At 40.7% G+C, this 144,179-nt stretch overlaps 1 protein-coding gene and 2 long non-coding RNA genes across 4 annotated transcripts; 2 read left to right on the top strand and 1 right to left on the bottom strand.

The window, feature by feature from the left end:
- Positions 1–43,307: 43,307 nt before the first annotated feature.
- On the top strand, positions 43,308–47,488 carry LOC118496091. The gene is made up of 3 exons (XR_004898567.1): positions 43,308–43,559; positions 44,020–44,030; positions 47,477–47,488. It is a non-coding gene; the product is annotated as an uncharacterized LOC118496091 (long non-coding RNA).
- On the bottom strand, positions 45,770–61,296 carry sall3a (spalt-like transcription factor 3a). Its single transcript, XM_031278282.2, has 4 exons — positions 60,481–61,296; positions 48,573–51,731; positions 47,851–48,188; positions 45,770–47,417 (listed from the first exon to the last, which is right to left on the bottom strand). Exons 1-4 carry the CDS (start codon positions 60,560–60,562, stop codon positions 46,986–46,988), a joined length of 4,011 nt encoding a protein of 1,336 aa, XP_031134142.1. The 5' UTR covers positions 60,563–61,296; the 3' UTR covers positions 45,770–46,985.
- Positions 61,297–64,229: 2,933 nt separating this feature from the next.
- LOC116035279 lies at positions 64,230–142,433 on the top strand. 2 transcript variants are annotated; one of them, XR_004101316.2, is made up of 4 exons: positions 64,230–64,340; positions 64,463–64,536; positions 126,726–126,806; positions 140,890–142,433. It is a non-coding gene; the product is annotated as an uncharacterized LOC116035279 (long non-coding RNA). The 2 variants fall into 2 exon arrangements; XR_004101317.2 differs by lacking the exon at positions 140,890–142,433 and adding an exon at positions 127,679–128,357.
- Positions 142,434–144,179: the final 1,746 nt, after the last annotated feature.

Genomic DNA, 144,179 nt, shown 5'->3' with positions numbered 1-144,179 from the left:
GGCATCATGCGTGTACAGCTGTGGGAAGGGGAGGGTGAGGGTAGAAAAGACCAGGATAAAGACGAAGGAGAAAGTAAAGACAGATTAGGGGACAAAACGTGCTCCCTGTGTCGCAGGGTAAAACCACGTAAAAGGAAGCCTCAATTTTAAAATGCGAGAAGTCAAAAGAAGCTACAGGTGTTGCTTGGAGCAGCATAATGCACATCACACTGGCTGTTGTAAAATTGCATCCTACACGCCCTGTTGAGGACATGTGCCCTGCATGCCACGTTAGCTCTCAAAACCTGTGCACACAGTGTGTAAACTCTATAATGGGGATAAACGCTTGCATATAAATACAAATCGCATATGTAAAGCACAGCAGCAACAGTCACGGCCACTCAGGCAGACGTGAAAAAAAAAAACACACAACGTGGCAATCACGTTGAAGTCAATGGGGGGTGTAAGTCAGTGTAAGGGACATTAAGATTGTTGATATCATACTGAAGTCACAGATAACAGGATGTGGATTTGCTTTGCTTTCTGTGTGGAGTTTGTGTGTTTGCTAAGAGCTCTCAGAGCTTCCTCTACAGCTAGATTGACTCCAAATTTCCATAAATATGAAGCTGTGTTTGGTCTGTTTGTTAGCCTTGTGAGAGAAGGGGTGTCTCAATGAGTTTCCACCTAATGCTTCTGGGATAGAGCCAAGCCACAGGTAGGGAATATAAAGGAATTATATTGGAAAATTTAGTCACTTTTAAAGCCAAAACTTGTTCTTTGGTTTGCTGTTTTACATGACTCCAATACTCAGGATGAGTGATAGAATATCACAACACAAAATGTTGAATTCTACGTTTGAAGTTCAATTTAGCAGGGACACACTTGCTGAGCCTCACAAGCCACTTGTTGCCAAAAGGTTTAGCCTACATCTCCACTGCTCACACCTTAACTTTCTGTCACAACTGGTCAGCCCTCACAGCAGGAGGCACTAATGATCAAGATATCATCTACTGTCATATCAGAGGTAAGGTGCAAAAAGGAAAAAGTGCACCGTTCAATTCCACAGCAAACCCAGAATTAAACACAATCGAGCTGAATAAAATGACACCAAACTGGTTAAAATAATAATACTGCATAAAAAAATCTGACTGTTAAGTGTCTAACACCAAAACTGGATGTCTGTGTATCTCCGTGCATGGAACTGTACACTGAATAAAAAATGCGATACTGTGACTGTTCTTTCCATGGGATTAGGTGTCTCGTTAAATGCCACTCGAAAAAGCCCCATTAGTTCATTTCCCTCTTGGTTAATTAACATCTGCCCCTGACCTTTCCAACAGATAGGGGCAACTTTATCTTGAAAGTCAATGTTACGAAACTATGTATCAAAGCAGATTGATTACTGATCACTGGACTGAAGGAGAGAGGCTCTGGCTAACTGCTCTGACTCAGCCAGGTGAGGGTCAGTGGAATATGAGAGAACCAATAAGGAAAGATTTAAGAGAACAAATAAAAAGCAGTCTTGGCAGCCTGTTTGTACTTGATTCAATGAGTGAAATGGAAACGGGGTTGACATAATACTTGAAAAAAACTTTTCTATTTGGTTTTCTTTTTCAACATTTGACCATCATTTTAGTAAAATATTACTAAAGACTTTAGTTAAAGCGTTAACTCTCGCCATAATGCAACCAAAACGAGTCGATCTCCGAATGCAACGTAACAGGGAGGAGAGTAAAGATGGAAAGCTCCTAAAGCTTAGTTCCATATAAATGCACAGATAATTTGTTGTTTTGTCGTTGGTGAAAAACAATATTGACCTTGTAGTTGAAAAATGAGCCCCATTTAAGAAACAATACTAAAATCAATAGATGCGCTCATTCGCATTCGGAGATCGACACTTTTTGACTGGCAAGATGGCGGCGAGTGGAAAAACCAACTGGTAAAGTGAGTTGTTCAAAACCTTTCTTTTAGTTAACTCTGTGTACACAAACAATGTTCTCAATGCTCGAATTCATGTGTAGAGCCCCTGGTGATACTTTGAGCAAAGTTTAGCCTTCTTAGTGTTTTAAAAATAGCGATTTTGATGCGATCATAGTAGTGCCCCTAGCTCTCCCATTCAAAAGGCCATTTGACCGAAAACGAAAATACGATAAATCTTAAAAGTGGCGCTTCCGTCCTAAATATGCTTTTAAATAAAAGTTTGATTCGGGAACATTCGCAAAAAGACCTTAAGTTGCATTTTGGCGAGAGTTACGCTTTAAGAAAAAGAATGGTACAACTTAACCTACCTATCATTACTGTATGACTACTAGAGGTGTGAATCTTCACTGATCTCCCGATTCGATTACGATTATCATGTCAGCGATTCGATTCGCCATATAGGATATTTAATTCATAGCTTTTCAAGCTTCAAAAACAAAACATTCTGCAGTGCTCTAATACTAAATAAATTGGATACATAAAACTACAGCACTGAGCACATGGCACTTCCTGAATGTGCAAAACATAACAGAATATGTAAACAGAAAGGTTGTTAGGCATACATTAAATTGTAAACAGAAATAATCGATTATGGCCCGGCCGATTATCGATGCAGCATCGTCCATGTCCACGATTCGATGCATCGATTATTTGATTAATTTCAACACCTCTAATGACTACTAAGTGTTTCAAATTTCGATTATTTTTACTTATTTCATATATTCAAATGTTATATGAATACAATGCTGAACAGCTTAATACATTTTCAACTACATTAATACATTTTTGTTGATATGAAAATCAGACTTCTGGGAGCAAAGTTATACAAACATATTCAAAAGCAGTGCTTCACACTTGCAAATATCTGTCTAAGTACCACATTTGAATCATTTTTGCAGTGCAGGCCACAGTATATAAGGGCTTTATCATTTAGCAAAATGGGCACATCATAGGGAAACACTGGTTGCACCCTAGGGTGCTCTTGGTCCTGTAGAATGGACTTGTAATAATCCTCTGCCATTATACAGCCATTATGATGCAGAAGAGCACTCATCAGACCTAATGAACACCAGTAGATTATTAGATCACAGATCCACTTCTATGCTGAAGCGTTAGAGACAGAGACGTTGAGAGCTTTCTGTCTGCTGAGGCTGTTCACAATGCAGTTGTCCTAGCCAGTGCATAACATGTTGGCCTTTCTGTAGCTCTGTTAGTTGCTTAAAGGGGAACCGCCCTGATTTTATGCATGATGCTCCATCAGTTTACTTGTCGCAAGAAGTACTATTCAGCTTTGTGCCAACAGTTGTACAGTCAGTAGGGCTGCTCGATTATGGAAAAACTCATAATCACAATTTATTTTGGTCAATATTGAAATCACAATTATTCAACACAATTACCCATTGTCTTTTGGAAAGATGTTGCATTTATTGATCTTAAAAACAGTGAGAAGTTAAACAAATCAACGGTGAAAACACCTTCAAGTGTGAAATTTCCCTTAATACTTTTCCCGTTGAACTTTTTGAATTCCACTTCAAATTATTTAAACGTAACTACGCCAGTAGATGCCAGCAATAGTGGCTTTGCAGCCATTTTGCTACTGGTTTGTTGACACTTCCTGTAGTTCTTTTCACTAAGGTGGAAATATCGCCGCTGTCAGAAATTCGTGATATCTCAGACTCTGAATTACAGCTAGAAGGCTGACATTATGACATGAATGCATGTCATAAGAGGTAATGCATTATGGGAAATTGAGTGTTTTTTTTGGCTGACCTATACTGGGCATTAAAAGTCACATATCTCAGCCTTTGTTGCAGTGATTTTGTCCTTTTTTGCTTTTCATTTTTCTTTGGAAAATCCCCCTACTTCATGGAAGTGAAATACTATACTTGATGGATACTTGATTTAAAGTTGTTTGAAAAACGTGCATATCCCACCATCTAATAATGGCATATAAAGGTATTAGAAACACTTATATTAATAAGATCCACTTAGTAGCTTTTTCAAGAGCTTTCAACCAAATGTCATGGTCTTCATCAGTGGAGGAATTTTGCTCTATTGACATATTGATGTTGTGTTTTTTGTCATGTTTGTACTTCAAATGTACCTCTTCATCATGTGGTGTTTCCACTATTTTGTCCAGCACTTACACACTTCCTCTGGGAGCATCCCAACTCTTTACCCCCCCCCCCTCTCTCTCTGACCTGATGTAGCCCTCCTCTCCACACGCTCAACATAAGAATAAACAGTGATGTATGAAGCACGCCATGTCTCCATTATCCATACAAGTCACTTTTAAAGCAGGACTCTGATCCCTATTCATTACGTCAAAGTGTGTAAGAGACGTTTCTATTACCACACCAGATGTCGAAATCAACCATGTTGTTTCAGCGCTTACTGTGCCCGGCCTCCTCCGTCCCACCGTTTATTTACGTAGGGGAGCTCTGGCGGCCGCGGGGGAGTCCTGGCTAATTGTGAGCAGCTGTAATATCACAGGGCCATCATTAAGAGGGCAACGGCTCTGCACACAGATTCATAATCCAGCCTGAAATGGAATAGCAGCAACGTCCGCCGACCGCTACTGAATTACCAGATTGTTAGTGTGGCCTAATTTTTACACTTTGTTTATGAAAGACAAAACCACTCAACATGATTAGCACCCACAACTGTGTGATATTTCTCCAGAGAGGTGGTTGCAGGCCGGGGGGAGGGAGGCCCAAACTGCACCATCAGAGGGATGTTTAAGCTATGGACTGAAGTAGTAGGTGCTGTGTGTAGAGTCATTAGTTTTGATGCAGCCTCCAACAGGTGGTTGAAATCTGAATATATATATCCCAGGCAGTGTTAAGAAGCTAATTTAGTCATTTATTTTCCACCATCAAGAAATCATGCCCTAAAGCTGAACCAAAAGCAGTTATTTATGTAATTTACCAGTCAACTGATTTGATCAGTAAACCCCAACTCAATTGTAAAGTTAGAAGTTATTCAGAGATGGTGATGTACTCTGCAGGAACATGAAGAGCCTAGCATAACCTGGAAACCCACACCTTGGTTCACTCTCACTCACCCATCTGTTTATAGAACAAACCTGAAAATAGAATGATGAAATATAGACAAATAATGTCACAATAACCTTCAATTCATTAACTAATGGTGTTTACACGAGCATTGGCACAGTACTTTGGGTGCCCTTTTTCGTCATATCTCCTTGTTGACATTTGAATTTGTCAGTGCATGTCGGGACTCCAAAATGTTTTCATAATCTGGTTTTATTATAAGCAACACTGGCCAATGTTGAAAAATGAAGTCAAAAAGACAACAACGTGGCCACCGCGGCCATCCGCTCGGCAGACCGGACCGAAGTGGACCACACACAGTGTTTCAGTAAAGCTTTGCATACAGGAGATATTAGAATACAAGCAAACTGCAAACAAGGCCCCTCCAGCAGCTACTCAGTGTGCTTTCTCTGCGTGTTTCCATTTTTATAAACAACAGCGCCATTGCAATAGCGTGATAGCAAACGCTTCTTTTGAATATGGGCTTTTTGGAATTGCATGTAGACAAAAACAAGCTGAACATGAGGATTTTCACATCCTGTATTTCAAAGTGTGGTTTTTTTAATGCAGTCTGTGTTTGTGTGTGAGAGAGAAAAAAGGCGAAAAGAGGCAGAGGCATAAACGGTTTCAATGTCGTATCTTAAATGTTTAGAGAGACCTATTTTAAAATATTTTCTAACTGATAAATACTCTAAAAGAACATAATTGGTTGACTCTGATGCTTTAGTTTCAAATTCATGAGACTTTTATTTCACGTGTTGCTTCCTTGTCATTATTCTGGCTCCGACCCAACCCCTGAGTCAGGTTCGTATTGAGGAATCACCTCACTTTTCCAGTAACACTAAATATCCAGTAAATATCTGCCTCTTGTCTGTTTATGCTGAAAGTTTATGCACCCAGACAAACAGGGTTATTTCAAGAGGGCCCTTCTCCATTTTCATGAGCGAGCATATGCAGATTATCATCTCTATCAGCGTCCTGATCCCAAATCAGCCCATCATTACCGGAGCTTAGCTAAGAAGATACAGCATCAATATTAGATGACAGTGATGGGAAGAGGTGTAGGGCCACTCATAAGCTTATAGGCCCCCACCCTTCTGTCTTGTCACAGCATATTGTTCCCAGCAGGGCCAAGACATCAGCGCAACATGAGAAGGTATGAGTCAAGACAGATGACCTGTACAATCTATACATTTATGGTAGCAATTATGGTACTTTATTAAAATTAGGGAACAATTGCCGTAAAATTAGATGGCATGTGTGGACTAAAAATGTATCCAAACCTTTAATTGTTCTATGAGTGTTTTTGTAGTCTTAAGTTAACAACATGTGAGACACATAACCCATTCTCCAAATCCTATGTTAACCACCTCGATCTCTATGCAGTATAAAAATAACACACTTCCCAAATTTGGGGACATTTTTTTCCCCAATGAACAAGGCAGCAATTACAAAACGTTTTGTGCAAAACATATTGGGCAAAGAAAATTACTAGTGGATCCATATCAAACACATTTTATTGGAAATATTGTGTTGGATCTTTGCCTAATTTTTCTTTCTTGACACTACAGTCTGATAGCTTTCTCCACGTTTTTCAGAAAAAAATTGAAGATGTTTGCATGCTGAGCACTAGCCACCATGGCTGATAAAAACTCAAACTTCATAGACAGAAAATGTAACGTAAGAGTCTCCAACCAAGCGGGCAGCACTGTGAGGCTGTGCATAGGCGCGGCAGTGATTTTATCTAATTGCTAATACAAGCATGGCAACATGCTCACAATGACAATGATAACATGCAGATGTTTAGCAGGTAAAGGTTACTATATTCACCATCTCAAGCTAGCTTGTTAGCATGCTAACATTTGCTTATTAGCACTAACACAAAGCATTAGTTTTGCACCACAGTATGCGGTATTGGACAAATGAAATGTTTGACCTGACGATAATGATGCTTTCTGGGTGTATACTTTAACAACTGTTAATTTCTGTGGCTGTATGTCCATTAGCTGGAGGTCAGACAATAACCACCGTTCTGTGTCATCCTTACATCACCAGTTACAGTATACACCATACTGCAGACTGTTCAGTGGGAGTAAATCCAGGGATGATCTTCAGTATGACTTTGGAATGGAATTTGTCCCTCTTCTCTCTCTTGTTTCATCTGCATCGTTATGCTTCTGTCTGTGTATTCAGAATGCAACTACAAAGTGCTCCTGCTGGCTTCTCCAGAGGCAGATCAAGGTCAGGCCAGGAGTTGCAGGGGCAGTGGGACAGTATACTGTGTATGTGTGTGTGTGTGTGTTTGTTTGAGTGTGTGTGTGTGTGTGTGTGTGTGTGTGTGTGTGTGTGTGTTGGGACTGGGGGAGGTAGACGGTGAGAGGGATGCCTCAGGACCCTGACAGCTCCGGTTGCCTGAGCCATGACCGCCGGGTTGGAGGAGGCTAGCCGCAGATCGATCGTTGCGGAGCTGGATCCCTGCAATAGAGGGGCGATTGGATGCAGCGTGCTGGGACTGAATGACATAAGCCCAGACGTCTAAGTGTCCCATTAGCAAGACAGCCGCCCATGTCCTGGTGCTCTCCACCCCACCCACCCACCACCACCACCCCCCTTTTGCCGATGCTGGCATCATATGGAAAACGGCTCAGGTGTTCCCCTCAATTGCTCGAGGACGACTGCAACACAGAGGGCAGCAGCTGACACTGGGACAGCTACAACTCTCTGCATGTGGCACTTCTGATCCTCCATATGTAACCAAAGCAATTATATTTTTATGGCTTTCATAAATCAGTCGAGGAAGTGGCAACCCAGAGTGCATTTGCCTGTGTGTGTGTGTTTACATACATGTGTATCTTTGCATTTGCGCGTTTGCGTGTGTTTACAGCTAAACTGAGCAGGGGGGGACACCCAGGCCACATGCACTGCTTTCTCCACATTCAACTCACAAGACAGCACGCTGTGGTCAGATTGTTGCGGACCATTCCTAAACACATAAGAAATGATGACAAAACAAGGAGGCCACACACAGAGAGGCTGCTGTGACACACTGCCTGCTGAGCCCAAACACAGAGGCAGAGCCAAGCTTAACTAGGCTCTGGTGAAGGAACAGCCCGCATGTTTTATTACTCTTCCACCCTCTGCAAATGAGCATATTTACATGTCCTCAAAATGTGCTTCAGGGCTGGGATATCCTGCCCACAGTGTCCATCAAACTCTTTGGCATCCCCTGATTATAACATAGTCACCAATACTGCGTCAAACAAGGGATTTGGAACTAGTAATATAAGTGTCAACAACATAAAAGCTGTCTATCTTTATGGAAATAGATCTTTAGCTGAGAAGCCCATAAAAATAAGTCACAATAATTCTTTTAAAATTGCAAAGAAAGCGAACTCAAGGGGGCCTAAAAGTTGCTAAGATTTTGTGTGTCTCTTAAAAGCCATTGGGTCATCTTCTGAATTACCTCTTAAAAAAATCAACTTATATGATTAATGAATTTATCAATTTCCTTCAAAGTCCATTTTATTTTTTATTTGGCATCTTCATTGCTTTTTAATTGAATCTGATTAAAAACTGTTTATCAAAAGATGTACTCAACATGGCCAAGTTAACCAGGGTTAGTACGAAATATGCTGTACGGGCTACAATTGAGCCCCAACTTATAACCCATGGGTGCACTGTCACTTCCAAGTTCCCCTTGAGAACAGTGCAAATAGCAGACCACACATTCCATCTTCATCATATGCCCAGACACCCACAGATCAAACAGTACTTCCATGTTGGAATAATACTACCCAGCTGATGCTAAGAAGGTGCCGATCTACTTCCTGGCTGCCATGCTGACGACCATGATTACAGGGTTTTTCCAGGCTCTGAATGGGCCTTTGGAGGGACACATATAAAGCGGGGGGTCTGTGGGTCCTCTCCCTGGAAATTTTGAGCATCAAAAACTTAATTTCCTGCATTCTGATACATTTTCAGGCACTTATTTATAATTAAAAATTTTTAATTCATGCCAAGGAAAATGCTAAATTCTGGTGGCAGGTAACAATTCAAAATATAAAATATAATGCAGTAAGGGAAGGGGGCTTTTGCACCCGACTACACTTGACCACAAAGTCCGGTTTATCTGATTAGTATAAACAGGGCATATTTTGCTCCTAAGTTGAAAAATGTAGGAGCTAGTACTTACATAAGGTAACTGCTATTACTGTTGTAACTAATTTGTACAATAATACAATAGTGTTATTAATACAACATGTTATGAAGTATAATGTTTTCTATTTTGAAATATTGATAAATAAATTGTCAGTGATGTTGAATATACAGTAGTGTAAAGGACCGCCCCCACGGTTCGGCAGGCATGTGAACCGCAGATTTATTGCAAATTTGACCATCATAGTGTGAAATACAGTTTAACTGCCACTGTTACATGAACGGGGCTCAGCAAAGACACGGAGCAGGCCACCACCGCCTCTGCAGGGAGTGTCAATGCCGATAAAGTGCTCCAAACTGGCTCGCATCAGGCGTTAAAACCAACTGTACCAAAACACACGACTGAACTGCTATTTCACGCGACTACGAGACGTTTTCACAGTTTATGAAACTCAATTTAATACTAATAGACGGCGACGCAGCCCACTGCGGACAGACAGCAGTCGGAGCTCCGGCAGAAGGCGCTCCGCACCCATCAGTAGCGGCTTATCACGGCGCCGCCAGTCCCCCGGGGTCAGCGTGGTCACCGGGAGAGTCCAGTACAGCTTGACTCTGCATACGGAGATCCCATTAGAGCTAGCTTTACAGCGGAGCGTTCAGATCCAGTCAAATCCGCGCCAGCCACATGTGTATATAACCTACAGTAGTGCCTGTGGATGAGAGGAAGGCCGCTGCTGAACATTTGACGTTTTGGCGCTCATGATTTTCCTTTGGCGCTGGCTTAAACCTCTATGGGGGCTGCCAAAACATTCTCTATGCAGGAAAAACCCTGGATTAGAAGGGCACCCAGTTCAGCGCTCCAATCAAGAGGAAGCAATTTAGTCACGACATACTACATATACAGTACGCAGCCAAGTTTTCAGTAGGCGCTGCTGTGTTTTTAAAAGAGCACTGTGTCTATATTAGATAAGTCTTAATTCTCTGTATAGAATTAAGTTCAGTTTCATTGTGAAGTTCAACGCGTAACTACCTGGGCACTGTGTCAGGTTTAGTTTTCAGTAAAAATATAATATAAAAAATATATTTTATATTTAAAAAATACTAGAGGATGTTGCTTTAAAATCCATACCTTTGATAAAAGATAAAATGTTTGGTCCTATTTATTTCTTTGATTTAAGCAGCACCCAATAGGGCCCTTTCCCTTCCTTTATAGTTACCAAAACCAAATGACATGAAGTGTATCTACAGTATTATTACAGGCCTAAATAACGATTGGATCGCCCATGCTATTTCAATCAGCAAGAGATTGTTTTTGAAAACTAGTAAATTAACGTTAACTTGTTAATAGAAATCAGCTGTCAAATCATCATGGTACATTTCCGGGTATTTTGGGTTAGTTTTTGGATTTGGCACGAAATTTTGGACCAGTAAAGACCACTACCCTGGGGGGTCCCACGGCAGTTGGCTGCTTTAGTAGGTAATCCAGGCTGGCTGATCTGAATCTTGATTATATGTACTGTTATCTATTTGCAGCATGTGTCTTCGCCTTTAACTTTATGGTGATTCATAAAGTAAGTGGTGAGATAAAAAAAAAAAAAAAATTCATCACAGTAATCTGCAACTTGAGAATGTCAGTGAAAAATATTGCGCCCTTGCAACCACAGACGTGTTTGACTCCTTTTGTTAACAGAGATGTGAGTTACACAAATGATGGAGTGGAGAACGAATCAGTACAGGAAATGCTCTCTTGCTAAGCCCTGCGTGTGGCCAAGAGAGACGGCCATAAACAAAGCTCTTCTTTGTGACTCCTCTTCACTCTCTCTCTCTCTCTCTGTCTCTCCCTCTCCCTCTCTCTCTCTCTCTCTCTCTCTCTCTCTCTCTCTCTCTCTGATCCTAAGAGGTCACCTACTTTTCTTAAAAGTCTTACTAATTTAGCATTAAAATCACAAAGTTACTTTAAAAGTCCAGTGTCATCACGCAGTTACATTGAAGTGGGACGACGTGCCTGGACAGAAATGTTGGACATATGAGCGAACTAAGTGATAATAAATACTGTCTGCATCTGAATTATGTAAATAATAAATATGCCACGGAGCATGAACTCCAAACCTCTGAGCAACTGCAAACACCAAAATAGTCTCAGCGAGGTCTGATCTTGAGAGCAGATGTTCAGGAAGTTACTCTGTTAGTCTTTTGGAGGTCCACAGATGACTGTGAAGATACATTATTTTTGAAATGCATACAGCAGGATTGTGATTATTTTATGAAAAGAGATATTCATTAAGTTAACGAGCAATGATAAGCTAGTGATGTGTCCAACTGTCCGGTAACACAAACACAATCTTCAAAAATGACAGAGAAGATGAAATGTGACTCAGTTTTCTGCTGAATTCAGTTGAAAATTATAAAAACACATCCAATAGAAAAACTGAAAAAGCATGTTATTATTTGGAGTTCATACAAATATGTGATTTCACCTGAAGACAAAAACAGCAAATACACAAAATTCCACATGGAAAAGACAGACGTACATTATTTTCGAAAGGCGACTGGCATTTCTAAAGTTAAATTTCTAACTTTTCCCGTTGGATATCCATCCATGCATCAATATTCCCACACTAAAAAAATACAAACTAAGGGAATCTAAGGAATCCTGAGTTTATATTGGTGTTCCTTAAAATCAAAGACAGGAGGAAGACAGAGACATACTGTAGCATTGCCTGGAACCTCTTCCCACTGCGCTGTCCTAATGCATTCTCCCTCTCACTCACTGTAATTGCAATGCAATGATGTCAGCATGACAGGTGAGAATGAACGCGAGACAGCGTTGAATAAGCTGCCGCAACAGTATCAAGAGCACAAAAACGTATCTGAGACACTCTATGGGGTGTCAATTTAATCATGCCTAAAACAGGTATCACCTTCCTCCATGATTCCACCATTGACAAAGAATCCAGCATGCTGCGTTGCACTGAGCAGAGCTACGGCCTCCTGCTTAATAGGGGATCCGTGACTGACACGCTCACTGACACACACACACACACACACACACACACACACACACACACACACCCCTTAAGTAAGCATTTGACGGACAGTAACATAGAGGACATGGCAGGGTTCTACGTCACCCTTAACCAGCAAATAAAACCCCCGATTTATGAACACTTTTTGTACTGATATCAGAAAGAATCCAGATGTAACAAATAATTCAAATGAGGGATTACACATTTAAATAATTCAACACAGAGGAACTGCTATGACTCACAGAAGTAATCTTGGATGTGCTTTGTGCTCCAACCGCTCTACCTGTAAAGTCAGACTGAGTCAGATCATTGACACCCCCTCCCAGCCATCACTGGCCCCAAAGCCCCCATAGACAGTCTGCGGGCGAACAAGAAATAATTCATACGCCTTCCCACACGGGAGTGGGTGTCCTGTATCAGCCTGCGCGCTCTGCTGCCTGTCTGTTATCACCTGCAATTGAGGTAATCCACAGGACTATTATACTGCAGCTTATTGCACAGGAGAATAAAGCTGCCGTCTACACCAGCAGCACCTGCTCCACCACAACACCCCCCCCCCCACCTCTCCTCCGTCACAGCCAAAGTCATACCTCTGGAAAGTAAACACCTACCAGACCAACAAACTCTCAACACACATTTGCACATATACTGTATACATGTGTATAGGTGTAGTACTGGTAGTTCATTATTTAGCTGCATAGTTGAACAAAGTGTTACATTTGTGTTACATACGAGTCACATGCCCTATAATGACATTCCACAAAGAATTTTTTTTCTCTTTGAATATCAAGTATTAGATGCCAGCGGTGGAAGAAGTATCGCTGTCTTTTGCAAGCAGAGTGTAATCATTACTGTTGTAGTGTAAAAGCAACACTTTACTAGAGCTGGTTTAGGTGGAGCTAATTTTAACTATGTTATATGCTGTTGTGTAGTTTAAATTTAAGCTGCAACATAATGGAGTAAAATGTAGCCTATAGTTCTCTCTGAAATGGAGTAGACGAGTAAAATCACAACCTCACCCTTGACCTGTTACACAGCAGTGTCTGTCAGTGTGTTGTTGTCATGAGTTGTGAGCAATTGAATCAAATTGTGAAGTTTTAGAGGCCTGAAGTACACAGTATTTCAAAAGAAAAATAGAATTACAGAAAAGTCTGAAAAATAAACGTAACTGTGTGTAAGCAAATTCATATCACTACCCCCTTAGGTTCATCTTGCATCCCCTTGTAGGGGCCTGGACCCCAGGTTGGGAACCACTGCCGTATTGTAATAACACTCCATTACAAGTCAAAGTTCTGCATTCATAATTTTACTCAAATGGATGTACAAAGGTATAATAATAAAAAAGTTAATCAAAGTATTTCTCATCAGGCTATCTTCTTTTAGTGTTACTTTCAACCTGATCTCACAGAATTCCGTGAACACAGCCCCTTAACTCAAAATATGTGGCAGTTTCACGGAATTGCAAAAAATTCCGTGTTGGGCCCACGGAAGAATTCCATGAAATGAACACGGGCCCTTAAGTTAAGGAAAAGGTCGTGGGTGGGCTTACGTTTCCATGACACGCGGGACAACAACGGGACAGTTGGGATTAGGAAAAGAAGAATGGGATGGTTGGGTTTAGGAAAACAATAAACAGTTGGGTTTAGGAAAACAATAAATGGTTAACGGGACGCGGGACACGGGACACGATCCCCTGGTCTCCTGGGTGAAAGTCCTGTGTTGTTTGACCCATTCACCATCCCAGCCAACCTCACAACGCAGATTTTCGAGCTTTCATACTACTCGCTACCGTAGTCGCTCTTAATGCTACATCATCTTCTCATTGACTTTACATTGGCATCGTTTTCCGTGGTGGCCACACAGAATTTTCGCACATTCCGTGCCACCACCACGTAATGCGGTGTTAACGGTTTGTAATCATTTCACGGAATTCTGTGAGACCAGGCTGGTTATTTTATATTATTATGATTCTTTAATGTCTAACCAGCATTTTAATGTTGCTGCCAGTATTATGGTTTAATCTATCACAACAAATCATATGCTATAAAATGGTTCTGTGTTTTTTGTGTTAAATATTAATGTGAAAAGTAGTCTCTAGTTGTTAAATACATGTGGTGGAGTAAAAACTACAACATGTGAAATCTGAGGTCGATATATGAAGTTATTTAAAATGAAATGTTCATAACATGTCTTTATTGTGTATCTAATTTTCACCTGACAATATTACAAAACGGTGAGTTTGTAAATGTATTTTGAGCCTGGAGAGAGAATACAGTTGGCATGCTCTCACTCTGCAATATTACAGCATTGGGGGGGGGGGGGTTAATAATTCAACATACTAAGTTGGAAACTCACACAAATATCCATGCTCCCACAGCCTCTCATGTTGCCACGGAGCCAGAGAGTGCCATTGTACAGGGAATAGTCAACATTCCCATGATGAGCCTGCAGGCCCTGTGGTCCGAGGAGGTGTCGAGATGAGGTGGGGGCCAAAATTGATTGTAAATGCTGAATTATTCAACTTAGCCCTTCGCCACTTGAGTGAGTTTCTTCGGTTACGTTGAGAAGAGCTTTCATAGCAAAACAGGAGAAGATTATCTTCCACAGGCCCCCGTGGAGGCCCTGAACGCCTCTCATTAATGAGACAAAGCGTCTACAGCCCAGTCACACACGCACAGACACATTAACACAAATACACACACACACACACACACATTCTGACACACAGACACGCATGCCAAAAGTGTTTCTGACATTGATATCTCATAGCTGTACACACACGCTGGCCAAGTTCCAAATAATACATGCCCACTACACAGGATTTAAAAAAGAGGCAAAGAAATAAATGAGCGTGAAACTGCTAAATTATCCAATTTTTAACTTGTTTTTTTTAGCATTACAAGTCCCTCAACACTAATCCCTTGAAATGCATAAAAAGCCCATCAAAGTGTTGCTACTTTGATATGCTCCATTCACTCAAGTGTAACTGAGAAGCTCGTCGCTCACTTGAACAGCAGATACATGTTCAAAGAACAAAAAAAGAAAGAAAGGAAAGCGAGCTAATCCTTGGCCCTAAGCTGTTAAAAAATGTCCTTGTAGTGTCTGTATTTACATATTTACAAGATTCCCAGAGCGCTCTCTGCGTCTTTATGGATAAAAAGACATAAAAAGAGATATCATGAAACCAACCTTGTCAGTTCAAGGGCAACATTTGTTCTTCTTATTTAAATATGGTTCCAATCTGCCGCCAATCACAGCATGGCCTTCATTACAAATAAAATGAGCTGGAGCTCAATAAAAGTACTTAAATGTAAATGCTTCTGCTTTAACAATGTCGTGGACCTGTTAAATACAATTCAGCCTGACTCCAATTACAGAAAACCCCAATGACCTCATGGCCCATGATAAATCTATGTGATCACATTAAACACGGATACAGAGCGAGTGAGGCATTCACTGTAATGTACTCAGCATGGACAAAATGAGAGAGGGCTCGGGATGCCAGAGATATGACTGCAGAAGTGCAGGAAACTCTAGCTCGGCATTGCAGTTCCCTTTGGCCCGGGCTATCATTAAATGACTTGTTGAAATTTTAATTCTCTGATCACATTAAGTGCTGCGGGAAGACAACAAACTCTGCGGAGCAGATCTTGGCGGTGTCATCTCTTCGTTAAGAGAGATAGGCCTATAAAGGTATAAGGACGTTCGTTCCCTTTTCAGTGCTGGTGTCTTATGAAGGCTTAGGTTACACCTTTGCATAAGATGATAGGTGTGTGCGTGTGTGTGTGTGTGTGTGTGTGTGTGGGTGTGGGTGTGTGTTTGTGACAGCTCGTTTGACTACCCGGACATCCTCACTGTCCCGCACATCCCTTAGCAGCATTAAATCAAACAGGTGACAGGCGACAGGTGACAACAGGGAGCACACACTGTCCTCCAACCTGAGCCGTGAATCAAACCCTCAGAACTACATGCCTTAATGCTTATCCTGATAAAATTCTTAAACTAACACCAAACCCAAGTCTTTAACTTGAAGCCTTTTCTCGCCTAAAGTCTGTTTCCTAGCATGGCTTATAAACAAGGTGACCTATCTACTTTTATTCAAAAGGATAAATGCATAAAGCAATGTGGGAAGAGAAATAATCTATCATTACACTATTTTTGTTGTTGTTGAATTCAAGGTCTAGTTTAACAGTTCTTTAGACATGCCTTGAATTAGACACTTGTCACTCATTGTTTCCGTTTTATGGCCCACAAATGAACTTTCTTTGCTGATCACTTTCACAGTGCATAGCATCTTCAGGCCCAGCAGGCAGCTGTTTTCAGCAAAAAGCTCTGATAAACCCACTGTACATTACCTACTCAGCAGTACACGGCAGACAGACAAAGTTAGTGACTAGCTGCGGAACATAGTGGAGCATTACGCAGCTAAAGAGCCAGATATTTCCTAGAGACTAAAACATTGCTTAAAGGAGATCCCCAACAAATGGATTCTAATATTATATACAGGGTCTGATGGATGTGTAAGTAAATGTTTTCCAACACGTAGTCAGTTTGGAGTGCTTTAATTCGTCAAATAAATGTAATGATATTAATCCTTAAAAATGACATCAAGTTCCAAAGTGCTAACATAGCTCCGTAAAAGGAATTACAAACATAGCAATATCCTTAGTTCAGAAGTGTTTCCTCATCTGTCTGTCCCTGTGATGACATGTAGTCCTACTAAACATAGCTATTCAAGAACAAACACACACACACACACACACACACACACACACACACACCTGCTCAGAAGATTTGATTACAATCAATCAATCAATCAATCAATCATTCAATCAATCAATCAATCAACAATAACTATGTAAAATACTATGCAAGTGAGAGGCAGTCATATTTTAGGAGCAATAATTAGGCTAGTGCCTTTTCTTAACATATTTGTGATCAATTTCGATCAAACAGCATACTTTGAACAAGAAATCAAACAGCTCTTCTTATTCACACTCTAATTTGCAATACTTGGGATTACTAGTCCAGGTCATGCAGATACACAGCCCCTTTAACATCCACTCTGACCTCATCAGTAATTACAGGTCATGCATTATGGAAATTGGTTTTGTGTGTGTTTGACAGGGTCAATTTTCTGTCAATATTTTTGATTTTCTCTATCTCGATATATCGTTCAAGGCTTGCTGTATGTCTCTATACGCATAGCATGACGGGAAGCTGAACTCACTGCAACAAACTAGTTTAAAAAGGGAAGGTAAACCCCTTAATGTCCCCATATTCTGCTGACGACAAATGATGCTTAGTGACGGTTGCCAAATCAAACATAAACAAATGAAGACCTCTTAACCCTCTGGCAACCTGATGAAAGGGAGGTCTCTAGTTTTGGATGAATCGTTTGTAGGAAGAGTTTTTTTCTCGGCCTAATTGATACTAGTTTTATCCTGTTTCAACCCTCTGGGAAGCCAAAGGTGATGTTTTTATAAGAGGATCATGTAAATAAAGACTACAAAAGGAGAGGACCCCTACCAGCAGAGCATCATGGGAAGGGGCTACAGGCAGAGCCCACACAAGACGCTGATCATGACACCAAAAGGTTAATCATGGACATCATGCTTGTGTTAGATTTCCCTCTGACTGCAGTTTGATTAGAGAAAGTATGCTTTCAAAATGTGCACCGCTGGTTCCTTGAAATAACATGTTGTGGCTTTTGAGGGAAATTAAAAGAGTGAAATTATTTGGAGCGCAGATTTTGTGTTGGGAACATCAAGAATTATGTACAAAGGAACACAGGTCTTTTACCCAGGAGAGGGTTTGTGTCCTGTTTGAAAATTAAAGTAAACAGCAAGTTTTTTTTAACTTTACGGAACTATATTATGTTTTGTGTTATATGCGTAACGAGAAGTGAAGTAACGTAATGAATGTACTGATTTCTACCGAAACCATGATCCTATGCTAAATCTAAAACCTAACCAAGTAGTTTTTATTTAATTTTTTTTTAAGATAATCTTTTGGCCATTTATTAGACCGGAAAGGGGGAGAGAGAGGGGCAGCAAAGGGCTGCAGGTTGGAATCGTACCACCGGCCGCTGCAGCAAGAACTGAGCCTCTGTACATGGGGCGCATGCTCAACCAGGTGAGCTACCCAGGCGCCCAAACAAAAAATTATTTTTCTGCTTAAACATAACCAAACTTCAACCGTTTCAAACGTTAACGTTGTTAATACTGCAACCGTCACATTATCTAGTTTAGATCACAAACTTACCTTCCAACTAAACTATCAGTACGTTTATATGCACACCAATATTCCACTATTATTCCGAATATGACAATATTCTGAATTTGATACAGGTCATGTAAACAGCATATTCCGGTTGGATATTCCGAAAAAGGCCGAATATAGTATTTTCCAATTAAGACGTGGGATATCTCGGTATTATTTGGGTTTTAGAAGCATTCTTTGGACATGTATACAGCGCATTCGCATCTCAATCGGGGTTGTTACCGCAGTTAATGGCCTCTTGCCTGTTTACGGCTTATGGTCAGCTCTGTGCGTTGCTATGGTTGCTGTAAACAAACCAACCAGCCAACAGTTTGCAAGGCTGCAGACCTGATAAGAAGAGAAACACAGCTACTTTTAAACATTATCAAAGACTTGGATATCAACAGGTTTTTGGATATGCGCACACATCGCTACGACGACCTTTTCAAGAAGCTGGTTGAAGGAATGAAAGAGGGATGCTGTGTTCACACGGTCCAACAAGTCCGCCACCGCTGGTAAACTTTGAAATAATCGTATTTTGCACGGCTATATTAGCCTGACAAGCCAGACCCACATCAAGATGTTGGGTCTGGGAACTCACCAATGAAAGGGCTCAATCCGAGGGGCGGGATAAACGGTTGTCTTTCAAATTCCCTCTGCACGCAATAGGATAGCGCTACAACCAGGCAGAGCAAGGAAGAAGGTAGTGAAGCTAGTTGATAGATTAAACTTTTGCCGTATCCGGTCGGCAAAACTCCGAACACATCTTCCTTTCTTAAGATGATTTCTTTGTTCTTTTCTCAAAGAAAAGCTTAACTCCACGTCTTCCAGAAGACCGCTGTTCCCAGCAGCAGCCATAAGCCTGCCCACCGACTCTATACACGATGTGATTGGCCTGACTAGAGTTTGGTTTTTCCAGCTCGCAAGCCAACGGAGAGTGCCTAGACCCCCCTGGCTGCAAATTAAATTTGCTGCCGCCCTGGTGCATCTAGATTTCTAGGCTACGGCTATATTGTAAACAGGAGTATTTAGTGGAATATTCACTTTCATTAGCCATGTAAACAGCTTAGTTGGAATACCGTCTTTTTCGGAATTAGGACAAAAACCAGAATATTATGTGCATGTAAACGTAGTCAGTGATACTATCCGTTGTAAGTGTCAGCAGTGCCTCTTTTTTACTGAGGAAACTCCGCAGACTTCAGTTTCACCAGTCAGTCCTGAAAGTTTAATTGAATTAGTACTAACCTTCATTAGATTAGCCTGGTTGGGTCACTATCCAACATCCATCGCAACCCACTAAACAAAATCATATCAACGAGCAGTAAAAAAATCTGACTGGAGTAGGAACCACTGATCAGTATTTACAAAAGGACTAAACTACTAGGAACACAAATAGCCTCAGACACCACTCACACATTGCACAGCCAATACAGTCTTCTACCACTTAGGCCAGACATACAGGCCACTCACATCCATATACAACAATATTGTAAATCCTTCCAAAGGTTGTTGGGATATTCCAGTCTGGACCAAAGTGGTGGATCGACCGACACACCGACATTGCAATTACCATTGCCATCTATAGAGCCATGATCTTGTAAGTGAAAAATGCATGTTCCAGGATTTGGTTACAGTAAGAAATTATAGGCTACAGTAACTGTGAGGTTGACACATTAAGATACATCCATGAATCACCTTCAATATCTCCAAATTGCTTTTAGCAAGCATCGTTCTGTTTGTTAAGCCTGCATGATTCTGGGCCTTTCCAACTGCCCTCTATGTTTCCAATGAGGGCTTATGTGTGAACCTAGGACTTCAAGAAGCTTTGTTATCTGGCCTGGAACTACCATGCCTTTTCAGAGACTTTGCACAATAATTCCAAAATAATGAATCCACAAATGAACTGTTATATAGTCATCTTTTTGTATGAATAGGTATTCACTGTTAGTACCATGGATGTGTTGTAAGAGTTAGCACAGGCCATCCTCACTTCCTGAATTCAGTGGGCTGGCTGTGTCGACCAATCAGAGGCTGTCTTTCTGACTATCTTCTTCTTCTTTGGCATTTTTACGGCAGCGGCAACCACAAAGGTGTAGATGCTGCCACTTTCCTGACTGTGTTACTTTGCGGCTACATATTACAAACATAAAACTAATGAGCCAAAATATTGATATAATAGCGTAAATGTAATAAATAATTGCATAGATTCTCATTTGTGCATTTGGATAGTATTTTAAGCTGTGCGCCCAGGGCACAATGAGCATGGACAAATAGTTTTTATTGGGTTTTTACTTATTTTATGTAACTTATTTACAGGGAAATGGACATGAAGTGATGTCAGGAGAAAGGCAGCTTGCTCAGCCAACCTGATACAAGCAAGAAGGCCTAATATGTAATGTGTGTGTGTGTGTGTGTGTGTGTGTGTGTGTTTGTGTGTGTAGAAGAGCTTCAGGACATCCAGGCAACCCTGGATGTGGAAATGGGTGTGATTTGGATGTCATAGCAGACAGGGAATGCTTTGGAGATGGCACAACAAATTTTTTGGATAAAAGCGTATGGACTTTTCTGGGAAAAAAAGTTGTGTTCTTTATTGCTCTCTGTGTGATTTTAACACATACCGTATATGTGAGATTCAATTTACGTTTAGTAGTTTTCTTTTGTCTCTATAGCCATATAACAATTTATACATTCACATGACATCCTGGCAGCATATATATCCTGATTGCCTTCTATAACTTGATTGTGCTTTACAGGATTGAGATAAACAAGCATTATTACTCAAGGAAACCAGGCGAACCGAAGACTGGAAACAAATTGATTGACCCCATTAATGTGCAAAGAAGAGCTATTTTTCAAAGTTACAAAACAGCTTCAAAGCTCACTTCTTTGTACCTACAGCTGGATACAGATACCTTTTGAAACAGTTCTTTTGGTTGTTTTTGTTAAAGGTGACAGAAATCTGAAGCTAAATCTTGCAGTGCTTTTGACCTCTCAGTAGTATTATCTGATTACACTGCTGGCAGCTAAACAATACTACAGCACAGAGGAGCCAGGATGGGAGCTAGACAGACTGTACGCACATTCACTAAGCTCAGCTGGTCAATGCCTTTCTTCTTAGTGAAATGTAGCATGTGCAGTGGAACACACACACTGAAAAACCCTGCCCTGTGTGGAAATAGGCATGAAAAGAACATTTACAAGGCTGGCTATAACAACTATTCTTTCTTTCCCCATATGCTTTAATGAGATGTTTTATATAAAAATTAAATAAAAAAAAAGGGATCAAAATAGTTACATCAAAAAGACTGCTTCCATATGTGCCATGCTATAGCTGTTCACAGTTTGGAACATGACTAAAATGATCTGTCGTGCACGGACATTTTCAGTCCATGGGCCATTTGAACAGATTTTATGGTCCGCTCTTCCACAGTTAATAAAACTACAACCAAACACACTTAAAGCTTTCTTCATGTATTTCACTTTGCACTTAAAACCAAATTCCCTCATGCGTAAAACAAGAGCTTACTGGCTGTTTAACCGTTAGTAGCTCTTGCTTCAAACATAGTGTGGGTCTGGAATATTTGGCAAATATCATACGTCATTTGTTTGTCATAATATCGGGAATTTGTCATTGCATTTTTAATGTATCGTTCGTCTACATTGTTGTTCTATAAAGATATTAAATGTTAAGATCAATTCTTTATGCTTTTTTCTCATTTAGTTAGATTTTACCAACACTAATAATGCCCATAATTTAACTTGTTCGATATTAAAAGTAGTGGCCTCATAATTGTTACATTAACTCAATGCTCCACTACACCTGTATACAATATATGAGGTTAGTTTAGACTAACTGGACTAAAGTTATTACTTTTCTGAAAATATCATTATTTTTGTTCAATGGTTGTTGTTTTTTTTTGCTTCATGTAGATCATTAACTGAAGCTTTTACCACAGTGTAATTTCCCACTACATCACCTTTCATAACTGTAATAATAATAGAGATGGCATGCCCCTATTAAAAAGAAAACGTGTTTTTTGTCTTTTTGCATTAAGAGAATGGGCTAATTGTCACAAAGTTGGCAGCTGAATAGAGCCAGTGAGTTTAATCTGACTACAATGACATGTTTGATTGGTCAGAGCCGGGGTGGGCGGGTGGGTGGGGATGGAAACCCTCTCCTGTGGCAGTGGAGAACAAACATAAATCTTCTTCAACAATCTATTTTCCATCATACTTATTCACAGGGGACATCTCAAAGTGGTCTTTACCCTTTCTGTCAATGGCTGCCCTCATCCATCAAATTCATAGAGAATTATACCCCAGATCGATGTAGTTCACGACCGCTGAGCATTTGTCGAGGGTTGGTGGAGGTGGTGGTGGGCTGGGGGGGGGGGGGGGTTGGGTGTATGCGCCGCTGCTGCATGTTCTCAAAAACCTCAGAGCTACTTTTGGTTGGCCACCCGCTGCACCTTGCAGCTGAGAATGAGAAGCAAACACAGAAAGACTCACAGATAAATGGATTGAATGAATGAATGGATGGAGCCATTCTCACAAAAATGTTTCAATTGTGCTCTGATCCAGTGTTTGCAGGAATTTATTTTTCATTAGATTGACACACTTTGGTTGCCATTATTTCACTATGAGCAAATTAAAACGCTATGTGAAATGGATCACTGAAATTATGCATACTCAATACAGCCCAGGCAAAGGCCACATCAAGCAAGGCTTTTAGTTTGGCAAAATTGCATATTTGTTCTTAACATGAAACAAAAGATCATGAACATGAAACAAAAGATGAGAAACAAAACATACACGTCCAAGTCCTTGAGTGCACAGCCTCTTAAACGTCCCTCGTGTCCTTGTTATCTGCTGTTGTCAAAAGCTATTACTCAAAAAAAGTAGTTCAATTTAAGGAGACGGACACACTAATAATGGGTGTGAGGGACAAGGCCCTGTCTAGCCATTATGGAATATGTAGCAATACCATTACACACCCTCTGACAAAGATATTCCGGCTGGATAATGGAGCTATGAAGAGCTGTAGCACAATGCATAATTGCTCCTTCTGAAACATTGATGAATTAAATTAGGGGGTGGGTGGGATCAAATTCATGAATCAAATTACAGTACCTTTGCTTCTGCATGCTTAACCCTTGTGTTGTCTTCCTTTCAACCTTGATAAAAACACTTTTTTTCCTGACGTTTTTGATGCCTTTTTTTCACAGTTTGTTTTTGCTTTTTCCAACATTTACATTTTTAATTTTTTTTCTACACATTTTCAGCGCTTATTGCTACGTCCCATATTTTCTGATATAAAACAAAAATTTAAAACGGGCCAATGTGACCTGAAGTCAACACAAGGGTTAAACAGTCGATGACTCTTTAGAAGTCGCTTTTAAATTTCAGGGGGGCTAAAGTAAATGAAGTAGACATAATTATGTGTATCTTCTCACTCCTGCATTGTCTTCAATGAATTTTTAACAAAGGCGACCATTAGCTACAAACAAATACCAGTTAAGCCTCAGCAAAACTGAATTATTAAATCTGTCAGCCAATATCCTCTTACAGCCTACTTATGAATAGTTGATTTTATTTTGTATAATTGACAAGGCTTATCGTACAGTGGGACCTTCCGTGGCAGCTTGGGTTTTGAGATGCGGCGATACGTATAGCCCTGGGGTACAAAAGGTTGCCTCACGTCAGGTTCATTTAATGCGGTCGGTTGGTTTCCTCACAAGTGGGATCCTGTGACCTGTCATAACCGCCTCATGGTGCGGTGGTATATCAGGCAGCATGCGGGTATAACCTGCTTATACCTGCTGACAGCTTCAGTCAAGAAAGGCCATTTCATCATGATCTACATAGCACAGAAGGAAAACTAAAGACAGCATTACATGTTAAACATTTTAATTTAGTCTTGTATTATAGCCTCACAAATGTAATGTTGGCAGAAAATAACTATAAAGTAAAATAATCAAAATAAAGCGAATAAGTATGCACTTCTTCCTTTCTTCCTTGCATTACACACACACACACACACACACACACACACACACACACACACACACACACACACACACTTAAGACATTAAGTCCTCAACCTGGACCGGGCTTGTGAGGGATATTGGCATGTACACGAGATTGATGAAAATTACTTGCAGAGCATTTATTTCTTCTAATACCACTGAAAGAAGAGTGTGCACTCAGGAGATATTTGATCTGAATTAGGGAAACTGATGAAGCAATTGATTAATTGGAATTTAAGCCATCAGTCACCGGAGCCATCAGCAGCATCATTTACATTCCAAACAATCCGCTGAAGACCCAATAGGACACTAAGTATTAATACGCAGGAGTCAATGTGATACTGCCACGTCGCCACCAACCCTTATTGACAAGCACAATGACATTTTTAATCCCCACATGATCAAATTGCATATATTTTTGGATTTCCACACCAATTCAATATGTCTTATGAATTTTTAATCTGGTAGGAGGAGCAGAGGGCTTTAAGCAATAGAGATTTATCTTTTTCTTTCTTTAAGGTGAAACACACTTAGGACAGGAGGGGAAGAAGAGATCCATTATTAATTACTAACCACCATCCTTTGTTTTGTTGTTGCCAAGTATATTGTGAGATGAATTGTTTTCATGTATATGTTCTATGCTATGCCCCTTTACTGACACCACCCGTCATGTTCACAATGTGTTCATTTAAATTGATCTTAAACTGGTTATTTGTCACTATTAATTATATAAACCAATAATGATTTGATGCAACTAATGGTGAGGTCAGTTTGGTCATGATTGCATTTGTACTACAACTATCACATGCACTTTTTATATTGGCACAGGCCTATGATGTCATCAGTAAGAGACCTTTTCCCAGCAAGCATTTGATGCACTGCCAGTGACATACAGGTGGTGGTTGATTTTAAACATCTACTCTAACAAGCTCAAAAAGTTCCCAATATAACATTATGATACTGTAAATACACATTGGAAGCGGATACTTCCCGGGGTTGGCCTGCAACAAAATATTTGACAATAAAACAACAAAGTCTTGTAACAGGAAATTCTTTGCATAAAAATAGACTCTATAAAGAAAAACAAGAACAAAAAAAAAAATTGTTAGTATCTTCTATGAGTCAGACTATAAGCCCTGATGCTGCGACTCATAAAAGGACATGCGTACCCTTTAGCTTAGACTACAAATAGTTTTTGTTCTCATGCTCTGGCACAAATTCAAAAGACGCAAACATGAATTACATGCCGGGCTATATGATTCACAGAAGGCACTGATTGTTCTTTCAAAGTGCCCATTACAGAGGCCTATCATTGCGACATCAAGCCCTCCTTCCCATTGACAGTGCTGACGTTTTCCCACTTGGCCTGAGCCCCCTACTGACAGCAACGCCAGTAATGCTCCCTCCCTCCTTCCCCCTCTCTCTCTCTGCTGCTGCTCCCACAAATGTTAGATTTTGCTGAAGAAGTTAGTCATTAGTTGAAACAGCACAGTGTTGTAATGAAATCTGCCGGCCACATCAATAGTGTTTACTGTTGCCAGTTTGCTTTGCTCCATGCTTTTTTTTTATTTGTTTGGTGTGCAGCAGTACAGCATCACTGTAATGGTGTTTGCCCCCGCTGTAGAGTGAGGGTGAGCGACTCAGCCCCATGTAATATCTGCCTGCACGTGGATCACATCAGGGGTGTCAGACTGGGGGTGGAAATGGGACTGAGTACCCAGGGCCCTCATGTGAGAAGGGCCCAAAAATATGCTAGAATGAATAGCTGTGGATGTAGGGAGGGGCCCAAAGAGAATGCCTTTCTACAGGGCCCAGGATTTTGTGCTATGCCCCTGGATCACATATCTGTAGGATGTAATAAGCTGTTTATCGTGTACTCTGTAGCTTAATCATCAACACCTTATCAGATCTCACTGATGGATACATTTCAATAAAAACACCTTCCTCTGGTTGGTTAGCCACATGGCTGCCTTACTGGGAAAAGTGCTCTCCTTCAACTGGGTTCTTTTCCACCCAAACTTAAAGCTCTAATTAAGTAGCCAGGGCGCTAAGTAACATAGAAACAGCCAGTGAGAAGCAGAGGAGACAGGCTTGAACGCCACAGCAGCAGCAGCAGCAGGCCCACTCACTGCAATCGTTTCCTCAGACGGGTGTCAAAACACCCCCAGTCTGCCTCCCATCAAGTCCCTTGCGCAGAAATAGGAAGTGAGCCTCTGAAAGGAAAGATTAAAGTTTTCTGGAAGTACTGTTGGCAGCTGCACATGCCCTAAAGATAAACTTTATTCGGCCGCATGTGCAAAACTTAGCTGGAGCCATTTGTCATCTTCGAAAGTAATACATTTCCAAGTGGCTTGGTTTTTAGACAAGAACATGAGACCGGCCACCGCAATGTGGTCTGCTAGTGGTCCAGTGTTTTGATGCAGAGAGAGTAATCTAAATTATACCAAACTTGTCCAAAAAAAAGTGCACTTAAATGAATTTGCTGTGTTCCTTTTTTCAAAGCATTCTCTTTTAAAAAATTTGATATATGATACTATTAAATTAAATTGTCAACGTATATGCAAGTGGAGCTACATCAGCAACATGACCTATTATGGCCAAACTAACACAGGCAACACTTTGTAGCCCGTGCACACAACTGATTATCAATTAACCAACCTGATCTCACAGAATTCCGTGAAATGAACACGGCCCCTTAACTCAAAATCTGTGGCAGTTTCACGGAATCGCAAAACATTCCATGATGTGCCCACGGAAGAATTCCGTGAAATGAACACGGATCGCCGAAAATTCCGTGATGGGCCCACGGAAGAATTCTGTTAAATAAACACGGCCCCTTAAGTTAAGGAAAAGGTCATGGGTGGGCTTACGGTTCTGTGACACGCAGGAAGAACGGGACAGAAAAGAAGAAAGTGACTTTAGGAAACTTGACATGCGGGACACGAACCCCGGTCTCCTGGGTGAAAGTTCTGTGTTTGACCCATCCACCACCCCAACCAACCTCCTTACGCGGAATTTCGGCCTTACATAGTACTCGCTACCGTAGTTGCTCTTAATGCTACGTCATCTTCTCATTGACTTTACATTGGCATTGTTTTCCGTGGTGGCCACATGGATTTTTCACACATTCCCTGCCACCACCACGTAATGCGCTGTTAACAATTTGTGATCATTTCACAGAATTCTGTGCGACCAGACTGTAACCATTAACCGCCATCCTCAGTGTAGGTTCACTAGAGTTAACCACAAAAGAAACAAAACTCAGACAATTAAACAAAAATGACAATAAATAAAATGTCTGTGGACACCGCGGCAGGTGCAACCAGCATTAATTATTAAGCCACATGAATTAAAGGTCCCATTGCATGAAAATTTCACTTTATGAGGTTTTTTAACATTAATATGAGTTCCCCCAGCCTGCCTATAGTCCCCCAGCGACTAGAAATGGTGAGTCCTGGGTATCCTGCTCTGCCTTTGAGAAAATGAAAGCTCAGGTGGGCCGATCTGGAATCTGCTCCTTATAAGGTCATAAGGAGCAAGGTTACCTCCCCTTTCTCTGCTTTGCCCGCCCAGAGAATTTGGCCTGCCCATGAGAAATAGAGAGACATCATGGCTTGCAAACAAGCAAAGTGGCAGTTGGTCAAGGCCACACCCCCACCCTCCACCTTGCCCCCCATCTCTCCTCCTTAATAGCATTTAAAGCTACAGACACAGAAATGGCACACACTAAGGAAAGCTCATTGTGGGACTGGCTCTAGTGGCTGTAATTCTGCACTGCAAACTACTTCTCTGCATGTTCATTTTCGAAGCATAATCCCACTCTCTGTCCCTCTGTTACCAGTCTACTCAGCCTCTCTGTTCCACTGGCATCCTCAAATTCAATAAGAATCTGCAGTCACATCAGGAAATATTTTCAAAAACAGCAGAAAATCCTTACTCACCGTCACACACGTCCACCATCAGCATGTGGCATTTAGAATGTTAGCCTACAGACCTACTATGCACCTGTTGATGACAAAGCATCCTGGTTGTTTTTGATTTGGGTCACTTAGCTCACCATGTGCTGCATTAAAAGCAGCAGCTTCTTCTTTGCAGCTTTCTTTTGTTCCATTCTAACACAGTCCATCAGGCCTTTTTTACTCTGTAATGGATGTGACTTGAAAGTACAGTAAAGTACAATCCTTGACCAGTGATGAAAAGTAAGTAAGTTACAGTAACAAGAGTGAATGTATTTTTTTACTTCCACCACTGGGGGAGAGAGACTAGATGTTGTCATACCAAAATATAGCAAAAAATCATAAAAGCCAACACAGACACACACACACACACACACACACACACACACACACACACAGACACACATCCTGCCGCATGGTGACAGAAGGCACCCAAAATGACACATACGACCATTTTATTTACTGCCGCGCAGTAGTGGTTTAGTCATGCGACCGCTCTATTTAAGGTAACGGGCGCACTTCAAAACACTTAGTAAACGTTAAACGGAACTACTTAAGTTTGGTTTGAATGGGTACTGTAAAACTCATGACGTCACAGACTAAGGTCCGCAAAACTTGGTTCATTTCAAAACAATTTGGTCACTTTTGGTTTCACGTGGGACACAAACCCTGGATCTCTTGAGCAGTGTTGGGTGTAACGTGTTACAAAGTAACAAAGTAACGCGTTACAGTAACGTAACTACTTTTTTTCGGGTAAAAAGTAGTGTAACGCTCTACTACCGAAAATTTGGTAACGAAACATAGTTCCTTTTTCAATTCGGCGCAACGTTACTTTTCCCAGGGACAGATTTGACAGCGACACTGCCTTCTTAGCTGCGCGCTCACAAGCTCCACACAGGACGTGACAGAGGCTGGTAGCAGAGTAATCATGGCAAGGGAGAAGCAGACAAAGCTAACTTTTGAGAGCGTGTTAAGCTTCGTGGCTTTTTGCTGGACGGCGCTCTGAGCCAGGCAGACACAAAGCTGACAACTTCACAGATGGATGCGGTGGAGATGGGCTCATACATAGGCTACACGCAGCGGACTGCTGTGGACTTGTGTCGGTTGCACGGACACGCAAGGATTTCCAGAAAAGAGGCTGCATGTGTCTACGACAATGCACGGACCATCGTGGTTGCGCGACCGGTACAAGTCGATACAGACATTACATAGTATACACTAACACCGTGTAACGCCGATGACCTGCTGATGTGCATTCAACCCGCGCTGGACTCGTTCATAATGAATCAGCCGTCACTCTGTGAGTAGAGAATCCAGAGTCGTTCAGACACTTCACTGATAAACCAGAGATTGGCTTTATGGTCAAAGATAGTTTTTGTATAATTAACTTCAGTCTCTGCCAGAGACACCTGCTTTTATAAGTAACGTAAAAGTAACGAGTAAAGTAAAAAGTTACTTTCCATAAAGTACTTTCCCGAAGTAACGAGTAATGAGCAAACACTACTTTTTAAAAGTAACTTCCCCAACACTGCTCTTGAGTGAAAGTCCTGTGTTTGTTTGAAACATCCATCACCCCAACCTACCTCCTTACCGGTAATTTGGCACTCTCATATTTTGTTACCTTCATCTTCATTATTTGCTCTTGCAATAATTACTACAGCCACAAGTGGTTGAAACGTAATGGAAATGTAATTGGCTGCACATGCACATGCATAATAGACCGATACGATCGCTTTTTGGTTGGGGATGGGCCCTTGTGGTGACAAAGAGTCGTACAACAGGCTCATACATTTCGAGAAGCATGAGAAAAACAATGAATGCCACGAATTCTCTTAAATCAAGGCCCATGGCATGAGGCCTATACTCTCTGTGTGTATATGCATAGAGTTTCAATATATGTTTCTAAATGAGCAGTCACAATAAATTGCTATTCATACCCACTTAACCTTCTCTAGCACACACACGCACACACACACACACACACACACACACACACACACACACACACACACGCGCACACACACACACACACACATGCAAACATAAATATACACACCCTGCCAATCCAAGCCCTTTTGCCAGCTAGCCATCTGGTCAGAACATGATCATCATATGCAATCTGCCCACCCAGGCTGGCACTGATTCACCAGACCAACACTCCAATTACCCTCATCATGCCAACAGTACAGCAGAAAAGCAAACAGCACACACACCCCACAATGGGACCCACCTGTGCAGGGGTGGAACGATTGCCAGATAGGCTTGTAAAGAGAGGTCAGTGTGTCATAGAAATTGAAATACTCAGCTCTACAATTAGACGCATTTACAAACATAGTACAAGGCTCGATTAGCCTTATTGTGAAGAGGAAAACTCTGATTATGCTTTGCAAGGTTGGATTCATCTCACTCAGAATCATCTGTCTACATCATCACAATGGATGAGGGCCATAAGGTTGTGACCTTTGAATGATCAATAAGCAAACCTAGTCAATGCCCACCCAGGATGCATTTGTGGTTGCTGATGCAAACATAAATAAAGAGAAAGAACATTCATTTATATCTAGTTGTTTAAAGTAGCTGATGCTGAAGTTTGGTGTTAAATTAATAGCAGAACTTTCTAAATGATGTATTTTGCCTCATCAGTGAAACCTGACCACTACGTCTGTGGCCCCTATCAGCTGATAAGCCCACTGGCTCAACACTGATCTATCTGTAAGCCCATCTCCCTTTTCTTAATTTTAATTTTCCCATTCCTAACCCATGCTAATTCATCCCCTCTGCTGTATGATCCATGGACCAGAGGCCTCGGCAGCGCAGAGTGCCAGGAAGGGTCACTGTTAATTATATCCATTTAATACCCACTTATGTCTCCAGCGACGTCTTCCTCCTGGGGTCACGCAGACTTCGCCCTGCACTTTATCCAATAATCTCACAGAATATAGGCTGGGATATTCCAAAAGATCAATGTCATTAACAAGAAAGCACAGAACGCATTTGATTATGGATGTAATTAGTACAGGCTTGAGGGGACTTGCTCCTTTGCACAAAGAGGTAAAATCCATTTAGTATCAAAATTGCCTTAAAAATGGACACCACTTTGAGATCATTTTTGCAACTGATGACCACCATCATGCAATTAGTATCACTAATGACAGAATTAGGGCTCATATACATAATACTGATGTCCAACTTTGACAGATAGAAAAGAGCATTAAGTGTGGCTGAAAGTGAGCCATGTTCCAAGTTGTGGTGAGAGGGTTCAATTTACCGTCATCGGTCGCAGTCGGCGATGTTGGACTGGGTGCTCATCTGTTCTATGGCAATTTACCTGTGGAAAAAAAAGGCAATCTATTGGGCAAGTGTCTCTGAGAACCTGTGAAAGGTGACACTGTGGATGCTGCATTAAGAGGATGAGCTTTTAATAATTCTGTCACAGGGCTGGGGAATATCAGGCCGGGATCACTTTACAGCCAAGCTGAACTGAACATCCAGCCATCTCTCCAATGAGAGGCCAGCCTCATTAAAACTTTGTCCCCTGCTGACTTTATCTCTGCGTCATCAGATCGCTCTTCCCTCCTCCAATTCTTTCTTCTTTTTTTATTTGTCTCCAGCATGGTCTCAGTCAACGTTTTGACATCACAGACACACCTAGAGGCGTTGCTGTCCATCAGCGATGCACTGGTGTCAAGCAACTAGGTCAGCCACATCTCACAAGTGAACAATAACGTAGTGCTAATATATAACATAGGAACCTCCAAATTCAGTTGGATTTGCCCATCATGCAACAGCGGGCCTTTGAAATACCTGTTGTAGACATCAAGTTAAAGATTTCAGTTACTTTTAGTCACAATAAGCTCTGCGGTTTTCTGCTAATGTAGGTAGAGCAGCAATGCATACCTCTTCACTGAGAACAATCTTGGCCTCCAGTGGAAACCTGTTGCGAGGGATGTGAAAGGGAACAGACAAAATGACAGGACTGAGGAGAGTTTCTGTGGCTTGTATTGGATTGCATTGCCCTGAAACTCAAGCCTGTGTGGTAACAGGGTACAGCCACTTAAGATGGCAAGATAGGCGCGATGATGGACAGTTTCATTTCTTATATAATATTTTCTAAGGGTTATAGGTTGCAGCAGGGAGAGAGGGGAGACTTTAGAGTTTAAGTTTCCAAGTGTAAAAAAAATCGTATAAAAAATAGTCCCTTGGGGTGATATAAAATTTTTGTCCTACTTTAATTTAATTCTAGGGGCTAAGGTAACTAATAATCGCTCACTGGCACACATGGTTCAAATGTCTGAACGTATAAATTTATAGGCACCAACAACTGATAACATGTAGGCAGTGTACATGTGTACTTTGCATGTTAACAAAGCCTCCCATACACCATCAACCACCTCATGATACTCAATTATAGGTCTGTATACGTCTTGTAGATTAGAAGACTGTAACAAATGATGGAAAATAAGAGGGGGACGCCTGCTGCATAACGTCTAGCTGATTTCACTTTATAGTAGACTACTAAACCGCCGTAAATGCACACATGCTAAAATCCCTCTCTGTTTTCCATCAAGCTGCTGTGTAGTGGCTATGTTAAATGTAGGTGGTAAGCTCATATATCTAATTATACAATAGCCAAACATTTTTTGTTAATGAAATGGAAGGAGTGTAATTGAAAACTTCAGCATAATTATTGCTTGGTGAGTGGCTGGAAAATTGCATGTGTAGGAAGAGGTCTCAGCAGGGGTACCATGACTTATGAATCAAGCTATTTCAAAAATCCTTACAGAGCGGCACGTGTACACGTCCTCACACATTATTATCATTATTATCTTTATAAAACGGGCAGCCACTTGAAAGAGCAAAGTGATTATACAAAATGCATGCTTTCCTTCTGGATAAACTGCTTTTGTGCCTCACATACTTGAAAAGGCAAAACATTGTCATGATTGAAGTTAAAATCTTCTCTTGAAGCTAACCCTAGCATTTTTTTTCTTCTAAATGCAGAGTACGTAATTTAAAAAGAAAAAAAGAAAAAAGGTAAGGATATGGATAACTTGGGACATCACCTCATAGGTCTTTGCGCAGAGAAACCAGAGCAGCCAAGACACATAAAGCCAGGTTAGAATGGCTTGGCAGCCGCACTAACAATGTTTGTCACAACTGCCCTCTTTCCATCCCAAGCTCAAATGAGAGAAGTCAGAGAAATATGGGATTACCATGAGTTATTTATGACGCTGAAACCCAAGAGCCCTCTTTATGAAATCATCTCCGCTGATTGGGTTGCTCTTTCGCCACGCAGCATCTGATATGATTTCAAATGGTTTGACATCAAAGTTGCTTGTGTAAAGTATGAGTAGTTTTGCACACGTTCAATCAAAATACAGATCTTTATCGGCATCATGCTGATTGACACGAGCGGACTGTTGTGAAACAGATACTGCGGCTGTCATAGTCATTATGGATTTTTCTGTTTAAAGACACAGCTAGGAGGGAAAAAAAACATGTGGCCTTTACACTGAAATGTTCTTTAGCCAGCAAAACTACAGTAGATTCAGAAACCTGGCTCAAGTTGACTTGGACGGGGAAAAGGACAACCTTTTCAACTGTTACCTTTAAAACTTCTGAAATCAAAGTGTAAGTAATAAAACCAGATTTTACGGATAAAGAAGTGTATTACATTTACAGCAAACATAAAACATGTGTTGACTTCCATAGCTGTAGCAATACAATGGCAGTAATACTCAATAACCAGGTTAGGAAACCTACCCCAAGCAGAGAATTACACAAGGATACAATCAATGGCAGTCCATAGTTAATGAACTTTCTGACCTTTAGGAAAATGTACACTGATTAACCAGATTCTGCTTATTTAATAATTCAGTTAGAGAGTAAGAGAGCTGAATAGAGGTGCATCTCTCACCCAATATAGTCGGGGATATCATTTTGTACCGAGACAACGGTTGACATCATATTGCTGTGGCCAACAGAAGAAAAAAAAAACTCATTATGGAGACATCCATTTGTGGGGGCTTTAATAAAAAAGACAGAATGAATCTTAAGCACTGGACTGATGGGAAAATCTATGCGGAAAACTAAACTCCCAAATGAGGGTCGTGGACATTTGAGGTCATTAGTGTGGAGATTGTGGTCAGTGAAGTGAATTTACATATATGGACATTGCTTTAAAGAAAGTATCTGGAAGATGTCGAGGCGGAGAGTGGAGAGGAGATACTACAGTAGCTTGATCTGCCATTGAGATCTTCTGAATGGGAGATCATAGGTGCATTATTGATGAGTCTCAGTTTGAGTTTCAGCTCCAGAGGAAATGATAAGGTGTAATGCAATGGTCTACTGTGATCATGAACAGCTTTGTCCTACATACTGTACTGCAGGCTGCTAAGGTGGCACCCTGCTTCCACACCATATCTCTTTGTATCACCTTTTACATTATGCACTTATTTACACTATGGTGAGAATAGTCAGTACATGGTTGGTTATATGGTGCCTAATAACAACAATCAGTTAAAGACAATTTCAGGCCCTCAACTTGTTGCATGTGAGTATTTCACAAAGATGGAGATGAGCTATTTTCTAGTAGACTTAAAGCTTTAGTGCGTAACTTTTTGATATTAATAAACGTCCATTCAAGTTCCATTCAAGCTATTGCCAAATTAGTTGCTACAAAGCTAATTAAGACAGCTCTACACAACTTTCTCTGTATTTCTCAGTATGACTATGTTCAGAAGATTGTGTCATCCGGTGACTTTCCCGCGCAGAAGCTCAAGTAAAGATAACTGCCTCTTGTGAAGAGTCCATCATGTTTTTTTAAAGTGCCCCTATTATGAAAAAATCACTTTTTCTGGAATTTCGGGTGTTATTTTGTGTCTCTGGTGCTTCCACACACATACAAACTTTGAAAAAAATCCATCCATGCTGTTTAGAGTGAGATACGGTTTCTGAATGTGTCCTGCCTTCAGTCTCCGGGTGAGCTGTTCAAAAAACAGCTTGTGACGTCACAAGCCGAAACGAGCAGGCTAAACGCAACCATTAGCTCGTAGTTAGCGTTAGCGTTAGCATGTTAAGCTAAAATAGAGACCAGCTGAAAAGAGGAGCTGCAGCAGTGAGAGAGAGCGGTGCAGTACAACAAAAATATGGTGTTTTTTGAAAATTAAACCATGTAAACCTATTCTGGTACAACCTTAAAATACAATTATGAACCTGAAAATGAGCATAATATGGCTGCTTTAATCCTCCGTGTCCTCCTTGGCTACTACAAAATGCGAATTAGGCAAGTTTCCATCAACTGGTTTAGAGCAACAAACTAGGCTACAGCATGGTACTGTCTATATGGTAGCCTATGCATGGCTTGTAATCCACCACTAAACAGAGTAGAAAAAGTAGTGGTTGCTAAAAGAAACAACAACAGTTGCCTTGGCCATCTAACCCATCTACGAGATAAATACGGAAATAGTTCTAAAGGAATTTTGTTTAATTGGGTACGTTTTCTTTTATTTTCTTTTATGTCAGCTATTGTCCATGGTTCATACTGTCTCGAGACAAAGACATGTTATGGGAATATTCAGAGAGACGCCGGCAGTGTCAACAGCTGATCATTAATATAAGTTAAATGTTCGTTACATCAAAACCTTTTTGCAAAGGCGTTTCCATATCCCATTTAGCGCATCAACTCTTTGTCGACAAAGGCAAAAACTAACTCAAGCAAGCGTAAATTGAGTAAGTTTTATAGAATTTAACCGTTTCCATACAGCTTTTCTAATGCGATACTTCAACATGCACATACTGTAAAGATGTGTGAATGGAAACACGGCTATAGTCAACATATATTCTTCATCAGCTTGTCTCAGGCATTCTGCATGCTGAAGTGTTAGCATGGACACACTTAAGGTTTCTGAGACAATCTCTCACAAACTGGTCAAGGTAACCATCCAACCCCTGTGGTTTGAGTGAAAATCTTTTAATGCACAGTGCATATGAAATTAAGAGAACGAGCAATGCCGAAGAGGAAAAGAGGTAAAAATCTGCCTCCTTAGCCAACTTGATTGTTATTGCACAGTGCTTACGGTGTTTTCTGGGCCTGCACATGTAATCAATACCCCCAGGCAATTTTAAGCGTGATCAGTTTGGATGGATTATTGCTTGGCAGGAAGGCTTTTACATTGATCCTTTCATCATGTCAATCACTGACAGTGACAACTCTGAACTCTTCAAATTCCATACATCAGCAAGTACTGTTCACAATCTGGCTGCATCAAAAACAGTGTGTCAAGAGGGTGATGCGGGATCTGCTGAGGCTGGGCTTCCTATATTTTAATGCACACTGTAATGTATTTCAAGGCCCAGTGCGATTTCAGTGCTGTGCATCATCCATTCTTCTGTATAGTTCTCTATTGCTTTTATTAGCCATAACTAGGGCCAATAGACTTTTTTTCCAGAGGAAATTTTGCTAAAATGGGGTAAAAAGAAACAGATGCAACACTGTATTACCAGAAGTGCATCGTGATCACTTACGTAAGGTTTATATAACAAACTTTATTTACTCTTTTCATCTGTAATGAAATGGTCAATATAGGGACCTGTGTCACAGTTGTGAAAAAATGTAAAGAGAACATCTGAACAGGCAACATGTGGTGATGGGATCTCTAAAATTTGAAACCAGAGCTTAGCATTAAATTGAGATGTTAAAATAATAATAGCTGCATGTTAAGCTGCAAATGTTAGCATTTGATTTCAGTGGAAACAGTGCTACTGCTGAAGTAGTTTTGCAAACCCTGCCTTTATTCGTTCCTGCAGCTAGTAGCGGAGCTGACATCTCATCTAATGAAGAGCAGATAGCAGACTGGTTCAAATCAGTGTTGGGAAACTGGGGCTGGCTGGTGAAACACAGAGTGAGTTGTAATATCCTCAATTTCTCCCAGCTGGAGCAGGCTAGAAGCATGTAACTGATAGTGTCCGCATGCATATTTTACACTACAGCCCTGGTGTAAAGTTTCAGCACTTGCAAGGAGCTGAACAGATTTGAAGTTAGACTGTACGACACATAGGAAATGAGCAGACTGAAACTGCAAATAGTTTATAGCCGAAATCTGCCTGATGTGGCATATTGTAAAATATTTTTTGCTACAGGCATCTTCTTCATTATATGGATGTTGCCTGTATACCAGTTCTTCTCTTTACTCCACAGAAACTGAAAATAACTGTCCATATGTCTAAATGTCCAGAGCAGCAGAGAATATGTATGGCAAGGGATAAAAGCACCTCATTTCCATTTACAGTAGTTTGGATTAACTGAAGTACATTTCTAGGATAATTGCCTGACATCTCGCATGTGGCTCACATGCCGGATGTCCCTCACCTTCCTTTCTCTATGTGTTGCTGTTCTCAAACTCTGTTCGCTTCAGGAAACAACAAACTTCAATCTAGCAAGCTACACAGTTTTGACGAAGATTTGATGGTGTAGCAAGGCAGGCCTGCTTGGTCCTTTCGGGGAATGCGCCACTTTTTAAGATTTACCGTATTTTCGTTTTCGGTCAAATGGCCTTTTGAATGGGAGTGCTAGGGGCACTACTATGATCGCATCAAAATCGCTATTTGAACAACTCACTTAGCAGTTGGTTTTTCTGCTCGCAGCCATCTTGCCAGTCAAAAAGTGTCCATCTCCGAATGCAACGTAACAGGGAGGAGAGTAAAGATGGAAAGATCCTAAAGCTTAGTTCCATATAAATGCACAGATAATTTGTTGTTTTGTCGTTAGTGAAAAACAATATTGACCTTGTAGTTGAAAAACGAGCCTCATATAAGAATGACATTTCCTCCTATGGAGTCCGTTCATTCGCATTCGGAGATTGACACTTTTTGAAAGTGAGTTGTTCAAAACCTTTCTTTTTAGTAAACTCTGTGTACACAAACAATGTTCTCAATGCTGGAGTTCATGTGTAGAGCCCCTGGTGATACTTCGAGCAAAGTTTCATGTTTTGTTGAGCCTTCTTAGTGTTTTAAAAATAACGATTTTGATGCGATCATATAGTGCCCCTAGCTCTCCCATTCAAAAGGCCATTTGACCGAAAATGAAAACACGGTAAATCTTAAAAAGTGGCCCTTCTGTCCTAATTATGCTCTTAAACGGAAGTTTGACTTGGGTACATTCACAAAAAGACCCTTGGTTGCATTTTGCCGAGAGTTATGCTTTAATATTTTATGTAGTTTTTTATTTTGGGGGGTGTAAATGTTCCACCAAAACAAGCACCTTCCTGAGACTATTTTGCAGAGCCACCGTCCCTGTGTCCGGAGCTTAATGCCGCCCAAGACGATTGTGATTGGTTTAAAGAAATGCAAGCCACCCAGAGCGTTTTTTTCCTCCTATACTGCAATGCATGTATGGTGTAGCCAGACCTTACTCCACAGCGCTTTGGAGACAGGTCTGGCAATGTAAGACTAGACTTATAATAATAACTTTCTCCACCAACACTTTCTTCATGTTTTTTGGTCGCTTCCTGTCTACATGTCAGTGTGATTGGTTGGACTGAGATAATTGCTCATAAAATAACACTTCATGTCAGTTGGTGCTTTTCCAAAATGTGAACCTGATCCACACTGCCAAAAAAACATTAAGATGGAGGGGTTAGAGGGACCTTCAGTTGTGCACCTTGCAGTCACTTTCCATTTCTCTTATATGGAAAAGTTACTGGAAATTCTGAACAAATCGCTACATGGATATGCGAACACAGCTTCAATCAGGTCTGCCCAAAGACACATTGCATAATCAAGTCTTTTTCAACATCTTCTGTTTTCTATATTTCAGAAATGAGACATTGCGTCAAAGTTGGTGTGCGTCTGAAAAAAAAGAAGGGTTGAAACAAAGTCAAACGGGTGGATCATGATGCACATAACAACACTGCAATTACTGGCAACTCTATAGGCCCATACACCAATAACACAGTTAAAGCAGCCAATTAAAGCTGAAATAAGTCAATATTTACCATTGCATAACTCAATTGCAAAACTCCATTTTCTCATAATGGCCTCTGATAATGAGGAAGCTCTCCATAGTCATGTGACTGAAGTGGAGCCTAATCATTGGACTGTTACAGTAAGTCATGACAGTTTATTGGCATGGAATTCCATAATGGCCCAGATCAATCAACCCAGGAGGCTTTCCTCTCAGCCAGATTTGACACATTTGAATAAGTGCCGCTGAGGGGGAGCAGGCTTATGTTGAGAGGACTCAATCCCTCACTGAGCAACAACATGTTATCCAGAGCGATATTCATCTGCCGAGGAATAATCCCAAGACAAAACAAACTGCAACGTCATGGCAGGTACGAAACCTAATAAGAACCGTCAAACTTTCCAGCTTTAGGACAGGGATGGTCATCAAAAGCCATGAAAACAATCTGAACAAATGATGCCCATACGTTCTGAGAATAAGAGATACGATCAGGCTTGTGCCCTTCTCACCCCTCCTCTTTCTCCTCCTTTGCGATCCCTGTGTTGGGAATAGAATAATATAAAGCTTGAGGGAGCAGGTTGTGAGATAAAAGGCCACATCACAATGATGATCTCTATTGATCGGCAACCTTGGGCACACAGAGGAGGTCCGGCATTTGTCACGTCAAAGCTAAACCCAATAGCTGATCCACGCCGCTCTCTGATGAATTGGCCCCGTTCGCCAAGTTTATTTAATTGATGACGTGTTCCCTTTCAGGTGGACCACCACTATGTTCCGCGCATTCATTGATTTTCCAACCCCCCCCCCTTTCTCCAAACTTCTTTTTCCCGCTTTCTTCAAGCACCCAATTGCAAAAGACAAACCCGCCCCCACCTCAACTAGACCTCGGCGACATGGCAAGAAGAGTGTCCTTGAGCCTGCTTCTGACCAGCCAGTTAGACTTCCAGAGATGGATATACAGTGCCTCTTTGTTAGTAAAGAGGCCTTCTAGGCGTATCAACTTAAAAGTATTATGAGAAGTGAGCAAAAGTCAAGTCTCTGCTCACATTCCTCAAAGAAGAGATGAAGCAGTTAGCTGAAAGTTGTACTAAAATACACGTTTACACACACACACACACACACACACACACACACACACACCACCATTTTCATCTCAGATGTACATGAATGTCAAAACTGTCACAGCACTAATGCCCATTATAACTGTGGCTTTGTGACTTAAATTAATAGTGATGTTTTCCCTAACTCTCTTAATCTGTGCCGCTTTCTTAGTCCTCTGTGGTGAGTGGCGTCAAACGTAGGTTATAATAAACACTGACTACTGTTGAATGCATCGAGTAGAGTGCATTAAAAAGATTTCTTGATGTGAACTAGTAACCACAGGCATCTTCTGTGGTGAGCAATACCAAATAGTTGATCCCTCTCTGTACCAAACTGTTAAAGTTTTAAAATGCTCACCGGGCTAATAGTGCACCATGCTTCAGCAACTCCCAACAATCCATACAGGAAAGAATTTGAATGTGTAAAGCACACAATCCTATTCCAGGGGATCTGGAGTGCGTAACTTTGTCATCTTGAGAGCCTGCATGAAAACTAACACTTGCCGGTGCAGCCAAGCAACCAGTCAAGCGCTAGGTAGGCAGCTTTTGGCCATCAAAGGGAAATTCCAGCCTAATGGGGTTTCAGAGTTTCCAGTGTATGCCTCTACCATCCGCAGACAACACGATTACCTGAGGAGTGTTATCACACACACACACACACACACACACACACACACACACACACACACACACACACGCACCCGCACACATACCTTTCACACTCTCTTAACTTTGGAGTTTGTACTTCAGGTGGATGCACATGCATCAGACAGGCAAATGCAAGTGTGGGAGTGAATTTGACTGTGGAATAAGCATGAGGCTCATTATGGGACTTTGATTTTAAACAAATATAAGGATAGCAAGCGAAGCACCCCAGCAAGCTATGGATTGACTCAAGAGCTGAGGCATGGAAGTAAATAAAAACAAAGGAGAGGAGCAGCACCAACAAAGGCAGAGGAATTGTGCAAAAAGGCATACTTTTGGATTTAAAGCACCTATCTCAGATCACAGAGCCTTGAGAATGGGATTGGATTACTGTCGGTTAGATTTACTCCTGTGGCTCTTCGCCACTGCATCATCGTAGGGCCCCCTGCCTCTGGATCAATGGGGATATTTACTGCGCCTGTTTCAGGGAGACTTTCACAGTAGGCAGGGCATTAAACAAACAGCCGACAGCCCCGTCCCAATGATGGCCTGTCTGTTCACACTGTGCCATGCCCAAATGTCACACATATTCACTTCAAACAGGTAGTGCACACAAACACAAGTGAAGTGCAGATAAAACAAAAAAAGGCAAAGCAATTTGCTCGGTGTGATGAACAAAGAGGAACACTGCCACATTTCAAGAAAAAAAAAATAAAAATAAATAAATAAATATATATATATATATATATATATATATATATCCAAGAGAGATGGAAAGACATGTTATGTTTACTTTTAGATAATTAGCCTTGTAACCCACTCTAAAATTATACTCGTTAAAATCCTCTTAAATGGACACACCTCAAATAATTCCTTGTCTGCGTTCCCCTGGTTGCTCGTAAACATTCAGTTTTGAACAGTAAAATTAAATTGCACTTCACGTGTGAGACATTCCATTGTAATGTATCGCTTAATGGAAGAAAAAAAATTAACATAACAACAGTAAATCTGGATAACATGTTGAAGCTTTGTGATGGAAAATAACAATCAACCGCAGCGTCATAATAGTAACCTCATTTAACCCCAATGTTGAGCTGGAAGGGCATCATGACTGAAATCACTTGAGGTAAAACAACAACTCCTTCACAGAGTATGTCTATGAAGCTGCAGGAACAGCCTATTGAATTCTATTATACATTTGAGAGTAGAATCGCCATTATGGTGTCAAACAACAGTCTTTACATGCATGTATACTGGCTGGCTGCAAAATAATTTGCTAAATGCGAGCGCATGAGTCGAAGAATGAGTGGAATGTATTGTGTTCCCACTCAAATATGAGCAAAATAAGTGCCTTCATAGAGAAAAACAGTCAGTATGAAATTTCTTCATTACTTGACAATTCCACTGACAAAGCCTGCGCTATCAGCTGACAGCGCAGTGTCAAACAATGGGCTTACAAACGGCAGCACGCATTACCGAATCAGCCCGAAGAGCTCCCGAGGGCAGACTTAACTTTATCAACATGAAAAGTAATATGTGTGTGAAGACGTATGGCTCAGTGGTGGAAGCTGATGTAAGCTGGACTTTGATGGACCAATCATGGCTTCAGCTGCAGTGGATAATATGCCAGTTGGCCTACTGGCTTTGCAATAGGAGTCATGCTGTACATCGTTGCCCTGATAATTCATCTTTGTCCTAATATATATGATACCATTTTCGCTGCTTTAAGGTTTCCAGAGTGGCTCAGGTAATTATCATGTCTAATAGCTGTAGCCGGAACAAATCAGCTGCCTTAAGGTTCAGACACACGGACCAGACGGCAGAAAAGGCAGGTGGACTGATCAGTCTCCCCAAATTGGTCAAAAAAGTGCCTCGGAACACGAAATGTAATACGTCTCCATAACAGCAGGTGGCGCTAATCTGTATTGTCGCCCAAAAATGAAAACCGGCAGCTGATTGGACGAATGCGTCCCGTGGGTCTGGTTTCTCCAGAAATTCTGACTGTCATGGCGGCTTGTTCAGAATTTCGATCTCATATTGTACTAAAATAGTTCACCGAAACGTGTTTCTGAAAACATTTTAAGCGAGAAATAGGCCATGCAGTTGCTGAATCTTCATTTCAGATCAACAAAGGTTAGTTTGAAAGATTTTCGTCAGATTTTGAGAGACTCTAGTCACGCTCATCCCGCTCCTCGTTTCCAGGTTAGCACTCTACCAATGAGATGGGTCATTTGAGTACGACTGCCGGCAGTGCCCACCTTCCGATTATACATGTGAAATCGGCCAAAATGAAGGCCAACGGACCCTCGGACGGACGACGGCACGGAACACACCGAACAGACTTGAGTCACTGACCTCGCCAGACTGTCCGACGGCCGATTATCGGCTTAGTGTGTCTCGGGCTTTAGAAACATTGTAGAAACCATGCAGACGTTAATTTAGGTTGACGGGATGGGTGAACACTGAGGAATAGGGCAATTTAAGATTATTTTCATTGTCGACTGATACGTCTATTATTTTCTCAATTAATCGATTAGTTAAAAATGTTGATCAGTGTGTTCCAAAGCCTAAGTTGATGTCATATGTTTGTTTTTTCCCCCCAAGTCAAATATATTCAGTTTACTGTCACAGAGGAGTGAAGAAACTATTCAAATTCAAGCTGGAATCAGATCTTTTTTTCATAAAAAATGACTTGATGAATGATAGTTGCAATTAATTTAACAGTTGGCAACTAATCCATTTCTCTTTGCAACTCTACTGAGGAATATTGAAATCAGATTTTTAGATTTGTCCACTTGGAGTGGCTTTGACTATTTTCATTTTTGCCTTCAGGAATGATTTATTGCCGTGTTCTACAGACTGACATGAAAATGAGTTTAAGTCATGGTAATCTTACTTTATATAGTGAGGAATTGGCTATAGTCAAGTGACTCACATCTGCCAGTCCAGTTGCAACAGATAAGCACTGGAAAACTCTTTTGTTCCCAGTGATTAAAGTTAACATTAACTTTCATCTTGCACCTGTTGTGACTGCAGCCTGTTCCCAGCAGGGGTATTTATTTTCCCCATCTCTACGAATATTTGTTGCAATTCTGTGTTGTCTTTTATTTTACGTTCAAGAAAGTGAGAACATGGGTATTTGTGTGGGAGTGTGAGAATGTGTGTGTTTCCGCACACATGTGGACCATGTGTCAAGCACACTGCACCGGGAGGGCTGAAGAAGGGAGGAGGCCACCATCACACACACACACACACGAAGATTTCACTGACACCCACACAGCATACGGCACTAGCCAGACACAGCACTGTCTCACACGTCAATGCTGCCACTGCATTACAGGAAGGCATCTTAGTTATGAAGGGAAATGCCTTGGCACACTGCTGGACAAACACAGATTGTCTCACACACTAACATGTGAGTTCTTAATCTACTATTCTATTACACAACAGCCATGCCGGGTTATTATGGTGTTGGTTCAACAGGGATATTACATGAGCTCAGTTGAACACTAATTCCTGCTGTATAGTCAGTAATTTGTATTTGTGGTATTATGATATGATAAGTCATGATCGACATTATGATTCTCTTCACATCAAATAAACAAAATATAAGTAGTTTTAGTTTTTTATGATTGCTATAGATTTATTAAACACAGTTCATTAAGGACGCCAGCTTTTACCTGGATTAAGCTCATCGGTGTATTTCAGGAAATTCGTTTTCATAATGCAGTATTTTGTACATTCATCACGTTTTGTTTGAAATCTCGCAGTACTTTTTGTGTGACTGATGAATATATTGGTATGGTTCTGATATGTTTAATTACATGTAGAGGATGTAAGACAAGAATGAGGATCAGCTGCAAGTGTGTGTTTTTTTTACTGATGCATAGACTGATCTGTACAGAAGGACACACACACACACACACACACACACACACACACACACAGAAATAATACAAGGTAAATACAAAAATCTATTTTTGCAAATAAAAGAAAACAACAATAAAATAGATTTAACAAAGGTAGAAAATGAAATGATTTTTGATGAGTATTTGAAATGGAATTTTTCCCAAGCCACTATAGAATATCTGGGAAAAAGCAATGTGTTGCAAAAGAGAAGGCATATTATTTTCTGAAAATAAATAGGCCATTATTTTGGAGCATCTAGGAAGCAAAGCAAGTTGATTTTTAAAGTCAACTGCAAATGTCTAATGATTAATCTATTGTATTACTAGTGAAATGTCAACTACGAAAGTTGTTGTCTGCATTCATTTATGTAAATAGGACTGAAATAATGTACATAATACTTTTTTATAATAATTGTTTTTTTTACCAAAGTCAGTTAAGACGCTCTGGTTGTCAATTAGGCCCACACTACAATAAAATACATCCTGTATGGACCTTTTCTTCTGCCGTCATCTTTTCAGCTCCACAACATTGAAAAAGTATTATGCATTAATGTAAAAAAGGATTTAAAGACATTTAAATAACAAGAACGATAATTACGACACATTGTCATTGATTTGATCATATGTATCTGGTATTTCAGTTTTATTTAATGGAAATAAAAGGGTGACGGAGAAAGGGAAGACATGATGCAGATAAGGAAACCAGTCAGACACACACCTGTTCTCTTTTTTTTATTTAAGAAGGTTTTGATTGAGTGATGAGTTTGCACTCTGAAGAGTAGCACAGATGCAATAACAGAGAACCGACTCTGCAAATTGTAGGAGTGGTACGCTGAAAACAATGAAAACAGCACGTGATAGATAGCTCATGTCAAAAGGTTAACGGTAACTCACAGACAAAACGTCTTGTTTTTAAAAAGTGCATTCACAAACATGACAAATACTTTCAACTCATGATGTCTATTTTTATGTGATACAAAATATGCATACCTGTTTTAGATTTGTCTGTATTTATATACATAGATATTTCTTCAAAAGGATCACTTCTTTTGTCTTTTTACAAAGGTTAAAAGCAGGGTTGTGGTCGTAGCAGCTTCGGATATCTCTAGCCTCTTTACCATGTAACGAGATACACATAGTCTCAACAGATATCCAAATAAAACCTACCATTTTCTCTGTTGTTAAACTCAAACGACATAATGTCTTTATTGAAAGAGATATTCATCAGTGAAGCCTGCAGTTTAGAAAAGAAATGGATCAATAAAATGCTTGGGCAATTAAATATATTTTTGTATACCCGCTTTTTTGTCAATATCATAAATACTAAAGACACAGGACAATATTAGAAGACAATGCTGGGAGACTAAATGTAAAGATTAAAATAGTTCAAACATTATTTTTTTCAAGTTTTCTAGTTCATGAGAAAAAGAAAAAAAATCAGGCGAGCACAGAAACACTATACTTCAGGCTTTTCTTCAGTCTTATTCACTGCCCTTTTATATTTAAAAGAGCAATCATGAACAAGGTTGCCAGACAAAGGCCGGACTGTCCATAAACTTTTCTGTTTTAGTCCTGTCCAGATAAGATGCTTGCCCATCATGAATGAGGCAGGATCCTGGTTTTCAAAGGAATTCATAAAAGCAGTCAAACATACTGATAAAAACCAATAAGTACCATGCAAATCTTGCAAGACGACATATTCTCAAACAAGAGACAAAGTATTCTTCGTATAGGCGAAATATCAAGTGAGGAGGGAATGGGTGAAAGGCAAAGACCTCTAATCAATACTAAATACTATATTTCCAAAACCAAACAAAAAATATTTAATCTGTACATAATATAGTACGCATGAGTTCAGACTGGATCAGCAGTTTCTTTCCTTTTTGTTAGTCTTTGCCAAATGCCTACCTTGGAATAATACAGAAAAGTATTTTTAATTGATCCCAATCTCTTTGTTCTCCTCCATAAATCTGGAGAAGGGGCGGCTGGCCCCGACATCCAGACCAGCCTTCTCCATACCCGTCATGGGAGGGCTGCCGCCTGTGTGAACACGCTCCATTCCTCCCGGCATGGCTCTCAATGAAGTGATTCCTGCACCGCCGAGGCTGACGGGCAGCTGGGTGATGCCTCCGTTTTGGATCACAGAGATCTCATTGTTCTTCATGGCAAGCCCGTTGGTGATGGCGGCCGCGTACTGGTTCCAGAAGCCCGGGTCGACGTTCATGGCCCGAGCAGCTAGATCTTTCTGGAACATTTCGCTGAACTTCATGGCGTCCCCGCCCAGCAGGGCCATGGGATTCTCCACAGACAGTCGCCGACCCCTTCGGGCTGGAGCATTGTTCCACATGTGTGTTCCCATGTGAACCTAAAATTAGCAAGAAAATAATGAGTATATTATAATAATAATCCAACATTGAAGGCAAGTATGTGATACAAACAAACATTTTATGGATGGGAAAGGAAGGGAGAAGGCCAAAATTCAATGTAAAAAATAACAAGCATACATTTTTTTTTTTTTTATATATATATTTTGTGGTACATACAATTTTAAAATAGGAGCGCATTTGGAAATTATTGTAAATTTATATAAAATTCACATATATCACAAAGCCAGTTAGGCAGCAGATACATTTCAACCTGGAGATCATAACCAGGAAAGATGAGGGGTTGGACATACAGTACTCCAAAGGCCTTTAGCCAGAATGGATCCCAGAGTGTTACATGGCATGCTTCTCTGCAACCACAATGCCCCCATTTATGTAAAATTCTAATTGATGCTGTATTAAACTGGCTCATACCTTCAGATTGCCCTTTGTGGTGAAAGCCCTTCCACAAATAGAGCAGGCGAAAGGTTTTTCCCCAGTGTGTGTGCGCTCGTGGATTTGCAGAGCACTAGCAGAGGAAAAATTCTTCCCACACGAGTGGCAGTTGTGCTGCTTAGGAGTGCGTCGTGGAGGCGGGGGAGCCAACATGGGGTTGATGCTGGGGCTCATGGTGCTCTGGGGCGCTGCAGCAGGAACCTGGATGCCCATCGGCAGGTGAGAGTTGTCGCTCAAAGACACTGACTTGCCGTGTCCATTCATTTCCATTTTGATCATGTTTGATGCAGTGCTGGCCAAATTAGGAGTGCTTAGCCCTGAAAAAGAAGAATTCGAATGAATATTAGAATGCTGAATCATTAAAACTTCATAGGGTAACTAAGTAAATTAGGAGACCCATATGGCTGCAAGGTAGCTTCTTGAATTTTGAAAACATTCAAATTACACGTCCCTGCTGAAACCCTACTACATTAATTAGGCTAATATTACTTTGTTTATTTATTGATTTATAAAATGTGTAAATTCTATTTTCAACTCTTTGTTCCTTCTCTCGCTATCAATATATCATATCACATTGTGTTGAGCAGATAATGTCATTATGAGTACATTATTTTCAGTAAAAATTGCACATTAAATCTGTATAGATATTTAATTTACTTTATATTATTACAAAGAATGATGTTGATTGTGCACATACACACCTCGGTCTCTATTTAGAAACAGCATGCTGAAGTGGCTCTCCTCCTTGATATACTGCCTGCCAGGTTGAGTGGCAGTCAGGTCAAGGGCCCCGGTGCCTTCAGTTGCAGAAAGCGGCGATGGGGTCTCTGATTTTTCCGACTTCACAGTTGCCAAGCCAGATGTATTGTTTTCCTGGATCTCGTCTACTAGCATGGCACTGCTGTTGTTATTAATGTTGAATGTAGCTGGGGACTTGGATCGCTGGCTCTCAGAATGGCTATGAGCTGGGGACAAGTGCTGCATAGAGCCAGAGGACTCAGACAAAGCAGGGCTCCCCAAGCTTTGACGTTCAGCATCCCCCACTGCAGACAGGGAATCAGTGGCAAAGCAATCAGTCTCTCCACCAAAGCTGATGCCGTTCTGCGTAGGCTTGAGACCAAATGAACGGTTCATGTTGGCAGTGGAGTCGATCATCTTCATCTGGTTCTCCATCGCAGCGATGCTGGAGATGATGGAAGTTGGTGGGGAGCTCCCAGGTGAATAAGGTTTACATGGGTCTACTTCTCCCTCTTTTAAGTCAGCTTCATCTTCCATAGCTTGCTCCATTTCATCCAGAAGGTCATCATCATACTCATTACTCATCGCATCTAAGCTCTTCTCGTCAAAGGAGAGGTCAGTGTCCATCTCCTGCAGGCTTTCAGGGACGAGGGTGTTGGGGATCTGCCCTCCCATGTGCATACGAATGTGTTGCTGCAGCACAACGGCATTGGTGAACTTCTTCTGACATATAGGGCAGGAGTGCTGGACCCGAAGTGGTGGTTTGGATCTATGGACACCAAAGTGTGTTTTCAGGTTTCCCTTGGTGGTAAATGCCCGCCCACATACCTTGCATTTGAAAGGTCTCTCGCCAGTGTGGATACGGTAGTGCATCTTGAGAGCACTCTGGCAGCTCAGAACGCGATGACAGATGACACACTGGTTTGGGTCAGTCATCTTCTTGTCAATGTTTTCAACAAGCTGCTGCAACTTTGATGTCTCTGAGGTTTGCATAGAGTCTAGGAGGCCTCCAAAAGGAAACTTGGCCTTAAACTGCTCTGAGAGCATGGGAAGGACAGGATGGGAGACAGGGTTAGAAACGGAGTCTGGGCTAGTGAGGGGTTCAGTGACCTGGCCACTCCTGGACAATGTGGTGGAAGTGACGGCAGATGAAAGGACAACTTGAGTTAGTGTAGTTGTGGTGGTGGTGTTCTCTCCTGGCCTAGTAGAACAGCTTGGGGGAAGGAGAACACCTTCAGGTTTTAAGAGAGGAGGTGCATCAACCCCTAGAATGGGTTTTGGGGAGGGTGATGTAGTGGTCAAGCCAGAGTCAATAATGATATTTGGGGACAAAGATGCACACTCGCTTAATGGTGGAGATGGCCTCTGAGGGGACCTGTTGAGCGGTGTAAGGCTTGGAGAATCACCAAAACCTCCCATCATACTCGGCAGCGTGGATGGCAGCTGGAGCCCGACTGAGGTTGGAACCGTGGGGAGGACAGGTTTGCTGTCTAGCCATGTGGTTACAGGTTTTTCTGGGGGCAAAGACATTCCATATGGGATGCCTGAGCTTGTGGGCACATTGTCCAGGTACTCTGGCACAGGGTAGGGGTTCATCTGAATATGTGGGTATTTTTCTTTGTGCCTCTGGAAGTGGACCTTCAGATTTCCCTTGGTGGAGAAACGGTTGCCACATATGTTGCATTTGAAGGGCCTCTCTCCAGTGTGTGAACGCAGGTGGATCTGTAGGGCGCTGTCACTGCCAAACACCTTGGCACAGAACCGACACTTATGCTTGAAGAAGGGGTCCTCAGAGCTAGACTTAGTGTCAAACACAGACACATTTGGGGGCTTCCCCTTACGGTGCTTCATCAGAGCAGAGAGGGGGTCGAGCGCATTGGCTGTGGCTGCTATGCTGGCCAACGGGTTAGGGAAGATAACGCTGCTGGATGAGCTGTGAGGTATCAGCGGTAGACTGGAGGCAGAGCTCAGGAGGCTGCTGTGGCTGAGTGAGGGAGGGGTGTTGGAGTTCCTGGGAAGAGCTGAGCTGCTGCTGATGCCACCACCTCCTGTTGCACTACTACTAGTGCTTATGTTGTTTGTGACTGAGGATGAGCAGGAGGGAAGTAGAGATGACAATCCAGTACCACTAGGCGAGGAAAACACCGAGTTATTTGAGCATGTGATAGGTATCGTAGAGTTAGACTGCTGACTGCTAGTTTGTGGTGTTTGAGAGAGATGTCCTTCTATCGCTGAGGTCAGGGGTGAAGGACCTTGACCACTGAGAGTGGCCGGCAACCTAACAGGCAGCTGATGGACAGGGGGAGAGATAAAGTTGTGTAGTTGAAGCTGACTTGCGACAGGAGGAGCACAGGAAGATACAGGCCCCTGGTTTACAGTAGCATTGCTCTGATGGTGATTTAGAGCAGGCTGTGAGGCAGACTGTCTGTTCATCAGTGCCACCTGACTGCGTATTTGTTCTATCAGCTGCAGCTGGTGGATCTGTTGCTGCTGGAGGGCCATCAGCTGGTCCAGGATCATGGGAATAGCCATGGTGGAAACCCCACTGCCCACTGCTGCCCTTACACTTTGTGAAAACTGGGCAACTGCAACACGGGTGCCATGCAGGGTCTCCAAGGTAACATTGGTGCTTGGCATGGCGTAGCTTGTAAGAGTTGAGGGGACGACAACATCATTGAGCTGAGGTAGGGAGCCGTCTGGCTCAGGGGATGTCACATCTGTGTCTTCAGGATCCATATTTTTTTCCGGTGAAAGATCTAGTTCCATCTGCTCGTCCTCCTTTTCTAGGAGATTGACCCCATTTAAGGTTGCTGTCTCTGGGATGTCATCCACCTCACCAGCAGGACTGTGGTTGCTCTCCCTGGGGTCCTCGCTGTCAGCCTGCTCGCTAGAGCAGCTGGGTACAGGGGAGAGCTCGGTAGGGTACTCTTGGGAGGCGTTAGGTGTGTCCTCATTGTCATTCACGATGAGCACCAGGGGGTTTTTGGTGCAACTCTTTGAATGTTCACAGAAGTCTGACCACTTGAAGAACTCAGCGCAACACTTCTCACATACATGCGTCTCCTCACTGCCGCTGCGGCTCTCATTCCCGCTGTCGGCATCATCCAGCACCTCACCTCGGGCTGAAGGGAGGGGAAAGAAGGGGGTCAGGGGAGTGGAGGGGGATAGGAAAATAGGGAGCAAAAAAAAAAGAATTAATGAATAAATAATCAATAGAAGAATCCACACATATTTTGCAGTGCCGTGCTGCAAAGATTTAACCTCTGATTTTTTTTTCTCTCTTTTAACATAACCAAAATCAATATTCTTTTTATTTTTTTACTCTGAACAAATTGCCCTAGTTCACCAATTCTCAAGATCCTGGTTTGTGCATTCACACCCTCTCCATAGAGCCAGCTAATAATTTTCTTTGTGCAATCCATCAAATTATGAGGGCCTATCAATTGTGGATACTGCCGCTTAATGAAATTCCATAGAACCTATTGATTTCCAATATTTCATACAATTCACAGCTGCCTCATCTGTTGGGTACAAACCAGGACTTTGATGGCCCCATTAGGATTCCCCTCTGCTATCAAGCCCAACCATTTCCACCTGAATTACAAATGGCTAGGCCTTTTCATTTAGCATTGCAAAGGTAATACTTTAGCCCTGCATCTCAGCAAGGGACTCTATACTGGAATACTCTCTTGTTGTGACGTCAGGAAAATTGTGTTGTCAGAATCAAAAGCAAAGATCTGCTAAATCTATAGCACTTATACATTTCCTGAACTATAATTCAAAATTATGCAAACTTTGAAATTACCTTTGAAATGTTTTGAAATACAAAACATTAACTTTCAGTTAAGAAATACCCAGTATTACTTTATCTCCCTCTCTCTGTCTCTGTCTCTCTCTGTCTCTCTCTCTCTCTCTCTCTCTCTGCCTCCCTCCTTCTCCCATGCTCTCTGAAATAAGACTCAACAAATTACATGCTAGTACCATGGCAGCAAAGTCTCTGATTAGTTACACATGTTTAATCACAGTTGTAGGAAGCCACTTCCTCTTCCACATGCAACCATCAAGAGTCAAACAAGCCGACGCAAGCTCCGAGAAAGGACCCAATTCACACCTGATCAAAACCATGTAAAAATGGCCTCCCTTGTATATTTTTTGTTTTTGTTTTCAAACATAGTTATATTCTATATTTGTGAGTGTGTGTGTGTGTGTGTGTGTGTGTGTGTGTGTGTGTGTGTGTGTGTGTGTGTGTTTTTCGTGGCCGACTACACATTTCCCTTTCATAAGGAGTGGGAAGTGTGCTCAATCACTGCCACAGCACCCTGCACATACTTTAACTCACACTCTCCTGTTCAGTTTATTCTCAAGGACCCAGCATAGATCTGGTAATGTAAGTTTTTATCTACAAATTAAACTACTGTTTATACACTTTACACTATAAAAAATATTAGGACAATTTCATAGGCATTATTGCAAATAAAAGTGATTTATTACACAAAAAGATGGTCGCTAAAAAAACTGCTTTAAAACAAGGTGGAGTTGATAGTTCTTAGGTGACTTAATAATTCATGCACGCACGCACGCACGCACACACGCACACACGCACACACACACACACACACACACACACACACACAGAGATTTGCTTCCACTAATCATAGGAGTGCAACTCCCCCAATAAGCCAACAGGCCTGAGCTATAAATGTAAGCGATAAAAAGACATGTCGAGAGTGACCTTACCTCAAAAAAACTGCCAGAAAATACTGCACATTACAGACTGCACATGTTTACTCAACACCAAAGGTCTTTGCAAGTGCGTAATCATGAGATCCATTCAGTGCTCACGCTCATTTCAGAGGTTAGAATGGAGCGAGCCATGGTGAGGCAGACATGAAGCATTTGTGCCAATTACAGTGACTCATTAGTAAAGAAATTCATCACTCCTCCTGTAATTTCTGGCCAAAGGGGGCGTGAGCTATCAAGGTCTGGTGTCTGTAATGTAATTAATTATCAAAAGAAAGGCTTTGGACAGGCTCGGTGTTCTTATCCTCACTGGGGCCAGAGCTGAAAACAAAACAAGATAATATTTTACTTAATCATGGGTGCCAGGTTAATTTATAAAAAAAAAAAAAACTGATTAAGCAACTAAAGGAAAATAAAATTTAAAATCCTCCACACTTTTATTTTGGGTTGTACATTAGTTCTACTTTGCAATATCAATGTCACTTCCCTCCTTGATTTTCCAGTCACAAGTCAGCAAATTTTGGATAGAAATTCTATTGAAATAGAAAAAAATATTTTTCAGAATTCCTATTATTATTTACCACAAGTGAGAAGAAGCCAGTCTGGAAACTGAAAATGTCAGGGACATGTGTCAGCAGGCTAAAAATCTCCTTAGCCCAGCAGCGGACAGCAGAACTCATTTCCATAATTGAGGGTTGAAAGGTCAACACAAATGAGTAGGCATTGTGTTGGGCTGATTAGTTATTAGAATGGTATAACTGTCAATCTCTTTTATTCATTCATACAATTACAAGCGGGGGCCTTTGTATGCCTCTGACCTGACACACACACACACACACACACACACACACACACACACACACACACACACACACACACACACAATGACACGTTTCTTCACTGACATATGTAGAAAGACAAAGAGCTTAGACAAATTACCTGTATATATGTATAGAGATAAACACCTAAAAAACATCACATATATACACACACACACAAAAATGCTTTTTGCTGTCACTGGAAAATAACTAACTGCAGTGCGTATACGCATGCTTGCACAGGCCGACATTGTCAAATGTACCCTGTGAAGGGCTATATTTTTCTAATTTGAAAATAAAAGACTTACGACTTTGAATTATATTTTCCATTTTGAAATTCCTGTTTTTTTTCTTTCCTCTTGGCATTTCCAGTTTTTTCAGTGTGCAACACTCATTGTAAGCACAATCAAAGGAATATTGTGACAAATGTTATGCCCTTTATAGCTCAATCAAAAATCTGCACACTGACACTTTAAAAAGATTTAAGAAACCATTCAGTGATTCAGTTGTGGGATTTTGCTGTGGTTTAACATAGCTACAATTACTCAATATTACAATACAGGTCACTGCAGTGATAATTCTGTATGCTTTTGTTGGAAATATTATAACACTGTACATGCGAATGAGCTCAAAATAATACCATTTGCATTCACAATCACCATTCACTCCTGAAACAGTGGGGTGCCATTGTGTTGCGCAGCTGTGTAAAGGCGACATTTTGTGTTTTCTTATACGTTTGCAAGACAGTAAAAAAGTGTGTGTGTGTGTGTGTGTGTGTGTGTGTGTGTTGTGGGGGGTATTGATTTTCCTATAGCATGAGAAAGGAAAGGATGACAAAAAATCCAATCCGTTTTTCATTCCTTTAAGAGTCTTCATTTACTCAGATGCAAATATTAAGCTGAACCTAGTCAATAGAGCGATTGTAGACATTGAATCTCTATCTTCGCTATCTTGTTCAGCAATCTTTGGCATGCTAACTGAAACCGCTAATCAGACATATTATATCAGATGAGGTATTCATGCTTTTCCCTGATTCTGTGAAAGCCACAGAGCCAAGCATTGAGCGAAGCATCGAGCAATTACAAATTCTCCCATTCTTAACAATTTCCAGATTCACTTAATGAGCGTGCATGCACACACACACACACACACACACACACACACACACACACACACATTCTTATTTTATGTTAAGATAAAGTCATTGGTATCTTATTTAAAAAAAAAAAAAAAAGTCATTTAAAGTGTATTGTATCCTAAATTTTAACAATTTTCATCCTAAAACTTCTTCGTCAAACTGTAAGATTTTTAATTTCATTTACATTATTACTGACCGTAAGAAGAGTAATCTCCTGCACTTACAGTCTTCCTAGAACCGCCCCTCCTTCTGGCCCTTTAAAATGCATTCTTTTCAAGCATCTGGGGATAGCTTAGGAACCTTAAAGAGAGATACATCACTGTAGGTCCTGCCCATGTTGGGGAGGGGAGGGCATAATAAGGAGGCCTGCTGGGTTCAACGATGCTGGAATTCTTTGACCACACATCCACCACTCTATTCTCAAAGACATGAATTATTTAAGTAATGTTTGTTTTTTTTATTATTGAAGTTGATTTGAGAGACAGATATTTTGACTGATGTATTGTGTGCCCGTTGCTGCATTTTAATCTGGTAATTTATCTCTCAGCACAGGCATCATTCAGACCATCAATCATGCTGATTTTACATTGATTGTGCACTTTTGTGAAGTGTTAATTCCCTTTAAAAAAATACTAACTCTGTCACACTGTTTAAGCATTGCATTAGTTCCACTAATTTCAATGCATGCATGCCTTTTTTAAACTAACAGATCCTTCAAAAAAAGATTTTCCTGCACAAATTCCTGGACACTAATGTGTCTGTGGCCATACACACGTAAAACATCTCCTCGAATGATGAGGCTCGAGCGTCCTCAGCACAGCTCTGTGTGTGTGTGTGTGTGTGTGTGTGTGTGTGTGTGTGTGTGTGTGTGTGTGTGTGTGTCATCGGCCTGGTCAGCCCTACTGCAGAGTGGTACAGTCATATCTGCACTAACAGAGAGGCCTTTGTCATCGCCTGCAGATGTGGAGCAGCCAAAACATTAACGATTTGTTTGTGTAAGCATTTGCAATACAGTATTCAATGACGGCACTCTGTCCCGATGACTGTGTCACCCGTCAAGATGGCTCTCTGTGTACGCATGTGGATTTACAAAAGGAAGAGGAGGCTTTATAGGATCTAATGGACGCTCATCCTCAGCAGGCCTAAGACATATTTGCTACATGGTGATCTTTGCTTCAGCTAAATTTAGATCCTTAGATTTGTATTTTAAAGTAAAAAATAACTGCAACATCTCAGCTATCAAAGCGTTCGTCCATGACTTTACTTTCTGAACAAATCAGTGATGAAAATGAACCGAAACAAACAGAAAAAAAAACTAATCTTAAGTAAAAACACCAATGACCAAATGTACCTCTTCACTTGATGGATTGTTAGCTTGCTCTTAAATCCGCCCCAAATCTGCTGTTAAGTCTAACATTAAGGAGTCCTGTCAAGTTCTTCCTCTCAATCAGGATATTGCTTGCTTGTGTGTGTTTTCAGTGCTGAGAAGTAATTAGGACGCAGCCATATTTGAGTGCCTTCTTGAAGACATCTTTGGCACAACTATGTGGGTGGTCCAGAGGCCTGCACCCAATGGTGAGAGGGGATTAAAACAAAAGCCAAACAAAGCCCCACTGCAGGGGAACCATGTTGTCACTGTCAGCGGGGATTTCCTCACTGTATTATATATTTTTTTTTGCACCTCATAACTACGTACATTCCTGCCTCAAACTGCTTGTTGTAGAAAAAAAGGAAAACCTTCTACTTAAACAGTGTGACTATGTTTGAGAATTAAATAAAGAATTTGACAGTAAATGTGAATATTTCTGTGAAGAAAGCATCAAAAGTGAAAACTGAAACCACACTTGTGGCCGTCCACCTGTTCAGTGAATGCAAGACCAACGTGTCTTTCCTGAGGAGTCTCTTAAGATGTAGAAAACATAATTTTTACAACTAATAATATTTGTGAAAATGTACCTTTCTTGGTTGAAATTGATTGTGTACGTATTCGTCCATAGGTGGGGAAATTTACCTTTGGCAATTCCTCTAAGTAGTAGTAAGCACAAGTGTGCTCGTATGCGATATGTACGCCACCGCCCTCCCACACATTCCACGTGCACACCTTCAAAGACTCTGGATGCAGAGGAGGCGGTGGCCAGATGAAAAGCCCGCCGTTGTTCACACTTCCTAGGACACGAGGAAGCTGTGCTGCCAAGGCCAATGGCACACATGCTCTAATTGTACAAGGAGCTTGACATCAAGCGGCAGGACCTGGCTGGCCGGGGCTAGACAAAGGTTAAGTCAGCAAGCTTTATAAAAGCACTCCTAAGTAGACCCCCGCCTACTCTCACCACCCTAACACACACACACACACACACACACACACACACACACGCCCCCAGGGGGCAAGTGTCTGGAAGGCCTGAGGGGGAGATGATATGCCAGACAAGGGCTTGTTGGCACTTGATTTTAGTTTTTTATCTTTTCAGGGATGCAGCACATTAAAGAGTCTCACTGAGCTACAGCGGACACCAGATTAAGAGAAACTCACACAAAAAGGTCAGACCAAATTGAAGATTTGGAAAAAGGAATAACAGACAAAGAGAAGTTCATACCCGAGCTCCCTGATCTTGCAGTTATTTTCTCGTGCGATGGCCATTTTCATGAAATGTGCCGCGGAGAGAGTGTGTGTCCTTGAGCCCAATTTGAACACCACTCCAATGCTCGACTTTTCTCTTTACCACCAGCCCAACATCTATGGATTTTAAGTCTAAATCAAGCAGCGAGTGACGGTTGGAACTTTGGAATTCCTTCGACATTATATGCAATGATTTGTCAAGGCCGGCGATCAATAGTGTCGTCAGGAGCTGCACCACGGCGATAGGCAGCGGAGAATCCGATCACGCTGCAATGATACACCGGCAGACTGACATTTGTAGCTTGTCTATAAGGAAGCTTTGGATGAGACATGGTATTATTAGGTTTATTTAAGTGTGTATGGGCTTCACTGTGCTCTGCTAAAGGCTTGGCATTGTTTCACTGCAATGTCTGTCCTGAAAACAAGCGAGCCAGTATAGTGCTCCAATAAGGACAAGAACATTCCACGGACCGCTTCCAGTCTTAAGCACAATGGCGTATATGCTATAGATTACCCACAACACCGTGTGCATTTTGATTTTAAAGCCACACATCCATGTAGGAAGGTGTGTTTTAAAAATGAGAACAGAGTGTATGGATGTGTTTCTTATTCCGGATCCGTCTGTAGACGGTTTTCTGTGTCACAAATTGTAATAATGATTTTTACATTAAATTCTACCTGCATGTAAATCATCCCAATTTCACGACAGGAAAAGGGAAAAAGGAAATTCCCTTTTCATTCCATGATCCTACAGGAAGGCAACCTGATGGACGTTTCTTATTGTACCAAAATCTATGAAAGGTTATCTCAACATTAAAACAGACACAAAGCGCCCTGCAATGACTGAAATCCACAGAGTAATTTGGAACAAAAGAGCCAAGAGTCATCAGTGTGATTCCCCGGCCCTCGCACCAACATATCCCCATGCAAAGAGAACTGCTCCCCAGAGATTACATCACGCATTTCTATTGTAAGGAAGCCCTGCAAAGTCTGTGTGTGTGTGTGTGTGTGTGTGTGTGTGTGTGTGTGTGTGTGTGTGTGTGTGTGAGAGTGTGGCTGGGTGTGTGTGTGTGTTGGCCAACATGAGCCTACGAGGTATAAATAATAGCAGGGATTTGTTGGGAGCACCCAGCTTTATGGATACCAAAAATAATATACTTCACAGTAAACACCCAGAAAAATTATGATCTTAATAGTAAAATAAAAAAAAGACTGCATTGTTATTGGTTTTGATTCAAGTTATATAAAATGATGAAATTAATTGATCTTACTCCTCATAGATAAATCCGATTTTTCTTCTACATGTATTGTTTTTATAAAATACAGCAATTAAAAATACTGTCATTTTAAATAATTTAAAATTGAAAAACAATATTTTTTTTGCACCATGCAGTTAGAATTCTATTCCTCGTGTTGTTCCTATAATCCTGCAGCATTGCGCCTTGCTGAAGATGTGACTTTAGCTTCATAATGGTCGTTTTATTGCGCAAAAGGCTGAGTGCAGAATACAAGATGAATGAGGCTTTTTTTCCCCCCCACATGACGAGGACGAGCCCTGTCAAGCGATCTTGTCGACATTGTGAGCAAAAGGGAACAAATCAAGTGTGCGAAATTTATGTGAGGGGGGTAAACAAAAACATTTCCATAACAAAACAAGGCTTCGACCTGCAACTGAATCCGCATTTTGCTCCTCGGAGAGCCAGACTGGCGCTGAGGGACCAAAGGCACTAATACAAAAAAAAAAAAAAAAAATACTACTACTACTACTACTACTACTACTACTACTAATAATAATAATAATAATAATAATAATAATAATAATAATAATAATAATAATTTAACAGGTTAATTTTTTTATAATGCAAAATATACCTTGTTGCATGATTAACTTCTATATGCGCGGAGTTAAGAATTGTACAGCTGTAAGAGAGAATGTAAACATTTGTGTGTATGCGTTTGTGCGTGTGTATTAGTGCGCGCGCATGCACATCCAAAGTCAACTGTTTAAGATTCCAAAGACATATTTTAAAGAAAACAGCCCCGATATTTGACATCTAGCTGAGTATTAAACCAACTCTATTTTGAAACAGGTCTCTGAAAAAAGGCCTCCAGCACATCATGTATAAATGCTGTGAAGTGTTGCAAATGAATATATGCATTAGTTACATTCGTGTTAAAAGTCAGCAGCCGATGGTGTGATGCAGCCTGGGCGAGGTGCAGGTTACACTGATGTTTGGGCATAAAACAAACACACAACTTCATAATCGAGAATCGCACACTTCCCTGTCGATTTAGGAGAGCCTTCTGACTTAAACTGTGATGGATTTATTACAAATTATTCCATCTATGTTTGAAAAAAAAAAAATCCAAATAAACCCAAACGAGTTTTCAAGTCAGGTAGAACTTATAGAAAAGAGTTTAAAAAGCTGCTAAAAAGAGAGAGTGAAGTGGAGAAACAACATGAGTGTAAAGCAGAGCTGTGAGAAGGGAGGGAGGGGGGGGGGGGGGGAAAGTTGTCTGTTTGGAAGAAGAGACCGCAGCGGATCAAATCCACTCACCGTGCTCGGAAATCACCCCGGCTATTGCGGGCTCGTCGTCCGACTTGAGGTGCTGCGGCTTGGCTTGCTTGCGTCGGGACATGCTGCTGGCGTCGGTGCTGGCGATGCTGCTGCTGCTGCTGCTGCTGCTGTTTTTGCGCTCCGTGATGCCTCTGCGTTTTGCAGATACATCAGCGGAGAGCGAATGAATCAACACACACACAAAAAGTTCGCAAATAGTCTGGTATAGCGGAGAGAGGGGGGGGAGGGAAAAAAAAAATAATTCTGAAATTAGCCGGTGTTGCTGCTGCTGCCGCTGCTGTTGCTGTGCGTTGGATTGCGCATGTCGGTATAATAATTACGATAGTGAATAATGCCTCGCGATTAATGGCACCGTGTGAAGGTGGGGAGGGTTGGCTGGAGTCCAGCGGACGCGCATTGGATATGGTAATGAGGGACGGACTAAGCAATTAGCCGCTTCACTCTCAGACTTCATCCGTCTCTTTTCTCTTTACTATCCAGCCTCTCCCCCAACTACACAACACACCAAAGCTCTTGTTATGCCCGGTTTACAGGGGGTGTGTGGGGGGGGGTCTTCAACAGGGAACGTCAGTCTCCTTTTCCCCCCCTTCCTTTCACGAGGCGCACTGACTCACAAGTGCCGAGGATTCACCGCCGCGTTTCTTCTCCAAGTATCTCTCATCTTCATCACTCTGACCTTTACGATCCCACTTTTACCTCCCAACTTCAGAGAGCGTCTTCTCATAAAGTCTATCTCGAGAGCTTTGGCTCAGTTCTCGCACTTTTTCTCTCTCAGTAACTTTTGTGTGTGTGTTTTGTGTGTGTGTGTGTGTGTGTGTGTGTGTGTGTGTGTGTGTGTGTGTGTGTGCCGAGGCTGCACACGCACCTCCTTCTGAATTGGACTGAAACGAAGCGATGTTTACAGTCTCTGAGATGTTTCAAGGCTTTAAAGTTTTCTCTTGATGATGGTGCTTCCGGTAAAGTAGCTGCGGTTTCTACACGGACATCGAAAACCGGAAAAGAGGACGGGACGTGTAAAGTTCTTGACAATAGCCATAAATTGTTACCAGGGTTCTTTTTTTTTTTTTTTTCTAATGGCGCAGCTCCGCTCTCCAAACTTTGACGCGCGTCTTCAGAGAAATCGGTGCCACGATTAGTCTAACAGCAGTCCTCCTCTCAGGCACGGCAACACTGTCAGTGTGATCAGAAAGTCATTTGTCCCGCAAAAAAAAAGAGAAGTCGCTTCAACGTTTCTGATCGCGATGAAGTTGCCCTCGTCCTCCTCTTCCTCTCGCTGTGTATTAGCTCCCGGCTGCGCCTTCGCCTCGGTGCGCTCTCCAAAAGTGGCTTTTCTGGATATCTGGTGGCCAAACACCGCTTGTTTTCCAAAATTAAAGCATCATTCAGTGTCTTCCCTTCTGTCGGCTCGTGGGCTCATATCGAAGCCAACTTTGAAGTTCTCTTCTGCCAGAGCACTCGCACTCTCAGTGTCTCGGTGCTGGGCATGGCTCCGTGTGTGTAGGGGACTGCGCTGTGTGTGAGAGTTAACCCCCAAGCAGAGGTTCAGCCCATTGCTTTTAGCCACCACTAGGATGTACCACCACGTTACTGTTCAATAGATCATCCTCACACTCCAGTGTGAACACCCAGATTTGACCTCCCATCATATAATATCCCACTTCTCTCACCAGCCGCCGCCTGTAACCGATAGCCCCTCATATTCATCTCACAGAGTATTTGATTTTTTAATGAGAGCGGCGATTTTGTGGCTCAACGGTAGGCTTTTTTTTCATCACAACTTCCTACCTCTATGTTGACTGTATTTCTAGTTTATGGACATTTTACGCACGGTGGCAATCACTGGGAATGTAATTTATTTGCCAGTAATTATTTGTAGAAGTAATTTGACAGTAATCACACAATATATATATATACGATTATCTCATAGCGTTCTAGCTGTATGGCCTATAATATCATATTCACATTTGTTATACTTTGTAGGATTGCTTTTTCCTCTCTTTTCTTCATGCTTAAAATAAAAAGACTTGAAAGGGAGACAGGATGTTGTGAACACTGATGTCAGCTCATTGTGGTGCTGAATACACACAGCAACCCTTTACTTTGCAAATTTCTATTTGCATTAAGATCTCCGGAAGGGGTCACATTAATGGGGGAAAAGGATTGAAAGGATTAGGATGTGCGAGGCCGTCTGGCATGGAAAAAAAGACGGAAAACACGTGAATCTGTGCTATTGATAAACATGATTTATGAACAACGTATGACAAAAAAGTTCTGGAATTATTTCTTTGTATAACAAACGTCATAATTTGTCATAAAACAGGTCTCTTTACATCACATAATTATCGGTTGTGTTATTGTAAGTTATTAACGATGATGCTGGCCATATGATCCCATGGTTCTCATGTTGGTTTCGTTGTTCCAACGCACGCATTTCGAAATAAATTAGAAACCATTTTAATGTAAAGATGGATCCTGAGCTTTTTTCAGTTTGGGGGGGGGGGGCGCTCAGTGAGCCTCCCCTCCCCCTCCCCCTCCCTCTCTCTCTTGTCTGTTTGACTTGTCCATTCCCCTGTGTGCAGCTCATATGAGAGACGAATCTGTTGACAACAAGGTCGTCCTGTGAACAAACTTTCTTTTTTTCACCCCTCTCCTTCTTCTCCTTCCTCTCTTTCTCCTTCCATCATCCCCTTAGAAGTTATGTCCAAAAGGCTGTTATTATCTGGTATTAATAGATGCAGCCCCAGGAAGACAAAATCAGCTATTGATAATTGCACGGAGTATACGGCAGCTACTGTATCGATCGGCGTGTCCTCCACTCCCCTGGCACTGAGAGATAAGGAGACACACTCTTTAGAGCAATATAATTTCTTTTGACCTATCTGCTTGCTACAGACTTATGATGAATAGCCAGAGTGGCTGAACTCCTTTATCACCAAAGTTAGCCGCTTGATATAATATTGATTCTTTATAACTAGCTCGCCACACAAAAATCAAACTGTCCACTTGGCCATCATCATCATCAATATCATCACAAAGGCGGTGGAATGAAGATCCCCTGCACCTCTAAAGGCGAGCCTTTACAATCTCCTCTGTAGGCCTAATCTTTATTTTGCTGATGATGAAAGGAGAGGGGAAACGAGGCTAGGTGCCATTTAAGACGAGGTGCCATTTAATCCGGTATACACAGAGAGAGAGAGAGAGAGAGAGAGAGAGAGAGAGAGAGAGAGAGAGAGAGAGAGAGAGAGAGAGAGAGAAAGATCCACTGGGATCAGGTTTGCCAAACAGCTTGGACCTCTGGGAAAGTAATCAATTTGCAGTGATTTTTTTTTTTTTGATTGACAGAACGGTTTTGTCTGATTTTAAACTACACAACCTGCAATTTGGCCTCTATACCGATCCCATACTTGTTTATAACCGATATGACAGTGGATTAATTTGATTGATTAAATGACCGATTTGGAAAATCCACAAAGCATACAATACCAAAAAGAATAGCTCTTTAATTGACTGTGAAGTGGAAAAGTAAAAAAAAAAAAATGCATTGTTTGTTTTGTGATGCAGCTGACACCGGATGCGCCCCAGAGGTATCCTTTAACCTTAAAGAGCAGGCTGTTTTGCTGCATAGCTGGAGCCAGATAGAGGCTATACCAACGGGGCCACTCTCTCTATTCACCGAGAGAGGGGAGAGCGCTGCTGGTGGAAGAGTAGTGGGGTGGTGGGGGCCGGAGGGGATGGAGGAAGAAGGAAGGAGAGAGGGAGGGAGGGAGGGAGAGGAGAAACGTGTATCACCCAAACAACCATTTTTACCCATTTCACCCCCTCTGGATCTGTGTCGCAAGGTAAGAAAAGGGCTACTTGGCTTCTATACTGGGCCTCTCTGCATTACAAACTGCACCGACTGACTTCTGTGAGAACTCCTCTCCTTTTCTCTCTCTCTCTCTCTCGCTCTCTCTCTCTGCAGTCTGCCGGGAGCTTATCTGTCTTTCACTGCGGATACCGTGAAGGGAGGCCGGGCCGTGAGGAAGACACCAAGAGGTAAATGACGCTCGCGGTTTGAATTTCATATTATTATATTTTTTGTCGCTGTGCGTTTTTGTAATCTAAGCATAGTGTCTCAGGTTTAAAGTTATCCATCACGTATCTTTAGATATAATATGCGGATCTAAGCACATTTTATATATGTTGTTTAGATTGTAAAGCATGTGATTAGACCGCTAAAGTAACGCAGTGTGAAAAACTGCGTACCGTGCGTCTGCGTCAGTGTCCAATCAGACGCCTTTGCGCCGCCGCAACTGGTGCCAACACGAATAGCAGACACACCGCAGGCTAATGTAGGAGCCTATGGCAGCCTATGGCATACTGCTGATGTTTCATCTGCACCAATCAGAGGTGACTACTAACTCCTTTCTGCTATTGGATGATCGTAATAACTGTATCTCTGAAGACACTATATATTCCTAAAATATTCCTGTTGTAACTCATTATTGGCTTTATAGTGACTCTATTATTACATATATTGGCATTTGCTGTATCTCTTGTGACTTTATAATACCCACATACTGTATTGTGTCTGTGGCAATCAATATTACATTTAGTGAAGTTGATACTTTCAGTGGTTTCATTGTGGAAATCCTTTAGATTAATGGGCCAAATTAATTGATTTATAGTGACGTTATTATGCATTTTATGCCTCAAGCATGACTTTGTAATATAATAAATTCCTACAGATATTGTATCAACAAGACTTGCTAGTGAGTGTAAAATCATCACATATATTTTATTCTGTGCTAATCCATCATTGTAATATTCCTATAATTATAAAATATTGTTTTATTGAATTTGAGGCTTTGTCCTGTATTACACAGCATTATTTTATGATTATGGTGACACGTGCTTGTTAGGGTCTTCAGTAAAGTGTTGGTCAGTTCAGATACATTTGTTTTTTTTATTATCTTGTAGTAGTTTATTACTATAATACTCCTATGATATTCTTAAAGTGACTTTGGGGGTTTATCCTAATAAGAAAAGCATATTATACAGATTAAAGTGGCGTTGGTTACCTCTTAGTGTAAAGCATCTTATTATTCAATTATTGGTAAAACTATTCAGGAGGGAGCCACTCTAAGTGTGTGTGTGTGTGTGTGTGTGTGTGTGTGTGTGTGTGTGTGTGTGTGTGTGTGTGTGTGTATTATTAAAAACTGAGTGAAACTACAGCAGATGAATGTCAGAATGACATCATATAAGAGTGTGTTTTTCTTTCCTGACATGTTTTCGAGCTTTGCTCTGCGCTACACATCTATTAGTTGGCTATGTTTAACACACACACACACACACACACACACACACACACACACAATTTGATACATAATTGTAGACATCATGCATAAGTAATGACTATTGTAGCCGGGGCTCTACTAAGTGGCAACTGGCTGTGATCCTGCTCTGGAAGTGGAGTGTTTTACTCTCACATTTATCACAGAGTCTGAGATTAGGAGGAATTTGAATCTGTGTGATCCGTGAACTGTTTTTACATCAGACGTCAGTGAACTAGACCATACATTTTCAGTTATCATATCGTGAGCTGCTTATCTTGTGTCAAATGAGGCAAGCTGAGATCAAATGTGACAGGCAGCTCGTACCTGAGATGAGTAAAATGTGATCTGACTGGTCCAATCTGGTTTAATTGAAATTAATTGAATCAACTCATTTCTTCTGCTACTGTAATTAAATTAGTAAGTAATTGGACATCGAGTTGGCACTCGAGAGGAGATGACAAAATGCTCATTGCTGCCACCAAAGGACTATGTGTCAAATTCAGAGTGAAAGGCAGCGCACTAAATGTTGGCTGACACGTTGACAAGGCTGGTGCTTCATGAGAAGAGTCCACAAACAAAACCCTGTGATGATCTGCCGGACTGAAACACTGCCCAATATAGAGGCAAATATGCAATGATCTGCCATCATGTGATTAAAGCAACCATGATATGGAGTTAGTGTGGAAGTAGGCATATTTAGTGAAAACTTTGTATGTCTAAAACGGTTTGTTTTTTTAGGAAATGAAAAAAAAGCTAATTTGAAAACATTTTATTTAGCTATTTACCTTAGACGAAGTCAGAAGAAATTGCCTCGTTACTGGTTAAATAGTTGTGAAACCCACAAACGGACATAAAAGGTGACCAATTGCAATTTTTTATGAAAAAAATTTAAATGATAAAATATGGAGATACAAGGTTTCTGACCGACAGCGATGATTCACTGCATCGTGGATCAACATCCAATTATTGCTCTTATAGTCCAGAATACTGTTTTTTTCTAAAACTCCTAAATTGTTATGTTAGCAGCTCCTAAATAAAGAATGACCCTCTTAATTTATGGCAGAGAAAAACAGAATGTAGTAAATAAAAAATTAACAGATTTTAGTGAATTACACTGTCTACGGATATCAGATATTTAATGAAACCTCTGATACTTGCAGACCAAATGTCTTGGCCTAACCCTCCTAGATACAGGTAACAACATTGTTACATTTTCATGTTTGAATTGGAGGCCCTGTATCAAATATCTCACATATCAATTTGGCCCTCGCAGGAAGGGAAGAGGTTTTTACTGCTCCAAGGCCTCGCTCATCTGTGGCTGTAATGCCATTTCCAAGAACAATGAGCAGAACCGGGCTAAAGTTGCACTGATGACACTTCATCTCATTGGAATTCCTTGTCAGGTTTCACCTTGGAAAGATATTAGCCACTCGACAAGTGACTCTGTGTGTGTGTGTGTGTGTGTGTGTGTGTGTGTGTGTGTGGGAGGAGACTCGCCTCTTTCGGCAGTTACGTGATTGCAAGTTGTGGATGTATGTATTTCTGTGTGTTGGCGTTTAGGAAGTAAGCACAGGTGAAATGTGCTTTCGAGCAATTTTAGATTTAAAACTGTACTGTTGGTGGACGCATGATGATCGCTTCTGTCTGTAGCTGCGAGTCAGAGAACCTCCCCTGCATTTGCAAGATGGTCTTGCACTCCTGATGTGTTTCTGAAAGGGGTGCATGGGGGCAGCCAGCAGCCAGACCAGTGGGCTGCAGGGATCTGTGGCCCAGTGACATGTGTGCCACATTGTCTGTTCAATAGAGGCCTTTGAATTTTTAAACAGCATCAGTTACTTCATACTGTCATTGTTTTGGCACTATTGGCCTTGCTTAATCCTGTTAGGTGCAGATCTACACTGTCTCACTGACAGTGTAGAGGTGTGTGTGTGTGTGTGTGTGTTTGTGTGTGTATGTTTATGTGTGTGTCAAAGAGAGGGGGTATGGATAGATATTGTATGTTGCATCATGATTCAAAGCTAGTGAAAGTTAGCATGCTTATAAATGTACTTTAAACAACTACCGTTGCATGTCCTTTACACTGCCGTTGGAAGTGTGAGAGACTGTGTGTGTGTGCGTGTGCGTGCATGCATGTGTGTGTGTGTGTGTGTGTGTGTGTGTGTGTAAGCAGGGGGGCATGTGTGTGCATGTATGAGCATGTGAGTGTGCTTGATGTCATCTTAAATGAGAGAGAAGACAGGAAATAAAAAAACACCAGAACAATAATGTTCAGTGTTCACACGGTTCCTCAGATATTTAAAGCCTGTTTTACCAAATGCAACATCTCGCTAAGGTCTAAAATGTGTGTCTCTGCATTTAAAATGACTGCTTCCTTTCAGTCAACACTATCTCCTAGAGCATCAGTTTAATCCTGCTGTTCCCACTACAAAGATGCACAAAACCAACAAGGTGAGGTCGATTGCAAAAGGCCTGCGAGCTTTAAGAGCAGCATTTAAGAGTTAAACTGCTACCTTCAGTCGGGTTCCTGCAGCTCAGATGGTGTAAGTAAAAACTGTATTGCTTTGCCCCTAAATGAAACAAAAAAATGGACATTTGTTATGAAATCAATGATAACATGTGTGACCAGGTTGTGCATGATCATGTTTTGTAGGCCTGGAATTACTGTGTTTGGCTTAATAATCAAAACTAAATGAAAAAGAAAGTGCTAGTAAAATTTGAGTGTAGCATATGAAATATAATCATATAATATTAAATGCTGAGAAAATAAAACGCACAGATTTAAAAAGAATCTGAAATGAAAGAATCATGGACCACAGGACAATTTTCAGATTGTAATAGATACCTGCATGCACTCAAAAACACAGAAAAGACTCAAAAAGATCATTTAGTGTGCTTGTGTGTGAAACAACTTATTGTTAGAAGAATTTTGGTTATATGAGTAACAAAGCTTTCAAAGATGGAGTAACAAAGGTCTTTATTGCTGTTAGTTAGCTTTGGCTTTTACACAGATTTTACATTCCTCCATTTACAGTCCTGGATGCACCGGTGTGTCTACAGTCCTTCAGTCTCTCTTTCTGTCTCTGTCTCCACGGTGAAATATTTGCACAGTGAACCCTTCTCTGTATAGTTTCTATGCTCTTCCTTCTTTGTCCCTACACTGACTTATTTATGGTAACCCGCTAATGAGCTATACGGTCTTTTGTAGTGAGAGACAGCATGTGTAAACATTTGGATTTTTTTTCCTCAAGTACACGGCAAGATCCGCCAAATTAAAAGGCACAAAGTGAAATGAAATCACGGAGCAACCCAACACCTGATCAAATACAAGGTTACCCATGCAGTGTTTTGTGTTTTGCCGTGTTAATGCCCTATGTTGCTATCAGTCTGGCGTGTGTTTTGGAGGACTGCCAGCCAGCAGAGGAAGAGCACCTATTTTGTGGAGAGGTAATTGCTACACAGTAGCCTCTGATTGCCAGGATCTTTCACTGGGAACGGCCCTGGCTCCCTTTTCACTTGCACCGACAGCCTGATTACAAATCATCTTATTGATTTGATGAGTGCAAGATGTTTGCTAATAACTGTTCTCATACCATCTGTTAATCTTTGTTGTGATTAAAGAGGTAATCCCAATACCCATTATTCCCAATGACAAGAGCGGGGATCGTTCTCTTACACAAGCTTTAGCCCCGAAGGGGGCTCGAGGGGGTGCAGTACCAAGGATATCAGAGATCTCCGAATGCAATTGAGAAATCTGCTCCACCTTCTACATAACAAACGCGATACAAAAAAAAAAGAATTACACCCCTCGCTAAAAATCCATTACCTCGTATAATCACGCAAAATGATTTTTCTTAAATATGATAATAAATCACAGACTGGATCAATAGCCTGCAGACCAACTGCTATGCCCTGATAACGTATCAATCAATATTTAGTATTTAGATTTTAATTAATACCTCGGTGGGGCTTGGAGCCTGTTAACACTGAGAGAAATATAATCTGTGATAAAAAGGGGCTGAAGTAAAGAAAAACGGATAAAAGCGAATGCAGTCCTGTTTGCATTCTACAGTTGTTCCTCATATCTGTCATTGATCAGTCAGTTGCTTAGTTGTGATTAAGGGCCCTTCAAAATCAAGCTTGGTCTCTGTGTGTGTGTGTGTGTGTGTGTGTGTGTGTGTGTGTGTGTATTGCATAGGGGAGGTATGGATGTGTGTGTTTACATGGCAACGTGCTCATCGATCATGCTCTCTGGGGATGAGCTTAGCTTCAGAAGCACCTGCTGCAAACCGTGTGTACGGACGATCACAGACTTACATCATGTGTTGGATTACAAGTAAGAAATATTACAGCAAACAAAGCTCGTATTGATTTTGGAATAGGTCAATCATTTAAAAATGCGTTAGGTTTGCTTTACAGTGTAACACAATATGCTGTGCAGGCTGTTTTTCTTCATCGCGAACGTAATAATCCTAATCTTTACACTCCTGCATGGTTACAGGTTTTTACACTGTTGCTTGGCTTCGGGGGCTTTATGGCTGATTCTCTGAACTACTCCGCAGCATACAGTGAAGACCTGCAATTAATTGGCTGCTTTGCAACTCTGACAGAAACACTTAGGCAAATAGTTTCAGAGTGATGCATTTAAGTCATTGCATCTCGAATATGCACACGATGGCCCCCTCTGTAATCCTTTCTTAGGGTTTTACGTGCAACACAGGACTGCCAACTGTTTTTCAATTGGATTGACTCTTGTGGCATTTGTAATTGGAATCCTTTTAATATATAAAGAGATTAAAATAGATAAATATAGAAACAGACAGGCACAGTACAAAAACTAACCGTATCTGGGACAAAATACGTTTTCTTGAAACATGATTGAGAATGCGGTTTTATGGTATGGGAATGTAACTTTTAGGAGACAGGGTTGTCCAGTCAAAGGTTTGACCACAAGGTATGTTAAACTGTAAGTAACCATAGTTAAGTAAGTATATATAACCTGAAGTAGAGCCCCCTAAATTGAGTCACTTTCCAATTATTTTTGCATCTCAGGAAACCTCAACCTGTACTTTTGCTTTTCTACATTAGTATTATGTTGCACCATACGCACAATTTGAAGAGGAGAATGAGTGGACTGTGCAGGCTTTTGGCTGAAAGCCACAGAGGGTTCCTGGTTAGTAAAACAGTTAAGCTGTGATGTGAGCTAAAAGGACATGTGTGTTGCTCAGGGTTATGGCTGGATTTAAGTGTCCCAAGGCTGTCAAAACCGGGTCAACAGGATATAAGGCCACATCCAGTGCTGTGGTTGGTGTTTCCACACACACACACACACACACACACACACACACACACACACACACACACACACACAGTTATCACATTATCCAAATAAAAACACAGTTTTAGTGATTAGTCAGTTGATGTTCCAGCCACCAACGATACAGTGCAGATGTAATTATGTTAAAGAAGTAAATTGCAGTGTAAATCCTCTGAAATCCCTCAACTAACATCATAATCTCAATCTAAGAATAAGATGGTGAAAAGACAATGGATGGAACATGTCCCCACTCACTACAGCACACAGCCATCCAATTGCAGTTATCATTGTTGCTGGCATATCATCTTAGCTGTGTGGTAACGCTCACACACCATGAGACTGGACTGGATTGGCCAATCCCTATTAATCCCTTCTTACTGTTATGTGGAAAAGGTGCCAAGAGGGGGCCCGGTGCAGGGCTGGCATGGAGTGTGTGTTAGCAGAGGGAGTCAGCTGCTACCGGCATTACTGTAATTGAATTAGTGTTTGTGTGGTCCGACACACTTCTAACAGTGCAGGTGAAGTCATGTTTTGTATGTATTGCAGTGCTTTAGCTCTGATAATCTTTCAACTTGTCTTATGGGCCAGCCAGTCCTCACCCAGAAAACGACCATATGGGTCGATTATGCAAGCAGCTCTAAATGACCGGCATGACGTTTTCTTGTTAGGTGGCGACCTCTTGCGGCTGTAGTAATTATTGCCAGGCCAGGATGAGGGAATAGGTTAGGGTGGTGGATGGGTCAGAAAAACACACGACTTTTACTCAAAGAGGGTTTGACGCCTATGTGAAACCAAAAGTCAACTGTCATCCAGTTTAACGGACCTAAGTCTGTGACGCAATGACGTCCGTCATGTTGCGTCCTGCTGTTAGTAGTTTTACGTGACTCACTTTAAGCCAATCCCAAAGTATTTTGTTGCCTAAACGTTCGTACTTCCGTTTCACAACATCACTTACGTTGAGTAAAAATGCGCCCGTTAACGTTAAATAGAATTGTCACATGATTACGATCACATGATTAAACTGCTACCGTGTGGCAGTAAATAGAATGGTTGTATGTGTCATTTTGGGAGTCTTTGTGAATCGACCTATTCTGTTCTTTAGGTATGAGGAACTGTTGTCTGGGCAGCATGTAAAAGTGTTTTAACATTCACAAATTACTTAATATATATTATACAATCACCAATTATTTTCGTAAAACTGCCGATATCTGAAATTACGCACCGAGGCAACTCTGCTGCTCGGACCTACGGTATCTTCAGACCTAAGGGAACAAAATTGTGAGCTGCCGTGGCTGAGCGGCTCTCCTCCTGGACCTGTCGTTCAAGTTCCAGGACCAGTTCATAGTGCCGGTTAGCATCGCAGCTAGGCTAACATTAGCGTCAAGCAGACGCCTGGAACGGTATAGCCCATCAGAGGTTTAGCATGGTGAGAAATTCATTGCAGTTATCTACAGAAAAGAAAAAAAAAAACACCCAGATTTTCCTCATTTGCTCAATGCATTTCAACTATGAAAACTAGAAAAATAATGAACCATTTTAGTTTATATCAATATTATACAACTGAAAAATAAAAACAAGAAACATTCATGGCATGGAAAAACAATGAAACGGAAAGGTTGAAATAAAGTTAAAGGAGAGAATAAAGATGGTGGGTGGAGGAGGATGACGGACAGTTGTGGAGACAGGGTTGTTAGTTTATGTAGGCTGTGGGCTGAGTCGACTGGAAAATTTTGATCACTTTAATTTACTATATCCAGCGTTGCTTCTCTCCCTGTCCAGCACTTTTATCAAGCCCTGTGAGCCCGTATTGATTTTTTTATTTTCTGCCCAGGATAAGAAGACAGAGAGTTAGGGAGCTCTGGTGAATGGAGAACTTTCCTCAGATTGCTGCTATTCTCCAGCTTATTGCATCCTGTCGTTTGTAGTTTCAGATGATGTCCAGTACGCCACGGCTGCTCCAGCCAATAAACAAGGTGACTAACAATGGAAGAAGGCCAGGAATGAAGATAGGGAGACAGGCTAACCACCACACCACACACAGATAGAAACAAGGGCGGTGGGGGGGGGAAGTTGCCTTTGTTTTACGGCAACGTTGACACTTTTTTTTGAAAAAGTATACACTTTAGTGTGGGTTAAGAGCTGTTTGTTCTTGTTTGTATTTAATAAGTATAACATTGCATGTAAATAGTTTTAACCATATCAATGGATTAAGGCATAAATCCCACTAAACATTTTCTTTTCATTTATCGAATAAAGTTGATGTCAATTTAATCATCATACTAAATATGAGAAAAAGATCCTCTGAAGGAAATTATTATGAGTTCTAATGCTTTTTTAAAATATATTTATAGTTCGTGTTTCTGAAGATTTGGAGGTAAAAACTATAATCTTCCAACTTTTAATTTACAAATAAATTCACTAGAACTTTGGCATTTCCTCTCCCTTTTTTATGGCGTTGAATTTTAAATCATGACGTCTACTGAGATAAAAAAAAACATCAAACAGGTAGCCTATTTGTCCCTTAACAATGCAGCTGAGTGAAATGTATCATTTCCTTTCATACTGTCCCACAATATGCTTTTATATAGTTAGCGTGTTGGAATTTAGATTCTGGGACTGAAGGCAAGAATACTATTTACCATTTTTTGTATATTCTTGTTACTGGTCCATGTGCGTCTCCCTGAGCAAAATTAATTATCACCTTTGCCCCAAAGAAAATGCAATTAAAAAGTAGAGGTAATGGTTTTTTTCTTCAGCATGAAATGGGGCGACGGTTTTGTCCCCCAATTCATTGCTTTTTGATAATGTGTGCATCAGACAAATTGTTGTACTATTCCATAAATCTTTTTATTTCTTCATTTTTTTATTTTTTTTATTTCTTGTGGCTGTGTATTTGCATTTCCGAATGTTGGGATAAGAGGATGAGTATGTGTTTGTGTGTGTTTGCGAGAGGGGGTTGGGGGGTGAGAGAGAGACAGAGAGAGAGAGAGAGAGAGAGAGAGAGAGATTAGTGACAGTCTGATAAAAGATGTCTCCAAAACCCTAATTAAAATTGAATACCCCTGCAAATGCAAAGCAACATGCAATCTCCAGGTATTTCATTTAGAGCCACTATCTCAGTGCGAGGCAGTTTTTTATGTCTTTCTTCATTGCACACAAATAGCTATCCCCCTTTCATTTTATTTTGCACACTTTCACATCTGCCACTGTCTTCGTCAAACCTCATGTTTGCCCTTCTCTCCCTCCCTTGATGTCAGACACATGACAAAATAAAAAATTGAGTCACTGGTAGTTTGTCCCTTTTTTTTTTCTCTCCAAAACATTTCCAAGGTTCAGCTCATTAAACTGCAGAAGAAAAAAAATAGGGTCAAGCTCTTAGTATTTTTATAACAAACATTTTCAACAATTAGGAACAACTTAACTTTATTTGTTGACATTAGCTATATTTATGTTGTGTTCTTTCAAATTAAAATTATAAACATTAATTATTTTGTTTTAGAAAAACATATTTTCATGTCTCCATCTTATCACTAAAATTATGCCCAATTGATAAAATGCAGTGTTTAAACAGTTAAATAGATATATTATTATATAATGAATATTTGCTTATGTATTTATATCCCATCTTCTCTTATTGTAACTGGTGGTTATTCTAGGAAACTGCTCTTGCTTCTTGTCATTCCACATGCCGGATCTTGAACTAAAAGTGCATGCTCACAGTTTCTAATTCCTTGTCGTCTTGTTACATCATTAAAACCGGGGCTCATCCTCTGTCCTTGGTCTTCAAATATCTCTTGCTGCTTTGCGAGTGAAACGAGAAGAGTGATTGCACTGTACAGCGGAATACCATGCACTTTCACTTCCTACTGTCTGGACTGAGACTGCCGGCCATGTGATCACACGCGCACACACATACGCACACGCACACACACCTACACGGTGGCCAATGGTTTAACTGCAAGTTGATCAGTTTACTCTCTTAGGTTTAAAACATACTGGGCTGATAATCTGATATCAGTCATTTCACTCACAGAAGCCTACCTTAAATTTGATATTTTTGCACATTTTTCATTTAACAGTTTAATTTCCTGTTCCTGGTTCCAGTTGAGAGTTTCAGTGAAGGTTTAAAAGAGGCCTTTTCTTTTACATAAGGGGGAATTCTTTTATATATTTTTCATGCTTTGGCATGCTAGGGGTTTTCCAGTTCACACCTGATAGACCGGTTCATATAGGAAAATTAAATCCTGTGAAAGAAAAATGTTGTATCTGAGTTTATTACAGATACACTATTTTGGTCATGGACGTTCGTCAGGCATTAAACTCTCAATATATACAGTAAAAACAGCAATAAGCTTTACACTACAGTCACAGGCTGCAACAATCAATCGAAAAAGGAGAGCCAAGCCTAAAAAAACTAGGACAATTAACACATTAGCAATGAATAAAAATATTTCAAAATCCATAGAATACAAATTAAAGTAAACAATGAAAAATGTGCATGTTTTATCAACAAGAAGTTCAAATGGGATAGAAGAGGCAAGTCTAACAATAATTAATCCAGGGCATAGCCCATATTTTGTCATGAAAAAAAAGCTCAAAAATTGTAAAAACAAAATAGCTGTTGGCAGCATCAGTGCAAATAAAATTAAATAAAAGCCAGTATCCACTAGCTTTGGCTGTTGAAAACCCATAGCCTACTGCCTAAACGTTACTCAAAGCTCACACCTATAATCATTTTTACATGCCTGCCTGCAGAAAATACAGAGGAAATTGCTCTGGCTTAAGCTACCGTTTAGTCATAAGGATATGGTCAATTTGATCCACTGCCAAAACCATGCCCCTGAGTCATTTTACTGTATGTATTTTTTGTCATCCATTCCCAGAACACCAGTTGAATCATACAGCAAATAAATATAATCCCCAGCGCAGAGAGTTTAAGGAAGGTGAGCAACAAACATGCGTCTCAAGCATGTGTTTCCTTTCCTTTAACTACACACTAGTGCCTTTTTTAACCGCACCATTTTCCATCCGGACAGTTATTAAGTTTGCAGGTGATATCTTGTCATGTTAACTATCGATTCCCGTCATCGTCAGTGTGTAATACCGAGGACCGTGGCTTGACAATTTTGTTATATCTGCGAGGAGTGACAGGCCCATGTGTTAAAGACATGTTTATTTCACTCTGGGATCAATAAATGCTGTGAGCCAGCATGTGAAAGCATAGGCCCTTACCGGCGTTATCGATGCACAATGTATGACATTATGAAATATATGTAGGAGGATGCTGCCCACAAGATTAAGGAGTCCTCACAGATCAATGAAGAACATGAGCATTAATATAGTGTCTGCTACTTCCCTACCCCTGGACACCCCAGGTTATTTTCGCTCTCAGGCTGAACACTGATGCACATAGACGTGCTTTCGCGTGAACTGGGAGAATTAGATTTGCCTGTTGGCGTTACAATCCAATATCTATCGCTGAAAGGATTCTTTTCACTCCTATAGCCAAAGGTCTCTCATTTTTGGAGATTTTAAACATATTAACATGTTAGAAAAATCTACTTCTCATGCACAGGGACGGTGTGACAGCAATCTTGACCTTGCAGAATGCTTCATGTTGTCAGGAAACGTTCCTTCTTCAAGGGATTTCCCCGTTTCATCCCATGCTGAAGTTTAGCTGCCTTCATTTAGCGCCTTATATCAAGCCTTAATTGTTTCATTTGGCTCAGACTGTAGAGACCCAAAAGCTGTGGTGGAATGTAACTAATACATGTTTACTCAAGTAACTGTACTTAAGTAAACATTTGAGGTACTTGTACTTTACTTGTGTCTTTTCCTTTCATGCCACTTTCTACTTCTCCGTTACATTTAAGTGAGAAATATTGTCCTTTTAGCTCCACTACATTAATCTGACATCTTTTGTTACTTTACAAATTAAGATTTTTGCACACAAAACACATGTACTTTATAAAATAAGATGTTTTATTATGAATTAAACTAGCCAACAATGTATAGGCCTACAAGTACAGCTGAAATGATTAGTGGACTGACAGAACTGTTTAGATTGTTTCCAGTTTCTAAAATGTGAGGATTTTTCTGCATTGAGTACTTTCACTTTTAATACTTGAAGTACATTTTCGTGATGATACTTACATACTTTTACTTAAAGTGGTGGTTCGGAGTAATTTCACCCTAGGCTGCTTTGCACCTTGACCTCGAGCCAAACAATCCCCCATAAGCTTTTTTCCCTTGTTATAACGTTGGTCGAGTTAGCGTTATCAGCTGCTTAGCTTAGTGCAGGCGCTAATGGATCGACGTTTGTATCTCGTAAATTACCCCACTAATAATGCCCGGAATGATACCAAATTTCTACAGTAGTACAAATAGTTTCTGTACTTATTAAACAAGGCATTAGAAAGTTTGTAACTACACCAGAAGTATGTAGTAGTAGTATGCAAGTACTGCGCGATAGTGCCGATAGCGCGATAGCAGCCGAGAGGGGTATCCATCAGGCAAGTGTTATTTAAATATACTTCTGGTGTAGTTACAAACTTTCTAATGCCTCGCTTTATTAGTACAGAAACTATTTGTACTACTGTAGAAGTTTGGTATCATTCCGGGCATTATTAGTGGGGTAATTTACGAAATACAAATGTGGATCCATTAGCGCCTGCACTAAGCTAACCAGCTGATAACGCTAACTCGACTAACGTTATAACAAGGGAAAAAAGCTTATGGGGGGTTGTTTGGCTCGAGCTCAATGTGCAAAGCAGCCTAGTGTGAAATTACTCCGAACCATCACTTTAAGTAACATTTTCAATGCACAGGACTTTTAAGGTCAATTAATGCTTCTGCGTTAAATCGACGCCGTGGGTACGTACGTTCGTACGTGGAGATACTGACCCTATGCCGTAGCCTAGCGAGCACCTCTTAAAAAATTTAACTACACGTCGCGGCCACAGCAGGCCGTAACAACTGTGATTGATCCGCCTGGCCGTGGCTTGGCGGCATCGCTTTTCCCCCCGCCCCCGACTCATTTCCTGGTTCTCCTTCTCCATAAACAACATGAAATCAAGGAGAGGGTTAACTTTCCCTGTTACAGATTTCCCACCGTGGTCAGAAAGCACAGGGGAGATACTTTGTTTCTCCCACTATGCCTCTAGAGTCGGTACTCGCTCCGCAGCTAATGGACGTCACTCTCTCACTCGCTCTACCACACACTCCCCACGGGGACACACACATGCCGGTCCTGCTATTCTCTTAAAGAGATCGACGCACATACAAGTAGAAACTTCAGGCCACTTACATAAGTGTAGCAGGTCTCGCTGCCACCGTGGGTTACCCTCAGCACAAATCCACCACCGAAACAGACAATTCAAAAGAAACAGAATTCATTCTTACTGCTCACACACTTTTAACAAGACTTCACAACCACAAACCGTGCGCCTCTGTCTGCCCGGCTACTGTCAGGTACACAGCCCATTGCTCTCAACTTTTTTAACAAAGAACAAACAAAACAATATCTCACAGTCCTGTGTCCTTTCTCTGTGGTGTGTGGCAGTCATCAGAAGAGCCAGCATGCTACTGCAAATAAAGGGAGAGAGTAATTAGTCCAACAAGATTCAGCTGAGACAATTAACTCACCTGGCACTAATCTCATGAGCTGTCCCCACACCTGTCTCCACTGCGGCTGATTGCAGACCACGCCCACCTCCACAGTAGGCTACTGTGTGTAGCCTCCGCAGAAGCATAAATCCTGCTTTATTGGTAACAGAGTATTTTTACAGTGTGGCATTAGTACTTTTTCTCAAAGGAATAGTAAGGGATGTTAATCCAACACACTTTTTGTCAAATTCAGCGAATATCTCCTCACTGCCACCTAGCTCTCTATTTTCTGTGTGCACTGAAAAAAAACCCAGTGTAAATACACAGCCCTGGTTGTGTAAATGTAAAACAAACAGAAAGGAGCGCACGAGCCACAAAACACTATTTCACCCAATCGGGCGGAGCTTCTGAAGGGGGGGGCTGTATTTGTATGGCAGTTGAGTTCAAATATCAACAATCTTTGCCCAGCATCGCTTACTGCACCTTTAAGTAAAGGATCTGAATACTTCTTCCACCACTGCCTAAAAGACATGACATACCTCTTTTTTTCCCGGTATTTCCAAAAAAAAATTGTTATTTTGTTTGCTCTGCATCATAAGCACGCCATTGTACGACCGGTAATCATTTTGACCACATCCAGTTGACCTCATATATAAACTGAACTCCTAAACCTTGTTTCCCACAATACATGTCAGGCCTATATGAGCTTCTCATCTGAATATATCCCCACTGTGGAGGACGACAGAGGCATGTTGTCATCCAGCTGACCCTTGAAGCGGCCAGATGAAGGCCAGGGAGGAGGCGGAGGAGGAGGAGGAGGAGGGGTGAGGGCTGGAAGGGAAACTTGGGCCAAGGTCAAGAAAGCTAATTTGTTTCCTGCGTCCCCTGCCGTTCCCCGAGAGGCAGACCACACACTGCCCATGCAAGAGGGGCTTTAATGTGGTTAAGGTTGCATAGCATGGTGTTGAGCTCATCAGCTACTGGGTCCTATGTCCCGTTGGAAGCAAACAATCTGTGCGTTTTTGTGTCTGACTGTCTTCTTGTTGTGAATATTAAGGAAACAAATCTATTGTAACACATTTATGCAAAAAGAACATTATTATATCAGAGCTTTTTTTTTTAAGAAAAGTAGAACCACATAATAGTTTTGTTTGTTTGTTGTTTTAAATTGACGTATTTTAAGAAATATGATATGATAAAAGATATGATATTAAATCAAAAAATTCGGACAACTTGCATCAATGTTTAAAACATGTTTAAATATACAGTGGTAGAAGACGTATTCAGATGCTTCACTTATTAAAAGCAAAAATATTGCAATGTAAAAAATACTGCATTACAAGTAAAAGTCCTGGATTCAAAATACAAAATTATTTCACTCTAATATTAAATATTCATGACTACATAAGAAACTGTCAAAGTCTAGTTTTATCTTTAAAAAAAACATCTTCAAGTATTATTTATTACAGTAAGACCCTGAAAAGCAGGTACTCTGCTTTATCGGGAGGGACTGTGTGGGCGTGGTTTGATCACATTTGATTGACAGCTGACCAAACTATCAAACACTTTCGTCAGATTCTGATTCAAGAGTTGTTCAATCCTGATTGGTACACAGAAGTACACAACATTACATTTTTCTGACAGAAAACGGCAAAATTCAGACTAGTGTGAAGGCCGGTGACAACAATACAGAGATTTGTGATGTAAAATAACCAAAATCAATGGCCATAAAATTGTGTTCCAATCACTCATAGTATGAAGCTAATTGAGAAAGTAAGTGTTCAGGGCCTTTACAGTAAGTACACACAGAAGTATCCATGCACATTATTATATTGTATTATTATTATTTCTGACACATTAATATGTAAGCAGAATTTCAATGTTGTTTTGGGTCAGGGCAGACCTATATGCTTTTCTAACTATTTTATAGAATAGTTATAGAAATATGAATCTATTTAAAGGCATTATGTTTTATAACATTATTAGTAATATTGTAGTCTATTAAAAATCTTTATCTGCAAAGTAACTAGTTCTACATCTGTCAGATAAATGTAAAGTGGAGTACAAACTACAGCTTTTAACTCTAAAACAGAAGATTATAGACGTACTTTAAGTGTGTGTGTGTGTGTGTGTGTGTTTGTGAACGTACACATTCAAACGTTTTCTTTAAAACTTTCAGTTGACAACAGTTTAGAAAGCAGTTTTAGAATGAACATTTTCTAACATTTAACCTGATATTTGTAGCATAGCATTATATAACTTTGTGCCATTTTTATGATTTATAGTCGATATTAAAGTTGGCCACCTCCTGCTGTCCATCAAATGCTTGCTGGATTATGACATGAAACACTGTTTTGGCAGCTCAGTGCCGGCTTCTTTTAACAGTCAAAGTGAAAGAGGAAATGAATGTATTAGGCACCTCAAGGGCACACATGGTACCTCTGTGAAAACCTGTAAAGCAGTGGTTAATCACTGTCTGTCTTCACAAAGCTGTAGCCTTCAGTGGGGAAACGCCATCAGCCATGGAGAGAAAGAGCTTATATTACCAAGCTCCCCGGTTTGACAAAGGCCAGACCCTGTAATGCATAGCTCACAATAACCGTATGTTTATATAACATGTATTCCTATTGAGTAGCCTAATATTGGCAAACATGAGATTTTATAATATTCGGGTTATTATTTGGCTTTAAAAAATAGCGGACATATAATCAGAGATAAGTTTGCTAAGTTTGTGATGGATGAATATATAGATTAATGGACTCAAAGTTACCAAAGAGATCAGGTTTTTTTTTCCTTCCTTTTTAATTAGCACCTGTGAGCTGCTTCCCATTAACACTGTTCACATTAAAAATCCCTCTGCTTTTTTCTAATTAAGTAAAGTGGAAACAGATTAGATGGCTTCTTTGAACAAAGGTCAGTGATTGCACTTTGTCTCGCTCCACTGTTTGTTTGTTTGGCCGGCACCAGGAGACAGCCCGCCACTTCTTCCCACAATGTCACTTCACAATCACTGTTTGTTTTTCCTTACCCTCCGTCTTCATCTCCTCTCAATCTTTTTTCTATATATATATATTTTTCAGAATGTGATCAATAGATAAAGACGTGCCTCTCACTACTGTCAGCTTTGTTCGTTTTTTTTCTTCTTTCAAAGTATATTCTGCTCCACAGGTGGGGGAACAGGGAAACAGAGGCTGATGTGATATAGATTTTCTGCTGATATGATTATAAAGCACGTGGAATGTCAGATTAAAGCTTGGACTGATGAAAGATAGGCATCAATCAGCGATGTCTCTGGAGAGGCTGCGAGGCATGACATGGTTGTCAAGAAGAAGGAATATGGTGACTCATCCCTAATCTCCCTTTCCTGGCCACTTTGATTGGTCTTTCATATCCATTAGCCTGGCTTACATAGCTGCTGTAATGAATGGCCAGACTGAAGGCATACTTCCAGACCAAACTTGTCTCTTAGACAGAAAACAAAGAAAACAAAGAAAGAAAAGAAAGACGGCAGAGCAGCTGTGATATTGTCATTTAATTCACTACATATGATTCCACTGTCTCTTAACATACATTCTTACACAAAACCTTGGTGATCTTTGTTCTAATATGTGTCTTTTTTGAAGCTATCATATGAAAATGTTTGAGATTCAACATTGTTACCTAAGAAATACATTTACATTCTAGTAATTTCTTTTCTCAAATAAGTTTTGACAGAAATGTAATTGAAGCCGGGATTATGTTAAATGCCGACGTTTTTCTTCCAGCCTGTTCTCATGAACCATACGTTCAAAAAGCTACTTCCTGTGGAGAAAGTGCTACGTTTTTTGTACATCGAGCAATATACATACAATATGTACAAAGAGGTGGTGAGGGTAGATGCTGTGACACTGGGTAGCGGGATTCACTTATCACTAAATCCTACATGTGTAGGTTTAGGAACTTTGGTAAGATGAAGAAGATACATGTTTCAAACTTCAAGTCACTTTTTTTAATATATATAAATAACCCAGGGTTTTTTCATAACTTCAACTAAGTGCCCTCAGTGATTAAACATAAGTTAAAAAAAAAAAACGCTTGCAGTAGCTTGCTGCTAAAGCATTAATAAAAACTAGTTTTTGACTTTTTTTGTGACTCAACACGTTTATTTAAAAAGTTTCCTACTTATTCACAATGCAGTCTGCATGGAGTGCTGCTCGGCTGTGTAGGAAGTGTTGAAAGAGGTTTAAATGTTTGGTATGTACTTTTTTTTTCTTTCCTTGTTTATTGCTATTTTGTCTTTATATTGTTTGACTATTGCTGATTGATTTACTGCTGAATATGGTCTGTCATGTGACTACCTGTCCACCACAATCATGTGACTCTTCTCCTACTGTCCATGTGACTACTGGCCAATAGGCTATAAGACACAGTTCAAATGCAAACGTTTAATACTTGCCTTGATGAAGGCCGAAATGGCCGAAACGCTTTGCCTTGTTTTAATGATTTAGCCAAGAAATATAATAAAGGCTTTTTAAACTGTAACCTCGAGTGCCTCAGTGTCCTTGAACCCATGTTTCTTACTTATATTGATAAATTAATTCAGGGGGCACTAAATTCCTCCCAAAACTTAATTGTTCTTGTAAATAAGTATATAAATAAAATGTACTAGGGACTGTACTCGATATTCAGAGCATGTGAGTGCCTTGTGGAGGCAATCCAAGTCCACTTCCAAGTGCGCTTGAGTGCAGCACCTTTAAAGGAGACAGGATCGTTAAGATTCCCTGTCCTGTATACAGTGCCAGGATGTGACCTTTTTGACATTTTGTTGTGGAAGTGTCTTGAAGTGCATTTATTCATGTCACATTTCTTCAACTCTTACCTGTGGCATTCAGGGAAAACATCTACTTTTTTCTACACATCTTTAAGTATTTTTAGTCCACTTTGAAATTAGTGTAATGACATCATATGTGTGTTGTTGTGTTGGACACCAATTTGATATTTTTTAGAGTTAGTCAGCTAACTAAATTGGAAGGAGTCTCTGTCTGTGTGTGTGTCAGTCATTCGTTTTTCTCAACAACGGTTCATCCGATCGGCTTCACGCGTGGCGAGTGTATGGCTGAGCGCCCGAGGAAGTGTAGAGTCGAGTGTGAGGTCTTGAGATCTGCGGGACATATTTATTAGTTGTCTGTTCTGTACACACTGCGTAGTGTATTTAGACGGGATGCCTATAAACTGTTACATCGCCAACGGGATGCTAGGTACAGCTCGCTCTCCGTCGCTCGCTACAGTACATTCAAGAATGAAGAAAGAGAGACTTTGTTTTTATTTTGATACAGTCCCAATTTGATCAAAATGTGACTCCATATAGCTGAGATATGATGAAAACAGGTAGAAGAGGAACATTTGTTTTCAATATGATTGTGGCCACTGTTGTGAATTCACATTGGCATCAGGTGCAGTACGAACATGCACTCCTAATATTCAATATGAGTGGAAATTCAGATTCCAGCATGTTGACCTGCAGTGTGAACACAGCCCTTGGCACATTTTTAGGACATAGAAACCCTCACTAACTCAGACATTTTGTAAAAAATAAGCAGTCGACTTTTAAACTCCCCACTCTATATTTTTGACAATGATTCATCTCAGTGGGATTCTTATTGGTACACTGTTGTATGATTATCACCGACACATTCTTTCAGCCTGAATGACCTCCACAACACCTCTGTAAAAAAAAAAAAAAAAAAAAAAAAAAAAAGAGTTACGCATGAGAAGAAGCTGACAAAGGGAGCCAGACGGGAAGGAGAGAACGACAGAATTTAATAAAGTTCAACAAGGCAGAAAGGATTGCACAAGCAGTGAATAGCGATTCTGCTTTTTTCTCCTTTACAACTTGTGCCTACTTAAACACTTTTACACCCCCTCCTTTTATCTGTGTCTGCATTCACTGAGAGAGAAATAGCTGGACACAGAGGGAGACGCTCATTTCGTTTTTTATTTGAATGTTGACCAAGGATGGCCACCATCTGTGCAAACTGTCTGACTCCATGACTCTCCTGCATCTCCAGCCATAAATATCAGACGGCGCTTCACTTCTCAGATAATACACACATGGTAATTCATCGTCTCTGCTCTGTTTTGCCACTCTTTAGGCTTTTATCGCTGTTCTCTTCTAAGTTGACGCAAACAGAAGTAGTCTGTCATTTGCAGCCAACGGAGATTTCTGTCTAACGTCATCTCACACCCTACCGCCCCATTTACTGAGGCATCTGGTGCTTTTGTTTTTCTTATTCCTCGTCATAAAGAAAACCTCTCCAGTCTTTCCAGAAACCCAGCCTTCACTTATCTCTTGCTGGGCACTTTTTTTTTTTTTTTCTCCCCCAGTTACTGAAAAGCCTTGCACTAAGCTCAAACACACAAGGGGAGTGGTGGAAATGGGGTAGATGACATTGTTTTCAGTGATATGGATGTACGGCTCAAAGACAAAAGTGTTGGTTGAATGTTGTCATGTCAATAAGCCATCAGTCACGCCGCTAACAATAAGTTAATGATTTCCCGGCAGTAATACATTTATGAATAGAGTGTCTTCTTCAGCCCAGCGGGTGTGCCCATTAAAACAGAGCATGAACAAAATAATTGTGATTTGCAGATAAAATCCACTTTAGAATGGGATTCCGACTGAGGAATTGTTGAAAGAGCTGTAATTTTCCACTAAAACGTGACACACACTCACAGGAGCCCTGCTAATCAACTTGAGTGTGTGTGTGTGTGTGTGTGTGTGTGTGTGTGTGTGTGTGTGTGTGTGTGTGCGTGTGCGTGTGTGTCTGTTTCTGTCTGGAAGTCTATGTCTTTGTATATACAAATTAAATGATAGCAAATGCATTTAGTGAGGCAGTTTCTCTGTTTAAAGCAAACACTTTGACTTTTTTCTTGAATTAATGTCTTTTTTCAAGCCCTTAGGTGTAACATAACACTGATATACAACTTATAGTTTGAATACTTTTGCTGTATCTAATTATTGATAACTCCCTAAGAAGTGTTTTGTTTTCTGTTAATAACACTGTTTTCTGAAGCAACAACAGCAAATTGTATACAATACATAAATGTGTATAGTTCTTATTCTGGACTTAAAGGTGCCATATCAGGCTCATTTTCAGGTTCATACTTGTATTTTGGGTTTCTACTAGAACATGTTTAGATGCTTTAATGTCCAAAAAAAAATTCAAGTCCAAATTTGTTTCTCATACTGTGTGTCTGAATAGACCTGTAGTTACCCTATGTGTGAAATGCCATGTTTAAGCGGCTGTCTCTTTAAACCCTCCCCCCTTAACTAAACAGTCCACTCTGCTCTGATTAGTCAGTGTTTCTGGCAGCTGCACTCTCAGAGTCTCTGCACCGTCATTGCAGCCAGGGAATGACGGTGTTACGGCACTGTAGTGGCACTTTCTACACATATATAGTATAGTTGTGACATCACAACCATACAGAAGTCCTGACGGCTTGTTTTAAGGCATTGTTTCCGAATACGGCCTGTGTGCGTTTCTCTGTGGATAGAGCGTTTCGATACTTTTACAGTATTCATATAGCACCACGACCTGCTTCATAATCAAAAAAAGGAAATTTCACTTTTCACAATATGGGACCTTTAATGACTTCTTTACTGCTGTTTGTTGGTGCAGGAGTTGCACTAATCTCCAATATAGTAATTACACCTTTTGCCAATCTTTTAAATAATTAAATAAAATACATACCTTTTCCTAGTGAAAGCCTTAGAAAACTGTTTGTAAAAAGACTTATGTTGACATAGGTCACTGGTTCGTAAAATGTCGCGGTGATTACATTACATTACATACATACATGCCATTTTTTTTTTGTTTTCTTTCCATTTTCTTTTGACATACTGTGTATCTGTAACCTTTGAAGCCTGTGAACTTTCACACCTTGATTGAACTGGTCACAAGTCATAGACATGCACCCTGTGACAAAGGGTCACAAGTAGACATTGCTTTATATTATGAAAGTTTGCACACAAAAAAAGTTGGGAGCCAGTGCAGTAGATGATGGGTGAAAAAGTGAATGTATTGGTAAGAACCAAATGGAACAAAGTACAATGGAAACAGACTAAATAATGACGTACACGAAGCATGTGATGACTTATTTGTTATGCAAGCTTCCACAGGAGACATGGAAAATAGCGGCAGACGAAAACAGATCTGGTGTTGGTATCATACCGGTAAAAACATTTTTTTTAGGGACTTTGCCTTCATTTTATCAGTATATAAATTGATGGATACCTCTGATTATCAATTAAGACAAACTGACCTAATCCAGAAATAAGGCTGGTGTGATTGAAAGAGGTCAGTGTGCCAGAACTTTCATGGCTCTAAGTACTAAGCTGAGTCTTTGAAATTGGGAGATAACCATTCCTTGGTGCTTTGGCTAAGTAGCCTAATAAAATGTCTAGACACCAACTAACATGAATTTCCCTGAAGAATTAGTGTCATCGGTGTGAGGGCCCTGCCCTGTACTCTGGGGTGCAGTTTGAAATACTGTCTTTTAAATCAATGATCACCTCTCCACTCTTCCTTTCATTGAACTTTGTGGCCTCCTGTCAAGACCCTTTGTCTAAGAAAACAGCCAAGCCCTAGCCTGTATTTGAGGTATATCAAACTTTTCAAACTTATTTCTGTCATGGCAAATTTCAGTCTATTTAATTGTGACTGGGTATGTTGGCATCTGCAAGATTTGACTTATGAATGACTGGCTTTTCCTTTGTCCCGTTCCTGCCTAACTTATCATTAGCGAAGAAACTTGTAGATTTAGCACTTTAAAGCTCAAGTTTTAAGATTGATCTTCGATTTGATTGTGTTTTGCCCAAACCACAGAATTATGCAGGTACAAAACAAACAAAATAAACAGCATTTACATTCACCCTTGATTGTGGTGACTAATTACTTGAGGAGAATATTGATGCCTCATAAATAGAAAAGAGCTCAAAGTGAACACCAGCTCCCAAAATAATGAGAAAAAAACAGTTGTTATGAAGCAGAAAAGACATGCAAGGTGATTTAGAAATGGTACTTTTTATTAACTTTATTTTGTTCCCCTTTTCTACTTTCAAGAATTGACACTTTGGAAGGATGTCCATGTAAAATGTCTCCATCTATCATGCTGGTTGGGTTTCCACAGCACTGTTATTGACATAGTAAATTAAAGGAGGCACACATCAGGTAGCTGACAGAACCGAGACATCAACAGCAGACTTATGATTGCAGCTCTGCCACAGTAAGTGAGTTCCTTTCCCCTATTTACGTCCATACTTGTCATTTACTTCTGCCTCTACACTCTGTAATTCCATTCTCCATTCTATTTTATGTACGTCTAAAATACGTACGCCCTACTTTATTGGGTGTATATGTCCTCCTATTTACCTGAAAGCATGCATTTGTTAGGCATAAATATTCAATTTTATTGGGTGTATAAAAGAAAATAATTATACTGCTCTTACTTTTTTTGAATTCACCACAAAGAATTTCATTGATTCATTGGTATTTTTAAGAAAGTTTATTACCAGTTAACACTATCTATTGATTATTTTTTATAGGCACTGTACGTCTTTGCCATATTTCTCCAAGTTGTTCCCTGCTACATAACTAAAAACAGCTGATTAAAAGTTTTGAAAGAAAAGATGAAACATTACTGAGCCCCATGGGAAAATTAGGTAAAAACATTGGGACATTTTGCCCCTCTGCATGTCAACATTTGACCTGCCTATGTCTTACAATAGCAGTTCCCTGCAGTGAAAAAGCTTCTTGATCTTTCCCCCTAAAACCTCAGCTCAGGATTGCCTTATGAGGACATCTTAATCTTTGGTCTTTATGTTTCTGTATGTGATCATCAAGAAGAATTAGCGGTGTCAAATCCAATACTGATGTCCTTCTCTTACAAGAGCTTAGGATTCATTTGTTGTGGCTGCAGTGTGACACAAGACCTTCATTGTGATTGCGCTCTGAAAATATTAGTAAAAAGTATGCAAGGACCGAGAGATGAGTGTGTTCTGCGTATAACAGAGTAGGTATGAAAAGCTGAATCAATGTAAAGATGTTTGCTGTTTATGAAATGATCACGTTACAACTTAAGCAGAATCTTGTTTTGTGTCCTGCTTGAAACAAGAGCGGAGACTGAAAACTCTTCAAGACTCCAACTGTTTTGAACAAAGGAGATGCATCAGTGAGAGACTTGGAAAAAAATGCTACTCTTATGTCAGCGCCTGGATCTTCTAAATGGCATGGCAAACTGCCCCGGTTACCATGGCTATGAGAGGGTTCGAGAGCACATTAATCATGAGGATTTAGGTTTCTTTCTCTCCCTTTTTTCTTCAAAAAGACAGAATCTCTCAGACGTCCTTTATGAAGCTGATTTATGATGTTCAATATCTGTGTGTTGAGATCATGGGAAGTGACGCTGAAAGGTGACAGTTTATACGCGAGGGGAGATAGGAGTGTGTAGTCTCAGTCAGCAGCCTGTTGTTGTTGAATGTGTGTGTTAGGAAAAAATACCAAGTTAGCAGGTGGAGTTGATCTACAGCAGGGAAACATCATTTGATTTCATTCAATATTGTCAAATCTCACAGCATTTGGATTATTAGACATTGGCAGAATTCTGCCTACATCGCTTTACATTGAAAGTGTATGCTATGAGTGAATATTAATGTTTGAAAGGGGCTACGGGGCTGCAGATTTGATAGCTTAATGGAGATTAAATGTTTTGGAAAAGCTTTGGCATCAAAAGGTGTATTCATTTGCTACAATGGCCGTATTTGGCACTCAACCAGCCCCTTGTTAATTGTCCAATCTGGAACTAGTAGATGATGTCGGATGTGGCTGTAGCCAGACCGTTGAGTAAATGATCTCTTTTTGTTAACACATTTTACCTATGACAGACAGGGAGCTGATAAAAATGAGATCATGCATTAAGAAGTATCACTCTGTGCTACTTTTCAGCGGTGATCCCCCCCCCTCTTCGTCTTTGGTCAGAGACAGCAGATTGATGACGGCGGGACAGAGTGACATTGCATTCTGGGAAACCCAGGACTATGGCTATAAATCCATGGCGAAACAGCTTTACAATGGCCTACTGTGTAGCCATCAGAGGGTAGGAGGTTGTTACTGCATCACCCTAGTGAGCTGCTAGGGTACAGCCATTGTGCTTTTCTTGAGGGGGGGTAAAGGGAAAATTAAGACACCAGGGGAAATAGTCTGGATGGTAATGAATTATGAAAAACTAATAGAATAAAAAAAAGAGGAAGGGGAGAGAAAAATGTCGTTGGTGAGTGGAAATTTCCCACGCTTTCTAGACGTTATGATTCTTTTCAAGTAGATCTGTCAAATCAGAGCCTCGGCTGTATTAGAAAGCAAATAAAACACATGAACAAATAAACACTCCAAGTTTCTTACTGACCTTGGAAAACCAGCTGTGTTGTGAGTGCAGAGAACTTGGCTGCCCCCCTCACCCGATTCTGGTGTGTGTGTGTGTGTGTGTGTGTGAGAGAGAATAGAAATAGAGAAAATAGAGGTCTTGAGCATAAGTGTGTGTTTTTGTTCAAACTGCATGCCTTTGTGTCTGTGTACAATAAATGGCTGCAGCTACGTCATTTGATTGGTTAAAAACAAACTTCAAACCTATTAATAATTCCCATAATTCCCAGCTGGCCATTTGCAGTCTTAGGATACAAGGTTGAGAGGGCAGATGTGTTATAGCTGTAGTCTCCATGGGCTAAATGTAGAAACATAGTCACAATGTCCTAGAATAATAAACTACCATTTTGATAACATCAGATATTTAGTGAGGCATAAGAACATTTTTAAAGTGAAAATGTTATGGATACTGTATGGATAATAACTTACAAAAGTGGGTTGAGGTGCATGTATAAAGAGAGAATATGTATATAGAGAGTTTGCTAAGACTTGCATGTGACAATAAAATAATATTAGTGTTTACAGTGTTACAGTAACTGTAATATAAAAGTAGGTTTAAGAGTTACTTTTAGCCCTGTGTGATTTAAATATTCATGACAGTGATAATGAGTGTGGAAAGAAGCTGTCCTTACATCTGGTTGTTTTCACACTAATTAACATTAATCTGATATTTAGAAAAAGCAATAACCACATTTCAAAGGTCAGTTTACATAAACTTTAAAAAATGACTTATTTTCTCACTCACCTGTAGCGCAGTGGTTCCCAAGAGGTCACACAATAAATGTAAAGCAGATAATATTATTGCCTTTAAAATTGACAGAAATTATTTCTTTTACTTTTTCCTCAACTTGCTCATAACCCGCAGACATGCAACTAGTAGCTCAGTCTGTAGGGAGTTGGGTTGGGAACCGGAGGGTTGCTGGTTCAATACGGACCAAAGCATGGTGGTGGACTGGTAGCTGGAGAGGTGCCAGTTCACCTCCTGGGCACTGCCAAGGTGCTCTTGAGCAAGGCACCGAACCCCCAACTGCTCGGGGTGCCTTTCCATGTGCAGCTCCCTCACTCTGACATCTCTCCATTAGTGCACGTATAGGTACTGTGTGTAATAACAACAGAGTGAAAACATTGAAATTTCCCTTTGTGGGATTAATAAAGTATACATTATTATTATTAATATTATTATCATTATTATTATTAATAAAGATGGCTTGCGAGTAGAAATTGTGTCATTTTAAAGGGTCACCAGTCAAAAGAGTTAAGCGTGACTGTTAGTTGGACCTACTGTAGCCATGGAGATCATGTTGATTTAATTTGCTCCGATACAATGAAGCTGAATGGAATTTTAAGTTATTGTGCTCACAGCATTGAAAATATTTAGGAGGAACAAAGTAGTTTAGTAATTTAGCAAATAATAACCATCAATAATAAATAAATTGATAGTTATTAAACTTGCGTTAGTTATTTTACTGTTAACAGACAATGAAATGATGATTTATAATGTTTACTAATGTATTAGTAATGCTATAATTTATGTTACTTTATCATTAGTTTAGTCTAATATGAAACAATTAGTTTAAAAATATGGATAGTATTTTGTCAATGGTTTATAATTGTTTTGTAAACCATCGATAAACAGCATTTGGATGGCTAATATAAAGTTGCAATTAATGCTTATAACAAATAGTTAGTGATTAATAAGTGGTTTATAAAGCATCAAGTAACATTCATTTGGCCCCAATAAATCTTTTTCGGTGATCTATAAAATCGATCAGCTTTGATTATTTGTGCACTGACAATAGTGTTCATCAATGCTTTCCAAAGAATTTATAAACCATTAAAAAGCTATTGTAATCATCAGTTGCAACTGTATAATATCATCAAAATAATGTTTATTAATGGATTTCAAATGATTTCGTAAAGGTTTACAAATCTGTTAGTAATCATTAACAAATACTTAATTTAATGTATAAGATGTTAAAATGTGTGCTACAATAAAATTGAATTGACTTTGAAATGACATAAATTATAGCATTACGAATAAATGAGTGAACATGTTTGTTGACAGTAAAATAACTTCTAATGTAGCATGTATTAGTGATGGTGATTATAAAGGGTTAGCCATACCTCTCCCCTGGAAGCAGCTCTACAATATGTCTTCCTCCTGTGTGATCAGGCCTGCAGCACCTGTCATCTCCCTGGTGGCAGCTTAGATTCTCCAATTTTTAGGTTAATTAATCAAAAATGATTTCTTTTCTCATTAGCCATGCAGTTGGTTTGCAATCTGCAAAATCAATGTTTTACAGATGTTTCCTTGGGTTTTGTTTTTCGAGACGGCGCTGATTTTTATTGGGTATAGATTTAAGAGGGTGCTGAGGGATTGTGAGTTAACTCAGCCACACACAATCACACACACACACACGCACGCAGGCATGCACGCACACCGCCACAGACACCCTGAATGCATATTATACATACTTAGTCACATGCTCAAACACACACCAACAGAAATACATACTGTACAAAACAGACACAAGCACACAAACTTGGCTCCTTCTAACTTAACTTTCAGTCCCTGGAATCTTAGCGAGAATGCTGCGTCGAAAGCAATCTGTTCATCTAAGTGATATGGCCAGCAGTTCTGCTCTCGTTCTCCATTTTGGTATGCCTATATCGAGTTGATCGTTGCCAAACCCAGGGGGTTGAACCACACACACACTCTCTCAGGGTAGCACTCTTTAATCACATAACAGCTTCTGGTTCTAGTTCCTGTTGGTTGTAAACAAATGTAATGTTGCATTTCCTGCAGTCTAGACATAACAACAAACCTGGCAGAACCAGAGAGGAGAGCGACGGCGGTTGCTAAGGAGTGGCTGGCACAAGTCGGCACCAAACCAGGACCCAGAGGTGTAGAGGAAGGAACGTTCAAATAGATACAGCTGAAGCGTCGGGCATCTTCTTTAGTGTTATTTTGAGCGTTGCATCACTGAGGAGGGTCCCAAATCAGTTAGGTGTGTTATTTTCTTGAAAATAATTTGTCCTGCGTGTTTTAACTGTACTTCTCTTGTGTTAAACAAATCTTTCATGTCATACCTTTATTAATCAAAAATGTTCACAAGCTGTTTTTATCGATGGTTTTTAGCATTTTGCCATTTGATATGACCTATTCTGATTGATGAATTCCATCATGTCAACTTTTTGGGCCCTGGAATGTGCCCTTAATGTCATCTGCTGCACAGTTGTTCCACTGTGTGTAGTTGTCTGTAGGTGTCTGTGTGTGTGTGTGTGTGTGTGTGTGTGTGTGTGTGTGTGTGTGTGTGTGTGTGTGTGTGATTTGTGCCTGCATTTGTATTTGTGTACACTAGTCCCCACCCACCGTTCCGCTCAACTACACAGGAAAAAGAAGATGAAGCAGAGGAGCAAAGGAGTCCAAACAGAAATTATTATTGATTTAATCACATAATCAGCCGCAAACACTTCAGGCCAAGATAGCAAATCCATAATAGCCTCCCCACATAACCACCCTTACAAATTTACCATCAAAGCCCTCCGCGCACACACTGCAAACACAAGAACCAGGGGTCACCTTCAGTCGCTGGCAAAATATTGATGTTCCTAATGCTTCTATATGTTTTTGAGTTAAGCGTTATCAATCACCGATAAGGGCCTGATGTCTCTAAAACATAACTCCTATGGCAGAGGGATTACAGCATCGCTTTTCTTGTCATAATCTAAGCATATCTTTCAGACAAAAGGACAGGATGGCGAAATCAATGTTGTCAGAGGCAGACATTTCCCACTGTGGCTGCTCCAGTCAGTCTTTAGATGAGATACAGAGACACTGTTCTAACCTTTGAGACATCAAGATCTGTCTTTGTGAAAGTGCTTCTGTTCCTGGATAATCATTTTAATTAACAATGTAAAAAACATACATATTTTTTTTCTTTATTCTCTTAAAACGTCACACTTACCACAACTTTACAACAACTTTAATACATTTTCCCTCATGTTCACCAACATTATTGTAATACTGAAACTTAACAATAAATCCCACAAGAATAATTTGGGTCTTGTCGAATGAATGAATTTCATTGCTGATTCATTCAAATAAAAAGGTATATGTTTGAATCAATAACACACAACGAATGGATTCGACATTTAATAGCATGAACTCTTTTCATGAAATACTGATAGAAACACTTCAAAATCCCTCCTTTTCACTGTCATTTCCTTAAAGTCATTCACAGCACCTGAAGAGTGTGCGCTCTGTGACGCTGAGAGCAGCTGCAAGGCCTCCGTGTCTAAGAATCTGGGCTGGAAGCATGGAATCCCTTCTTTTAAACCTGTGTAGCAGTCAATTTTCCATTACCTTTGAATGGATTATGTCGATTGTTGTGTGAACAGATTCGAATAAAGGGCTTTTACCAATACAAATATTTCTATAACTAGGCTGCTGATATATTGTATTTATCTTTCTTACCAACACTTAAACTCCCCCATCCAAAGCCAGACCAAATAAATTCCTCTAAAGCTACAAGCCTTAAGATTTTCCCTGTTTTTAACTAAATGTACAGTCGGCATTTGTTCAGCAATAGCCATTCGATGTATTTACATTCTAATTACCTCTCTCTTTTAGTTTTTATTGTTAGCGGCGGAGTCCGCCATTCCTGCGTTGGAATCAAATTGTCTACCTATGCACGGGGGAGTCACAAGAAAATGTTCAGTATTCCTAATGTTTTTAATATTATGTCATAAAATCAGCCTCACTGTTTATTGTTTACTTACAATTGTATGCTAAGCATCTCTTTAAGAATGATCCACTTCTGTTCAGTAATACATTTTCTGTTGTTGCATAGTAACATTTCTTAAAAGAGAAGTAGAAGGAACATTTTAATGTCATATTCTCAATATTTTTTTAAATATACAGTAGGTTATGTAGCTGTAGTCAAGAATGAAACTGCATCATAGCATATCAATACTCACTGGTACTGGCTGATATCTGATATTTAATAAAAGCCCAATATCAACCTCAAATATTTGCCTAACTCTACTGTTCAGCACAAGAAAGATGATTTACCTAATTCTGCTGTAGAACAATTCATTGGAATCAGACTTTTAACACTCCCTTAACATCCATCTTTCCAGCGATCTATCCATTCAGTTGCCTATCCTTGTCCATCCAGCCTGGGGCTATGGAAGCCTAATTGTTTACCAAAGGGTTGCGGCTCATTTGCTCCTGGAGATTGGGCCTAATTAACACTAACTTGTCTGAACACCGAGGAGCGCTGTCCACTCCACTTTAATCTAATCTGTACTCTTTCAAAAAATAATGAGATCATTTACACCTCATTAACGAGCAATGTAATGTCTGGGCATTAATCATAATGATTGCTTATCATTTCACTTTGCAATATTATCTCCTCTAATGAAACTGTTCACACAACTGCCAAGAGGGCCTTAATTGGTCGTGTGAAATCACAGAGCACTCGGCAGCTTGCCGCAACGTGTGTGAAGTTCTAATTTGCATGGGTGGTGGTGGGGGGGAATTTGGTGGGTGGGCGCAAGGGGGATGGTATCAGTTAGGAACGTGAATACACACACACACACACACATTCACACACACATGCACATGGAGGAAGTGGGATGATTTGTGAAAATATGCTATGATTGTTCTGTGCTGTTTACAGACATACAGGTACACACATTGGAATTCCCGAACAGCCCTGGAGGATAAAACTAATACTTTTATTGAATTGTATTAGTTTTTACAAAAAAACACTTCAGGCTATGACTATTTATTTACTATTCATGAAGTTTGAAACTAAATGCTCCTGATGTCTGCTATCCCTCTCTCTTTGGCATAAGATCCATGCCAGTGGTGGATGTGATTATCCAGGTGACATGGCACCCAGACTGATCCCAGCTTTGTGCCACCACCGTGAAGCCAAGACATGAAAAACACCCTTCCAATATTCCAGTTTTTGCATTGTAACCTCTTATAGCCTACTGTATATCCACCCAGCGGGTCATCCCCGGCACTCCCGCCTCCTGGACGGAGGCTAAGCAGTGCTAATAACAGTTAAAATATACCATCCCTCTCCAGTGTGTGGACCACCTAAAGAGGCCATGCTTGACTGGAGGGTGGAGAGCACTGAGGCTGCTCCGTGCCCCGGCTCCCCAGCTTAGGAGGGCTTAGGTGTGGATGTCATTTGCTCTTTCTCCCTGGTGAGAGTGGCTAGCTGCTAATTGTGGCCCCTGGTCTGTGAGTTGAGCTTGTGTAGCTGAGGAGAAAAGGCTTGCCCAAATTGAAATCTGAGTAGCGTGTCTGAGAGTCGGGGTGACTTCCACTCCATCATGGATGCAGTTTTAAGACACAGTCATAATGCCTTCTGGGCTAATTTCATCATCCAAAGAAACATTATTTTGTCTGTTCGCTGTACCAAACTCTATCATCCTTTCCTCATATTTTATTCCATTTCGCTGTTCATTGGATCATCCTTGCAAGTAGCCAGGACAATGATCAGAGTCTAACTGAAAGTCAAGGCCAAAATGAAAGTACATTCAAAGTGGGCAGTTGAGAGTGTACTTACATCTGCTCTGTATTTCAGCATCTAGCATGAGTCTAACCCCTAACCTTTAACCCTAACCCCATGTGTCTAACCCTGACCCTGACCCTAACCCTAACCTGACCTTAACCCAGCCAGAGCCTCTGGGAACTGCTCCTTGATTTTAAAATTTGAATTGGTTGTTATTGTCCTTCTAGTACTTTTATTTTGTTGCATGACAAGATACAAGTGCCTGACCCCAACCGAGCCCCCACTTTGACCACTATTTTATCTTGCTTTGACTGATGACTTAATTTCAATTTATCTTACTATTGTCCATGATTATGCTTATCATTTTAACCCAAACCTAACCATTAAGAAGAAGAAGAAGAAGAAGAAGAAGAAGAAGAAAGCATACTTTATTGATCACTCTAGGGGAGAGATTAATTTCACGCTGGCCCGAAATACAACATTCACAATCAGGATTTATACACATGCATTCATGTATGGAGAGATGTCAGAGCGAGGGGGCTGCCCTGACCAGTTGGGTGTTCAATGCCTTGCTCAAAGGCACATCAGTAGTAGCTCAGGGGAGGAACTGGCATCTTTCTCCAGCTACCTGTCAGCACTCCATACTTGGTCCAAGCCTCCGGTTCCCAAGTCAAGTCCCCACGAACTGACGTACTGCCGCCCCAAATCATAAAACTTTCAGGTCATTATAGGACCATTGGTAATGCTGAGGATTGGGCCAGGTAGACATTTAGCTGGCTGTGTCAGGATTCAAAGGTGTCTGAGACCAAGGCAAGTTTGAGTCCAAATACACAGAAGACCAAGACGTCTAAGTGTAAGGTGTCAGAAAAGGGATCCATAGATTTATCTCAAGTACCACAGCTCTGCCTCTTAGTGTGGTGGAATTTCCAGAAACACCATGTTGTTGGTATGATGAGACAAAGGGAAAGCTGAGACGACATCAGGTCACTCACAGATCACAGTTCAGGGGACGAGAACATTCAGCCAGTCTCTAATAACCAAACCTAAATATGTTTGTGTCTCTACAGATTCAGGGAGTCTAGGCAGCTGCATGATAAGGGAACGTTTTCTTTCAGGATTGTCTCCTTTTGGAGGTTGGTGAAAACTAGGCTTTAGTTAAGCCATCTGTGTTTACAGCGCCCGCAATATCTTTGTTTTCATTGAAGGTTCAGCTAACCTTAACACCTCCAGTATGAGTTTAAATACTAATTCAGGAAGACAGGGACTTCAGAGAGTTGGGGACGACACGACACTATAACACATTGTGGTTAAACTGTACTGCCTGCCTAAATTCTCTCCTCAATTGTGGGTTAACTAAAATGCTTCTGTGTAATTCATCAGTCTCCTGAAACTTCTTCACGCATGTGAAATGAGTTGTGCTGCTCCGGAGTTTTTTCCATAACACTAAGTATACTCCTCCACCACTGTAAAACCTTCCCATTACTTCCACTCATCTCCCTTCCTCCTGCTCGGTGCAAAGCTAACTGTCAGCTCCCCTCCGGCTTATTAAAGGCCCTGGTTAACATCCACTGTATTACCGAATCAAACGGCTACGCTGCCATAACCACGTGCTGATATGATTTATTCTCTCCCCCGAGGACCCTTCTAATGAACAAAGATGTATGCTCAGCAGCCCTGTACATGTAACCTCTGTGTGCTCAGAGGACGGCCGTGCTGTAATATGATAAGTGCCTTGTCGATAGGCTGTATGATATGCTAATCATACTAAAACACCGTGCCTCAGGCTCTCCCCTTGTTTATTTATGAAGGCCTGACCTGAGGGAGAGCAGTAATCGGCTTTTCTCTGAACTCTCTAACCCTGGGAGCCAAGGGAACCGCCAATCACACACATCTGAGTCCTATAATTCCCCCACCTCTATCCCTCTGTTCCCCCTCAACCCGAGCTGAAATGGCAGATTTATGCAAACAGCACTGTGTGTGCATTTTCCTGCCCGCATTTGTCCGGGGCACATGTCAAGCGCTCAAATCATTAAAGTAATTATTAATTGGGACTGGCGTAAACAAGTTGTCAGCGGCCTGCCAACTTGACTGTGTTCTCAGCTCAGCCAATGTAACGCATTGACCTGATGTAGTGCACATATTACAAACCTATCATTTGGACCTCAAAATGCGAGACGTTGTCCAATACAAATCCAGCGCAGGAAAGCAGTTTATGCAAAATGTTGCATCAGTAGAATATAAACAGCAATTATGGTGCACTATTTACAAAACAATATTGATGAGCGATGATAAGAGGGCATACAGTGACAATTTGAGTGCATCAATGTTTTGCAAAACTTTGCTATGCACTGTACTTTGGGTCTTTAGATAGACCAGTTCGTTAGGTAAAACAGATTGAGCTACACTTAACAACATAACATTTCTTGCAAATGTTTCTGAATATAGTATTAACCCCAAAACACATTTTTGCCATTTATTTGTTTTTTTGGCCTACTTTTTATTGGCAGAAAATGCCATTTTCAAAACTTCTTCTTTGAAATATCTTTCAATGTAGCTGTCACGACTTGGAAATCACAGGTTTGGACCCAAAATGCATACTGGTGAGACAAGGAGGTAACAGGAAGATCTTGAAGATGTATTAAGGAAAAAGTAAGGCTTACAACGAAAAGTGTCCTGAGGCAGGCAGGTCTTCTGGCAACAGGTAACAGAAAGATCAAACACAACATCCAGCACACTGGGAATACTAGACACTAAAAAAGCAAAACCACAAGGAAGAGACTGTACAGAGAGAGACGACGATCTGACACTAGACAAAGGGAGCACTCAGGCTAAACTGTGCTAATCATTGGCATAACCATGCTCTTATTCTGATTCTAAATTATCCGATTGACCACTTGGCACAACATGATAATCCTCATCATCAGATACTTTAGACACATTACCATTTTCAGAGTTGCTGTCATAAAAACCCTCCAATATCATGGTGTGAACCTGACACGATGGCTCTGTGGCGGCATCATGTTACTGTGGAAGTAAACTAACATAAAGTAACTTTTGTCTGTATCCATTTCTAGGATTAGTGACACAGAATGAGAAGTAAAACATAACATAACCTGCCACCTGAGTACCATGAAAACAGACACTCGTACATACTTCAGATCTCTAAAGACCTGGTGAATATTAGAAAAACAATGTGTTGTCTATGTTTTATTTTGACACCCAAAAAGGACTTTGAAAAATTGTACGAAGTAATTAGACAGGGATGAATATGGTTCTGGATATCTAAAGACCCATGGAATGCTTTTAAAGGTCAAAGCTAAATCATAAATGTTCACGCCAATGTCGACCATCTCAAACACGGCAAAGGCAAGTCGGCGTCCCTTAGCTTCAGTGTTTCTTGCCATTGACTTTGACTCTTTGTGTCTGCCTATAGATTTTCTTGTCATGAGTGCAGCTCTCCAGCTACTGCAAACATAAGGCTGTGCAAATATTTTGAGGAAAAAGAGAGGCTGGTTTAAATGGCTGGTGGATTTGTAGTGTAGAATGCATATCACTCAGTATGGTGATACTTTCCACTTAACATTTGCCTTTCTATTAAATCCCAATTCTGCATGTAATAAATATATAGTATACTATATATATATATATATATATATATATTTATTTATTTATTTTTTAAGTAGTACCGTATTTCTTACAGTGTTGGTCTCAAAGTATTAAAAAAAAGTGCAAATGTGTCTCAGGGTGGGTGTAAATCAGAGCTCAGGCCTTGCATCTGTGAGCTAGGAAACAAAGGTTTGTTTGTGTGCCTCAATCACTCTTGCTCATGAAAGCAGACACTTACTTGAAAAAAAGAAAATCCTTCTCTCTTTTTTTCAGGGAAACACTCTAAACCAACATCCTGGGTATAAATTTGCAAAATGCAATACAGGCCTGATTGTGTGTTGAGTGGATGTGGGGTGCATACGAATAGACCCTGTACCCCTTCCTCTCTCCTCCTCCAAATAGTCCTGCTCATTCCCTCCACCTCCCCCACGACCCCTCTATGTTGTCATGCCGCCAAGAAAGCAATGTGAAAAAAGCCTCTGTAGTTTTGTTGTTTTTCATGGTTACAGTAGTGAATCCTGAGCTCTTCTCTTCATTTTAGCCTGACAGTGTAAAACCAAGTGCAGCGGAAACAAGTGCACCAAAAAGAATTTTAGAGAATCATGAGAGGACTTTCCCTTCATTAATGTGTTTACAAGTGCTTTCTCAGTGCAACTGTAATGTTGCACCAGTTCTAAACATCTGTGTGAATACTGTAAAAATAAAAGTCATTCTTAGCTGCTACCTGGAATTTCTTTTGTATATCAAGACGTACATGTCTTTATGATATCAGTTTAAAGGTTTTAAGCTGTTTAAATACAATGCCAGACCCTTAAATGATCACATATCATAGCATACAAATATTGCACTAGTGTGACTTGAAAGTTATAAACTGTCTTCATCATATCACTTCCTTGGCAATTGTAAGACAGGAGCATAACGTTACATGTGCATGGCAGTCTACAGTATCAGAGAGAAGGCTGCGGCAGTGAGAGTGTGAATGGAAAGGCTGGGAACAAGTAAAGCCTTGGCACTGACACCGGGTCAGCTCCAAGCCCCCTCACAGCCCAGCCCTCAGCACCAGGTGTTCCCTGCATTCAAATGATACTCTTATTCATAGACTGGCCCAATTGGAGTATTAAAACTCAAAATTTGCAACTGAATGCTGATATAATCCTGGAAATATATGTCTCCAATAAAAAGTAGCCCATTTAAAAGGAACAAGGCGGTCTTTGTGTGGGGCTTTATGTATAATTATCAAGGCGCTAAAAGGGAACCAGAGGTGGGGGTTAAGGAGAAGGGGACGGGGGGGTGGGGGTTGCAGCGCAGACTTTCCAACTGTTTACATGTTAATTTCAAACTTAACAGCCCTTGTCCTGGAACTATTTATACACCGCTTTCAAATAAATTTGTTTCTCCTTTTGTTATTAGCGTTTTTGCTAACACTTGACGGTTGATGGAAAAATGCAAATGAATGTATGTATGGAAAGTTTTGTGACAAAATGATATAGCTCGATTTGAGTGACAGGTTGCAGTTTGTTGATACGATGGAGCCTGTTTCACCACGGCCAACTGAAAGCCATCTTCTGGTCTAACTACAACAGGTGTCAATTACAAAAATGGCCTCTTCCTGGCTTTTTTTTTGCATGCTGGGGGATACGTTCCACAGTTTCCTCACAGGTAGAGATACGCTGGAATCTTATACGTTGAGTTAAACGTCAGTAGGAGGGAGGGACCATTTAGCAATTCAGAATGTTGAATCGCCGGTATACACAGTCATGAAGAGAGAGGGCTAACTGTAGGCGAGCTAAGTGATTGTTCTGCCCATCAGTCATTTCATCCATTAAGTTCATTTTCTATTTCTTCTTTGACAGCTTTTCTCCTTCAAGAAGACAATGAGACAATGCCAATTTAAAGCGAAGCAAAACTTAAGTGTTAGTTGCAACTTTTTATCGGACATATCCTAAAGTTTTATGTCAAGCCTGTAAAATGTCAGTTTATACAGATTCACCAGCACATTTTCCTAAAAAGCATGTTCCCATACCACAAAACTGCATTCTCAATTACGCTTTAAAGGAAACTAATGTTTTCCCAGATTACGTTTGTCTTTGACATATCATATCAAAGTCTGTGAAAGTATGAGTAGGGAGGACAAATTCAGGACTTTCTAGGTCTCTAAATAAGTGCTAGTCATCATTTTTTTGCTTTATAATGAATGACTTGCTAATTTAATAGGAACAACTAGGTAACCATACAATTTAAATGACAATATAGTTTAAATCAATCAATCAATCAATCAAACTTTATTTATAGAGCACTTTAAAAGTTGACCAAAGTGCTGTACAGAAGAATAAATAAAACACATAAAGTACATATCTCCCACAGGCATAAAGTACAAATAAAACAATGTACTTTATGCACTTGGTATGCATTGGTGTTCTTTTGGGGCAATTTGACCCCCAAGCTCTTTTAACTGTGTAAAACATAAAGGAAATGTGAGCATTTTACACACATTGGTTTAGGTTGTTTTGGCTGATATTGAGGTCACTATCACATGCAATTTTATAATCCTTACCCTGCCACAACCATACCTGTAGTAGTGCGAGAACGCATTATATGGTTCCTGCGAGGACATAGATAGTTCACACAACATAGAGGACGGACAAATATATGAAAGTTTATACTGCAGAGTAACTAGTAAGATGGGATGCTTGCTGTGTCAGCGCACTAAGAGCATTTAGACTGAAAACAAAGCCCAGTATCCCAACAAATTACTCTCATATTGGATGATTCCACACCTTATGATTTAAATCCAATGGCCATGTTCCATGCTCATGCATGAAGTTGTATGGCCTTCATGCAGAGATGTGGAAAGTAAGCTTGTGAAGGGTGAGTAATTTCTGTTCGGTCACAGACCCTCAATTAACGGCCACCTTTTATTGATAATGCCACAATCTTTCGGTAACCATACTGCAAATTCCCACGCGCAGATATTGTACAAACAAGAATTTAGAAATACAGCGATATTGAATGTATGAAAAATAAAATAAAATCAACGTCATTGAATACTATCCAGGGTTTTACAGGATCGTCCAATATTATATTATTGTTGAGTTTGGGGTTGAACAACATGCTCAACAACAGTAGCCAGGAACCAGAATGTCTGAACACAGTCATAGTCACTTAGCAATCATGCTACTTACTGAGAAATGTGGTTAATTGCATGCAAGTGTAGTGCATTGAATTGTGGTTCTTTTTCTGTAAGTTTTGAATTCAATCTTAGTGTAATGTGAGATGTTTTTTAGGTTAGTAGTTAATACGCTTTAGGTTAGGTTAGGTTTGTACAAATTTAAACAAGTTACATTAGCCTATTGTGTTGGCCTTTAGCCTCTCTATGTTAGCTAGCTAATCCTCCAAAACATAGTTTAGCAAACGTAAAAAAGATGGATAGATGATAGACAGACAGACAGACACAGACAGACAGACAGACAGCTCCCTATGCAGCGCTTTGCGCTCTCATACATCAGAAGTCAATGTGGTGCGCAGCACACCTCAATAACTACGTGGAAAAAATGCAAATTACTGTGCAGTGAGAGAAACATTAGTAAAACTCCAATAAGTGCCTATATAAATTAAAACAACTTATGAGCATAACCAGTGAGACTTGGTATGCCTGTTCCGTTGTTGATAGTGAGTGCATTGCTTTATTAAATATATTCAACATCCAAATACAGTAATGTCATCATAGCCAAAAGGATAGAATGAGACAGAGTGAGAAAGAGGTTGGTATGAATTGTGGTCAGCTAAAATGACATGGCAACTGGTGAAGAGTCCACAGAGAAGGAATGTGTCTAATGAAATATAAAAAATACCAAATCCCCCTCTCTCTCCGTGAGTGTGTGAGTATGTGAGTATGTTTTATGGTTGGAGTACTACGGCTCGACTTCAGCTTTGTTTAGATGAGATTTGGATGTTTGGCTCATTATGATTAGGTTTTTCTGATTGTTTTTTAAGGATTTGAAGTCATCACTTTAGCACTATCCTTCAAGAGCTTTTTATGCCATTGTCAATAAGTGATAAAACATCTTTTCAGCAAGAGTGCACGTTTGGCCTTCCTCCTCACTTAATTTTTAATTTTTATTTTTCAGACACAGGAAAAGACAAGGTATCTTGGAGTGAATAGGCCACCAATTAATTATACAATCAATGTCAGAGTCAACAACCTTGTGATGTGAGTTCAATGTAAAACAGACTGCAATACTTTCATGGTAAACCAATTTATATAAAGGGGAAAAAAATAAGTTTTGATTAAGAGTCTGAGTGTTTCTTTACCACAGTCATTTAGATTCAAATAGTAAAATGAGCGGAAACACTTTACAATACAGTACACAAACTTGTGCTACTATGAAACAAGTGAGGATCGAATAGGAGCGACCTGATAATTCATGAATTGTCAGAACTTCCTGACTATCTCTGAATTGAGGACTAGAAGATAAATACAAGTTACAAGAGAACAGGCGCTGTTCATAAGTTCATAAATACAAACCCCAATTCCAATGAAGTTGGGACGTTGTGCAAAATGTAAAATAGTAAATAAAAACAGAATACAATGATTTGCAAATGTTTTTCAACTTATTTTCAATTGAATACACTACAAAGACAATATATTGGAATTGGGGTTTGTATCTGCAAAACTGCATACTGACCACTTCTTCTTGAGTATTTCCTCATTAACTTTGAATCAGCCACTGAGCGGCACAAAATCTCATTAATTACTCATTATTTAACTTTCATTACTTTTTTCTGTGCACCCCTTAAGTGAAGTGATACATTATACTGAGTAGTTTTATTTTTATATTTTTTCAGAAAATGAGACATTTCTTGTCCCGGGAGCAGAAGCACACTTTCCTGGAATCCCTGGAAATCCACTGTTTTTTTAAGGTATAACTTCAGCTACAGTCAAAACACGTTCATATTTTAAGCAATGCTAAATGCAACAATATCAGTTCCCAATCCAACTGCTTGAATGTAGGTCTATTATTTGGTGGCAAAAAAATAAATGCCATTTATGTTATTTAACATTAGAAAGAACATACCATAAACTTTGCATGCAGTTTGAACATTGCTGTGAGGAATATAAAATGCCTAAAAAAGTGAATTGCCTGTGATCTAGTGGAAATAGTTTGGATGTAGAAGGTTAATCCCTATTCCTGTGTTAGCTCACTGTAGGCCAGGTAAATATTAATTTTGAATATGGGCTTTAGCAGAGTTTTTTTCTATTTTTTTTCTGCTGTTCTATTGGACAGCTAACTTACTTGTGAAAAGGCTGCCTTTCTCCCTTTTCATTAGGCCCTGTTCCCAAAATTAACAATGTTTTGTGTCGGCTTAATTCTTAATGTCAGTATGTTTTATTTTATTTGATAAATTATCATTTGATCTGTGTAAAATGAATGTTTGGTTTATGGGGACATAGTATGTTGCTATGGTTCTTTCTGTGAGGTGATCAGCTGCTCAAAAGTGCAATTAAGAAGAGTGCCTGCGGGTTTGCCTGATTATGTCCCTTCAGCAGGGAGGGGCTGGGCACTCCTAAGGTGTACTACCATGAGTAAAGTAGTTTTGCAGCATATGTGGGGTGCTTGTTGTAGTGGGTGCACTGGCATATTTATATCTATCTATCTATCTATCTATAACATACACTACCGGTCAAAAGTTTGGGGTCACTTAGAAATGTCCATTCCACTCCGTTCCAGACAGAATACCAGCTGAGATCAGTTGCATTGTTTTTTTTAACCAGGGCAGCAGTTTTCAGATTACATTATGCGCTTACATAATTGCAAAAGGGTTCTCGACTGTTGACTGTTGTTGTTGTTGTAGAAAGAAGTGGCTGATCTTTAATGCAATATCTACATTCCCCATTATCAGCAACCATTCATCCAATGTTCCACATCCAAAGGCACATTGTGTTTACTAATCTTTTTAAATTTTAAAAGGCTAACTGAGAAAACATTGGAGAACCCTTTTCAATTATGTAAGCACATAATGTCATCTGAAAACTGCTGCCCTGGTTAAAAAAAACAATGCAACTGATCTCAGCTGGTATTCTGTCTGTAATGGAGTGGAATGGAAATTTCTAAATACATATATATATATATATATATATATATATATATATATATATATATATATATATATATAGAGAGAGAGAGAGAGAGAGAGAGAGAGAGAAAAATGTCAGCAATATCTAATTTATTTACATGTCATGGTGTTTTCCAGTTCCAAGTGTTATTTTTCTCTTTCAGTTTGGCTCAACCTATGCTTACCGGTACAGGTGGTAGCTGCCAATTAGGTGAGGCTGAGTTAAAGCCTCTGAACACCCACACAGGTGATTTCAGTTATTGTGGCTGATTAGACCTCTGCTCAGGTTAAGTGGGCCAGACCATTGACAGGAATATATTAGGTCACAAATCTAAAGCCCCGTTTATACGAAGGGAAGACGCAGATATTTTCCTGCGGTTTGGCCTCTCATTTACACGAAAACCCCGTTTTTATCACAGAAAACGATTATTTCTAAAAACTCCAGCCAAAGTGGAGATTTTGGAAAGCTTCGTTTGCACGTTTGCATGTAAACTGAGACAAACGGAGGTTTAGGCAGCCGAGAGAGAGAAAGAGGAAGTGAGTCGTTGCTGTTGTTGCTATTTTTGGGATTCTGATTGGCTAACGTGGGCTTGAGCTTCTTGTTACACTGCCACCTACAGGTGTGGCATGCTCTTGACAGCATTGACAGCATATATACACGGGTACATGTAAACAAACACTTTTCTGAAAACATAGAGGTTCTAAATGTCCGTTTATGAAAATGTAAACGTAGTCTAAATCTACCAATAAGGATGATAAAGCTGTCATTTTTCAACAAGTTACATTAGAGACTCAGGAAGATAACCATACCCACACAGTCTGGGAAGAGGTCTAATCAACCATTAACTCAAAACACCTGTGTGGGTGTTCAGGGCCTTTAGAAGAGCTTCAGGAGAAAGGGAGAGGGATGAAGGACTGGGCAGCTTGCCGTTTTATTTGTTTGATGTTATTTTGCCTCTGTTTAATTTTTTTTGTATCTGTCTGGCTTCAGTTTGTGCCTGCAGTTTGAGTATGTTTTTTATATTATATATATACACACAACTTTTTGCACTTCACAAGGTTTCTGTCCAGCTTCCTCAAAACGCGCCACCACCTCATTGACCTTGGCATGAGGTGGGCGATTTGACAACAGTACTTAAAACCTCACGCCAATAGGACACCTCTGTTGTCAAATGTAAACGCCCTGTATTGTGGATTCTAACTCAGAAAATAAACTAACCTATCGAGAAAGTTGTATTGCTCAGCGCTGTGTACTGGGGGAAACTTGATTTTTCAAGTTAGTTAGCACATGAATTACTGAAATAATAAACGTTAACATGCGCATATCTGATTAAAATGCGCAGTGACTGGTTTTGTTGGTCTCTCCACACAAACCATGCATAAATCACTCATCACTGCTGCCTCTTTCTTTCTGTCTGATTATGATGCTAATATCATCATTCTAAACAAAGAAACAATCCCAGTGACAGAAATGAGAGACATAACGCTCTCGTTCACAAAAGAGGGAAAGTATAGAGGTATTATGCAGGCTACAAGACTGTGGGGCAGAGGGTGATGCCTACGGAGAGGTTGCGTCGGCCTGCTAACACGATCACCTGAATTATGCACAATCCATTGTGTTCAAATATCATAAATTGGTGCGTGAACATCACACACCCCCTCAAACATGGACCGAAATTATTATTTATGTGGCTGCAGAGCGGCAGAGAGACAATTAGTCATATTCGTATGCTGAAATTAATTGAGAGAGATGCGGGAGATGAAGAGAGAGAACAAAGACAGCTTTTTGTCACTTCTTTCCATCTGACAGGGATAATTAGATATATGAAATTGAAATTCCTCACCGGGGGGTCCTGTTGACAACACTATTTTCTGTTTCGTTCCTCTCCCCTTTTTTCTTTTGTGTTCCTGTTTATGCTAATTTGGACCCAGTGTTTTTTCCCTGACCGCTAAAAGCAGCTTCTGATTCAATTCACTGCACAGCAAAGAGCAGAGCACCAGTCTGTTCAAGCCTCACATACCTATAAGGATTTAAGGAGGCAATTGAATATTTCACAATATGATCAGTAGAATTTACCTATTTTATATCCATGTTTATGCCCTTCGGTACGGAGCCCCAAAATGTGGAACATTAAATAAATAAATAGGACAGCATGAAATAAATAATCACATGGATAAATGAAATCAAATATATAATAATAATAATAATAATAATAATAATAATAATTAATAAATAAATAAATAAATAAATAAACCAATTGTGAAATCATTTCAGATATTATTAAAGCTCAGCCCATTTTCATACAGGATTTCATTTCAGAAATTTCATTTTGAAATTCCCTTTTATCAGGAGTCTGTTTAAATGCCAACTCTTTCATTTTATGTGACATTTTGTCACAATTACTTTTTTAATGACTTTGGAGCAATCTCCGCCCCCTCAGCTTTTAGCCAATCACATGCCATCTGTTGCCAAGCAGACTCACCAACTGCCAGCTAGCTAAACTGGCTAGCTGTTGTTGGCAAGAAAAAACAGAGAGAATAGACATAATGCCTTTCTTGAAGTAACATCTTTAAAATCACAACACTGTTGAATAATCTCTAAATAAACCATTAAAGTGCTGCAGATATTAATAACTATTTACTTCTAATGTTTGTTTAGTAATTTGAGCTCACAAACCAGTTTAGCTAGTTGGTTGCCAACATAGTTAGATGTTTCTCTAGCCAACAGGAGCTAGAGAGAGAAAAACAAAGCTGGGTTTTAATATTATTTTTTATTAGTTCACAAAGTAGTAGTTTAATATTACACTTTAATTCATATGATTATTTATTTCATAGTGTCTCATTTATTTGTTTAATACCGAACACTTCGGGCTTCCACACTTTTGTGGATTTACAGCAATTCAGTAATTTGTCACAGTGACTGCTTAGTGTCATGTGAACAGCCCTTGCAGTATCAGAGAAGAACATCTGATAAAAGCACATTGTGGTTTCAGTGGAATTATGGGTTATGTCACCTTTCACCACAAAACTAGAAGGGGCCTCTCATAGTTTTCCTCTTACATGAGAAGCAGCCGCTGTCATGTTTCTCACAGCTGAGAAAGACAAAGTGGCACATAACATGACATCAACAGAACCGTACAAAAATATTCAGTTTACATCATGTCTAGACACTCGGATACCTGAGACTCTGGTGAGAACTAACAATTATGAAAAAACTGCATTATTTTTGCATGAATGTTTTAAAGAGAGTAGGCTACTATACTGCACTTAAGCTTGTCTAGAGTAAAAGAGAAGATTCTACTTTTTATGGCTAAATTATTATTTACATTTTAAACACAAAAAGAGCAGAGATGATAATATGGTCATATCTATAATATTGCATTGCTTTGCCAGTGTTAAGTTTTTTTGGGGTAACAAATTAAATCTAAAAAGGCGAGTGGCTTCGGATTGCTGCTTTGAATGATCCTGGTTTCCCGAATGTCATTTTATATTCAAACTAGCGGGCTTTGATTATCAAAATGACCAAAATTGGAGTCATTTTCTTCTTACTGATAGGCAGCTTTTTGCCTCTCTGTTAGACCGCAAATTTCCACATCTAAAACAAACAAACAACAAAACAATGTTGGGTCAAGGTGTTGGCCTGAGATGAAATTGTCCAAGACTGGAAAAAACAAAAACAAAAAAAAAAGTGGAAAAAGTGAAGATAGAAGGGCAAGGAAGGCAGGATGGAGATATGAATTGAACCGGAAAGAGCCTTGTGTCTAATGCTTGCCACATTTGCTCTTGAATGAAGGTCTAATTACCCATCGGTATTTGGTGCCAGCGTTCCCAGGTCCCAGCAGCCCCTGGGCCAGTGTAGGCACTGAGCGTCCAAAGCCAGCTGCCTCCCAAACATTTGCAGGTATACAGGCTGGGCTAATAGTCCTACCACAAGGGAGCCAGATGAAAGAGCAGGAAACTGCTGCCAGAAGCACTGAAAGGATTTATGTAAAGACAGGACAGAGATGTAGGGATGTAGCTAAACCCACCTAAAGTTAAGATACCTTACCTGTTTATGTGCTGAATGTTCTACCACATTTAATCCCAGAGATAAATCTTTATGACCTGAATCCCAGGTTTAAATCACACATAATAGTATCAAGATGATGGAGGTTAGAGGTCTGTTTGTGGAAATGCTTGTAGGAAGTATTGTACATATCTTACCATTTAGATCTATGTAAATTTTTTTTTCTTTGTTTTTTATATTATATATATATATATATATATATATATATATATATTATATTTTATGTTATATTATTTTTTGCTTTATATAGATGGAGAGAAAACAAGTTGTATCCTGGAGTTTTAATCATGTGTGGAGCTTCTCTGGAGGCTGAGAAAAACTAATTTTAGTTTGTAGTATGGGTCAAGCTACACAAACAGTTGATCCTACATTTCCCACAATGCAACGCAACTGTGTCTTTCTTTAGGCACCCCCTCCCTACTAAATGCCCACTTCTTTCAAACCCTACATCTCCAGTTTGTAACAAAATCTTGTGGTTGAAAATTTAAATTCTTGAGCCCATGCTGAGATAAAGACATTGGTTATTTTTTCTAACTTTGGAAAGGCCCTTCCAGGGCTACAGAAGACATTATTCAAATATTTCTACAGGCTGAGTATAACTACTCATGAAGAGTAAACTGAACTGTAGGTGTAAAATCAATGGAGTGCCCCTTTAAAATGAAATCTTTAAATTGTGTGTGGGCAACCGTTGTAATCCGCTCTGTCAGATAACCGAGCAGCTAAAATATAAATTCCGCCTACATATTTGCATGTTTCCTTGCGCATCATTTTATGAGGATTCACCTTACTGTTATTTATAAATATAAACACTGACAGTGACTTGGTCAGCAGTGTTAGGTCTAAGTCAAGGGAAAGTGAGTAATCGTCTCTCTGTGTGGGGTGTGATTTCCATGAAAGAGCCCGGCAGGGTGGGACGGTATCATCACCAGTCATGACGACTCCAGATCCATCCTGAGGAACAGGAATTCCCACAAGCTGGATAAACATGCAGTATGGTGGGGGAATAGGATGCTTGATAGCCTCTCTTCTCATCTTTGAACATTGACATTGTCAGGACTTGGTCGTTCTCGATCTTACTCAGGAATCCTTCAGATTAAGTAAGTGCACACATCACACATCCACAGGATTGGATGTTGCAGGCTTGATGTAGCTGTAGTGTTGCCCAGAGGTGGGCAAGTGAGTCTCAAGTCTCCACCATCAAATCGCAAGCAAGTCTCAAATCACTAGGGTTGGGTATCGTTTGGGTTTTTTCCGATACCGGTGCTAAAACGATACTTTTAAAACGGTGCCGGTGCCTAAACGGCGCCTGAACCGATACTTTTAAAAAGATTTTAAAAAAAAAAATGTATATATTTAAAGAAGGAGCACAAAACGACGATTGCTAAGGACATATGGTCAAAATTAAATGATTTATTAATAATGTAATAACAACAACTTTTTTCACCAGTAAATTGCTGGTAAACGACAAAAACAACCACTAGATGGAAAAAGGGTATTTTACAATAACTTTGAATGCACCACGAGGCTAGCGAGGCGAGTTTCAAGTGACGCACCACGTGTGTTGTTTTTCCGACAACGGCAGCTACAGAGTGCTTAACGTCCCGCTGTTGGATCCTCTACAGTGAAATACAGTCACACCATTTAACGTTAGCTGTCAGCATTTTAACCGTGTTTAATCCAGCTGCTATCTAACGATAGGCTAACGTTACCTGCTGCCAAGTGTATTATGTTAACTAGTGTCACATGCAGCAATACTTCTGTTGCCTCTAACATCTGTTTTGGGGCATCAGAGGGCAGCGCTGGTATTTCAGTAGCACTGAAATGAGGCACCGAAATCCGCGTTACTATTTGGTCCGGTAGATACCATTGTTAAGGCACCGGTGCCGTATAAGCACCGGGTTTCGGGTACCCAACCCTACAAGTCACTGTGGTGAAAATCAAGCAAGTCAAGTCGAGTCCCTGTGTTATGAACATGCTACACTAACCAGGCTCGTTAAAACCACAAAGACCACCGCTACTACAGGTTAGCCTAGCCGACAAATCCCTCTGCCTCCTTTTCCCTACGTGTTGCATTCAACGTGAGTGTGTGACTAACCAACCTGGGTGAGTGCAATGCTTTCCTACTTAGGGGGTTTGCGTGGTGTCACTGACTCACCTTAGACTCTGCATAGTTTAGCGTTCAGGAGACGATGCCAGACGTTGTCCATGCCGGGCCAGCCCCGCTCCTCCTTTGTTGTCTCAGTTCTGATTTTAAAAGGGTGTATATACAAAAGTTTGTAGGGAAAACAAGAAAGCATTTTGGTCCTCTGTCTTTCGTAGTGTTCTTCGTTTAGCGACATGTGCTCCATTGCGTTTGCTTGAGGCCCCGGCCTTTTCCACTGAGCTCTCCAAAATAGAAATAATCCCACACACCTGTTATTATCCAGGTTAAATCAGCACACAACCACTCCCCACTCATGTCACGTCAGTCTGATCCTGCCCACTACCTGAAAGACCAATATGTATATCATAACACTCTGCTATAAGTCAAGCAAGTCACAAGTCAAGTCATACAATCTGAAGTAGGTTAAAATTAACGTTTGCTTTCTAATCTGTGTTGGCGGGCATTGCATGAAAAATAACACAATCACGTTTCAGAAACAAAACGTAACTTCTCAATATCTTGAAAAAAGTAAATATTACTTTGTATTACATCCGTCTCAAGTCTAAGTCAAGTCTCAAGACTGAATACCAAGTCAAAGTCGAGTTGTTTATCACTGTAAGTCAAGGAAGTTTAAAGTCCTAAAATTGTGACTCGAGTCTGTGCGATTCGAGTCCCTCACCTCTGGTATTGCCTCTTCAAGCTGCATGTCATTTACATTTCAAAATTAAAATTGTTGCCACTTGGACATCTCTGGGGATTTATTTGTCATGATTTCTGTCAAATTGTAGGTAAAAAAACTGAAATGTTAATAATTCCTCAGATTCATTTTGATCTAACTATTTTGATCCTTTGTGTTCAAAGGCTAATGAGCGATATCTCTTGGATAGCAAGATTAACTATGGTAGAGGATGGAGGAATCAGTGAAGGAGATGGTGGGTGGGGCCAGTAATAATACAGGCTCCAGTATTACTTTAGCTTGTTTTCTTAAGCAGAATGTGTCACTATTTGATGGCTCAGGAAGGACAGAAATAATACAGCAGTGGCTATGAGAGAACAATGTTTAACTGCGGCCGTCCAGAGAATACAAACTGTGTTTAACATAATGGATTCAGACAGAAGCATTGATGGACATGAGGCTAACCTGAACAACCACACATTTGAATTTGGTTTCCTCTAGGGATTTTCTGTGTGTTTTAGTTTCACTGCAGGGTTTTAGTCTGTAAGTGTGTCTGGTCCTGACTATATATTTCTTTCAGCAGCAGAATATCTGGTGTGTGTACTTTTGCGGCTGTCTCTCAGCGAGTTCACATATACACGTCGGCATTTGTGTTTTCACATGTAATTACTGTGAATCAACTCTTTGTGCATGGTTCAAGTCATAAAACAAGAGAGAAAGAACATCGTTATGCTAGTGGGGCACCTCACTAAAACGCTCCAGTGACAGAAAATGAAAAGCTGTAATTCCTCCTGTGAAGTGAAGTCTGACTTGTCGGAGTAAAGCACTTCCTATCCTTTTGTTCGGATCTCAAAGGGAATTATAGGGGAGAGAGTTAGATATGGTTGTTAATAAGACCACCGAGCCCTGACCAGATGAGCGTCTCTGTGATTTAGACCATGACAGTTGTATTAAACTAATAAAACCAGATTACTTCTAACTAGATATTCATATTTTGGACCTACAGAGAACAATAAAAGTATAAGCCTTTGTTTTGTAAGCGTCTGTATGTTTGGTTTAACTGAGTTCATTTAAAAAAAAAAAAAAAAAAAAATGGAAATCAGCTTGTTTAAATAATTTTTCTGTTAACAAAATAGCCCAAATCTCTGTCATAGTTGATAACAAGAGTTAGTCTCTTCCTCAGGATGCACCCCTCCCTACTCCTACGTATGTTTTTGTTTTGTTATCCCCGAAGTAGTCTCGCATTGCCAGACCTTCCTCCACAGCGCTGCGTAGTAAGGTCTGGCTAGTCCACACAGCATTCTGGGATGGTAAAACGTGCTCTGGTTTATTGGCATTTCTTTAAACCAGTCACAATTGTCTTGGGTGGTGCTAAGCGCCAGATGGAGCCACGGTGATGCTGCAAAATAGCCTCGGGAAGGAACTTGTTTTGGTGGAACGTGTGTACGTTCAAAGGTTGTTTTAGTCGTGCAACAGAAAACTCAGATTGGACAGATAGTCTAGCTAGCTGTCTGGATTTACCCTGCAGAGATCTGAGGAGCAGCTAACCATAGTCCTCATAAATCCACCGGAGTTTAAAATTCCAACACAAAGAAAGCGGAAGGTAACGGACATCCAGCCGAAAAAAGTGACATCCGGCGGAATTTTTGGCGGCACCGGAGCAATCCCGGAAGTGGAACGTCGTGGATATGCTATCCCCGAAGTGATCGTTTGATGAAGGGCAGAATTGATGCCATCAGCTCTGATATTGATAAGCAAAGAGGAAGCAGAGGGTTGGGGCTGGGTGAGGTAGAGGGTAGGTTGAGGGGAGGGGGTGCATGGAGATCAATGGGCTAATAAAACAAATCGATGGAATGAAACCACAGAAAAAAGTGAAGTCATTAATTTGCAGAGACAGGATGATCCCACCAACCACACGCATTGATTAGAAATGAGGTCTGTGGAGAACCTTCAGGGGGTATCATATTAGTGGAGGGAAACAATGGCCATAGTGGGGGGAGGTCGCTTTTCCTCCGAGGCTTTGCTGCATGGACTGATGCAGGAGAATAGGTTAACGGGCGGATCAATGGCCTCTTCAGCATAACTCCAAGACGACAGCGGCTCTGTGTTTGCTCTCCGATGCACTGTCAACACAATATCTGCAGGTGTGATGTTTTCTCTCTGCTTATGGCCGCAGTCCCATTGATTTTCCAACCCCTATTTTTCAAACCAAGTGTACTCAAGCATGATTATGATATTGAATACATCATGGAGTACAAAGAGGTCTGCAAATAAGGTCAGAGGTGAGGGCTAATGTTCCATTTTTAGCAATAGAATTATTGTTAATCATGATTTGTAATCAATAATATTGGGCTGAGTTATATACACTCGGGCCTATTGCAAAGTAGTGCGAGCCGAGGGTGGCGGTGGCGGAATAACGCCGCAGTTTGCTAAAGGAGGTTGTAGGCTGTGGTAAACAGGTGGTCTTTCAGGAGTTTTTTAAATATGTCCAGGGATGTAGCATTTCGGATATCTGCAGGGAGGGTGTTCCAGAGGGATGGGGCTGCAACACTAGAGGCTCTGTCTCCGAAACACAAGCAGGGACTTAATGCCAGACCTCTGTTTGAACCAAGCGGCGTGTCCCAAGAAAGGCCGCCACCTTACCTCTCTGTGGTGACCAAATGTACAGTGCAATCTGCTCACAAGTGTTGAACAATTGTATGTTATTTTTGTCTTATTTATATGACCACAGTAAGTCTCATAACCAACAAATGTTGATCACAAAAGCTGAAAGTACTGCAGAGCTCTCCATCGGTCAGGGTTCATCCGATCTGCAGACACAGCATAGCTTTTCTGCAGTCATGTTGGGGGGGGGGTGCTGGGAAAGCAGGTGATGTGAGATTGACGACTTAAATACTTCATCAATCAATGCTGCAGCCAATGTGTTGTTTGGTGATTGGTGGACAATTCAGGCAATCCATCTTTCCTACCAGCAACTGGCATTCAAGATTCTTCTCAGGTTCTCCATGAAATGCCTTTATTTCTTTATTTCCAGGGTTAACCTATGCTGCTAGATATTTGTGTGTGTTGGGGTGGAGGGTCCACTCTAACCCTTCACCTGTTATTAGAGTCTGTTAGACATGTATGCAGCAGCAGAATGCGCCACATCCACAAGAAGACACTCAGGTCAATCAGTTCACCCACACAAAGTAAATCATATCACAGCACTTTGAAGGTATTAGTATAATTACTGTAATTATATGTAGGACTAAACGAGATTATAACCAAGAAGACTGGCGCTTCATGTCAGCCGTTGCCTTGTGTCTCACCCTGTGTGTTGCCTGGTTCACAGGAAATCTGCTGGATTGTTTTTGCTCAGCCCAGTCTCATGGCAGTTAGTGAAATGGTGACATTATTTAATCTATTGATTCGTGTACAGGGACACGTTTTTCTGTGTTTTATCATATTGGTGAGCAGGAATGTTAATATGCTTTAATGGGAAGCATATTACATGATAACAGCAGGATTATGGTAGCGATTAGTATTGAAAAGCCAAAAATCTGCGTAAGGAGGTAGGTTGGGGTGGGGATCGTGTCCCGCGTGTGGTAGTTCCTTTTTGCGTTCTTCTTCTCCTAACCACAACCTTTCCCCGTCTTTCTTTTCCTAACCACAACTGTCCCATTGTTGTAGCGCGTCGCGTTGTTGTCTGCGTTGTTGTCTGCGTTGTTGTCTGCGTTGTTGATGGCGTTATTGTCGCTGGCGTGCGCCGTTTAATTTCCCCGTTGTTGTGTCCCCCAGAGACTGCGGATCGTGTTGTCACCATCTCCCCCAGAGCAGGCTGCAGCCCAGCTGCAGCCCAGTGTCATGGCAGTTCGTGAAATAGTAACGTTCCAATTTCGTGGTGACCAGCACGAAATAAAGTAGAAAATCGTTTCCCTGTACACGAATCAGTAGATCAAAATAACGTCACCATTTCACGAACTGCCGTGAGACCGGGTTGTTTTGCTAACAAGGCCCAAAATTGAAAGCCCAAAAGCTGCTTTTTAATCCAAAAATGCATAGATTGGAACTATTTGAATATTTTGTTTTTGCACATTATGTCCATAAGAGGGCAAAGGTTTATTTATTTCAACATAAACATGTCTTCTAAAAGATCTTCATGCCTACACATCACAAAATAAACAAATAAAATAATGTCCTGTCTCGTAAAACTTAATTCATAGGTCGTGGACATCTTTCCCTCAGGGCGTGCAGGAGGCAGAACATGACGCACATTACATCGAGGTCAAAGAGCCAGTTCGGAATTTGGTCATAAACAAACTAGTCTCTTGCCATTCCTTGAATTTGTCTGACGATTTCACGATTTCGGCATTGGCCTTTACCTAAAGAAGTTCCCGAATCTTGTCGTCGCTCCAGTTATACATTTTCGTCAGTGTCTTTGTGTAAGTTACACTTCTTTTTCCCCTCGGATGTTTGTTTTCTTCTGGCTTTGCTCCAGCCGTATGATTGAAACATCATCTACACGGCTACTCGCTCGCTGTGAATTCTCCGTACGACGACCGGCACCAAATTATTGTTAATTTTTTTAAAGTTTTTCCAAAAATTAAAATGTCTTAACATGAATCCAACATATTATTAGCAAATTTAAATCTGCCTATTTGTGAAAAAAAAACCATTAATGATAGGCTTACTGGCCTATAGGTAAGGTAGTCATCCACAGATACAGTTAATCCTAAGGATTCACTGTGCCACATGTATGTTTAACATTAACACATGATTTAGTAGTAGTATTTTTTGAACTAAAAATGTATAAAGGCTTTAGGCCGCCTACACGTTATTGCAGGCCCAGTTTAATATGCAACTTAATTTTATATAATATATGTAGTAGGGGGGTCCCTGCTCTCTCACTCTCAGTTAAGGGGTCCCTGGCTTAAAAACATTGAAGACCCCTGGTTTAGAGTTACGAAGAACGTACGAGGCAGATAGCCACGTTCTTTTACAATTTGAATATACCGGTATATTTAAATTTAGAATATTCCTTAATTTGAGCAAGCAGACATAAACAAATTCTGCTTTCAGGCACAAATCACAAAGAGGGAGGCGTCCTTCCAGCTTTAAATAATTGTGGAAAGTAACGGAAGAGTTGTAGGAAAAAAATCACCTCCAACACGTTTATCTTTTTCTGTTTATTTGTTTACAGTCATAGTTCCAACATATCACATTGAACGGATAAGTTATTCCATATCTTTTCTTATTGTCAGGAAAATCTTTAATAAGACCAAAACATACAAAGTGCATGTCCGGTGGCACTCAGCCCCATTCCTACTGAAGATGTAAAGGGGGAGAAGAAGAGGTTAAAAATATATAATTTATTGTTGTTTGTAGTATGTTTAATGTAAATTATTTCCTCACAGCTTTGCACGGTAGATTTTAGCAAATGTAACTTAAAGATGCATTGTTTGTCAGGGAGTAAAATAGCTGCCACTTTTTAAAAAAACAATTCCAGTGCTGGTTCCATGGTATCAACATTTTGGATAGTCATCATGGAAACATGAATTGGTCATGTGACACGGACTGGGAAGATTGGCAGGACAGGCAGCAACGTGACAGTACTCTGATCCAATGGAAATCCCCATTGTCAGATTGACAGCACTCTAGCCCAATGGATTGGGAGGGGCACCAGGGGGGTGCCCCACTTCTATCCCCGCCCCTGGATGTATGTGGGACTGATATAAAATAAATAAATAAAATTAAACTACAGTGTGTTTTTTATGGTAATTAGGGAACATGTCACCCAGTTCGACAGTGTGACACATTGGTGTGTTTTTGATCATAGTGGAGCAATGTTAAGCCCTGGCTACACAGTAGATATGATACCTGTTAGTAGGATCAATTCACAGTTAGTTTAGGTTTTACCATGGTACACTACATTCGTTTTATTTCACCATTTACTGTATTGTTTAAAAAGGAAAATTGGACAGTGCATTATATTGCAGAAATGCAACATAGGCTACCCATTCTAAATTTGAACACTGCAAACAATGCATACACGCTGACCTCTGTGCACCACTGATTTTGCATTGGCTCAGATGAAGTCCCTTTGGAGTTACTTCAAATTACATTTGCATTGATACATTTTGGCTTAATTGATATAACTTTTACATAAGATTTTGGCCAGTTGGTGTTGTTCAGCATTTCTGTAATGTAACATACAGTAGAAGTCTGAATGCTCTTTAGAGACTTTACTCCAACAAGGATAGTTGACGTTGGTGTTTTAAAGGGTTTTAGTTTTAATTCACCAAAGTCACACAATAACACAAAGAAACTAACTGATGGAGGCAGTGGTAGACCAGCAACTCCTGTGTTCTGTTAGGTAATTACTGTTTTTATCAAAGGAGTCTGGTGGCTTTGAGGAGAGCATAGATGTACATGACGGTTTGTCATCGGAAAGGGGTGTCTGACCGCAAAGTACACCAGTGAAAATACTCTAAATACTAAATATAGCGTACAATTAAACCGATATTGATTTTTTGTTAGGTAGTCTTGTTTTTAGGTACGTTTGTCTGCTGCCCCCATTCACAGGGGTATATTGCTTAGCTTCTGTGTCGGTACTCCATCCTGCTTCTCCAAACTGGTGCCACACTAACCGGCATCTACTGACTATGGATAAGTACCCCATACAGTCCCACTTCAAAATATAACTATCCCTTGTTTTTTTTCAAAAGAATCCAGACATAATTACAATATAATATGTGCACAAAATATCACCTATCCTTGTGGTCATCAGAATTCTATATGTGTCAAATCATAGCAGCCAATACGAGAATATGCATTATTTTCCAATCACCTCACATGAACTAGGTGTTACTTCAAACGTTACAATTTCTCTCCATCCTCATCTCACTGTTTCCACCTTCATGTGGTTATAGTAATACTGAAGCCCCTGGGTTTTGCTTAATTAAAATACATCCTTTTTGTGTTCCCCTCGGAGTCCAGTGATAGAATAACTATGCAATGGGGTTAGCTCCTTGAGGAGTTAGCCAATGTTGTGTCAGGCAGCCACTCACAGCTAAATCAACAAAACCCCACAAAGAGGGAAGAGGAGAGAGAGAGAGAGAGAGAGAGAGAGAGAGAGAGAGAGAGAGAGAGAGAGAGATGTACTGATATATATATATATATATATATATATATATATATATATATATATATATATATGCGCCATACACTACTTTTGAATTCATTTTTTTTTTTGGGGATTTTGAGAATAACAATGCGATTAATCAGGGAAATCATGTGATTAATCGCGATTAAAACTTTTAATCCTTGCCCAGCCCTAATATATATATATATATATATATATATATATATATATAGAGAGAGAGAGAGAGAGAGAGAGAGAGAGAGAGAGAGGGCGAGGGAGGAAAAAAAAGGTTGGGGTGGGGGGATCCCACATCGTGTAAACCCTTAGCTTTTCACACTGAGCAGCGTTTTCATGCTAAGCTCCGAGCTTGAACTGAAATCCTCTCACTTATCCTCAAATCCAAGATGAAATACTGTCAGATGTAGTGTGATCCAGGGAATTTGGTGGAAGTCTGACAGGCATGGCAGAGACGTTTGAGTGACTGATACTGAGAGTGTGTGTGTGTGTGTGTGTGTGTGTGTGTGTGTGTGTGTGTGTGTGTGTGTGCGCGTGCGTGCGTACGTGCGTGCGTGCGTGCGTGTGTCCTCGGACATGTTGAGGAGGAGGAGGAGCAGGGAGAGAGTGGGAGATACTGTGAGGGGAGGAGATTTAATACAATGATTTGTCAGATTCAGAGTGAGTGACTCATGTCGGTGGTAACCAAGGACACAGTGGAGAATATACAACTATACTGTACTGTCCTTTTTATTTTACTCATTGCGCTTTGTACATTTTCAAACATATGAATCTTAAGTTTAATTTAGTTGGATCTCAGGGTATTTTAAAAGCAGATCAATAATTTTCTTATTTTTTCAATGCCTATACGCATTTGATTCAGAGGAAGAGTACTGTACATGGCAACAATGTGTATACTATTATGTGTAATTTTGGGACCTGTGTATGTTCTGTAGTCAGATGTTTTATGTGGCGTGTTGGGGGCGATATATTTGGATGGTGTCTATGTCCCTCATCTCCGAATAGCTCTAAGGCACAGGCAGGAAATGGAGTCCTGGCATTTTGTTTTGCATCAGTGCTCCTCTTTATTAGAGAGGAACAGAATCGGCATAGAATAATAATTGGAAAATTGTAAGCTTGCTTTCATTATAATTAGCGCGATCACAGGATGCAATAATCCAATTATTTTACTTAAAAGCAAGTTTTCCTCATCCCAGTGCAATGGCTTGCAGGATGCGTAACCTCATCCCACATGGACAGACATACCAGTGCAACGGCAAACTCTGTCTCTCCCACTTCTCTCTCCCTCTAACATGTAAACACCAGCATGCTTGAGTGTGCTCAGACAGCTGAACATACACTGACATATGAACACTATTTAGCGGGCCACCAGACACGCACATAAACACACACGTGCACACACCTCAACAACATACAAATAATTGAGTAAGATTTGCTGGTACATTAAGTTTAATGTGTTTGACATTCAGGCGGGAGGATGTGGAAGGCATGAAGTGGAGTGGCTTCGCCGCGTCTTTCTTCAATCAGGGCACTGCAGGGCTTCATTTTTACAACCCCCCCCGACGCAAAGCCAGGCCCGTCAAAGCTAATTAGCGCTGTTGCAAATGGACGCAGGTCATGGCTCTCAGCGGATTGGTCCGAAGAGGGGTCAGCACAGGTCAAACCTGCAGTATGGAATGATATAAACAATCATCTATAGACCACAAGCCAATCAATCCCTTTTAACACTATCCACTTCCTGGTTGGCTGCTCTCAGAGGTCAGGGGTCAATGTAGAAAAAGACAACTGAGCCATATGGCTTTGGGAGTAAGAAGCAAAAACTACTGATTATCCATTCATTTATGTTTTAGCAATCAATACACCAGCAAAATATTAAGGTATTGTCTGTTATCTGTTGTCTGTTAAAGTGTATCCTTTATGTGCTGCCTTCTTGGCCAGGGCTCACTTGTAAAAGAGATTGTAATCTCAATGTGATTATTTTCCCTGGTAAAATAAATGTAAAATAAAAATTAAAAAATTAAAACTTCAAAATGATCTGTTAAATTTTTTTTTTATTTATGTGCCTGCCTATTTACCCATTTATACCTGCTATTTTTATTTATTTAATACTTTTGCCACATTGCACAGTAAAACATCAGACCTTAGAAAGGCAACTGTTTTTGCTGTTCATTCATGCATTTTATACCAAATAACAATAAATAGGACAAAAGATGTGATTATGTGTAAACATTTTCTTTTTGCGCAGTTCAAATCGTACATCAGCGTGTGTTTTCCCTGCACTCTGAATAAAGCCACTTCAACATCAACACAAAGTTCCGCAATTAGCTGAGCAGAGAGAAAGGACAGAAAGACTGAGAGGGAGAAGAGGGTGGTGGGGGGGATGGAAACCAACGCTTGAGGAATTGAATTACCAGAGCCTTTTCTCATTATCATTTAGCCGTCTTTTATGGCCCACCAGTAAGAGATGATGTTCCCATGACCCCGCACAATACACAGACATATTATTCAATCCTGCCTCGATGAAATTCCTGCAAATAAAACCTTTGTGCTGGGCAACAGCTAATTATTTGACAGATTGGCCCCCTTCTGGCTCAGGTTACAGTGTGGAGTGGCCATGTTTTTTGCCCCCCCCCCCACACCCTCACACCCACACCACCAGCACTCACCCACTCTCCCCCAGCCCCAGTGCAAAGAGGGGCCACTTTAAGAAAATCCCAGAGGGCCTCATTCTTTTCAGGAGATTATATATTTCAACCCCCCCTCACCTCCCTTCCTCCTCTTCCCAACCATCTATCCATCCAAAATCAGGGGAGCGTGGTGTGTGTGTGTGTGTGTGTGTGTGTGTGTGTGTGTGTGGGTGTGTACAGGGGGTGTCTGTGTGTCAGTGACACCAGTCATTTCATAGTTTAAAGGGTGTTCTCGAGCAGAAATATTTAATCTTCCCACGAAAATAAAGTTTGATGTTAGAAGACTGGAACAGAGAGAGAGAGAGAGAGAGAGAGAGAGAGAGAGAGAGAGAGAGAGAGAGAGAGGGTGAGAAAGAGAGAGATCTAAAAAAAACTAACCATGTCCAATATGTGTTGTGTTATTCTGTATTTATACTACTTTGAAGAACTACTGCACCTATGCATCTAGTGTATTTTTCCGTAATACCAAATTAGAGAGCGGGGAACATTAACGGATTAAAGTTTTTGGGTGGGCATGCCTTTGGCATTGATTCAGTCCACTAATAACAAGAGTCTGTCATTAGTGTTCGGACATGGACCACCAAGATAAATGCCAACACATGTTTAAATTATCGGGAGAGTAATGGCATTTTCCTTCAGCCCTTTCCCTCCCCATAAAGATCCCGTGTTGACTCGACTAAGCAGACATTTTGAGTTATCAGCACAAGTTTAATCTGTTGCTTATTTTGCACCCATGCAGATGGTATAATTCAACCAGGCAGTGTGTGTTGAAATAGGTTCAAACTAAACAATTAATTGAAATAACGTAAGAGAAGTCCAATGGGGAACAATGGAATGTAACTGAAGTGGTTTTGAAGCTTCTCAGGAAACTATAATAAAAAAATAAGTATATAAAAACTATGTACATTTAATGTACAATGTATATAAAAATATGAAAAAAAAATAATACTGAATTATGTTTTTTTTTTCATCAGGTAAATGTAAAGAGAAATAAATTAGATGCACTATCTACGAAATGTGGCATGTTTCCTCAGTTCTTAGTCACTAATATTGTCTGATATATTTCTGTCTAAAATATTAAACATAATACTCTGAATAAAATAGATTATTGCAATTTTAAACATTTATAAGTTCTTATTTTTGGCCCTGAATCTGCCCGTTGTGCTAAAGTGCTAAAACGGAAACTAAAAGTCAATGATAATTATTTTAATCCTGGCACTGGAGTGCTTGTTAAACCGCAACACTTTTGCCTACAACCCAAGAGAACTAAAACAGGGAACTGTTGCTATTGTTTGAGGCTTATGAAAATTGCCATAGGTGAATATCACAAAATAAGGAATCGATATCATAAAACTGAAAATGGAAGTTGGAAATGTACAGCACAACATGTGCCATGCACGGCATATCATGTCAACTAGTGAGAAAGAGTTCAGCTGTACAATAAATGTTAGTGGCATGTTGAAAATGTGAGTATATATATATATATGGCACCAAAACATCTACCTTTCTGTTGTTGTTGTTGTTGTTGTTGTTATGCATAGCTTCAGTCTAAAATGTCTGCTCTAATTGAGCCACTTACAGCGCTCCAACACATACAGTATATTATGAGCATATTGCTGTTGTGCCGCTGTGTGTAAAAAAAACCTTGTCATTCCAACTTTTTCTAACATTAAGTAAATGACTATCTGATGACTAAAGATATTTGTATTGTTACTGCCCCTGTTCATAATGCCAACGGATGTAATTACTATAAATCCTATTGTATATATGTGTGTCTTAGTCCCAATCTGCAGTGTCAGATGTCGAGTCAGGTTCTGTCCGATGTTTCTGCCTGTTAAAAATAAGTTTTTCCTGGCCACTGTTGCACTAAATGCTTGCTCTTGGGGAGAATTGTTGGGTCTGGGTCTGTAAATCATAAAGTGTGGTCTAGACCTACTCTACCTGTGAAGTGTCCCGAGATAACTTCTGTTATGATTTTAACACTGTGAAAAAAATTGAATTGAAATTGAGTACAGGTTTAGAGAATTCTACCACACATTAAACACTAGTTTGGACAAACTCAAGCAGAAATCTATTTAGGTTTTCCCCTAAAAACTTGACAATTCGCCACTTTCTGTGTGTCTGGGGCCGTCAAATGCTTGCTGGGCTCCGCTGGCATGTCTGCGTCGCCCGACTACTGTGTTCACCTGGCATGAACCCAAGCGAGCGGAGCCTGGAGTATTCATTGCTCAACCTGGGTGAAGGTCAGAGAGTCCAGCCCTTCCCTGCTCCGCTCCCCAATGAGCAAACATATGGTCACGGAGCACCTTGAACATGTTTGGGTGACCAGAACTACTTGGCCCGAGTTGCCACAGCGAAAGAGATGAGAGGCGCCGAAGGAGGTTTAGGCTCACCTTGCTAAAGCAGAACAAGGATAAGGAAGGGAGTACGAGGCATGCCAACAACAGTGGACATCATTCACTGGTTGCACGCACACAGGAAAGCCCATGTGAAGTCACCCAACTAGATATAGTTGTGAACCTCCTAGGCTGCCTCCTCCCTTGTTTCTGTTGATATAAATGTGTGTAATCATAAGGTACAATATGATCGCCCCGTTGTTCAAACAGCCAAGTCTCGTCTAATCGCTTCCACGTTTTCTCAGTGTTAAGCTCATTAGTGGGTGACCCAAAGGCATGTAGGGAAAAAAAAAAGACAAGTGAGAAAGACAAAAAAAACAGAAAAATAACAAACATCTTTGGATAATGGATGCTTGCTGTTTTGAGACCGTAAAAATAAACAGGTCTGCGGCTTTGATAATGAATATGCTGTAAACATCAGTCCCAGAGTGTGTGTTTATCACAAACGTCCAGCTAATAGCCCCGCTTGTGTGTACACGTGTGCATACTCGTGTACAGTATGTGTACGAGCACGCCTGCGTTTGAGTGCGTGTCATTGGATGTGTGTGTATTTGTCTTTGGGCAGGCTGAGGTTGTGGGGAGGGAGGGGGGGGTGGAGGATGATGACTCGCTGTTGGACTTTGTGAATGGGATGTGAGAGTGTCTCTGGTGTCTGAGTGTCTGGCCCAGGTGGCGACTGGAAGGGCCGACTTCATTAGCCTTAAAGAGGAAACAAAGGAAGATGCATCGTAAAAAAGTGCCATCCCTCATCTGCGAGGCCACCGCCTGACACATTAGGAATCTGTATGCTCAATTAACCACTGGCAGGCTCATTTTTCCTCTCTCTCTCTCTCTCTCTCTCTCTCTCTCTCTCTCGCTCTCCCTCGCTCCTGATCAAACAGAGCAAGCTGGAGCAATCACACTGGACTGGAGAAAGACTTAATACACTGCATGTTTACGAAGTTAGAAGATATTTTGTACCATTTGCAGTAAAGAGGAGCATACAAACTTGAGAATCCTTTTTTTTACGTATGGAATATACGTAAAAAAAAAAAAAAAAATCATTACAACCCAACCTTTTTTTTGCAGAAGATTCAACAATTTGTCACATCCTTGATTAAACCAAGCAAATCTTGTTGATTGCTCTGAAAATGCTTTCGAAACCTTCCTCTATAAATTCCACCACTGTCTCGTTGCAGGAGGAAGACGATAATCAGATGCCCGGGAGGACTGGAAATCGCGTGCCAAAAAACACATTACTCCTGAATTCCAATTTGCACGTGAGTTCTATTATTAGAACGTCTGTTTCAGCAAAGTGTGGTAGGTAATTTACACGCAATTTTTTTGTATTACAAATTAAAAACATGGCAGAGTGACACAAGAGTATCATTACAGACAGTTTTCTTTTTCTTTCTAACTCCACACCCCCCAGCTTTTTTTCTTAATTTTCAAACTTTTAGTCTTCGGCCCCAGCCGACACTGACTCAAATGACATTGCTTAAGGCAATGAATCAGATTTCCTGCAGCTCCCTTTGGAGCCACAATACGCTTTTAACGGCGTCTTTCACATGTGCGGTGGTGACCTGTGTACTGACGTTAATGTGTGAAATCAGGTTCCTCTTTAATGAGTGTTCATATAATGCATCATTAAGCAAATGTGTCAAATACATGAAAGTGTTGCGAAACATCATCTTTACATGGACCACAATCTTGACCCCAGTTTTCCCCTTTCATCAACGTGAACATGCACAAAAACACACAAGCACACACACACCAATCAGCCTTCCCCACTATTTCCTGTCTTGAACTGTGTGGCAACCTGACGATTCTTATCTTCCCATGCACTTCCTGTGGAAAATGACAAAGTGCAACAAGGACCTGTCTGAGGTGGGCTTTTGGGTGGTGTGTGTGTGTGTGTGTGTGTGTGTGTGTGTGTGGGGTCGGCGCTGTGATACGCATCAGCCTTTGATTAACGAGGTGAGCTAGACACTCTTTCAAATCACATGGGGTCACGGCTTAGGAGGCCTCCATCCAACACGTCGCCACACTTCACAGGGCCAACTTCTTTTTAATATCAGACCCGCCCCTTTCTCTCTCCTCTGTCCCCCTTCTGTCCCCCGCCCCCCCCTGCCTCTCTTTTGACTTCTATCAGAGAGATGAAAAATGGCATGCAGCTGGCCGAGTACTTCCTTCCCCTTGTCGGGGTCAGCAGTTCACTATGCTGATGGAGACCCTCACACCTTCATTAATAAGAGTCCCCCTGCACTCACACAGGTCGCTTTGCTGCATCGCTGGACGCCCATCACTCCTACCTTTGTCTGGATTTCCTATCATTACATTCCTCCGTCGCCGCATGAGCCAGTGATTATTATGCCGATGACTGACAGCTGCTGTTTTTCTTTTTGGTATTTTAGCCAGCCGGCTGACGTTGAACATTGAATCCCTGACCTTTGTCAATATGGTTTAACCCCCCCCCCCCCCCACCTCCCTGTGAAAACAGCCCTATGTCAAAGAATCTTACAAATCAAACATTTAAGTTTTAAATAGAACAATATCCCCCCCAAAAAACTATATTTTGAACATGCTCATGAGTTTTGAATTAAAGTAACACATGTGAGCATTACTCATTATTGCATGTGGCTTTGTGTTGGGCTTTTAAAAGGGGATATTTAAATTTTTTTCAGGCTGTCAACATCAGTTGCTCACTTGGGTCAAACCACTTAAGTCAGTTTGGGATCAAAAAGCAACACAGCCTCCAGTGGCCACTAATGGGACTTTAAGATCTTTAATTTTTATAAAAAAATGACTAGAATAAAAAAATAATTTCATAAAGAAGATTATTATGAGACATCTATTGAATAAATCCTACTCTATAATCAGTCCTTCCAGAAAAACTTTGAGTTTTTTTGTGATTGTTGTGGGCAAAAATCCTTGATTATGCGGCACGTTTTCTTAAAAAATGCGATGGAATATGCAGGATATTTATGCAATTTTATGCAATGAAATTGCGGGAACTTGCAAAAACTGCGGTTTCATCATGGCTTCATCGCGGGGTTTGCAGCTTTTCGATGATGTTCACGTCGCGTAATTACGTCACTTCATAACGTTCCCATGGCAACAGGGGGAAATGGCTGCTCTTGTGTGAAGTAAATGCAACATTTTTCAACTTTCTGCTAAGATAGATGTGACTTTTTTGCAACGAAAATGCGGGGATTATGAAATCATGCGCGGAAATCAACAATATATGCGCCGAAAGTGCGGTGTATTTGAAAAAATGCGGCCCCCACGTAAATATGCGGACTTTGGCTGATTATGCATTGAATTATGCGATCCCATAATCGCGTTTTTCTGGAGGGACTGTATAATAAGTGTTTTGATGTCTGCTTTATTGGCAGTCTAGAGCAGAATGGATTGACAGCAGAGGCCAGGCTGGTCAGGTTTGGAGTGTGCTCAAAAAAAAGAGGCGCTAATCATAATGCTGAGGTAGGCTTGTTGAGCTGCTAATTACCGCCATTATGAAGATGCTCAGTGCCTGATCAGAGGCGCCTCAGTGTATACGTGTGTGTGTGTGTGTGTGTGTGTGTGTGTGTGTGTGTGTGTGTGTGTGTGTGTTTGTGTCTGTGTGTGTGTGCGTCTGTGTATACACGTGTGTATACTGGTCTGTGCCGATTAAGAGGAGGATTAGCCATCCAGCCATCCTGAGGAGGGAGGCAACCAGGGGGGTACGGGGATAGAAGGGGGGGGAGTGATGGGAGGAGGAGGGGATGGGGGGGTGTCCCCCTCCTGGAGACGAGCCCTGACCTTCTCATTTCATCCTCATTAGTATCTCATGTCAACAGAGCAGCCACTCCTTAATCATCTGCTATCATCCCAGGCCTACACACACACACACACACACACACACACACACACACTGATAAACACAAATTTGCACGCAGGCTACTTTTACAAACTTCCTGTATATTCATCCATGAAAGAAATAATGTATATAATAACTTTTTTCTATTTTACATGAAGCGGAAGTGATGCTCCATATTAATGTAATTTTCTTCCAAAATAATCAGACAAACTTCTAAAACGTACAATAGCAATAATTCTGCAGTAAGTGTATTTAATTAAAAAAAAGTGTTACCAACATAACTCAAGTGATTTCTCCTTTTTTAAATTATTTTTCTATACACCACATAACAACTCCAACAATGTATTTGTTGGAGTTGGCTTATGGGATGGTGTGGCGGACAGCAGCACGGCTGCGTGGCAGAGGGTGGGCTCGTCTGTCTGTGTCGGCCCCGGTGCCACGGAGGCCCCAGCAGGGTCGGAGGGAGCGGGGGCTCAGGGTGCCAGCACAAATGAGCTCCATTCATTTCCCCACTTCGGCATATGGTGGCCCATTGTCCTCGGCCACAGAGGCAGAAGTGATGCAATTTGTTGGCATGTCCTGTCATTTCACAAACTGCCCATCCCACTGAGGCTCTGGCCAGCAGAAGACAAGCAAGGGCAGCTTGTTGTTCCACCCGATCCACACTATAACATCAAATGGTAGCAACAGATCACACACCCCCATACATTATAAAACCATATGCAGTAAATATTTTGATGTAGAGAAGAATAAGTCAGAAACAACAGGATCAATCAGAGAAAATCTTCCAGATGATTATAATATACAGTATCTGTGTCAATCCCTGTTGTTTTTCAGGTTATAACAAAAGCTTATCCTTATTTACAGAATAAGATTTAGTCAGATCTAGGCATTAAGACATTATAGCCTCCTTATTTGCGTCACGGTATGCAAAGACATCAGCTTCAGCAAAACACACATATAGAAAAACAACAAAATACTGCACTTGAAAATTAAATCAAAACCAACGTAGAAATAATAAACAGTGAAACCTCAGGTTTATGAGTGAAAGTGAACTGGGCAGCCTGTTCCTGGTTTCACTATGCCAAGCATGAAGCTGCTGTCTGACAGGAGAGAGGAAGGAGTCTTGTTTAACTTCCTGAAAACAGCAAACTTTTGACATAAAGTGCAAAATATAACCAATGCAGCAGCAGAAAGAAAGAAGTGTCTAGACATGACTGCATTTAGGTCAGACGGAGGAAAACATATGATCACACAGTCATGCACAAAACGATGGTAGTATATATGGTGTTGACAGGCGTTTGGACCGCAGGGTCAAAAGTCACTGAACCCATTCCACACTGACATGTGTGTGTACTGCATCCCTGCTTCACACCGTGGTTTCACTCAATACTGGCCGTGTCAGTTGGAGGTTTGGTGGTCATTGCCCGCACAGCATGCAACCACACCATGCGCTCGCTCTCTCTCTCTCTCTCTCTCTCTCTCTCTCTCAAGTGTGCACGCTCTCTCGCCGTGTGACGGGAACGTGGGCTTCCCACTGAGATCCTGAGAAGAAATCAACAGAGGGGAGCAACCTTCAGACAGAAGTCAACTTCACTTCAGCCACTCTGAAGATTGATGACGTTGGTCCTGGTTTCAGTGGGTGTATAAGAAACAAGTGGCCCTCAGAGACTCATTACATCTCTGTAAAATTTGGACATGATCCTGATTACCAGATTCATCATTTGTATAGGTTTGGGTGGCTCTTTCACAAATATCAGCTGGAGAACTGTACCAAAATTAGTCATGTCCTGTACTGTTAAAAAAAAAAGATGAAGAAAAAACAAGATTCTGGCAAATGACGTAATGCACTTTGGTTTATTTGTCACACGTAAGACATGCAAAAAACAGTCAGATAATCCATCTTCGTCCCACACAAACATTCAACCAGGCTAGCTGTGGTCCATCTAATACCTCAATCACATCCCTGACCTCAATCCTGCCCCCCCACCCTGTTCGTTCAGCCACCATGCTGCGGTAACCGAGATCCCTCTCCAGCCTATCCTTAACCCCATTTGTACCCTCCACCCCCGCCTACCCCCCAACCTGTCAAGGACCGGCTTCCCATGTCCATCAGCGGGTGATGGATGAGGTGGAAGGTCGTCACCCCACTCTCCAGAGTTCACCGATCCTATCAGCCATGCAGACACCTCCAAATCATAGTGGGGGACGTTACTGAAATTATACATTTAGGAAGAGCAACCTGGAACAGAGATGTGTTGCTTTGCAGAATTAGTTTTTGAGTCATACTTCTGAATTTCATCAGCTGTCAACCATTTCTGATGCTATATTCCAACCATGCAGGAGGGAGGTTTTGGAGTCATGAGTAAGCTCTTTTTTTGATTGTTTATATATGTGTTTAAAAGCATACTCCACAGATTATGCATTGCACTCCTACATTTTCAGAAGAATCTTTTTTTTTACAAGGATCAAAATTGGTGCAGCAGAACCAGAGACATTGTGTCTTTTATTCCACTCATTCTTATTCCTTGCCAAAACCGGCCGCCTACATTACCCACAATGCAACTCGGCTGTCAATACTTTGGTCGGAGGTTCAGGTGTGTGTTATGCTAGTAGCTGCTAATGTAGCATTGAGCCGCTAGCCTAAAGCAGGGTTGAGGAGCGGGCTATAGAGGTCTGATAAGCTCAACTCTTTCTAACTCCACATCCCCAGATGCTTTTTTCTTTTTCAAACTTGATGTCACTTGACATTACTTTATCAAACCTACAAAAGGCTTTATACAACTTATTTCACAAGTACTCCCCAAGACCAATAAACAGATTTTGATGTGTAAAATTGGTGGAGTTCCCCTTTAAATTATTTACTTATGGTTTCTGAAGTACATACTAAATCTTGTGTTATTTGCTATCCTGGTTACATGGTGCTCTTGGTCCAGATTCTGTAGATGTAAGAAAGTGGCTATGAAACAGCCTGCACAAGTAAAGGATTGCTTGTTGTGTTAGAATTTTCTAGTAGTGTGAACTGTGAAGTGTGAAGATTTATTGCATTTTCCTAACAACAAGGCTTCTTTTAAAATAGATAACCGACACTAGAAAGTAGAAAAATAGAAATGATTTCCCGAAAGTGATTTTCCGTAAAAACACAATGAAATTTGATTGCACCCTGGTATAAACTAGTGCAGTGTCTCACCCCTGACTGACCTTAAATTGCCTCTTGATGCCCATGGCGCTGTAGGAAAAACAGTAGTCCTATTGGCTCATTTCACATATGTCCTGGTAAACAAAGCTGAGGAAAACGGAGATGGCAAACTCAGATCCTGCATAAGTCTGTCCCCTAGTTTTCCAGCTACAGATCCCGTGGCATGCCAAAGCAGGCTGTGTTTTCTCTCACTCATATCATTCAGTCAGAGGGAGATTGATATACTATAAAGATGCACGAACAAAAAAAACAATACACAATAGTGTGAAGCCTCGCCACTGACAGGGGCATAGATCAATGTTATTTCCCGCTTTTGCAAAAATACCTAATTCCCCTTATTTAATCAAGCGTCCACCCTCCTCGGGCCCCTCCAGCTGATTTATGACACCCGCTACCTTTATGAGTACCTGTTTCATTTTCTTGTCTCTGCTCTGACACCTAAAGTGATAGGAATTTTATGCTTTTGATAACAATATGAGTTTCACTTTGGCCCAGAATTCATGGCCCTGTCAACGGCCAATAAATAACAGCGGCGAAAACATTCACAAGCCTCCACAACAAAGCATCTATCCAATGGGATTTACCTTGGGATGGAAGCAGAAAAGATGGAGAGAGAGAGAGAGGGGGGGGGGACGACACACGACAGCACAGGAGGTGACGAGGAACGCAAGATCATAGTAAAAGGTCATGTCAGCGAGAGTGAAAGTGCAAAATGTTTTCTGGTGTTGCTTCGTCCGTATTCATAATTGGTGTGCTGTCATATGAGCATTTTGATAATGTCACATGAACATAAATGCCATGCTGTGACACGCTGTTGTTCAGCTATCATAAGTATGTACAGCAGCGGAGCTCAAACATTTTCATGTCACAGACCCTCAAGTAAAAAATCATTACAGGTCATGGACCCCCATTTTACTTTATCTCCCATGTTGTTGGTATAGTTAGGATTTTTACTGCCTGCGCTCCGTCCTCAAGTCAGTTTGTTTTCACTCTTTAAAGTTGAAATCCTAACCATTTCAATGAACTCAAACCAGGTTTTTATATTATTTGTGGTCTGCATTTTGTCTGCAATAGCAATTCAATGAGTTTTAATATGAGACTGTCCCCCCAAAAAGAATGACAACATCAGTTGTTTCACCAAATGCCCCACAAGAATGTCAATGTTGATCATAATGCTTGAGTGACAAAGCTCTCTAGTTGCCATATGACGGGAACAACACATCCTCGTACCTAAACAATATTACAGGTCTATTTCAAAGACTCCCAAAACAACACATATGACTTTTCTATGTACTGCCGTATCGATGTGACCATGGAGAAAATGTTGTTAAGCGGAACTAGTTAAGTTAAGGCAACAAAAGTACATTGTTATGGGGTTAGGGTTTAGGATTGGGGTTAGGGTTAGTAATAAATCAGGAACTGGCTTAAAATGAGTGACCTAAAACTACTCAAATGAGGACGTAACGTGACGTTATGGACGTCACTGTGTCATGGAGTAAAGTCCATAAAATTCGGTTAATTTGCATGGGACCCAAACCCCAGTCTCCTGAGTGAAAATCCTGCGTTTGTTTAACTTTCCTCGTTTTAACCAGAAGTAGTAGTTTCACCCCTAGTCTATATCCACGACGTTTCACTTACGGGATTGCTCCGATGGCGCCGGAAATTCTGCCGGATTTCACTCTTTTTGGCCAGATGTCCGGTACCTTCCGCTTTCTTTGTGTTGTAATTTTAAACTCCGGTGGATTTATGAGGACTATGGTTAACTGCTCCTTAGATCTCTGCAGGGTAAATCCAGACAGCTAGCTAGACTATCTGTCCAATCTGAGTTTTCTGTTGCACGACTAAAACAACTTTTGAATGTTCACATGTTGTGCACCAAAACAAGTTCCTTCCTGAGGCTATTTTGCTGCGGCACCGTGGCTCTGCCCGGTGCTTAGCACCACCCAAGACGATTGTGATTGGTTTAAAGAAATGCCAATAATCCAACATTTTTTCTCCCATCCTGGAATTCAGTTTGGACTAGCCAGACATTCCTCTGCAGCGCTGTGGAGGAGGGTCTGGCAAAGCGGGACTATTTCAACCCAAACCACAATGTTTCCCGAACTCCTGAACAAACTACTCCAAAGAAATGACCTATCCCTAAAACTAATTGAGTCGCCAACAACATTAACCATTGCGTTTTAAACACGCCATAATTCTCAGACATGTAGTATTTACTTGAGTTCAAACATCTGCATTCATCTCTAACCCAACTGCTTTCTCCCACAAAACTAGCTTTCTGCACCCTCTCCTCGGCCATTGTCTAATCGCTCAGTGGCTGCAAAAAAAAAAAAAGTGTGAGAAAGTACAGTAATAGACCAAACATTCTCATATGCATATGAAAAATGATCTCACTAATGGCGCCCAGAGGGGTTAGATAGATTTATATTGACACTTCACACATTCCATTGACAAATTGGCCGTTTCTGCGTTGTTGCCAAAAACCTTCTGGTTACCTAGGCGATGACATTAAACCGAGTGAAAATGGCTCTTGACGTGTGATAAAATCAAACAAAGATGACACACTGTACCAGACGACCAAATCTAAGGAACAGGAAGTCAAATGTCACGCATCTCAAAAGAAAGTTGCTGTAAACTGTGGTTATGGAGACTATAACGAATCACTGCCCAACCCCAAAGGTCTCTTTGTTCCAACCCCTCCTGGGTCCTCACTTAGTGAATATTATGGGTCTGAGTGAAAGGAGGGAGAGAGAGATGTTTGTGTGTGTCGCTACTTGAGCCCTGTGTGTGTTTGGCACATGGGCCTCAAAAGAGTGCAAAGAAAAGAAAAGGCATGGTCACGACAAGAATTCTGTGCTAAAGGGGCGTGAACTGGCACAGACTCTTGGCATGGGCACGATGCATGGTGGGATGGCAACGCACAGGAGCCTCCTGACAGACACAGAAGCTGCTTGGGGCCAAACTATCGTCTCAGTGGGGCCACAGAAGAAGACGGGAGGGAGACCAGATCAGAAGCAGAGTGGAAAATTGAGACAGATTTTCTTGCAGGTGTTGAGATAATAGACGGACAAATGATCTAATTGTTGGAGCATTTTGGGAGAGTCGAGTGGGGGAGGGGCTCAGATGGGTCAGAGATCACAAAGTAGCAGGATTTGAATTACAAAGGCAAGCAAGTTGATTTATGCAAACCTGCAAACCATGACAGACGCAAGTCTTTCATTTTTTTCAATTTGTGGACTCTTACCTTACCATCCGCTATATCAAGAGGGAGATTTACACTGAGATCTAGAAATAAGCTCAGCTAACTGTCTTTCACTTGAATGACAATATGAAATATTTCAACGTCTACTCACTGAAGTGGCACATTTTGTACAGACATTTATGGTTCCAAGATAATTTATCTTGATGACTTTGGAGATCACCTGACATTTCTTTGAATGCCAATGAGGTTAGCATAATTGAAATGTCTCAACATGGATTGCCATGAAATTTGATGCACACATTCGTGTTTCCCTTCTGATGAATTGGACAGCCTTTGGTGATGATTCCTTTCATCAGTTCAACATTTCAGTTTGTCCACTACCTTGCTTTAAGCCCAAATACCTGCTAGATTTATGACTGGTTCCCATCAGTCTCATCTGTACTTTGTGTTTAGTGCTAGTTAGCAAATGTTAGCATGCTAACACAGTAAAATACGATGATTAACATGGTTAACGTTCCCAGATTAACAGTATGTTAGTATTGCCTTTGTGAGCATGCTGACATTAGAAATTCCCAAAACCGCAGCTATAAACACAAGTATATAGCCTCACGGAGCTGCTAGCATGGCTGTAGACTGTGTTCAGACAAAGCAAATTTTATAAGTGGTAGTATGAACCCAGGGTGGCGCAAATTGATGCTACCTAGCTTACAGCAGTGGTGGAATGTAACTAAGTACATTTACTCAAGTATTGTACTAAAGTACAATTTAGAAACGCTGTTTGTATGTTGTCGTGTAAAAAGGGAAGTTTTTGTCTTGTAACGACAGATTGTGCACTGTTTTCTCCTTTGTGATGCGTCACAAATAAGGTGACATTTCTTGCAATGGCAAAGAAAATACCAAGTACCAAAATAGTACTGGTAACAAGCTTACTAGCAGGACTTTTTTACATGTTTACAAAAATGGACAGTTACTCTTCCATTGTATTGTGAATGTGCTACCGAGGTCACTTCATAACCCAACTCTGCCAAGACCCAGACCCACTACCAGTGTAGTCAAAACCACCTAAACCAAGTCATCACCAAGACCATAGTGTATCGAGACCAAGGCAAGACCGAGACTTTGAAGGATTGAGACCAGATCAAAACCAAGGCCAAGCCCTGAACAGTGCGAGTCCGACACTGCATGACACGATAAAATGTGGAAAATGCTAACCATAGGCACTCCTCCAGTTGATCTGAAAGATCGACATTCCCATAACAAAACACACAGAAAACAAATTAAGATTCTCTTCATTCACCTCTTTATTGCCATAAGTGTATCATAAGAAATGCCTTGATGAAATAATTAAAAGGCAGGTGTGGTCTTGAAATAAAACCCTGATTCCTCTTTCTCTGAGGCAGAGACAAGGCAGAGTAAAAATACGGTCGATTCAGACAGAACAGAACAGAAACCTTCAAAAAGACCGTTCTCGAGTACTACAAAACTGGCCACTACCTACAACAGGGTTTAGTGAGAACATTTTAAATTCTATGCTTTTTCTTTAGATTATGGGTACATTAATGATTGTTAAACCTTCAGATGGGTCTGTAGGATACACTCTTTTTATTCACTTTAGTTAATTTATTACCTACATTAGTGGAATTATTTGCCTTTCTTTCTTTTTAAAATTAATGTTTTTCATGAATTTTTCAACCTGGCCGACTTTTCTTTATCACCTACTGGAGGTCAAACCACACCACTGCATCACTTTCTATTGCTTGCTTTTCACTTGCGTATGCAGTGCAGTGTATTAGTACATACTGTATTACATTAAAGGTGCAGACCTTTAACACAGAAACACATATACACACATCCTAATCAACAAGCTCCACTTTAAATGATTCAGAGACACGGCTCGGCCCTATCCATATTCTCTGGTGAGAGAAGCCAGGGTAAATTTGGAACATCACACTTTTGAGAGCGTGAGCTTCAACTCCCCTGGGTCATTTTCTGCTCTGGTCTTAATTGAGAGTGTTCTGGAAAAATCATTACTATATTAATGATTTAACACAAAGTAACTACCTGCTTTTTTCCAGGAGGAAAGGGAGATTTGCTTCGAATCAATACCCATGCACGCTCATTATACATTATTAGGGGGGTAAAGTTATAGTAATTAGGCAGACACCAATAACTTTTTAATGATCTTTGTTTTTAATTGCATATTATCGGGTTGCACAGTCTGTGTGTTTATACCCAAATATAAGATAATGGTGAGAGGAGAGGTAGATAAAAGAGTGGAGGCACCTGCAAGGTTTTTTACCTCTGCCACAACAACAGCACTGATAGTCTACAGTGTGCATGGAGGAGAGGATGAATGGGAGCATCTTTAGTGCATTCTCAGTTTTCCAGTAATGTGCTCTGTGTGTGTGTGTGTGTGTGTGTGTGTGTGTGTGTGTGTGTGTGCGTGTGTGCGTGTGTGCATGTGTGTGTTGTGAAATAACACTTCCCTTCCTGCTGTCTATTAGGGTGAGGAAGTGAAAGGAATTTCACAAAGAATGGTGTGAGGACGTTTCAGAGAAATCAAAACATTAATATGCCAGTTGAATCATGCGATGTTACCATCACATTTTTTTTTTTTTATAAAAGGATGCCTCACAAGTGAAGCAAAAATCACCAACATTACACAATCTAAATTAATCTGAGGTCTATTTCAGCCGATTGTAGGCAGCCTTGTGTGCCAGTGTGGACTGGAAAGGTGCCCTTTTGCCACAATAGCAAAAAAAAAAGCAACGAAAATATGAATGAAAATGAGGATAAAATGTAACAGTAATGGATAGCCATCTGTTAGCTCTTAAAGGGGAAGTGGTCTACTCAAAGCAGTGGAGGGGTGAGCATCTAAGAGAGAATAGGGTGGGTGGGAGGGAGCGGGGTATAAATGTGGTGATAGAAAGAACCCTGGAATGCCAGGCTGGCAATCCAGGACTGCTCTGAAAAAGTGAGCCAGCCAAGAGCTTTTTTTTTTTCTTTCTTCTAATTCTGCCTGATGCCTTCCTTTACCCGCACCCCACTCGCCCCTCCCTCTCTCTCGGCCTGTTCGCTCTGGCCCCGCTCCCCGAAACTCCACGGCAGATTGTCGATTCAATGACTCCCCTGTCAGGTGATTATCTAGGAGCTTTAATGTAATCTTCCACTCACACGTACCATATTTCAATTACGACTGCCATTGTGAAGCAAGCGGCATATCCAATTCGCCAATCGCCCCGCAGCCGTCTCAACAATGTCAACTGTAAAAGAACGCCAGCTGAAGGCAATTATGCATGTTTTCAGAGCCAATTATGATTGCTCTCACGGCGGCGGTTATGCCACGAGCAAGGGAGTGTTCAGAAATTTTTAATTTAACGACAATATGCTCGTGGTATGTTTCAGCGTGCAGCCCCCACTCCCGGGCCTGCCATCTCAGCATCAACAGAGGGAACCATTAAGGCAGATAGGAGAAGATTATGGCCTCTCTCAAGGGCCACACTGGGAGCACAGGGAGGGCCTCAGCAGTGCAGGGTACATGGCATCCACTCATCCTCTCTGCAGGATCACAGCTGGCAGGGCTGAGTCCCAGCTAGACAGGCAGGCTGGTTAGCTCGTCTTCCAGTTTGGACTATGCCTGCAGAGGGAGCATAAACTCCACAGCAGGCCACAGACTGGGAGATGCTGTAGAGAGAGATCAGAGGCCGCTCTGCGGGGCTTCTTTCCTCCATATTTCTGAGGAGCAGGCTCAACATCATTGGGTCTAAAAGCTTTTGGAAAATAGTCTTGGACTGTTTTCGCTTCACGCTGTGAAAACTTGTTCAAATCAATGTACACAACAAACCGTTAAATGAGTAAAGAAGGGTCTGAATTCGTCCACAAAATACATTCATTTTGAAAGTCTTACAACTTTTTTTTTGGTTTGTTTTTGAATTCAACAATTTGGTCTGCAAAATTTCATAAATAAATTAAAAGTGCCCATCACAAGTTGCCAGAGCCCAAGCTGAACTTTACATATGAGAAGGTGGAAATAGCTTTTTTTTCTTTCACTTGATAAATAGGTTCAAATGACAATAATAATCAATAAATCAAATAACTACTAATGGTTTTAGCAGTATTTTGGTAGCAGGAGAAACAGGTAAACCGACCTTAGAACACCAGAATCGTATTGTAAGAGGCGAAATCAAGATTGAATTGCGATTCTGCATATGTTATTACCTGATTTTTACAAACCAGAGTTTATGGATCACACAGATTTGCGTTTACCATCGTACTATCAGTACTAAAGTAGAGCTTCTAGTGATAGAGAATATAAACCATCAGTAGTTTTGGGCAACAGATCTTAAAGCGCCATTCTTCAAATAACAGAATGCAGGTTAGATCTGAGCCTCCCCCCCTCTCTCCCACTGGGATGTTTGTATAAAACCCAGTCAGTTCTCAGGGGTAGAGGTTGACAGGAGAAGACATCGCCCCAGTCCCTGGGAGATTGGCGAACACAACACATATATTAATGCATTAAATGTGTTGACTGTGTTCAGCCCAGGGATGTAGGAGAGAGAGAGAGAGAGAGAGAGAGAGAGAGAGAGAGAGAGAGAGAGAGAGAGAGAGAGGGTAGGGGAAAGGAAGACAGAAAGAAAAAAAAAAAGAAAAAAGCAGTTGTAATGTATGGTGTCTTGTATAGCGTGTCTGGTAGCGGGGAGTTGGGTGGGGTGGGGTTGGAGGAGTGTCGGCCAGATTATAAGGCCTGTGGTGAGAGATGAGGGATGGCCGACTTGTAAACAAGTGACAAGCGTCCTGGATGACAATTCCTAATCCATCATAGCGCTGTCAGCGGTGACCGGCGAGGTGACGGACAGGACCCAGGAGAGGGGACAGCTGCTGCACGTCAATCCACATCATAATTTGAAAAGCTTTTTCCACATGATCCGAGAGCAGAGGGGGAGAGAAAGAGGAAAGAACTCATACACGTCCCGCTATCTGCCACCTTCTCCTCAATCTGCCTCCATCTCCTTCCCTTCCCTCCTTCTCACTTTCTTTCCAATCCTCCTGCTTTCTTCCTCGCTGTTGCAGTTAGAGATGATGTGGTTTCCGCTTCCCTTTCAGATGGTGAACTAGGAAACGGTGGCATCCTTGAACTTGTCTTTGCTGATGGGAATCAGATGAAGAGAAAGTGCTTCAAATCTAGCTGGAAAAAAAAAAAAAACACAAGACACTTTAAAAATGTAATCACCGAAACCACCTACTGCATGGATGTGTTCAGACATATTTGTAATTTAGGAACATGTCATCACCCTTACTTAGATCTGCGGCTTTGAGTGTTTTGTTTTTCACTAGCAGGGTGCCATATCATTCTGGTGTTTTTCTGCTTTTTCATTCGTGCTCAGTTAAATAAAAAACAACACTCCAAACATAAGTTTGAACCCTTATGTTTAGCTGACATAGGTCTAACTTTCTCATTGTTTAGAGTCCCACAGACCCCACTGCTGTATGTGTCAAAATGATAATGATAATTGCAAAATTCACCATTTATTTTTAGTTTTTTTTCCTTCTTCTGAGCTTTTTAGAATACCATATGTAAAACACTAATACTGTGGTAATCCTTTTCTTTGCCACAAACTGTGCTCCCACATTCGATGAACAAACAGAAATGACCATAAAGCATCGTTAACTACGTTAAAAAAAAAAAGAAAATATGACATGTTTTTATTTGAACAGGGATGTCCACGCATCTTCTGGCAGCATGCAGCTTCCTTTAATAATGCAAACAGATAACAAACACCATCAGTTCATAATTCAGTTTCTAAGAAAATTCTCATAAAATTGGGAAAAGTCATGATGTATCAAGGATAAATAAACAATGTTAAGTAGGTTTGTTTGAGCTGTTCAAGGGGGCCCGCTATCAATGTTGTGAATAAAAATGATTGTTGTAAAAAAAGTTATATACTGATCATGTAACACACCTCAAAGAGGTTTCAGGGAAATTGATAACAGGCTGTTGGTACAAATTGAATTCATGGATGAGAAAAAAAGACAGGTGTCAAATCTTACAAGAGAATGTGACATTTGAGGCAGTCTGTGATTTGTAATAAAAAAATTTTTTTTAAATGCATGCATTCTGACATCATCACAATCTAGACTCAGTCCAAATAAGTGATCCTGGTTAACGCCAGGTGTAAAGAGGACCTATGAGTATTAATCTTTCTCTGGGCTGTCGGCGGGCTGATTTAGTCGCCCATGTTGGGTCAAGGCCCTCATTCTTTTCTTAAACACCTCGCTTCCCTGCCAAACCGGGATTTCCGATTGAGGGGGCCTCAATAACAACTTTGATGTGGACGGCGTCCTAGAGGGTGAAGTGAAAGGCGAGAGGGAGGAGGACCGCACAATGGCCTGACCTTCCTACTGCATCTGCACAGATCCCACTCTAAATGGGCACATTGATGCTGCTGCTTAGCTCTTTGCTGGGAGTCCTGATGGAGCCAACACTGGGGACTGGGACACAGCAAAGCCTGGATACCTGCCAACAGACAGGGACAAATTGATTGAGAGCAATCCAGCTCTTATTGCATCTAACCCCCCCTCCCCCGTTCTGCTTCAAGCAGTGTGTAAATAGAGGTGTACTGTTATAATAAAATGATTTACTTTTCATACTATTTTGTCATTATTGAATTGAGTTTTATAATTGTTTACTGACTAGGTTTGCTCCATTTTGTCATTTTCTATTGCGTTACATTCTGTAATGCTTCACACAATCATTGGAAATTTTGGCCTTCAGTCTTGCTGGCTCAGAGACACTTGTGAATAAATACACAAGACTGTTTGCATTGTGCCAGAGGCATTGTCACTCTTAATGATGAAGTTGAAATTAAAACAAAATCCCTCCAAACCATGTTTTCTTTCACTCAAACAACTTAATGAAAACAACTCATGAAATCAATTATTTTCATTGAAAGTACATGGAGCCAACCCTGTGTGAGCTTTACGAGTGAAGGGAAATGTTTATGTTCCCTCTGAAGGGCCACACATTGGGCTGGTAGGTGATTCACCTTCACTAAAATATCTGAAAACCTGAGACTGTCCTCCTGTGAAAAACGCCCACATACTGTAAATTGTTTGTTCAAGCAGCAATTATGACTCATATTTACGATTATAATGGAGGCGCGCTCTAGCGTCCGTAGTAATTATGTCGGGAGATAAAGCAGAAAGTAAGGGGACAAGTATACAGTGGTGGATGGGTCAAACAAACACAGGACTTTCACCAGGAGTTTGTGTCCCTTTTGAAAATAACAGTAAACGGCCATTTTTTATTATTTTTTTTACTTTACGTAACGACGCCACGTTGTGCGTTCCGTGCGTAACCGAAAGTTAAGTAATGTCAGATTTTTACCCAAACCACACTCTTTTTCTAACTTAACCAAGTAGTTTTTGTGGCTAAACCTAAATAAACTACAACATTAACAACGTGTTAATGTAAAACTGTGCCCATTAGGTTCTCTGGTTTAGATATGAGGGTCATATTTCCTGCCACCACTAGGGGTGCTAACTTATGAAACGCTCCTGTGGGTCGTATTCGAGCAGGGATCTTAAACAGGGGGTCCTGTCATGATTGTGGGTTTCTGTTGTGGTTTTTCCTGTTTGTTGTGTTAATTTGTCCCCTGGTTCCTTGTTGTTTGCTGTCTCTTTTTTTCTCCGTTGCGTGTTAACTTGTTTTCAAACTTGTGTATGTTTATGCTTCTGTTTCCTGTTTTATTTTGTAGTCTCTGTTTTCTCCCTTGTCATGTCTTGTTTTACTTCCTGCCTTGTGTTTTCCCGCCGTTTGTGATTGTCTGCCCCGCCCTGATGTGTTTCACCTGTTCCTGAGCCCTTGTGTCACCTGTCCCTTGTTTCACCCTCGTTACCTTGTGTATTTAGTCTCTGTGTTGTCTTTGTCTGTTGTCAGATCATTGTATTGTGTTGTTTGTGAGTGTGTGTAGTCTACCCCCTTTGTCTCAGTGTTCCAGTGTTTTTGTATTCCTGGTCTTTTGGATTCCTCTACGTTTTGGAACGATTTTTGCCTGCTGTCTTCAGGACTCTTTTGGTTATTTCACTTTTTTATTTTATTAAATCCTCAAGCTCACCACTGCCCTGCTGTCTCTGCATTTCTGGGTCCACCATTTCCCTAAACCTGATAGGGTCCTGTTCATTTTTTCAAAAATGATATAGTCCTTACATGAATCCAGAATATTATTAACAAATATAAATCACCACTGATGATAGGCTAACTGGCCTATAGGTAAGGTAGTCACTAAGACCATCCAGAAATACAGTTCATCCTAAGGATTCACTGTGCCATATGTATGTTTAACATTAAAACATGATTTATAAAATCGTTCCAACAATTATTAGGCTATTTAATT

This window comes from Sander lucioperca, chromosome 10 (genome assembly GCF_008315115.2).
Source record: "Sander lucioperca isolate FBNREF2018 chromosome 10, SLUC_FBN_1.2, whole genome shotgun sequence".
NCBI classification, from domain to species: domain Eukaryota; kingdom Metazoa; phylum Chordata; class Actinopteri; order Perciformes; family Percidae; genus Sander; species Sander lucioperca.
This window is presented reverse-complemented; position numbering and strand designations above follow the sequence as displayed.

Bases quoted from the DNA above. Each gene is read 5' to 3' on its own strand.
- sall3a (XM_031278282.2), bottom strand. From the start codon at position 60,562: ATGTCCCGACGCAAGCAAGCCAAGCCGCAGCACCTCAAGTCGGACGAC. The intron at 51,732-60,480 runs GTGAGTGGATTT...CCCTCCCTTCAG, and splicing joins CGGGGTGATTTCCGAGCACG to CCCGAGGTGAGGTGCTGGAT. The intron at 48,189-48,572 runs GTGTGTATGTGC...CTTCTTTTTCAG, and splicing joins GTTTCTAAATAGAGACCGAG to GGCTAAGCACTCCTAATTTG.